This window comes from Marmota flaviventris, chromosome 12, assembly GCF_047511675.1.
Source record: "Marmota flaviventris isolate mMarFla1 chromosome 12, mMarFla1.hap1, whole genome shotgun sequence".
NCBI lineage: Eukaryota > Metazoa > Chordata > Mammalia > Rodentia > Sciuridae > Marmota > Marmota flaviventris.
In genome coordinates, this window is record NC_092509.1 from 21,267,374 (window position 1) to 21,411,552 (window position 144,179).

A 144,179-nucleotide genomic window follows, 5' to 3' on the forward strand; every position below is an offset into this window, starting at 1 on the left:
TGCTGCTGTGCTGGGTGCTCTGCTCCCAGCCTAAAGATGTCAACACACAGAAGAGGGAAGGTCCAAGAGTAGATTGGAGAACTTCTAGACTCATATGAACCATATCCATAGCTTATTCTTCCTCTGGCCTTTTTGTTGTGGGAGTAAACCTGTCTAAGAGATATGGTATGTTTGCTGCACTATGAGAAACAAGTCACCTCTCTGATCTGCTGAGGTGTGTTGTCTAATTTTAGCAACCGTTTTTGAGGTTACACTGCATGCCAAGGCAAGGTGTCTTAGAGATGATAAGCACAGCCTTGCTAACTGGTATCTTCCAAAGTTTGTGACCAGATAAGATGCAGTGACTTGTAGTAGAGTTAATTTGCTTTGAGGAAAGAAGTTGATAGCCCTGTTGACACTCCCTAAAGACCAAGACCATTGTGTGTGACACAGCTTTGGCAATGGCAGGCAGGCAGGCAAAACCACACTGAAATTGTCTGTCATTGTGAATCTCCTTTTTCTTCATTGCATGCTTTCTTTGGTGCTTTAGACAACTGAATGTTTACAAACGTGTATACTGTTCATTCCCGAGAATCTAATGGTATCTTGATGTTTCCATGGGAGAAACTGGAGCTTTACTAGACCAACATTTTCTCACATCATTCTATATTCTAGATTTTCAAGTGATTTATGAGATTCCTTTCTATGAATGCATCCAATTTGACATAAGTATTTTCAAATATGTTGTAATTAAGGTGGTTTCAGCTTTTCTTCTAATGCTAATCACAAATCCAGCTATGGTATTTGATAAAGTACACAAAATGTTTTTTTATCTGTAGAGTATTATCATCAAAAGAACATTTGGTGGAAGGAAAACTACACAGTAGAGAAAAGGAATCAATAGAAAGGAGTGAGGTGGGAAAAGGCATAGGAAAGTACCTGGGGGATAAAATCTACCATATTATGCTATTTCCAGGTATGTATATACTACAGTATATGAATAAAATCAAATCATCTAATATATACAAGTTCATGTACATCACATTAAGTAAATTACAATAATAGTAGGAAGACCAGGAGAGTAGAGGAAGCACTTCATGGGGAGGAGGAGGACAAGAAGGGAAGTTATTGAGGTATGAGATTGATCAAATGTTAGGTGTATGTGTGAATTTGGCATCATGAATCTCACTACTATGAATAATTATAATGTGCAAGAAATAAAGAATTTTTATCATAGTCCTCAAGCAGAGAACTGTTCAACTCTGCTCACTTCAGCCTTGACACATCTGACCCCTCACACTTTTTCCAGGCCCGTTTTCCCCTCACCTCCTTGACAACCATCTGACAACCATCTTATTCCCTAGTTTTCAGGAGCTCTGGTCCTCAATCTGCAGGAAAGGAGCCGTTGACCTGATGCTTATCCTGGCCTTATGTGCTTCATCTTGCAGACCATGAACCATTATCTAAATGTATTCTCTTTTCTGATTATTCCCTGGGCTAGAGAAACACTGAAAAATAAATACCAATTGCTATTCCTTAGATCCTGAGAACTCCTATATTCCCCTACCTCAGAAACATCACCAAACCCCTGCTTACCGGCTGGTAGCCAAATTAGGTTTTGTTCATAATCACTCAAAAAGAAAGTAATCATAAACATAATAGAGTGAATATAGAATCTTGAGATAAACAACTTTATTTTCTTCAAAAATTGATGAAATTTTAGTGTCTTCCTTACTGGACTGGTGAAGGTTGTTTCAGCAGAATGTGAGTTGCTAAGATACACAGGTTAACAACACAAGTGATATGTCCAATCAGTAGCACCTGAGCTGTCTCCTGCATCACAATCCACATGGGGAATACCAGTAGACAAAAGCTGTCCACGTTAATATTCATCAGCAAATGGATAATTTGGATGATCAGCTCCACTAAAATGAGAAAGAAAAATGTGTAACAGACTCAGTGACACCTTTTCTACAGGGGTAAAGAAGTGACATCTACAAAATCCATTATATTTCCTGAGTGGTTGTGAAATCAGCCTTTCCTACTTTCCTGAATATAGCTTTATCAGAAAGGTAACTAAATTATTCAAATTCTATTCCCTTTTCTAGAAGAGCACACCAAGAACTCACTGAGACAAGAATTCAAACAAAGATGTCTTTCCTTATTTCTTCTTCTCAGTGAAAACCGATAAAGATTGCACCATGGATACATATTTGGAGAGGAGGACACATCCATTTATGCCATCTTTAGTATAAAAACAGGTTTAGATATTGACCAATACAAGAAGTATTTTAGGGTAGAGTATTTTGCTAGCAATTTAACTTCCATTTCACTAATTCATTAATTATTTTCTGACTGTTGATCACTCATGACACGATGCTACGTTCAGATATGGAAAGGATGTTGTTTATAAGGCAGATGTGCCCCTAGAGCTCACCATATAATATTTACATCTCTATACTTCAGAAACAATACAACAGAAAATCATTACTTCCTGAAGTATTTAATAGGGAGCAAGAATTGCCAATTGCTTGCTACTCTCTCTTGGTATTACGTTCCTCCTTTTCCTTTATTTAATTTATATTAAAGTATATTAGAAATGATAACAATATACCTTCCAGTTTTTAAGGACATATCATCATTGATTATCTAATCCCTTCTCACATGTCATCACATTAATTTCTATTATAAATTAACATTCCCTCAAGCAGAAGGGACATATATTCCTTGTTTACCCTCACTTATAACATATGTGCACTGTCAGACTCTATAACCATAAAGCATCAAGAAGGAGTAAAAATTTTTTCATGACTATAATCCTCTTCGGATGTTTTCTCCGCACACTCTTCCCTTGCTTTTGAATTTGTCTTCTCAAAAACGACTTCATCCTCTGCATTGAGATGTCTCCATTTTCAAACTCAAAAACAAATATTCTCCCTACGGCCTCCACAGGTGCCATTTGTCAGCCACATCAGTGTCTGAGGTCTGATCAAAACTCCACTGAATAAGAGGGAAAGACTTGAAACTAAAACAAACAATGGCCACACGTCAACCAACATTACTTACAACTCAGCAGCAAGGTATCGATAATTTCTGTTCAAGCCATCTAGGTCTTTCATGTCTTCTGCAGTCAACTCGAAATCAAAAACCTATCACAAAGTAGAAAGTATTTAGCATAGGTGGACTGTGCATTGCCAATCCTGGAAATCCAATGAAATCAGATAACTGCAGAAACATTTAAAATATCTGAGAAGTTTCCAAAACTTATTAAAGACATGAAGCAAAACACTCAAATGGTCAATAAGTATCAGATGAAAATTAAAAAGAAATCACTTCTAATGCATAATGTAGTGAAACTGTACCAACTACGGACAAAGAGAGATCATTAAACAGAAGCTGTAGCAAATAAAGCTAATGTTATACCAAGATTATGGTATCATGTACTTAAAAGACCCAGAAAAAGCTAGAGGCAACATTTTAAAATATGTAAGATAATTCAATAATTTCCAAGGATACTCTTTGATTTCTTTCTTTTGGGGGGTAGAGGGGAAGGTACCAGGGTGTGAACTCAAGGGTACTGGACTACTGAGCCACATCCCCACCCCTATTTTGTATTTTATTTAAAGATAGGGTCTTAACAGTTACTAATAGGGCATTATGTAAAAATGTGGATGTGTAACCGATGTGATTCTGCAATCTGTATTTGGGGTAAAATTGGGAGTTCATAACCAACTTGAATCTATTGTATGAAATATGATATGTCAATAGCTTTATAATGTTTTGAACAACCAATAAAAAAATAAATTAAAAAAAAGAACACGAAGAGAGAACCTTCAGAATGGGAGAAAAATCTTGGCCATCTGATCTCAGATAGAACATTAATCTCCAAGATATATGAAGGACTCAAAAAACTTTACACCAAAAAACCAAATAAGCCAATCAAAAAATGTTCAAAGGAACTGAAGAGGCACTTCACAGAAGAAGAAATACAAATGGTGAAAAACTATTTGAAAAAATGTTCAACATCTCTAGCAATTAGGAAATGCAAATTAAAACTACACTGAGATTCCATCTCACTCCAGTCAGAATGGCAATTATGAAGAATACAAGTAATAATAAATGTTGGTGAGGATGTGGGAAAAGGTTCACACAAACATTGCTGATAGGACTGCAAATTGGTACAATCACTCTAGAAAGCAGTATGGAGTTTCCTCAGAACACTTGGAATGGAACCACCATTTGACCTAGTTAACCCACTCTTTGGTATATGCCCAAATGATTAAAAATCAGCATACTACAGTGACACAATCACATCAATATTTATAGCAGCTCAATTCACAATGCCTTCTGTATGGAACCAAGCTAGGTGCCTTTCAACAGATGAATGAATAAAGAAAATGTGGTATAATATACACAATGAAAAACTTTATGATTTTTGCTGGTAAATGGATGGAACTGGAGACTATCATGCTAAGTGAAATAAGTCAGTCCCCAAAACGGAAAGATCAAATGTTCTCTCGGATATAGGGAGGCTAACACACCACAAGTGGGGGGAGGGGGAGGGAGAATAGAAGTTCAGTGGTTGACAAAGGGGAATGACGGAAAGGAAGGTGGGATGGGAATAGGAAAGATAGTAAAATGAATTGGACATGATTTTCCTATGTTCATTTACAAATACACAACAAGTGTAATTCTTTTTTTTTTATTTATTTTTTTTTAAATTTTTTATTGTTGGCTGTTCAAAACATTACATAGTTCTTGATATATCATATTTAACAATTTGATTCAAGTGGGTTATGAGCTCCCATTTTTACCCCATATACAGATTGCAGAATCACATCAGTTACACATCCATTGATTTACATATTGCCATACTAGTGTCTGTTGTATTCTGCTGCCTTTCCTATCCTCTACTATCCCCCCTCCCCTTCCCTCCCCTCCCCTCTTCTCTCTCTGCCCCCTCTACTGACATTCGTTTGTCCCCCTTGTATTATTTTTCCCCTTCCCCTCACTTCCTCTTGTATGTACTTTTGTATAACTCTGAGGGTCTCCTTCCGTTTCCATGCTTTTTCCCTTCTCTCTCCCTTTCCCTCCCACCTCTCATCCCTGTTTAATGTTAATCTTCTTCTCATGCTCTTCGACCCTACTCTGTTCTTAGTTACTCACCTTATATCAAAGAAGACATTTGGCATTTGTTTTTTAGGGATTGGCTAGCTTCACTTAGCATAATCTGCTCTAATGCCATCCATTTCCCTGTAAATTCTATGATTTTGTCATTTTTTAATGCAGAGTAATACTCCATTGTGTATAAATGCCACATTTTTTTTATCCATTCATCCATTGAAGGGCAGTCTAGCTATTGTGAATTGTGCTGCTATGAACATCGATGTAGCAGTGACCCTGTAGCATGCTCTTTTTAGGTCTTTAGGGAATAGACCGAGAAGGGGAATAGCTGGGTCAAATGGTGGCTCCATTCCCAGCTTTCCAAGAAATCTCCATACTGCTTTCCAAATTGGCTGCACCAATTTGCAGTCCCACCAGCAATGTACAAGTGTACCCTTTTCCCCACATCCTCGCCAGCACTTGTTATTGTTTGACTTCATAATGGCTGCCAATCTAACTGGAGTGAGATGGTATCTTAGGGTGGTTTTGATTTGCATTTCTCTGACTGCTAGAGATGGTGAGCATTTTTTCATGTACTTGTTGATTGATTGTATGTCCTCCTCTGAGAAGTGTCTGTTCAGGTCCTTGGCCCATTTGTTGATTGGGTTGTTTGTTCTCTTATTGTCTAATTTTTTGAGTTCTTTGTATACTCTGGATATTAGGGCTCTATCTGAAGTGTGAGGAGTTAAGATTAGTTCCCAGGATGTAGGCTCTCTATTTACCTCTCTTATTGTATCTTTTGCTGAGAAAAAACTTTTTAGTTTGAGTAAGTCCCATTTGTTGATTCTAGTTATTAACTTTTGTGCTATGGGTGTCCTATTGAGGAATTTGGAGCCCGACCCCACAGTATGTAGATCGTAGCCAACTTTTTCTTCTATCAGACGGCGTGTCTCTGATTTGATATCAAGCTCCTTGATCCATTTTGAATTAACTTTGGTGCATGGCGAGAGAAAGGGATTCAGTTTCATTTTGTTGCATATGGATTTCCAGTTTTCCCAGCACCATTTGTTGAAGATGCTATCCTTCCTCCATTGCATGCTTTTAGCCCCTTATCAAATATAAGAAAGTTGTAATTTTGTGGATTGGTTTCTGTGTCCTCTATTCTGTACCATTGCTCCACCCGCCTGTTTTGGTACCAGGACCATGCTGTTTTTGTTACTATTGCTCTGTAGTATAATTTGAAGTCTGGTATCGCTATACTGCCTGATTCACACTTCCTGCTTAGCATTGTTTTTGCTATTCTGGGTCTTTTATTTTTCCATATGAATTTCATGATTGCTTTCTCTATTTCTACGAGAAATGCCGTTGGGATTTTGATTGGCATTGCATTAAACCTATAGAGAACTTTTGGTAATATCGCCATTTTGATGATGTTAGTTCTGCCTATCCATGAACAGGGTATATTTTTCCATCTTCTAAGATCTTCTTCTATTTCCCTCTTTAGGGTTCTGTAGTTTTCATTGTATAAGTCTTTCACCTCTTTTGTTAGGTTGATTCCCAAGTATTTTATTTTTTTTTTTTGAAGATATTTTGAATGGAGTGGTTGTCCTCATTTCCATTTCAGAGGATTTGTCGCTGATATACAGGAATGCCTTTGATTTATGCATGTTGATTTTATATCATGCCACTTTGCTGAATTCATTTATTAGCTCTAATAGTTTCTTTGTAGAGCCTTTTGGGTCTGCTAGGTATAGAATCATGTCATCTGCAAATAGTGATAATTTAAGTTCTTCTTTTCCTATTTTGATGCCTTTAATTTCTTTCGTCTGTCTAATTGCTCTGGCCAGTGTTTCGAGAACTATGTTGAACAGAAGTGGTGAGAGAGGGCATCCCTGTCTTGTTCCAGATTTTAGAGGGAATGCCTTCAATTTTTCTCCATTCAGAATGATGCGAGCCTGAGGCTTAGCATAGATTGCTTTTACAATATTGAGGTATGTTCCTGTTATCCCTAGTTTTTCTAGAGTTTTGAACATAAAGGGATGCTGTACTTTGTCGAATGCTTTTTCCGCATCTATCGAGATGATCATATGGTTCTTATTTTTAAGTCTATTGATGTGGTGAATAACATTTATTGATTTCCGTATATTGAACCAGCCTTGCATCCCAGGGATGAATCCTACTTGATCATGGTGCACAATTTTTTTGATACGTTTTTGTATCTGATTCGCCAGAATTTTATTGAGGATTTTTGCATCTAGGTTCATTAGAGATATTGGTCTGTAGTTTTCTTTCTTTGAAGTGTCTTTGTCTGGTTTAGGTATCAGGGTGATGTTGGCCTCGTAGAATGAATTTGGAAGTTCTCCCTCTTTTTCTATTTCCCGAAGTAGCTTGAAAAGTATTGGTATTAGTTCCTCTTTAAAGGTTTTGTAAAACTCTGCTGTATACCCATCCGGTCCTGGGCTTTTCTTAGTTGGTAGTCTTTTGATGGTTTCTTCTATTTCCTCAATTGATATTGGTCTGTTTAGGTTGTCTATATCCTCCTGACTCAATCTGGGCAGATCATATGACTTAAGAAATTTATCTATGCCTTCACTATCTTCTAATTTATTGGAGTATAAGGATTCAAAATAATTTTTGATTATCTTCTGTATTTCTGAAGTGTCTGTTGTGATATTGCCTCTTTCATCCCATATGTTAGTGATTTGAGTTCTCTCTCTTCTTCTCTTCGCTAGCATGGCTAAGGGTCTGTCGATTTTGTTTATTTTTTCAAAGAACCAACTTTTAGTTTTGTCAATTTTTTCAATTGTTTCTTTTGTTTCGATTTTATTAATTTCAGCTCTGATTTTAATTATTTCTTGCCTTCTACTTCTTTTGCTGTTGTTTTGCTCTTCTTTTTCTAGGATTTTGAGATGAAGTATGAGATCATTTATTTGTTGGTTTTTTCTTTTTTTAAAGAATGAACTCCAAGCAATGAATTTTCCTCTTAGAACTGCTTTCAATGTGTCCCATAGATTCCGATATGTTGTGTCTGTGTTTTCATTAATCTATAAGAATTTTATAATTTCCTCCTTGATATCTTCTATAACCCATTGATCATTCAGTAACCTATTGTTCATTCTCCAAGTGATGTATTCTTTTTCCTTCCTTCTTTTATCATTGATTTTCAGTTCCATTCCATTATGATCAGATAGGATGCATGGTATTATCTCTACTCCTTTATATTGTCTAAGAGTTTCCCTGTGACATAATATATGATCTATTTTTGAGAAGGATCCATGTGCTGCTGAGAAAAAAGTGTAACTGCTTGATGTTGGGTGGTATATTCTATATATGTCAATTAAGTCTAGGTTATTAATTGTGTTATTGAGTTCTATAGTTTCCTTATTCAACTTTTGTTTGGAAGATCTGTCCAGTGGTGATAGAGGTGTGTTGAAGTCTCCCATGATTATTGTATGGTGGTCTATTAGACTCTTGAACTTGAGAAGAGTTTGTTTGATGAACATAGCTGCACCATTGTTTGGGGCATATATATTTATGATTGTTATGTCTTGTTGGTGTATGGTTCCCTTGAGCAGTATGTAGTGTCCCTCTTTATCCCTTTTGATTAACTTTGGCTTGAAATCTATTTTATTTGATATGAGTATGGATACTCCTGCTTGTTTCTGAAGTCCATATGAGTGATATGATTTTTCCCAACCTTTCACCTTCAGCCTATGTATGTCTTTTCCTATCAAATGCGTCTCCTGTAGGCAGCATATTGTTGGGTCTTGTTTTGTGATCCATTCTACTAGCCTGTGTCTCTTGATTGGTGAGTTTAAGCCATTAACATTTAGGGTTATTATTGAGATATGGGTTGTTCTTCCAGCCATATTTATTTATTTATGTTACTAAACATGGTTTGTTTTCCACTTTGATTATTTTCCCCCCTTTAGTGTCCTACCTCCCACTGTTGGTTTTCATTGTTATTTTCCATTTCCTCTTCCTGTAATGTTTTGCCAAGGATGTTTTGAAGAGATGGTTTTCTAGCTGCAAATTCTTTTAACTTTTGTTTATCGTGGAAGGTTTTAATTTCATCTTCCATCCTGAAGCTTAATTTCGCTGGAAACACAATTCTTGGTTGGAACCCATTTTCTTTCAGTGTTTGAAATATGTTATTCCAGGATCTTCTAGCTTTCAGAGTCTGTGTTGAAAGATCAGCTGTTATCCTGATTGGCTTACCCCTAAATGTGATCTGCTTCCTTTCTCTTGTAGCTTTTAAAATTCTCTCCTTATTCTGTATGTTGGGCATCTTCATTATAATGTGTCTAGGTGTGGGTCTCTTATGATTTTGCACATTCGGCGTCCTGTAGGCTTCTAGGATTTGGGGTTCTGTCTCATTCTTCAAGTCTGGGAAGTTTTCTCGAATTATTTCATTGAATAGATTGCTCATTCCTTTGGTTTGAAACTCTGTCCCTTCCTGTATCCCAATGACTCTTAAATTTGGTCTCTTGATGTTATCCCATATTTCTTGGATGTTCTGCTCATGGTTTCTTAACAGTCTTGCTGAGCTGTCTATGTTCTTTTCAAGTTGAAATACTTTATCTTCATTGTCTGATGTTCTGTCTTCTAAGTGTTCTACTCTGCTGGTAGTATTCTCAATTGAGTTTTTAAGTTGGCTTATTGCTTCCTGCATTTCTAGGATTTCTGTTTGTTTGTTTTTTATAACCTCTATTTCCCTGTATAGTTGATCTTTTGCTTCTTGGATTTGTTTATGTAATTCATTGTTGAAGTGATCTTTCATTGTCTGATTTTGCTGTCTGATGTCTTCCTTGAGACTCCAGATCATCTGAAGCATGTATATCCTGAATTCTTTATCTGACATTCCATCTGCTGCAGCTATTACCTCTTCTAACGTTGAGTTGACCTGCAATGCTTGTGGTCCTTTCTTTCCTTGTCTCTTCATACTGTTCGCGTTCCTTTCTACTTGGTGAAACTGTTGTGCTATTGAATTTTCCCCCTATATATTTATATTGGTCTTGTATAGTTGCAAAGTCTCCCTCGCAGGCGCGGGCGGTGGCTCTGCCCCTCCTCCAATTGGGGCAATGTGCCTACCATGCCGGCAGGCCGCTGGGCCTGCTCTGCCGGTCGGTAGCAGGTCCGCCGACCTTGCAGGCGCGGGCGGCGGCTCTGTCCCTCTGCGGGCTGCTAGGCTTGTTCTGTCGGTGGTCGCAGTTCTGCCTACTTTGCAGGCGCAGGCAGCGGCACTGCACCTCTGCAGGCCTTGGGGCTGTACTGCCAGTGGGTCGCAGGTTCGCCTACCTTGCAGGCGCGGGGGGGGGGGGCGGCTCTACCCTTCCTCAGGCCACTGGGCCTGTTCTGTCTCTCGGTTGCAGGTCTGACCTGTTCTGATGGTGGTCACAGTTCCGTCTACCTTGCAGGCATGGGGGGGAGGGGGCGGCTCTGCCTCTCAGCAGGCCGCTGCTCCTCTTCTGCCGGTGGGTCGCAGGCCCGCCTACCTTGCAGGAGTGATTGGAAGCTCTGCCCCTCCGCGGGCCACTGAGCCTTTTCTGTCGGTGGTCACAGTTCCGCCTACCTGGCAGGCACGGGGGGTGGGGGGCGGCTCTGCCGCTCAGCAGGCCGCTGGGCCTGCTCTTTGGGTGGTCACAGTTCCCTCTACTTTGCCGGCGCAGGGGGAGGGGGCAGCTCAGCCTCTCAGCAGGCCGCTGCTCCTCTTCTGCTGGTGGGTCGCAGGCCCGCCTACCTTGCAGGAGTGATTGGAAGCTCTGTCCCACCGCGGGCCACTGGGCCTTTTCTGTCGGTGGTCACCGTTCCACCTACCTGGCAGGCGCGGGGGGTGGGGGGCGGCTCTGCCCCTCAGCAGGCCGCTGGGCCTGCTCTGTGCGTGGTCACAGTTCCCTCTACCTTGCCGGCGCAGGGGGAGGGGGCGGCTCTGCCTCTCAGCAGGCCACTGCTCCTCTTCTGCTGGTGGGTCGCAGGCCCGCCTACCTTGCAGGAGTGATTGGAAGCTCTGTCCCGCCGCGGGCCACTGGGCCTTTTCTGTCGGTGGTCACAGTTCCCCTACCTGGCAGGCGCGGGGGGTGTGGGGCGGCTCTGCCCCTCAACCAGTGTAATTCTACATCATGTACAACCCTACGAATGGGAAGTTATACTCCATGTATATACAATATGTCCAAATACACTCTAGCATCATGATGTATATCTAAAAAATTAATTTAAAAATGCCTAAATTTAAAAAAAAATTAAAAAGAAAAAAAAAGATAGGGTCTTACTCAGTTGGTTAGCACCTTGCTTTTGCTGAGGCTTCTTTGAACTCCCCATCTTCTTGCCTCAGCCTACTGAGCTGCTGGGATCATAGGCATGTGCCATTGTGTCCTACAGGTCGGTTTCTATATCGCAGGAGTGGAAACTTCAAACTCCAATAATGATTTTTGTTCAATAATTTTAAGTCAGAAATTCTTAAAGTACTATTTATATTCTGTTAATTAGGTTAATAAAGTCAAAGAGGTGGTGGAAAGAGAATCACCTTGTCTAAATCTGAGACATTTTAAACATGAAAACAGGTTTCACAAATTGCTAACATGCCTAAACAAATGGATACTTAAAATATAAGTAATTTCCTCAAAAATGGCAAGAGTAAAATGTTGATAATTTAACAATTCATGAATGAGGTAAATGGAACTAACAGAATTCTTTGAAATTTTCTGTGTATTAGGAAATTCTCACAATGAAAAGGGATTAGCAGAATGATCACTACTGTATGAATAAATCTAACAGAATATATACAAAGGCCTTCAATGAGAAGTTTACTGAAGAGGTTTCAAGTTGGCTGAATATAAAGTCAATTTCCCGGCTGCTCAGTGGCATAAAACCAGACAAGCAGTTTCTCAGCAAGGTGGGTGAACAAATGAAATAAGGGGGTGACTTTTCTGGAATTTCATATTGGACACTCAAAACATATTGGATACTCATTAAGTTAGACTAATCAAATCAGGAAGAAATGCCCAGCACCACAGCTACTGCCACAGTTGGAGTTACCAGCCAGATTGGTCTCTCCATGAGCACAGAGGATAAAGGAATTAATGGAATCCATATGTTTAAACTAAAAGGTGTGCTACACAATATCCTCGTATGGGTAGGAAACCACATCTCTCAAGGTGGTGTGTGGAGGATGAAAGAAGGAATCATTTTGCAGCAGTACTGCAGGGAGCCAGCAGCTGAGGGAACTGATTCCTGGCAAATCCAAGTATGGCCTAAATAATACAGGCCTAGCAAACCCACATGCACAACATAAAGTAAGCCTAAGTAACCAGGAGAAAATCTATTGTGGAGAGAGCTTTACACAGGGGACAACTGGTTGTGAAAACCCTCCTAGCTCACCCTCCCACTGAGATCTTGCTTGCTTCCAGGACCAGCTGGGAGAGACTCACTTGGCTAGGAATTGGAAAGGGTGGGAGATGGAGAGATTGAGTTTGGAGACTAAACCCAAGACCAGGAACCATGCAGTCCCCAGATGATATAGTGGATTAAAATTTGACCCTTCCACAACATGAGTGGAGCCCAAGAGGAGATCACTGGAGTACAGTCTTTCAGCATGGACCAGCAATTACTAGGCCCAACAGGGAGGCTGATTTGAAATCTCCAGGCCAATTCCATGCAGTGAAGAGTCTGGAGCCTAAATAGATAAATCCTGCCTCTAAGAGTTCTGCCTCTGGGACTACCTGTCTTATCCTAGCAACACCACCATGAGGGTGGAGCAAGTATCATTGTCCAAACAAGCCCACCTAACTGCTGAGAAAGGAATCTGAGAATCTTTTGAAGTCCAACAGAAACAATTCTTTAATTTTTGAGATCTTTTTTCTTCTTTTTCCTTTTTTCATTTCTCCGCTCAAATGTGACCTTAATGTTTCGTGGACATTTGTATATATTCATATTTGATATTGTTCCTAATTTATAGCATTTTTAGAACCAGTTATTTTTCAAGAATCAGTTGTTTGAGGACTAGGATGTTTGATTAATATATTTTTAGTTTTGTATTATTTTAATTTTTCATTATTAATTTTGAAAATTTTTACTTTTATTTTTCTCTCTCACTTATCTGTTTCCCTTGACTATCATTCCTCCTTTTCCTCAGCTAATGGACCATCTCTATTGTTCTCTCTTTTGCACTTCCTTTAATTTTTTATAATATCTTCCCTCCTCTTTCCTCATAATTATCACCTCCTACATCACCTCTGTTCTCTTACTTTCCACCATTTGAAATTGTAAACACTATAGCAAACTGTTTTTATTGTATGCAATAATTGTGCATATTATTTGTCTTTACATTGACAACATTGTAGATGTCAAAACAAGAAATATTTGGATTAATGCTGTATATCATTTGATTGCTTGTTGTTATTCTTTCTCTCCACCTAAATGGTTAAGTACTGAAAACCTCCAGGGACGCTATAAGTCTATAGAATAGAAACTCTACTATCTCAGATCCATACTGTTAGATGTGTAGACACACAAACAACATGAAAAGACAAGGTAAGAAATTGCCCCAAACAACAAGGATACTCCAGTAACAAAATTCATCAACACCAGAAATCTTAAAGAAGGAGTTTAAAATTTGTATAGTTAAACTGATCTAACAAGTAAAGTATGATATAAGTAGTGAAATCAGAGAAAAATACAAGAAATGAAAGAACACTTCAAAAAAGAGACAAATATTCTGAAAAAAAAAGATCAAGCAGAAATCCTTGAAATGAAGGAATCAAAAATAAACCAAATTAAAAATTCATCAGGGAACATAACCAAAAGACTAGACCACTTAGAAAATAGTTTCAGGCAATGAAGACTAAATATGTAATCTTAAAAATACAGTTAATCATGGAGAAAAGATGTTAAGAGACCATGGACAGAATTTCCAAGAAATATGAGAAAACCTAAAAAATCCAAATTTAAGATTCACTGGTATAGATGAAGGCTCAGAGATACAAAACAATGGACTGCACAATCTTTTCAATGAAATAATATGAGAAAATTTCCCAAACCCAATGAATGAAAATGGAAATCCTATACAGGAGCCTTACAACACCCCAAATATACAAAATTACAACAGACCCACACAAAGGCACATTATTATGAATATGCCTGACATATAGAATAAAAATTTTAAAGGCTTCCAGAAAAAAAATGACAGGTCATGTTTAGAGAAACATAAATCTGGATCTTAGTTGATTTCCCAACCTAGACCCTGACAGCTAGGCGGTCATAGAATAATAGATATCAAGCTCTGATAGAAAATGCATACCAGCTAAGAGTACTATACCCAGGAACATTAGGCTGCAGATTTGACAGTGAAATAAAAATCTTCCATTAGAATACTGCTGCAATATGTTAAAAGACTAGCTAAATATTGGAAACTCATATCATAATCATGGATTAGAATCTTTAATATTTTAAAGTGCTTTTCTCTCCAAATTTAGTGAGAGTTCCAATGCAATATCAAGCAAACAGCAACAATCGATTGATAAAGTGCTTCTAAATTCTTTATAATAGGTCAATCTACAATAGCCAAGATATTCATAAATGAGTGAAGAGGTAGGAAGTGTTTTGTGATGTAGGACAGAAAGACTGATTTTCCATGAAAATAAAGATTATGAAAAAGAGCAAATAAGACAACTGATGACAGAAAAGTGCCAGAAAAGTAATTCCTGTTACTAGGAAATTTAGCTAGTCATTTTAAAATTATGTGTGCATTTGGATTTTTTTGTTAAAGCAACATTTAAAAAGAAAACCTGCAATTGAAATAAATAAGGAGTTAAGGACTATAAGACTTTTGTAAAGTAATGTACTAAAGGACAGTTCAGTTCTCAATGTAAGAAAAATATGCCACTCAACAACCACAAAGTAAAGATGAAAATAACAAGAGAATCAACATTATTCATGAAAATATACCAAAAGGAAAAAGAAACTGTTGGGAGTCACCCTGACTCCAAAGACTAACTTCCCCACCCCGCAAGAAGAGCCATCCAATAGTGAGCCCTTCTGGCTCACATGATCCTTACCCACCAATTAGAACGCACCCCAAGCCAGCTGCCAAAAACCTGTTAAATTGTTAAACTGTTTCAACTGTCAAACCACCCCAGGTTCTATAAATATGCAGAGCTGCCTCAATAAATGGGCATTTTTCTCCGATGGCAAGCCTTGATTGTTCTTTCAGAAACCATAAGGAAAATTTGGAGAACATATTTCAACAGATACATCTGTATCTGAAAAACAATATTCAGGATACATAAATGTGGTTAATTATTTGCAAAAATGCTCCCCCAATAATTCACATCTCCCAGTATCCAACTCCTATGTGAATTTGCAGCTTCTTTCACTAAGAGACTCTGTCTACTTCCCTACCCACTGAGTCTTGTATGGTCTATAATTTGCATTGGCCATTAGAACCTGGCAGAAGTAATAATGTTCCCATTGTGAGTCTACCTAGGCATCAGAATGCTCTGCAAGGATCCATTCACTGCCTGGGGACACTGCAATGTGATGAGATAAAGCCTGCATCATCAACTGGTAGATGTAAAATTCTATGGAGGGGAGCTGAGACACCCCAGACAACAGAGCAAGCTGGACTGAAGCAGTGGCACCACATGTTCTACGGATGCATATGAGAATCTATTACAAAATTGTGAAAATCCAGTGTAACTGGAAGACATTCACTGAGTTCAGGTTGAGCCAAGGCTAATAGTCAAACCATAGAATTATGAAATAAACAAGTGTTCTTTGCACTAACCTCAATATTACGGGTGGCTTGTTTTGCATCTACTCTAAGTAATGGTCCAAAAAAGTTCTCCTACTTGAGAATAAAAAGATGAACAACCCATCTAAATGAGTAATACATAAACTGACAGGTGACAAGTGAAAAAACTCAAATTGAATAAATATATGAATATTAAAATAGATTGAGTATTTGGGAAGTGTAAAAAAATAATAATTTCAGGAATAAAAGTTTCCAATCCAAACTCTAATTTTAGAAAATTAAAAAATATACAAAGATGTCACTTGTAAGAGTTACACAATACACGGTTACCGATGCTGAAAACCAAATCTCTGTGTTTTATCCAACCTAATTCTATCCAGTTGCACTGTCTGTAGAGTAAAAGAACACACTCTGAAAGCACCTGAAATCTTACATGCAGAGGGCAAGCTGCGGATATTGACTGCTCCCAATAAGATCCTTGCAAGTTTCAAAGAAGCACACATGTGAAGAACCCACATTCCCACAGCCCTCCTCTATACCTGAATGTTCTCTTTGATTTCATTCTCCTTCAAACTCTGGGCCAGAACCACAACCCCTCGTTGCAGCTGGTAGCGGAGGGCAATCAGGGCTGGGGATCGCTTGTGCTTTTTTGCCAAGGCACCAAGAACAGGATCATCCAAGAGAACTGGGGAGCTCTGGTCAACCCTGGAAGAAAAGAAAGAAGTGCTTAAGTCCTGAGGCCAAGTAGTTAGGAAGATATCATTTATTTCTGGGTGGTGTTTTTGTTTGTTTGTTTGTTTTTTGGTATGTGTTTGTGTATGTAGGGGGGAGGGCGGTGTCTAAGGGAATATACTACAGGTTGAATCAAAAATTATTTTGCCAGAAAGGCAAATGCTTACTCCTTTTTATTTGTGACACAGGGTCTTTCTAAGTTTCTGAGGCTGGACTCAAGTTTACAATCTTTCTGCCTCAGCTTCCCTAGACACTGCAATGACAGGCAAGCACCATTATACTCACTCACAAAACATACTGAGGTCTATTTGAACCACTCTAAATAGGCATCCTCAAATGCAGACCCTAGACCTGCAGCATCAGTGATTTATGGGACCTTCACAGAAGTGCAAATTCTCTCCTGTCCCTGAGCCACTTGAGAGTGATCTTCCGAAATGTGAATCTTATAGGACTTTTGAGGTAAAAGCCCTGATGTTCTCATTACCATTGTTTGTCTCGTTGAGTTCCAAGAGCACCATAAGCAACCAAAACAATGTTTTTTGATTTGCAGAAGTCCAGCAATTTCCTCTGGTTGTGATAAACATGACATTCTACCTGTGGTGAACAAGACAGAAAGTATCTCATTCTACAAAATGTTAATGTTAATATGAAAACAAAATGCCAAAGAAAAAAAGCTGAATTTTTTCACAAATTGAAACTTACACTTTAAATTCTGACATTGACCAAGATTGACCAATGACTCATGAGAATAAGTTTCAAAGACATTTGATAGATATTCTGCAGATAACCTTTGTGCAAAATTGTTCATCAAAACCTATAAAATCCTAGTCCATACCTCAAGGAGCTTAGAAAAATTCTCCCTAACCATAATCTGTAAGAATAAATTCCAATTAGAACCAGTCAGGGTGGGACAAAGTGACCCAGACTTGAAAATCTCCCCTCTGCGGAGAAGAACATGAACAATGGAAACTTGGAAATCTGAGGCCACCTTACTGTCAGCCAACAGTCTAGAGGTGAAGGTTGGCAGGACTAGAAAACTCCCAAGAGTCTCCCTAGAATACTGGAAGCCAGGGTGGGCAAGCCGTCCCCCTCCTTTCTGAGGGGATTCAGTCTCTCCCTTAAGAGTTTCATCTTTTGCCATTTTCTTATTCTTTGTAGTAAATTCATGCCTGTAAGTCTGAGCCACATGTCTGTAATTTTTATAGTGTGATGCAAAAATCAGTAACTGAGGACCACTATACCTGCCCCTTGATTTATAAAAACAATTCAAGTCTAACTCCTGACTCCAAATGAGAATGTAAAAACAAGTTCACTGATATAATAAGACAGTTTGGAAAAAAGATCCTGGTTCAAGCATTATATGGAAAAGCACTGGGTGACTGACCATTCTGTGTAAAAAGAGCTTAAGAAACATGACAAAGAGCAACATGTGAACCAGAGTGGCATCCTGGAAAGGGGAAGAAGTATACAAGATATTTCAGAAAAGCAATGGGAAACGTGAACACAGACCTGATTTAGATGGTATGAGAGACTTACAAATAACTGTAGGTATAGTAATGAAGTGTGCTGTGTGAGATATGATCTTCATTCCTAGGAAATGTTCCCTGAGTTCTCTAAGAGTTAGTAGTTCTAGACTACAATAGACTTTAAAGAAATTTAGCAAAATATTACTCAGGTGTATGCAGATATATCCACAAAAATCTATATCTCACAGTGTTCCCCAAAGTCAACAATTTTAGATACAAGGTAGAATATATGAATGTCCTATATCATGCTCTCAATTTCTGTATGTTTGAAAAATTTCATGATAAAAAATTAAGATAAATTAATACAAAATTATTTTCAATTATTAGCAATTGTATTTGAAATTTATAGTGCACTATCAACATTTATGAAAGTTATGGTCTCTGTTTTCCAACCACAGACAAATAACCATGCCCAGAATAGATGTAATTAAAGAGTTGATTGGATATCAAAAAGCATAGAAGAAAGAAAGATAAAAGGGCTTAGGCTCAGGGCCAACTGTATATTCTGGTGAAAGTTCCTGAATGTGAATTTGATCCACCATCAGAATCACAATAAACAGGTAAATTCCTCTCAGGCCTGTTACTTTCATGAGCTCTGCTGTTTTTCCTAATTGATGCTTCTGGGTCCATAAAACTGAAATAGCCATAAAAAGGATTCAGGCACCCGACCTCCACACGAAACCTGATCATTGATCTGTTTTCACTCTTTCTTGCTCACTGCCCATTCCTGTGCACTGGACCTCTTTCCTACACATAATTCCTGCCACTACACATTCACCCATCTGGTCTCTGGTCATCCTCCATTGCTCAAGGTCAAGCTCACCATGTCCCTGAAGTCAGATGAACAACAACTCTCCTCCTAGATCACCTGTACGTCACCAAATTCCTACAAAAACTGGGCACCAAGTTCGTCCCCTCATTTTCACTAAGGATTCACCCAGCAAAGGTACAATTGAGAACCCTCCACATCCTCCAACACAGTCTTAGACTCTTCTGTTCTACAAAGACAAATGAACTGCGGGACAGAAGAAATGGACACTTGCAGGTGGTGCAGACACAAGGAAAGAAATGAGACAGCAGTGAGGCTCAGGGCTCTCACCTGGTTGCAGACAGGCTTATACTTGAGGCCTGGCTTATTCAGGATCATCTCCAGCTGCCTGCGGTTAAAGTTGGACACCCCGATGGACTTGGCCAATCCTGCGTCCTTGCACTTCTCCATGGCCTTGGGAGGAAGGGGTTGGGAAGAGGCATTTGTACAATGGACTATGTCAGTATAAAGTCCACACAGAACTGTTAATAGGAGCACTGTCAGGTAATGACAACAAAGCTGATGAACTGACTATTAACAAGAGAAAGATGGTAAAGATAATTGGGCACAGTACTGAGACAAGAAAAAGAATCCCTGTGTCCTTGGGAAATCAGACATCACTGCATGTGGAGGCAGGTGGTGCATTTCTCACTGTCACCATTTTTCTCTGATGTTTCCCTCTACTATATTCCAGTAATTCATTCCTCCCCACCACCCTAGGAAAAATCCTCTCTAAAATATAATGATTTCTTATCCTACAATTTCAGGAGAAAGCATGACCTGACTGTCACCCTGTGGGCCTCCTATGTGATCACTCTCTCAGGCACTCACCTCCCACACAGCACAAAGATCCACGTGGTCATAGATTGTTTTTCCATTTTCATCTTTTGGAAAAAGCTCTTCCCCTGGCTGGAATAGAAGTGATCATCACAGCAATCTTGCCACATTCATATGTCCATGTATAGCAATGATGCTAGGTGTATTTATGGAATGGAACATTCAAACTCATGAAATAAGTGGAGTATCACTCTATATTCATCTGTTTACAGAGTGTTTGCATGTGGATGTAAGGAATACCATTAGGTGCCTATCTTCCTGTATTGGGAGCGTACATGCTTCCATGCAATTAATCACAGCAATAGTGAATTTCAGTGATGACACAGGTTAAACAATATTCCTTATCTACCTGGACACATGTGTGTCCATGAATATATATGTGTACCTAAGATGGTCATTCAAGTTTCTATCCAAGATTGATTTGATGCTGGAAGATGAAGAGACCCTATCAAATATTAATCACTATGAAGCTTGAACTGCCCCAAAGTCACATTTACCACCAATGGAAAAGGCTAAAACAAAACCAAGCAAACCTCTAGTGATGCAGATATAAGGGATGAATAAACAGAGATGTTTCTGAAGATTACTTCTAATCACAAATCTAAATGGTTTCGACTTTCTATAATTCATGTAAATTAGGTTTGTAGAATTTTACATAGAAACTTAACTCAACCATCCTTGGTAATGATGGCCCTAGGAATGGCTGGAATTGAACTGGTTTGATGATGCAAATTGCTTACCTTCATTGAAAATGGGTAATGAATCAAATACAGGTCAACATAGTCAAAATGAAGTTTTTTCAGTGATCTTTCCAAAGAAGATTGCACCAGCTCTGGTCGATGAAAAGTGCACCATAGCTACAATGGTTAAAGAAAGGAAATTGGACTGGATTCATACATGACTCATATTTGGGAAATTTTTTAGCTTCATATTGAGACATTCATTTGTCTGTTGATTGGAAACTGTTGATCACAGGGAACATATTCTCTTCAGGTCTTGGGTTTCCATTTATCTCGCCTATGCATGTGAATGGGATTATATTTTTGGTTATTATTAGCCAATCAATCAAACTATGGAAGTAAATACTCAAAAGATATTATTTTTATCAGATACTAACATTATTGAATCTCTGAATTGTGTTTCATAGAGATTGTAAACCTATTATTAGTCCATTTCATCGATTTATTTCACAAGAATTTTTTTTAATTTAAAGAACTGAAGGGAAACACGTTTTGAACATTTTAATATATGCTAAACAAAAATCAAGACACTTTAGCTACATCTTCTTTACTCCCCATACACTTTCCTACAAAATGATCTTTGATAAAAACAAATGTTAAAGTTGATATTCAGAATCATAAGAAATTTTAGAAAGTCATCATGGAGAAAACAAAACCATAATATGGTCATAATTCTATCTGATTCCACAACTAATACTAAATCATTCTGCTGATTCCAGAATCAGAAAAGTATAGAAATTTAAAAGTCATAATTTGTAGACTGTGAGTAGCAATTCATAACCATTCTCTATTTTGAAACTGGATATTATATGTGAATGAACATTGTACCAATATTCACATTCCACCAATAACTCATCAGCTAATTTTCATTTCTTCATATCTATTTCAATAATTTTTGCACTGTATACAAAATACCTTTGAAGTACAGAATATGTCTTCTCTCTTCACAGTGCCATCTGCAATCTTGCTTCTAACGGCCAGTCCTACCTCCTCTTCTACTTGGTATGCATAAGCACAATCAATATGGCGGTACCCAGCTTCTATAGCTATTTTGGTGGCCTCTGTTGTTTTACTATTAGGAACCTAGAGGAACAAACAAAAGAAGTATTTGGAGAATCATATTATTAATGATTTCTTACGTATAGTAAGAAAGTGGGCAATTCATTAGACTGAAGGAATTTTAAATTCCAATGTTTTCTTCAGACACCCTAATTATGTGATAAGGGGCTAGTCCACAGAACTTTGAATGTCCATTTTTCTCTTCTGTAAGAATTAAAGAAATTGCCAAAGAGTTATTTTGAAAATCATGGGCAGAAGGAGTGACCTCACCAAACTCAAATTTTCCCATGTCTTGTGTTAGTGCTGTGCTTGTGGTAAAAAACTCAGATTCCCTTTTCTGGGATTTTCCTTGTTAATGGCAAAAAAATCTCGGCCACCCACACTGCAGATAAAGTGATAATTTGCGTAATATACAAAGAACTCAAAAAGCTTAACACCAAAAACAAACCCCAATCGATAAATGAGCATAACAACTAAACAGACACTTCTTGAAAGATGAGATACAGACAACATGTATATGAAAAAATGTTCAACATCTCTAGCATTTAGAGAAAGGCAAATTCAAACTTCATTAAGATTTCTCCTCACTCCAGTCAGAATGGCAATGATCTAGAATACAGTAACAATAAATATTGCTGAGGATGTAGAGAAAAATCTACACCTATATATTGTTGGTGGAACTCCAAATTGATGTAACCATTCAGGAAAGAAGTATAGAGACTCCTCAAAAAACTAAAAATGGAACCACCATTTGACTCTATTATACAGCTTCTTCATATACATGAAAAGGAGCTAAAACCAGCATACTACCATGATTCAGCCATATCAATGTTTATAGTAGCTCAATTCACAATAGCTAAACTATGGAACCAAACTAGGTACCCTTCAACAGACAATAGGATAAAGAAAACTTAGTAAAAATACACAAAGGAATATTACTCAGGATAAAAAAAGAATCACTTCATGACATTTGCTACTAAACGGATGGAACTGGAAACACTCATGTTAAGTGAAATAAGCCAGTCCCAATAAACCAAAGATTGAATGTTCTCCTTGATATGTGGGTGCTAACAAACAACAAGGGAGCAAGAGAAAGGAAGAATAGAAGTTCAGAGAAACAAGGGGAATAGAAAGGGATAGAGTAGGTAGGGGAATAAGAATGTCAGTGGAATGAATCTGATGTTAAGTTTCCTATGAAGTATGAAGACACCACAGTGAGTCACCACATCATGTACATACACAAGATTGGGTTTTCTAATTAGAAAACAATATACTCCTTGTTTGTACAATATGTCAAAATAGACTCTACTGTCATGTATAACTAAAAAGAAACAAATCAATCATTCAGGTTAAAATCACTGTCTTCATGGTGACTGGGATAGAACTGAGGGCACTGTGGAAAAGATAAGCGTCACTCATCCAGTCAGCACTTATGTGACTGAACGTCCTGAGGAGAAGGAAGCCCTTCTTGGCCATGCATGTGAGGGAGGCAGGTGCTGTGGTTCAGCCTGTCACTGCTGGACCCTCCCCTTAGACCTTCCTCAATAAGGACTGATACTTTGTATGCACTCTCCAAGTATTTTCTCTGGTCTTCTGGCAACCTAAGCCACTGCCCTGGAACAATAGGACTATGAACCTGAGGGCACAATGCATATATAAACTCCACTGTTTGTACCCTTTAGGGAAAGCCCACATCCTTGTTGTTATGCAAATATGAAAAATCAAATATTCCAGATCCAGCCAGGGGCCAGACTGATAATAGGCTCTTGAACAAACAGCAATGTGTTATGTCACCTCCCACCCACAACCACATCTCTATATGACAGAACTAAACACTGGAGGGAACAAACTGAATACTCTAAGGATATAGACTCACAAATAAGGAATTATACTCATCTTGTAAGGGGTTATTCACATAAGCATCAGCCTTTAAAGATAAATCAATCCCTTTTTTGCAAAATAAAAGAGTGACATTTACAATCATTGCACGGTCTACAAAATTTGGATGATGATTTGAAAGTTCATTTGTCAAACAATAAAAAGGCATATCAAACATGTTCTTTTCTCTTTTAAAATTTTCAGAAGTTTCTTTTTCCAGGAAATCAAAATGAATGTGATTCTGGGTGCTACTGCCCTCGACTGATTCTATCCCTGAATTTCTTGGGTGTAAGGGCACTTGGAGCAGGACTAAAGCCCTAGTGATCCCCTTCAATGCCACGTTCCCCTACAACCTAACCAAGTCCTGTCATGGGTCTGCACAATTGCTCTCTGGATGCTTCCTTAGTCTTGCAGAAGGAAAAAGTTTAAATTCAAAATTCAGGAAACTAGTCCCTTGTCACACAATAAGCGGTCAGAGGATGATGTTTGAATACGAAATTCTTTCCAGTCTAGTGAACTTAGATCATTCTAGCTCAGAGGGTCGTCTGTCAATACAACACACGTGAGTGATGACCAGGAATTCACAAATACCCTTTCCCAGTGTTATATTCTACATTCATGGAAATTTCCCACACTGAGAGCACATGAAAAATTCTTTGCAGCCAAGGTCAACATTTTCTGTGAGATGCTGAAGACTTCCTCACAGTGCGGAGGGAATGACCTCCATCATCAATGCTATGCTTCTTGTTTCCAGGACCTTTTGCTACCCAGATGTCTCTGGAACTTGACTTTTTGGAAGGAAAAAGGATTTCCTGAAGTATGGAAATAAACAGAAACCAGTACCAGTATAAACCAAGTACTGACATTCATCTTTTTACCTAGTTGGTAAATGGACTGCAATGTGGGGAGGAGGTGGGGTGGGCCCAGAATATTAATAGGTGACCACCTATCAGACAATGCTATAGAGTCATGTCTGTCCATTATCTTTCCTGTCCACAGAATAGCTCTAGCATAGAGAAACTGAGAGTCACATAGGAAGCAGGTCACTTGACAACCCAGATTGAATCCTGATCATTTTATGTCTACTTTTTTTTTGAACCCTTAACCCAACACCACATTGTTACCTCTGGAGGTTTATAGGTGCCAAAGCCCAGTCCAGGAATGAAGCGACCATCATTGAGCTCCACATACTGATGTCTGGAATTCATTGCCTGTGACTCCTCAGCCTAAGCAAGTTCTGCTTCTTCTTCTGCCGTCACTGGGGAACAAATAACTGGATTTCACAGCCCCAACTGCTTATATAATGGTTAACCAATTCTACTTGCTGTTTAATATTTAGCCAACATTGTATGGGAGGAGTGAGTTTAAAGCAATATTCCAGGTATGAATAGAGAATTGGAACCTGTCCTCTTATTTCATATAGAAAATTTTCAATTAAATTACTACATAGTGATAAAAAATATGTTTGTGTTTAGGAAAACTACTCCTCAACAATACTATCATGAGTTATCATACAAGATTGAACCATTATCGACCATTTGTTGGGCTGGAAACCTCACATCCCCATTCTTTTGTATTTTGTTTGGTTTTCGGTTTTTATTTTTCTTTTGGTCATGATAAAGACTTTTCTTGGTCAGACATTATTAGGAATGAGGAACTATCATACACCATGCGCACAAATACAGTTTTAAAAAGGATTGTAGAGCATTTTTTGGAGTATCAGAAAAATAATCAAATGTTAAAATGAACAAATGTTAGCCTTCTTAAATTTCTTGTTGGTAAAGTATAATCTGACACGGATTCTCAAGAGGACTCAGTCCTGACAAGTATGCAATAAAATCTGCACTCACTGCAATGTTCTGCTCAGTGGAAGACAAATGATTACAGCCATGGAAAGTCATTTTGCAACAGGCAATGTTCATTATAGCTTTAACCTGTTAGATAATTTTGAGAAAGCTATCAATAAGTAGGATGCAACTTTGAGACATTTTATATTATTTATGACCTTGTTCAACATTATCCATAAAAGAAAAAAATGGAAAATCTTAAATAATTACGAATGTTGGCATAGCTATGTAAACTTTGATGCACTGATGAAATTGAATATTTAAAGTAATTAAAGTCAAACTTAAATGTTTATTAATAAAATTTATTAAATATACAAATAAGGGCTTCTAATTAAGTTAAAAGAGAAATTAATATGTTGTAATCAACAATATAATACGTTCATAAAAATGCATAATAAAGGAAGGAAAAACTACAAACTCCAAGTACTCATTCTTTCTGAATAGTGAGACTAGGATTGATCTCCTACATGCTTTTAAATCACCTAGACTTTTTTTTTCATCATCATAATTTGAAAAAATTTGAAAAATTTTATTTATATATATAGAAAGCTCTGTTCCTTACACAGATCACATTTTTTGTGATTTTCATTTGTTAAGATGAATCCCCTTTTCGATCATACATTATTAGATAAAATAAACTGTCTTACCCACACACAAACATATGCACAGAATTTAAAAGGAGTGCTGAGAATTTTTCAAACTTTGACCCTCACAAAAAGCACCAAAGGTTAAAATTGAAAAAAAAATAGACTTTTTACCTTTCTCATTGGCAAAATATTTTCTAAATCTTCTTGTTTTGCTTTATAATAAAAACATCCATATTTGATGAGTGTGCAATCCTAAGAAGAATGCACCAAAAAGCTGCTGTGTTATAGTGCTTGGTGAAAGCTCTAGGAAATTATTTTGCAGATGCACCTGAAGCCTAGGGGTCTATTTGAATAGGGGGGATCTGAGAGATTGCTAAACCTTCTGTATGTCTTTAAGTTCCCTACAATTAATGTTTCTCTTTTGTAATCTAAGAAAAATGTTCACTTATAACAGGTAAAAAGCTCTATCCCTGAAAATTAAAGATAAAGAATTTTCTGGCAGAAAACCAGCCCTCTCCCAAACTGCTTTTACTCAGTGCCACAAACATCACTGACAGCCCTCAATCTTCTCTGCTATTTCTCCAGTTACAATTAAAATTCTGCCTATCCCCCTCTAGTGAAATATTAACTTGGATTATGGTATCTCCTGATTTTACCTGGGTTGCATTTCCTGGACATTGTCACCATTTCTCTTCTCTCTGAGATTAAAATATTTGCACTGATCCTGGCCTCCAGCGGTCTACCTGGACTCACGGAACCGTGTGCCCAAGACTCTACCTGAATGTCCTGGACACAGGGCCAGAACACTTTTGCTCCACATCCACCACACCTCACTAGTCAACAACCTCACCAACTTTCCATGGTGAACTCTGCTTCTTTATAGAGTCTTGGTGTTTATTGAGAACTTGAAGGCCAATTTAAATCACAGAAAAAAATGAAATGGTATGATTGCAGAAATAAAATATTATGGATATATATATACAAACACACACTTCACTGTTACATAAGGAGTTTATAATAGTCCATAAAAAATTCTTAGATCTTCAAATGATAAATTCTAAAGAGCTCTTCTATGACTAAAATATATCTGACCAATCCTCCACTGAGAGATATTTTACCATATCTGGAACAAATCACTCTGCTATTAAATCTGAGAGCTGAAAGAGTTATTCCAATATTATATAGATATATTTTCATCCATAAATTCAGATGAAATGTAAGTCCAGGACTTTATTTGGTTATAAGCAATTATATTGAGGCTATTACACAACTTTGATAATGTTTAACAAATACTAGGTGAAGAATCTACCATCTAAAATATTACAGCTAAGATCTTGGGTGGCTCCTCTGGTCACCAGTCTCTGTTTCCGTTGAGACAATTTCTTCCCAAATTGTCTGAAATGTTGAGATTGACTTCCTGTGCACATCCATGATGATCATCCCAGCTGGTTAACAAAGGTACCAAGTGGGAAACAGATGGTTCCTACCTTATGATTTCAGTATGTAATTGAGAATGTAGGGAAACAAAATATCAACACAGGTTAATCACAATTTTCCTGAAATGATAAGGACAGGGGTCATGTTGTAACTATGCTGCAGAAAGGTCTGTTGATCAGTGGACTCTTTTCTTATTCTCCAAACTATGAAAATTTTCTGTCAAAAACTTAAATAAGCTGTTTTTAAAAATAAAGTGCTAAACATTATAATATTTAAAATCGCTAGGTTCTGATGCTTTCAGTTATAAGAAACAGAAAATTCAATTAAACTTGGTTTAAAATTTGAGGAGATTGATTTGAGTTGCTAATTTGGGGCAACTAACAGTTTCCTAACCATTCTACTAGGAATGGTTAGGAAACTGTTAATATAGTACCAGGTCATTTATTTGAGATTTTTCTGCTTTTTGAGACCTTGAATAACTGTATCACAAGGCCTAGAAACTCCAAACTTCCATCTCAGATACCAAATGGAAGTATCAGATCTAAAACTGTGGTCCTTTAAAGCAGCTATCACCTTGACTCTGCTACTTCACCCACTTCTTGGTACACTCTTCTCATTGTCTTAGTTTAAGTTTCTGCCCAAGATATGTTGACATCATCTGTCATTCTTCAAGCAGACAACCAAAGCTTTCCAGTTTTTTGGCATTTTCATCTCCTAAGAATTTGTACTCATACCTAGAGTATACTTGAGGTAACTAAGATGAAATATTAACTTTAACCATTCCATGCTAAGCAGGCCTCTTGCTCTGTGGCTTCTACCACATCTCCATGCATCCAATTCCTGATCCACCAGAGCTGCAGTCACTGGGTCTCTCTTTTTTCCTCTGTGACGTTCCCATACAAGCTGATGTATTCACATTGCATTGAATAACAGAGTAAGTGAAAGCTGGTCATACTCCTCTCACTCTGCATTTCTCCTGTAACTGACCTGCTGCTGGGTGAGACCTGTCATTTTCCCCTATTGGTCTGTCCTTGTCCCAGCTACTTAGAAAAAACGTGTCTATAACAAGTGGCAGTTGGCCATGGTGAAGAAGGAGGCCAGCTATTAGGACACCTGCTGCATCTGCTGAGCCCTTAATGGGTCCAGGCATGCTGGGCAATGTGGTGATGGGCTTCCACCCGCCCAGCAGCTGTAAGAAACTGGCCAAGACTGTGAGCTACCTGCAGCCCTGCTGCCTGCTTCTGGGCACCAACATGGACAAAAGGCCACTTCATCGCGGGTACAGGCTCTCTGGTTCCAGCGGTGGAGATGATGACCCAATATCTGGCGATCATCATCTGGAAGCCCAGCCGCTTAGTCCTCCCCTGCGTGTGGCAGGAACACTGCATCAACGCGGAATGCGCACTGTCATGGTGGGGGACCGTCTGGACACACACATCCTCCTGGGCACCACCTGTGCCTTGAAGACCATCCAGACCCTCACTGGAGTCTCCAAGCTAGAAGATGTGAAGAGAAATCAGGGAAGTGACTGCAAGTCTAAGAAGAATGTGGTCCCTGACTTCTATGTTGAAAATTATGTTTGGGTCACGCATGTGAATTCCATTGGCATTAGCATATGGTCACTGTGGGAAAAGGGCTGTGACCCAGTCCTAGTCAATGCCAGATGAAAAGGATCCTTCTGGGGGCTTCTGTGTAAGTAACCCTCTGTTCTAAGAAGGTTATTTTAAAAAGAGGTGACTCCTCTTCCTAACCTGGATATTGCTGTAGCTGGTGGGCGGGGACGGGGCGGGGACGGGGGGGGGGGGGGGACGGGGGGCGGGGACGGGCGGGGACTGGGGGGACGGGGGGGGGGGGGGGAACGGGGGGCGGGGAACGGGGGGGGGGCGGGGTCTGCTCCCAGCCTGAAAATGATGTCAACACGCAGAATAAGTAAGAGACAGGATTCACATGGACAATATCCAGAGCTTGTTCTTTCTCTGTTTTGGGGGTTTGTTTTTGTTTGTTTGTTTGTTTGTTTGTTTGTTTTTGTGATGGGAGTAAACATGTCAATGAGGGTTAAGCCAATATGTTATTTTTATTAGGTTTTATGCCTTGTTGTAGCCAAATAAAAGCAACCCCTGAAAATAACAAATTTCCCCCCTGAAATCCCTTCTCCACCTACATTTGGCCTGCATCCAAGAGCATTCCAAATCTTTGAAAGCTGCTGAATCCCCCCTGGAGAGCATAAGCCCCATTGGTTTCTAAGGGCTGGCCATGGTGTGCACAGAAGCTACTGCAATGTCACAAAGGGCCTCAATTTTCTCCTCCACTCTTGCACAGTAATGGTCTGTTTTTCATGCACTGGGAAAGGCTACTGGTGGTTATTTTATTTATTTTCTTTAAAAAAAGAAAAAAATCAAATTTCATCTTTTTTCTATGGTGGTACACAAAGACTTTGTGACAATTTCTAAGGTACCTACAAATGGCTCCCCTTTTGTTAGGTGCCATTTATATGTACCCTAGAATTTATTTTCTGTTCCTTTCATGTGCCATGAAATCTGGTGTTTGCTGGACTGTGAGTAACAACACGCCTCTCTGATCTGCTGAGGGCTGTCATCTAATTTCAGCAATTATCTAGGAGGTTGTGCTGCTTGCCTGGCAGGGAGGAAGAAGCAAGTTGTTTTAGTGATGATAAGCGCAGACTTGTTACTCTGATATCTTACAAAGTTTGTGACTAGATAAGATGTAGTGACTTTTTCAGTACAGTTCCTTTGCTTTGAGGAAAGAAATTGATAGCTCTGTTGACACTACCTACAGAACAAGACCACACAGTGCAAAGTAGGTTTTGGCAATGGAAGGCACCTACTCTAAAATTGTCTACCATTTTGAATTTCATTTTTCTTCATTGTGTGCTTTCTTTGTTGCTTTCAACAACTGAGTGTTCATAGAACATGTCTAGTGTTAATTCACCAAAGTCTAATAGTTCCCTGATGTTTCCATGGGAGAAACTGGAGCTTTTCTAGTCCAACATTTTCTCACATCACTCTATATTCTAAATTTCCAAGTGATTTATGAAATTCCTTCCTATAAATGCATCCTAATTGACATGAATATTTCCAAACATATTCTAATTAAAATTGTTTCAGCTTTTATTTTTAATGCTATTCATGACTCCAGCTCTGGCATTGGATAAAGTATGCAAAAAAGTTTCTTTTTTGTCTGCAGAATATAATTATCAAAAGAACATTTGGTGAAAGGAAAACCAGCAGAGTAGAGGAAGGGAATCAAGAGGAAGAAGGGAAGGGAAAAGAGAAGACATGGGCAAGTAACTGGAGAATGAAACCTACCCTCTTATGCTATTTCCATGTACAAATATACCACAGTTGATCAATAAATCAAATCATTCCTAAACATTTATATGACATAAAATAAATAATAATAATGGAAGGAAGATGAGGAGAGAGCAAGCAGATCATGGGGAGGGGGAGGGCAAAGAACAGAAAGTTATTGAGATATGAGATGGATCAGATGTTATGTGCATGCATATATTTGGAATCATGAATCCTGCTACTATATATAATTATATGCACCAAAAAGGAAAAAAGAAAAACCTTTTGCCCATTAGTCCCAAACAGAGAAGTGCTCCACTCTGCCCTCTTCAGCCTTTGCACATCTGAATCCTCATGCTAATTCCAGGCCTGATCCCCTCTCACCTCCTTGGCAACCATCTGAAAGGAAAACCTCACTCCCAGTTTCCAGGAGCTCTGGTCCTTGAGCTGCAGGAAGGGAGCCTTGGCCTGCTGCTCCTCCTTACCATGTGTGCTTCACCTTGCAGACTAAGAACCATGGCCTAAATGCAGTGTGTTATCTTGTTACTCCATGAGCTAGAGAAACACTGAATACTAAATATCAATTACTACTTCCCTAGAGCCTGAGAACCCCTATCTATTTCCACCCCAGAAATGGGTTAGCATCCCCAAACACCTGCTTACAGGCTGGTAGCCAAATTAGTTTTTGTTCATAATGAGTCAAAAAGAAACTAGTCATAAATGTAACAGAGAAAGTGAATGTAAGAATCTTAAGGAAAACAAGTTTATTCTGTTTTCAGAAATTGACAAAAATGTAATTACTGGACTGGTGAACTTTGCTGTAGCAGAATGTAAGTTGTTAAGAAGCATGGATTAACAACAGAAGCGATGAGTCCAATCATCAGCATCTGAGCCACCTCCGGAATCACAACTGAAGTCAGGGATACCAGTAGAAGTCAGGACAAAGGTGTCCAGATTAATATTCATCAGCAAGTGGAAAATTTGGGTGGTCAGCCATACTAAAATGAGAAATAAAAATGTGTGACATAGACTCAGTGACTCCATTTCTACAAAGGAGTGACACCAAGGAGCTCCATTATATTTTCTGGGTGATTGTAGAATCTGCCATGTCTACTATCATGAATATAGCTTTAGGAAATGGTTTTATAGTTATAACTAATTATTCAAATTCTGTTTCCTTCCTGAGAACAGAACACAAAAATCTCACACAGATAAGAATTCACTCATATTCATCTTCTTGAGCTCTATCAGTCAATCTACCAATCAAATCAATCCTTTCTTATTTCATATCCTCAGTGAAAGCAGAAACAGATTGTACCACGTTTATTTACTTACATTGTGGAGGATGACACATCCTCCACAATGTAAGTAAATAAATAATCCTTGTATTAACTACTGGAGTTAATACAAGGATTTAGAAAAATGGCTGAATACAAGATAAACACAAGATAAACAAGATCAGGGCATTCATCTGCACACATATGCTACTAATAACCATAATCACAATATTTACAATAGCATCCAAGGCTTAGCAACAAGCCTGTGTGGGTTCTTGACAGCATCACACAATGTTACCTGCAAATTTTAAGAGATTCAAATAAAATGGGTATTGTTAAATAGAAAAAATAGGCCATGTTTAGAATAAGGACAAGTTCAGATACTGATCAATACAAAAGCTATTTTAGGTGTACAGTATATTGCTAGCCATCTCTCTTCCATTTCATTAATTCATTAATTTTTTGCTCACTGCCATCACACATGACATGGTGCTAGATTCACATATGGAAAGAATGTTGTTTGTAAGATAGACCTGCAAACCCCTGGAGCTCACCGTATAATATTTACATCTCTATAGTAACAATACAACAGAAAATCATTACTTCTTGAAATACTTAATAGGTAACAAGAATTTCCAACTGCTTTTTACTGTCTCTTGACATTATGTTCCTACTTCATCCTTCATTTTTATCTATATTGCCAGAAATATTAGTAATGATAATAATAAACCAGCCAATATTTAAGCACATGTAACCATGGATTATCAAATCCCCTTTCAAACACCATCACATTAATTTCTATTATGAATTAACATTCCCACAGGCAGAAGGAACATAATATATTCCTTGTTGACCATCACTTATAATGTATGTCCAATGCCAGATTCTAAAACCCTAATGCATCAAAAGGAGTAAAGATTTTTTCATGACTATTAATCTCTTCAACAAGGGTGTTTTCTCTCTACATTCTTCCATTGTTGAATCTCTCTTCTCAAAACTACTTTATCCACTGAGTTGAGATGTCTACATTTTTTAATTCACAGCCAAATATTCTCCTCAATGGAAGCCTTTTGATAACCAAATGCAGTGTCTGGGTTCTGATCAAAAGTGTACTGAAAAGGAGGGAAAGACCTGAAATAACAACCAAAGGACACATGTCTACTAAAGTTACTTACAGCTTGAAAGTAACATATCGAAAATTTCTGTTCAGGCCATCTAGGTCTTTCATGTCTTCTGCAGTCAACTCGAAATCAAAAACCTATCACACAGTAGAAAGTTTTTAGCTTATGTAGACTGCATATTGCAAATCTTGGAAATCCAATGAAATCATGTTGTTGCAGAAACATTTAATAATCTAAGAAGTTTCCAAAAGTTACTAAAGACATCAAAAGAACACTCAAATAGTCTGTAAATATCAGGTGACAAATAGAAATCACTTTTGACATGTAAGATATAGAAACTGTACAATTACAGACAAAAAGAAATTGCAAAAAGAAACTGTAGCAAAATAAGGCTAATGTTATCCCAAGATTACAGTGTCATACATTTTTTAAAAACCCAGAAAACTCTAGAGACCACATTTTGTACTATGTAAGATAATTCCATGATTTTCAAGGATACAGTTTGTTTTCTATATTCCATCAATGGACAGATAAAAACTTCAACAATGACTTTTGTTCAACATTTTTATGCCAATAACTGTTAAGGTACTAATAATATCCTGCTTATAAAACAAAGGATCTAGCTCCAAAAATCATTTTGTCTAAATTTTAGGCATTTAAAACATGGAAATTTTTCAGGAATTGCTAACATACTGAAACAAATGGATAATTAAATCTTTGGTAATTTCCTTAAAAATGACAAAAGAGTAAAATTTAACAATTGAGGAATTGGATGAGTAGCATTCTCTGCATTCTTCTGTGAACTCTTCTGCACACTTGGAAATTCTTAAAATGAAAAGGGATATTTTATTCAAAGATTATCAAAATTATCACTCCTGTATGAATAAATGTAACAAAATTTATACAAATGCCTTCATAGATAAGTGTGGTGCAATATGTTTAAAGACTAGCTAAATATTGGAAATTCATATCACAATCATAGATTAGAATCTTTAAGTTTCAAAAAGTAGTTTCTTTCAAATTTATTAAGAGCTCCAATGCAATATAAAGCAAACAAGGACAATCTGCATCAACAATGATAAAATGATTGTTTTTAATAGAAAAGTAGTCAGAAATATAAATCCTCTTGTTGGGATGTTTAACTAGGCATTTAAAAATTATGTGTGTATTTAGATTTTTATTTCATAATATTAAAAAAACTGCAGTTGAATTAAATGTGGAATTTAAGAGTTGTAAAAGTTTTGTAAAGAAATGTAATATAATACTGTTGAGTTCCCAATATAAGAAAAAACATGACATTCATCAACCACAAAATGAAGGCATAAAGACAAAAATTAGACAAGGAATTTTCTTCATGAAAATATAGCAAAAGGAGCATGGAAGTAAAAGTGGAATTGGGGAGGGAGAATATATTTCAACAAATATATCTAAATCTGAAAAATATATCCAGAGAATATAAAAGTGGTCAATTGTTTGCAAAAATGTTACCCCCAGTAATTCACATCTCCCAGTATCCAAACTCTTTCTTGTGTGAAATTGCAGCTTCTTTCACTAAGAGACCATGTATGTTTCCCTATCTCCAGAATATTGCCTGGTCTCTAACTAAGTGGCCATTAGAACTTGGTGAAAGCAGCTATGTGCCCATTCTGAGGTGAGGCATGAGAAGGCTCTACAATGATCCATGCACCACCTGGGGACAGGGCTATGTGATGAGATGAAGCCTGGGTCATCAACTGGTGGATGTGAACTTCTATGGAGGGGAGCTCAGACACCCCAGAGAACAGAGCAAGCAGGACTGAAGCAGAGGGAGCACATTGTCCTGGAAATGTATAGGAGAGTTCATTACAAAACCCGAGCAGCCAGGGTAGTTGAAAGACATTCACTGAGTTCAGGCTGAGCCAAGGCAAACAGGCAAATCATAGAATTATGAGGTAACAAAAGCTCTTTGTATTGACCTCAATATTGAGGGAGCTTTCTTTGCAAATACTCCAAGTAATGGTTTAATAAAATTCTCCCACTTGTAAATGAAAAGAAAAGCAAACTATTAAATGAGCAACTCATAAACTGACAGTCAACAGTGAAAAATTCAAATTGAATAAATATATGAATATTAAAATATATCAAGTATTTGGAGAAATGTAAGATAAAATTATAATTTATGGAATAAAAATCACCCAATCCAAATTCTCATTTCAGAATATTAAAAAAAAAAAAACAAAGATGTCACTTGCACAGGTTTACATATGCATGGCTAGAAATACTGAAAACCTGTGCTTTATCCAATCCTAATTTATTTTGCTACACTACCTGTCGCATTGTAGAGTAAGAAAACACACTTCTGAAAGCACCTGAAATCTTACATATGGAGGACATGCTGAGGATATTGACTTGGCACAAAAACATTCTTAGAGTATTCAAAGAAGCACACATGTAAAGGAGTCTGTGTAATAACCCCAGTGCCCACAGCCCTTCTCTATACCTGAATGTTCTCTTTGATCCTCTTCTCGTTAAGACTCTTGGCCAGAACTATAACTCCTCTCTGCAGCTGGTAGCGGAGGGCAATCAGGGCTGGGGATCGCTTGTGCTTTTTTGCCAACGCACCAAGAACTGGATCATCCAAGAGAACTGGGGAGCTCGGGTCAACCCTGGAAGGAAAGACAGGAGACTATGGCATCTTCCTCCCATACTCTCCTCAGGTCTGTTGAGCCCACTCTAAACAGGGATCCTCAAATGCTGTCCCTGGACCGGCAGCATCAGTGTCCTATGGGATCTTCCCAGAAATGTAAATGTTCCGCTCTTCCAGGGTCAGTTGAGAGTGACCTTTTGAACTCTGAGTCTTGTAGGACTATAGATAGCTCATGATTAATGGCATTTGAGGTCAACTCCCTGAGGTTCTCATTACCATTCTTTGTATCGTTGAGTTCCAAGAGCACCATAGGCAACCAGAACAATGTCTTTGGATTTGCAGAAGTCCAGCAGTTTCCTCTGGTTGAGATAAACATGACATTCTACCTGCAGTGGACAAGATAGAAAGTATCTGATTCTAATAAACACTAATGTTAATATGAATCCAAAATGTCAAAGAAAAAGAAGCTGAATTTAAAAAATGGAAACTTGAGCCAAAATCAAGAGATATCCTCAAAGACTTATGAGGATAAGTTTGAAAGACCTTTGGAGGGCATTCTTCAGGTGACATCTGGTTAAATTTGTTCATCAAAAAAATTGTGCTGTAAAGTTAATAACTAGAATCAACAAATGGGACTTACTCAAACTAAAAAGTTTTTTCTCAGCAAAAGATACAATAAGAGAGGTAAATAGAGAGCCTACATCCTGGGAACAAATCTTTACTCCTCACACTTCAGATAGAGCCCTAATATCCAGAGTATACAAAGAACTCAAAAAATTAGACAATAAGAGAACAAACAACCCAATCAACAAATGGGCCAAGGACCTGAACAGACACTTCTCAGAGGAGGACATACAATCAATCAACAAGTACATGAAAAAATGCTCACCATCTCTAGCAGTCAGAGAAATGCAAATCAAAACCACCCTAAGATACCATCTCACTCCAGTTAGATTGGCAGCCATTATGAAGTCAAACAACAACAAGTGCTGGCGAGGATGTGGGGAAAAGGGTACACTTGTACATTGCTGGTGGGACTGCAAATTGGTGCAGCCAATTTGGAAAGCAGTATGGAGATTTCTTGGAAAGCTGGGAATGGAGCCACCATTTGACCCAGCTATTCCCCTTCTCGGTCTATTCCCTAAAGACCTAAAAAGAGCATGCTACAGGGACACTGCTACATCGATGTTCATAGCAGCACAATTCACAATAGCTAGACTGTGGAACCAACCTAGATGCCCTTCAATGGATGAATGGATAAAAAAAATGTGGCATTTATACACAATGGAGTATTACTCTGCATTAAAAAATGACAAAATCATAGAATTTACAGGGAAATGGATGGCATTAGAGCAGATTATGCTAAGTGAAGCTAGCCAATCCCTAAAAAACAAATGCCAAATGTCTTCTTTGATATAAGGAGAGTAACTAAGAACAGAGTAGGGTCGAAGAGCATGAGAAGAAGATTAACATTAAACAGGGATGAGAGGTGGGAGGGAAAGGGAGAGAGAAGGGAAAAAGCATGGAAACGGAAGGAGACCCTCAGAGTTATACAAAAGTACATACAAGAGGAAGTGAGGGGAAGGGGAAAAATAATACAAGGGGGACAAACGAATGTCAGTAGAGGGGGCAGAGAGAGAAGAGGGGAGGGGAGGGGAGGGGAGGGGTGATAGTAGAGGATAGGAAAGGCAGCAGAATACAACAGACACTAGTATGGCAATATGTAAATCAATGGATGTGTAACTGATGTGATTCTGCAATCTGTATATGGGGTAAAAATGGGAGCTCATAACCCACTTGAATCAAATTGTGAAATATGATATATCAAGAACTATGTAATGTTTTGAACAGCCAACAATAAAAAATTAAAAAAAAATTGTGCTGTGAATGGATAATTATGAATGCAATGCACTCCACTTATTATTATGTATGTAAGAAATAAATAAATAAGAACTAAAAAAAAAATACATTTAACAACAACAAAAACAAAACAACCAATAAAACCAGATTCCAGAATTTAGGAAGCTTAGAATTCCACCTAACCATATCTGTAAGAACAAGTTCCAAATTGAACAAGTCAATGTGGGAGAATGTTATAGTCTGAATTTAATCAATACAGGTTATAGGTTATAGGCTATAGATTAGAAATTACAGGTTAATGAAATATTAATTAGTAAAACAATAGGATTATAAGATAAGTGTTATAGAATTAGTAATGTTAAGTTACTCCAGTCTGCCATAGTTATAAGATTAAAAAAAAGTAACAATACAACAATACAATCACTGTAAGACATAGGATTTAAGTTGCTAACAATAAGATATAGATAATGTAAGGTGATAAGTATAAGCTCAGAAGTCTAATATAGTTACAGATAGTTACAGATAAATATAGAGATGGATGTAGGTTACTAGAACAGTAGTTAAGTATAAGAAATAACTATAGACAAGTATAAGTAAGTAGGGACTCCATCTTCTTACTTCCCGTGAGGAACTTGTTACACAGGCCATTCTCAAGGTGTCTTTTTTTTTTAATTATTTTGGGGTAGACCCATACACATGAGGATGTAGACCTATACAAATGAGGATATAGACCCCCCATAAAGGAGGATATGGTTTTCTGTTTTTGCTCTGCTAACTGCATTTACAACCCCTGTATTCTGCTTGCTTGCAATTTGCAAAATTCCATAGGAAGTTTCCTGGGGTATGATTTTCTTCTCTATTTTCTTCCTTAAATACTTTGGTCACAAACAACTTGTGGCTGATGTTCTTTCAGAGAGCTACTCAGTCTGTGACCAAAGCAATCCCTGGTCAGGTAAAATTGGCAAAATAAAATTCTTTGATTTGTTTCAAAGTCGGACTTCGTGTGTTTTCTGAGTTGTCTCCCCATTAAAAGAAAGTGACTCACACTTAAAAATCTCTCTCTTCAGAGCAAGAACATGCACAATGGAGACTTGAAACTCTGAGGCAATGCTGTTGTCATCAAAAGCAAGAGGTGAACCTGGGCAAGGTTCTGAAGTCTTCCATGCAACACCCAATAAAACTGGAAGGCAGGATGGGCATACCCTCCCTCTCCCCTCTCAGAGGATTTACTCTGTCTCTTGAGAGTCCTCTTTTCTTCTTTCTTATACTTTCTAATAAACTCATGGCCTGCTACTCTGAGCGACATGTCTGAAATTGTACTAGCATGATGCAAAAACCAGTAACTAAGGACTACTCTGGCTGCCTTGGCTCCTCTGCAGGCCCTTGATCTGTAAGAAGACTAATTCCTAACTAATAGAAAATGGGAATGTAAAAACATGTTAACCGATATAATAAGACAGTTTGAAAAAGATCCTGGTTCAACATGTCACGTGGAAAAGCACTGGAAGAACATTCTGTGTGAAAAGATCTTAAGAAACACGACAGAAAGCAACATGTGAACCACAGTTACATCCAGAAAAAGAGGAAGAACTATATACTATATTTCAGAAAAGCAATGGGAAATTTGAATACAGACTGGACATAGATGCTGTGAGAGACTTAAAATTCCTTTAGATAGAGTAATGGAATTGAGCTGTATGAGAGAACATCTTCATTCCTAGGAGATGTTCTCTGAGGTCTCTAAAAGTGAATATGCTCTAGTCTACAATTTACTTTGAAGTGATGTAGAAAGTATCACACATAAGTGTGCAGATGTACACACATAAATCAACATCTTGCAGTGAAACCAAAAGTCAACAGTTTTAGATAAAACATGGAAAATATGGATGCCCAGTATTATCCTCTAACTTTTTCTGTATGTTTGAAAATATTCATGATAAAATAATATTGGGGTAAAACTAATACGAATTTTTTCTCAATTTTTAACACTTATATTTAAAATTTATCATGCTCTATCAACATATATGAAATTCATGAATTTTATAAGCTCTGTTTTCCAAGCAAAGACAATTACTCCAACAGTGAATGTTGTCAAAAAGTAAGTTAGAGCACAGAACTATGCACAGAATAGATGTGATTACACAGTTGATTTTATATCTGAAAGCATCAAGAAAAGCGAGTAAAAGGGGCTCAGGCACAAGACCAACTGTACAATCAGCTAAAAGTTCCTGAATGTGGATCTCATTCATCATCAGTTATCACCATAAGCAACTAACTTCCTCGAATCCTTTAACTTTCACAAGCCCTACTTTACTCTTTCCTGTTAAATGTTCCTCTGAGTCCAGAAAGCTGAAGTAAGAGATAACAAGGACGAAAGAACCCAACCTCCACACCAACCTGACCATTGATCTCCTATTTTCTCTCTTTTCTTGCTCACTACCCATGTACTGGCCTTCTTTCCTACACAAAATTCCCTCCACAGAACATTCACCCATCCAGTCTCAGTCATCCTTCATTGCTCAAGGACAAGCTCACCTTGCCCCTGAAGTCTGATGAACAACCATTCTCCTTTTTGGTCACCTTTACATAATCTGATTTCCCCATAAACTGAGCACTAAGATCTTCCCCTCATTTTCACTAGGAGGATTCACCCAGCAGAGACACAATTGAGACTCTTCCATACACTCCGGGACAGTGGCACTAGTCTTAGACTCTTCTGTTCCACAAAGGCAAATGAACTGGGGGACAGGACCAATGGACACCCGGCAGTGATAAAGAAACAAAGAAGTGTTATAAGAGACGGCAGTGAGGCTCAGGGCTCTCACCTGGTTGCAGACAGGCTTATACTTGAGGCCTGGTTTATTCAGGATCATCTCCAGCTGCCTGCGGTTAAAGTTGGACACCCCGATGGACTTGGCCAATCCTGCGTCCTTGCACTTCTCCATGGCCTTGGGAGGAAGGGGTTGGGAAGAGGCATATGTACAGTCAACTATGTCACTATGAAGGCAAGACAGAACTGTTAAGAGGAGCACTGTCCAGGAATGACAAGAAAGCTATTGAATTGATTGTGAAAAGGAGAAAAATGGTAAAGATTATATGGGAAGGTGTTGAGGGCCAGTAAAAGAATTCCTCTGTGTCCTCTTCAGGGCATCAGACATCACTGCACGTGGAGGCAGGAGCTGCACGTCCTCAGTGTCATTAGTTTCCCTCTGTCACATTCCAGTAATACGTTCCTTCCCACCATATAATAAACAAACAAACAACAACAACAAAAAAAAAAACTCTTTTAAACATAATGATTTCTAGACCCAAAATTTCAGGAGAAAGCATGACCTTAATGTCACCCTGTGGTCTTCCTGTGAGGTCACTCCTTCAGGAACTCACCTCCCATGTGGCACAGAGATCCACTGAGTCATATATTATTTTTCCTTTTTCATCTTGTGGAAAAAGCTCTTCCCCTGGCTGCAATAGAAGTGATCATCACAGCAATCTTACTGAATTCCACACATAGCAAGGCTACTAGATATATCTAGGGGATAGGTCACTAAACCTTCATGAAATACATGGAGCAGTACTCTATATTCATCTATTTAAAAGCTATTTAAATGTGGAGGTGTAAGGAATACCTTTATATGCTTAGCTTCCTGAATTATTTTACTTGAAGTTTTCTATATGTTCAATTATATATATGTGTGTATATGTGTGTGTGTGTGTGTGTGTGTACATATATATAACTGTGTGTGTATGTGTGTGTAATTTAATAAGATTTTTTTCAGTCATCTTAATGGGGTCTCCTAGTTGGATTATGTTACTTTTCTTGTCCCTACACATGGCCCTGGGGAAATGCCTGTCTTTCACTGGGAAAGTCCATAGACACATGGGATTGATCTCCAGCAATGATGGATTTCAGAAATGACACAGGTTAAACAGTATTCCTTATCTACCTGGACACATGTGGGTCCAAGAATATGTAGTGTACCTAAGATGGTTTCAAGTTTCTATTTAAGATTGGTTTGACGCTGGAAGAGGAAGAGACCCTATCAAATACTAATGACCTGAAACTTGAACTGCCCCAAAGTCCCATTTACAACCAGTGGAAAAGGTGAGGACAAAACCCAAGCAAACCTCTAGTAATGCAGACATAATGGATGAATAAACACGGAGGTTTCTGAACATCCCTTCTAACAATAAATCTAAATCTTTAGGAGTTTCTATAATTCATATAAATTAAGTTTAAATAAATTTATAATAGAAGCTTCATTCAATCATCTATGGTAATAATGGTCATGCTGACGGCTGAAATTAAATAAGTTTGATGATGCAAGTTTCCTACCTTCAGCTCCATTGGGGAATGAATAAGATAGAGGTCAACATAGTCAAAATTAAGTTTTTTCAGTGATTTTTCCAAACAAGATTGGACGAGCTCTGGTCGATGAAAAGTGGACCATAGCTGCAGAGGTTAATAAAAGGAAATTGGACTGGATGAACATGTTGCCCATATTTGGAAGAAAACATTGAAACACTCATTTTTATTTTGCTTAGATACTGTGGATCACAGGGATGATGTTCTCTTCAGGACTTGGGTTTCCATTCATCTGACTTATTTATGTAAACTGGATTATATATTTTGTTTTTTATTAGTTGATCAATTGAACTATGGAAGGAATTACTCAAGCAATATAATTCTATTGCATAACAATAATGAATTTCTGAATTGTGTTTCATAGAATTTACAAAACTATTGTTACTCTATCTCATCTATCCACTTCAAAAGATAAGAATTAATATTTTTTTTATTTATAAAACTGAAAGGAAACACATTTTGACCATTTTAATATGTGCAAGACATGAATCGACACACGTTAGCTATACCTTGTTTACTACCCATAGACTGACCGACATTGTTCTCTAAAAAAATCAAAAATGTAAAATGTTGATATTTAGAATGATGAGAAAATTTAGCAAGTTTCCCAGGATATAATGAAACCATAATTCTTCCTAATACCATAACCAATACTAAATCATAGTGCTGATTGGAGAATCAGGAAAGTAAAGGAACTTTAATATCATAAACTTAGAGACTATGAGTAGCAATTCATAATCTTTCTCTATTATGATACTGGATATTATATGTGAACAAATATTGTATCAATGGTCACTTCCATCAAGAATTGATCACCTAACATAATTTTCAATTCTTCATATCACATTTCAGTAAATTTTTCACTGTATACACAATACCTTTGAAGTATAGAATATGTCTTCTCTCTTCACAGTGCCATCTGCAATCTTGCTTCTAATGGCCAGTCCTACCTCCTCTTCTACTTGGTATGCATAAGCACAATCAATATGGCGGAAACCAGCTTCTATAGCTATTTTGGTGGCCTCTATTGTCTTACTATTAGGCACCTAGAGAAACAAACAACACCAGAAATGACTTTGAGAATCATATTGTGAGTAGTTACTCATAACACAACGGACAATTCACTAAACAAGAAGGAATTTTATATTGTGATGTTTTCTTCAGACAACTTAATTGTGTGATAAGGGACTTTGAATACCCAATTTTCTCTTCTGTAAGGCTGAAGGAAATTGACAAAAAGCAATATTGAATGTCATGGGCAGAAGCAGAAACTTCACAAAACTCAACTTTGCCCATGTATTGTGTTAGGTCTGTATTTGGAATAATGACCCCAAATCTACTTTGTCTGGGCATGTCCTAGAAGACAAGAATCTGGCATCCAGCAAGCCTTTTCAAACACAGAAATCTTAGTACACTGGCAGCCAAGGACCCCAGGAGCAACTCAAGTTCAATGATTTTCTACAAGAAATCATAGGACACAGCCCACAGGTATAGTCGTGTTATCATTTATGTGACAAAGTCACTAAGTAATATTAATAAAGGAAAAGAGGATATGGAATGAGTACAGAAGACATACTGTGCAAGGTACCATAAAACGTCTCCCAATGAAGACACCAAAATATACTAAATTCCACCTACAGTGAATTTTGAAATAACATGGAAAATATTTTGTACAAGAAAAGCTGTTGAGATAATTTCCTAAGGTTTTCAGTGGGGCTGTTTAAATTGATACGCTCTGCTAGGACATCCCACAGTTCCAGTCTCCCAGAGAAACGTATATATATATATATATATCATTCTAAAGAAAAGAGGATAGTAAAACACCATGGCCCTGCATGTCCCTTTCCAAAAAAAACATGGTCTAACTATGGAATAATGAGATTAAGCTTGGTCCTGTACATGCATACACATATTATCTTGAAGGACTCTGACTTTCTCTCATACATGTGGAAATGAGGGCAAGCTAATATTACCTGTGGAATGATGCTTTTTGCATGTATGCCTGCACAGTGGCTCCATGGGATGTTGATCAGATAACCAAATTAAGCAAGTTAATGCTGATGATGTCACTGTTTCCTGCAGCCCAACATATAAAACCCCTCTCTTGAGCCTACAGAATGGGAGAAAATCTTTGCCACTTGCACTGCAGATAACACATTATTTTGCAGAATATACAGTGAGTTTGAATATCTTAACCCCCCAAAAAATCAATAAAGAGATAAAGGACGTGAACAGACACTTCCCAAAAGAAGAGATCAAACAGTCAAAAAGTACATGAAGAAATGTTCAAAATCTTCAGTAATTAGAGAAATGGAAACAAAAACCACATTGATATTTCACCTCACTAAAATCAGAATGGCAACTATCAAGAATACAGGAAAAAACAACTGTTGATGAGAATATAGGGGGAAAGATACACTCATTCGTTTCTGGTAGAACTGCAAATTGGTATAAACACTCTGGAAAGCAGTATTGAAATTCCTCAAAAAACTAAGAATGGATCAACCATTTGACCCAGTTATACCATTACTCTCTCTATATATATATAGATAGATAGATAGATAGATAGATAATAGATATATATAGATAATATATATATATAATATATATATATTATATATATATATTATATATATATATATATATATCCAGAGGAGTTAAAATCAGCATACTACAGCAAAATCAGAATACAACTGCTAAACTATGAAACCAGACTCTAGATGCCCTTCATCAGATGAATGGATAAAGAAAATGTAATTTATATACACAGTGGAATATTACATAGCCATAAAGAAGAATGACTTTATGATATTTGCCAGTAAATGGATAGATCTGGAAAGTATAATGCTAAATGAAATAATCCCATCTCAAAAAAGCAAAGGTTAAATGTTCTCTGTGATATGTGGATGCTAATACACAATAAGGAGGAAAGGATAGGGAAGAATAAAAGTTCAGAGGATCAGACAACAGAGAAAGAAGAGAAGGGAGGTAGGATAGGAATAGAAAAGAAAATGGAATAAAACTGACTTTAATTTTCCTATGTTCACATATCAAGATACTACAATGAATCTCCACATCATGTATATCACAAGACTGGGATCCTAATTAGATTACTATATACTCCATGTTTGTATAAATATGTTGAAATAGACTCTGCTGCATGTATAACTAAAAGGAACAAATAAAACATTCAGGTTGAAACCCCTCTATCTGTGGTGACTGGGATAGAACTGAAGGCACTATGGAAAGGATAAGTGTTGCTCATCCAACCATTGAGCACAGGACAAAATGTCCTGAGGTGAAGGAAGCCCTGCTTGGCAAAACAATGTGAGGGAGGCAGATGCTGTGGTTCAACTGGTCACTGCTGGACCCTCCCCGTAGACATTCCTCACTAATGACTTCTGGCTTGTATGCAGTCTCCAGGGATTTTCTCTGGTCTTTTGGCAAACTATCCCATTGCCCTGGAACAACAGGACTATGAACATGACTGCAGAATACATAAATACACTCCACTGTCTGTACCTTTGGGGAGAACCAGTATCCTTGTGTGTTGTGGAAAAAATCCAAGTAACCAGATGCCCTCCAGGGGCCAGATTGATAATATGTTCTTGAACAAAGAGCAATGTGCTATGTCACCTCTGGCCAACAACCATCTCTCTATATGACAGACAGAACTAAACACTGGCTGTGGGAAAAAAATGTATATTCTAAGGATGTAGACTTACGAAATAATACTCATCTTGTAGGGGTTATTCACACAAGCATCAACCCTTAAAGCTAACTCTCTATCATTTCTAGAAGATATAATAAGAGTAAGGTTGACAATTATTGCATGGTCTGCAAAATTTGGACAGTGATTTGAAAGTTCATTTATTAAAGAATAAAAAGGTAGATCAAACACATTCTTTTCTGTTTTAAAAAGTTCAAAAGTTTCTTTTTTTCCATGCAATCCAATAAAATGCCATACTGTATCCTACCACCACCCTCTTCTGATACTAGCCCTGAATTTCTTATGTGTAAGGGCACTTGGAGCAGGGCTGAAGCCCTAGTGAAACCCTTCATGCCCCTTTTCCCTACAATGTAACCAAGTCCTGCCACAGGTCTTACAATTGCTCTCTGGATGTTTCCTTAAGACTTACAGAAGGAAAAAGTTTAAATTCAAACTTCAGGGAATTGATCTCTTGTCAAACAATTAAGTGGTCAGAGAATGATACTGGAATACAAAACTTGTTCCAGTCTAGTGAACTTAGCTTGCTCTACTTCAGAGGGTCATCTATCAATACAACACACGTGAACAATGACCAATAATTCACAAATACCCTTGTTAGGTCCCAGTTTGACTTATCCAGGATGTTATACATTCAGGTAAATTTCCCACAGTTGAGAGCACATGAAAAATTTTACTAAGCCAAGGTCCAACATTTTCTGTGAAATGCCAAAGGCTATCTCACAGTGGAAAGGAAGTATTCCCCGTCAATGATTCTATGCTTCTCATCTCAAGTTGCCACAGTCTGGCTGGGCACAAATGCCGCAGTCTGGCTGGGCACACAATCACGAGCCACCACACAGCTTGTAGATTCAAACAGCAACTCTTTATTCCCGAACTCACACCAGCCGTCTACAATCACGTTCTGGGGAAATCCACGTTCTCTGCCCAAATCCACGTTCTCTGCCCAAATCCACCTCCACTGGGCTTCTGTCTCCCAAAATATACTGTCTGAATCCCGTGAGAACTCAAGGGGAACTCAGGCAGCAGGATACGCCCTATTCCCAGCAGGAATAATCTTAAACCTTAAACCTGGAACCTAAACCGGGAACGCCCTAATCCGCCTTGGTCCTTGAACAAGGTCACCTACATTCAATGTCACTGCAACATGGGGTACGCTGGCAAGGAAATTGTCATACCTACTTGGCTAATGGCTCCCAGCATCAAGTGCCTTTTGCTGCACAAATGTCTCTGGATCTTGTCTGTTTAGAAGATCAAAAAAAAAAAAAAATCCCAAAGTATAGAAATAAACAGAAACCATTACCAGTGAAAACCAAGTGCTGACATTCATGTTTCTACTAAATTGTTTCAATACACTGACATTTGGTAGGTGGGAGGACATGAGTGCCTGGAATACTCAATGGGTGACCCCACCATCAGACAGTGAAGTAGAGCAATGTCTGAGCACTGTCTCTCCTGCACATGGAATAGCTCTCGCCTGGAGAAATAGAGAACCACTTTAGCCCCCTCCCACTGAGTGTTATATACAAACCAAGTAACTTGACAACCCAGATTGGATTCCATTCATCCTGTGTCTACTTTCTTTTGAACCCTGAACCCAACCCCTTACTGTTACCTCTTGAGGTTTATAGGTGCCAAAGCCCAGCCTAGGAATGAAGTGACCATCATTGAGCTCCACATACTGATGTTTGGAATTCATTGCCTGTGACTCCTCAGCCTGAGTAGGTTCTGCTTCTTCTTCTGCCTTCTAGTGCACTAAATAATTGGATTTCACAACTCCATCTGCTTATCTAATGGTTGACCAATTTAGTTGCTGTCTAATGATTAGACAATATTTTATAGGAGGAGTGGGGTTAAAGCAATATTTCACATGTGAGAAGAGAATTAGAACCAGTTCATAATTTAATATGGAAAATATCTTAAGCAATTTAATACACAATGATAAAATGATGTTTTTAGTAAATTTTCTGATTACCAAATTTTCATGAATAATTTTAAGAGATTGATAGATTATTGACCAATTTTTAAGCTAAAAACCTCAGATCCCTCTTCTTTTGTTAGGTTTTGTTATTGGAATCTGTTGTGTTGTTGTTCATGATGACACCACTTCTTGATCATACACTATTAGAAATGATGAACTACCATACACCATGCACACAAACACAAAGCATTTTTTAAAAAGGATTATGAGCATTGGGGAGGGAGGGTATCAGAAAAACAATCAAATGTTAAAATGAACAAAACTTACCCTTTTTAATTTTCTCAGAGTTAAAATATTTTCCATAATTAGACAACCATGTCCCAAGAGGATGCAGACCTGACAAATGTACTCATTGTGACATTCTTCTCAGTGGAAGACAAATTATTACAGCCACAGAAAGTTATTTTGCAATAGGCAATCAGAGACTAACGTTTATTATAGCTTTTGCCTTTAAGGTAACTTTGAGAAAACTATCAAGAAGTAAGATGCAAAATTAAGACACTTTATATTTTTATGGACTTGTTCAACATTATTGATAAAAGTAAAAAATGGGAAAATCTTAAATTATTGAAAATTTTGGAATAGTTGTTTAGACATTGATGCACTGATGAAATGGAATATTTGAAGCAATTAAAAATCAAACATGAATGTTTATTATAAAAAATTATTAAGTAAAGGTATAAGGGCTTTTAATTAAGTTACAAGACAAGGGAATATATTATAATCAACAACATATTATGTTCCTAAAAGATTCATGATATAAAAGGAAATACTATGAACTGTATTTATTCTTTCTGAATAATGAGACTAGGATTGAACTCTTACATAGTTTTTAATCACCTAGATTTTTTGTTCATTTTATAATTTGAAAAAAGTGTTTATTATATAAATTGAAAATTTCTGCACACTACACAGATATTATTTTCTTGTGGTTTTGATTTTGTTAAGATGAAGCCCTCTCTCAATCACACAGTATTTGAAGCAATGAACTGTCTTACCCAAAACACACACAGACACACACACATACAGAATTTTAAAGGACTGCTGAGTTTAAATTTTGACACCCCTCCCATAAAAATAATCAAATTAAAATTGAAAAAAAATAGACTTTTTATCTTTCTCATTGGCAAAATATTTTCTGAATCTTTATATTTTGCTTTCAATGAAAATGTGCATTGCTGATAAATGTGCAATCATAAGAAGTGTGCACCAAAAAAGGTGATAAGTCACACTGCTTAGTGAAGGAAAAATGACTGACAGCTCTAAGAAATCATTTCACAATATGCTACTGAACCCTTAGGGTGCTTCTGAAATGTGTGACTCTGAGTGATTGCTAAATCTTCTGTATGTATTTTAATTCCCTACAAAAAATATATCATTTTTGTAGTCTAAGAAAAGTGTTTGCTTAGACAAGGTGACAAGTTCTGACTATGAAAATTAAACAGAAAGGAATTTCCTGACAGATATCCAGACCTGTAAACTCTCTCTCAAACTGCTTATGCTCAGTGCCACAAACATCACTGAGAGCCCTCAGTCTTCTCTGCTGTTTCTCCATTTACTACTAAAATTCTGCCTATTCCTCCTGTGAATACAAACTTGGATTATGGTGTCTCCTGACTTTATCTTGGTTGCATTTCCTGGAAATTGTCTCCATCTCTCTTCTCTCTGAGATAAGAATGTTTGTCTGCACTGATCCTGGCCTCCAGGTAGTCTACTTGGATATGGTACCATGTGCCCAATCTCTCCCTGAATGTACTGGACACAGGGCCAGCACACCTTTGCTCCACATCCAGAAACCTCACTAGTAAACAACTTCACAAAAATTCCATGGTGAACTCTGCTTCTTTAGAGAATTCACCATGGAATTTATTGTATGTATTTTAGTTTATTGGGGTTCATTGAAAAATTGAGGGCTAATTTAAAACAGAAAAAGTGAAATGATCAGATTACAACAGGAATAAAAATAGTATGGCCATATATAAACATTCATATCAAATCCAGCAGATTCTCAAATAGTAAATTCTAATGAGAACTTCAGTGTCTAAAATATATCCAAACAATCCTCTGTTAGAGTCTGTAAACAAGTCAGGATGGTGCTTGGCAAAATGCCATGTTTACAGACTCTAACAATCCTCCACTGAGAGAAATTTTACCATATCCTGTAACAAACAACAGAGCTATTAAATTTGGGAGCTAAGAGGGTTAGTTATTCCCACATTATATACAAAAATTTGCATCTATACATTCAAGTAAGATGTAAGCCCAGCTCTTTATTTTGTTATAAGCAATTATATTGAGACTATTGCAACTTTGATAATGTTGGGCAAATATTAGGAGAAGAATCTACCATCTCAAAAACTAGAACTAAGACCAGTCCCTGTTTGTTTCCACTGAGACACACTCTTCCCAAATTGTGTGATCCCTTGAGTTTGGCATACTGTGCATATTGATGATGATCAGCCCAGCTGTTTAACAAGGGCTCCAAGTGGAAAAGAGATGGCTCCTACCTTGAGATTTCAATATCCAATGGGGAATATAGAAAAGCAAAACATCAAAAGAGGCTTATAACAATTTGCCTGAAATGGTAAGGACTATTTCTTCTTCTCCAGACTATGGAAATTTTGTGTTAGAAATTTAAATATCCAACAAAAATAAAATATTAAATTTATGAAGGCTGATTACCATAAGTGAGAGCCATGATGTGAAATTATGCAGATCAATATCAAATAAGGCAAAAGCTGCTTTTAATGTTGTATTAAGTGCTGAAAATTGTAATATTGGAGAAAATGCTAGGTTAGGATGCTTTCAGTTGTAAGAAACAAAATTCAACTAAATTAGGTTTAAAACTTGAGGAAATTGTTGTAGGTTGCTAATTTGTTGCAAATAATACTTGGTTTCCTAATTATTATATTAGGAATATTGAAATATTATACATGTATTATAGGAAAAGTCAGCACTAGGTTATTTATTTCAGATCTTTCTACTTTTTGATACAGACTCTTAATATCTATATGATGAGGCCTAGAAACTCCAAACTTCCATCTCAGATAACAAGTGAAAAGCATGCCTCAAAAAATGTGGTCTTTTAAGACTGCTATCTTCTTGACACTGTTACATTACCCACTTCTTGGTACACTCCTTTCTTTCTCTTAGTTTAAATTTCTACCCAACATATGTTGATTTTCCCAGTCATTTTTTTATTTATTCTAACTAGTTATATGTGACAGTAGAATGTATTCTACACATCACACATACATGGAGTATTACTTCTCATTCTTCTGGTGGTACAAGATGTAGAATCACACTGGTCGTGTAAACATATATGCACATAGGGTAATAATGTCCAATTCGTTCTACTATCTTTCCTACTCCTATGCCCCTACCCTCCCTTCATTCCTCCTCTCTGCCTAATCCACAGTACTTCTATTCTTCAGTAGCCAACCCCCCTTACTATGAATTAGCTTCCCCATATCAGAGAAAACATTCAGCCTTTGTTTTGGGGGGATTGGCTTATTTTGCTTAGCATGATATTCTCCAGCTCCAAAGGGGAATGAAGGGAAGGGAGAAGGGGTCGAATAGGAAAGACAGTGGAATAAATCTGACTTAACTTTCCTATGTTCGTATATGAATACACTGCAGTGCATCTCCACATCATGTACAACCACAAGACTGGGCTCCTAATTAGAATAAGATATACTCCATGTTTGTATTAATATGTCAAAATACACTCTACTGTTATGTACAACTAAAAAGAATAAATAAAAACAATGCAAGTTATAACCCCTTTCTCTATGGTGTGGAAAGGATAAGTGTCACTAATCCCACCAGGGCTCACAGGACAAAACATCATGAAGAAGAGGAAACTCTGCTTGGCAAAGCAATGTGAGAGAGGGAGGTGCTGTCTGTTCAGCCTGTCACTGCTGGACCCTCCTCATAAGCATTTCTCAATAAAGACTTATGCCTTGTGTATAGTCTACAGATACTTTCTCTGGTCTTTTGGCAACCTATCCCACTGCATTGGAACAACTAGACTATGAACACAGCTGCAGAATACATAAATGAACTCCACTATTCATAACATTTTAGGGACATCAACCATTATTGTGTATTATAAAAAAGTGAAAAATCAATGTTCCCAGATACCGACCAGGGGCCATAATGATAATATGCTCTTGAACAAAAAGCAATGTGCTATGTCAACTCTGGCTCATATCTGTATCTATATATGATAGAACTAAATACTGGCTGGGGAAAAAAAGTGTATACTCAAAGGATATAGACTTACAAATAAGAAATTGTGCTCATAATGTACTATTCACAAAACATTGGCCCTTACAGTTAGATCTCTTTCTTTTGTGGAAGATATAATATGAGTGAAATTTATAAGTATTGTGAAACCAGTCTTGAAAATCAGGATTGATTCCCCATTCCAGTGGTGTTGAAGATTGAACACCCAAGAAACACTGAGGCAAGAGGAAAAAGTTTTATTTCAAGGATTGAACAGAAAGAGACAAGACTACTCTGAAGAGGAAGGGGTCCATCGCTTGTGCTCTGGGAGGGGGGTGCCTTGCCCCTTTCATAGATTTCAAGTTTCCCTTCTTCTCATGCCCCATTCTCCCATCCTTCCCAAAAGGTTCAATGGCCAAGGGCAGGAAAGTAGCCACCCAGGATGTACTCATTAAAAACTCCTTGCTGGAAGGAACACTTCGCTGAAGGCAGGTAACCTTGGCAACAGGTTGGAGGAAGGGAAAGTGCTCTGCAAGTATTAGCATTTTCTTTTGGATCAGCCCCCATCTTCCTAACTCAATCATTCATTCTCTACACTGACGGTCCTGCTGCCCCAGTCTCAATACTCTCTCTGATTTTGGGAACCCTTAATGCTATGAGGGGAAACGAACAATGACTGCTCTGGCTGCTTTGGGCTGAGAGGGTTTGATGTGGGGCAAGAAGTTTTGGTTTCCTTTTTAGGAATGTTTTGGTTCAGTTGAGGGGTCCCTTGTAAAAATCTGGTTTGGAAAGAACAAGTTGTAAAGTTATCTGTGATGTCTATGTTTCTATGAGATATATAAGAAAACATGAGTACTAGAATGAGATAAATACAAAATAAATATTGCAGCATCTGGAACATGTCGATGAACATTGTGATGATAGAAACCAGTCATTTTCATCAGGAGGTACAAGAGCTAAGAAGTTGTTTCCATGAAAAGATCATGGAAATATGGCATGACCTATATTTGGGAATGTAAATCTTTGAGGATATTAGTAACATTGCCAGAGTCACTATTAATGTAAACACAACATTTAGTTGTACATCTTAAGTTACATTAAAAGAACTATTGCCTTTTTTTAAAATGCCCAAGTATGGCTGTGCTTTAATTATAATTTGTTTTGCTAGGTATTTAAGAACAAGCTGGTCAAATTGAAATTGTTCCTATCTATTGTTAAGAATCAGCTTAATTCCCTCAGGGGTCACTTTTGGGAAATTGTGACTTCTTTGGTCCTCTAGTGCCATCTCCTAAGATAAGTCACAGTCTTCTTGACCATGTGGCTTCCCTTAGGAGCATCAGGGACTCTTTTCAATGACCCTTCTTCTCTTTGCAACATGTGCACTCATCAGTTTTCGGTTCTCCGGGGTCTTATTGATCCCCTTCATCAGGAGGTCATGTGGCCTAGAGTTGCAAAGCCCTTACAGAAGTCCCATTATTCCCTGGGTTCAAGCCAACTCAGGGGGCAAAAGCCAAATATTGGCTTTTTTTTCTTGGCCCTTTTACTTCTTAATTTTAGTTACCAAGTTTTGGTCTTACACATCCATCAAGCCAGTTTCACCAATCTTAAAGAGTACTGGGTTTTACCTTTAATGTCTATAACTTTAGGGTTATTTACCTCTTCCATTTAATTGGGGTCAGTATTAGTACCAGTATTACATCCCCTCTGTCATATAGATGATGACCATTTTCTCAAATTAATCAGGTTGTTATATTTGAAGTTGTACTTTTACAAGGCACTAACAGACAATAAAGTTATAAAGTTTACAAAAAAATATATAACTAGAGTAAAAACATACTGAGTTTGTATGATAGCTGTGAACTATGTAACTATTACTTTAGAATATTGCATTATATTTCAGATTCTAAATTTTTCTTTAAAACTAAACTTGGGTAATACAAGAACATTCAGTGTAATTGTGGTGCCGTTACTGACTTCTTTGTATACTAGATATATTCATATCTTCCAAGTATACAAGTCTTTAAGTATAAGACTTAAAAGAACATTTTACTAAGCTGGTGTTCCTGAAACTAAAGTTTGAAGTAAAGATTTGAGATTATAAAAATTATATTGCTTGGTTCATAGCTATCATATAAACTAAATATGTTTTACTCTTTTTAATTTAATTTTGTATTTTCCTTATAAAGTGTTGTCTATTAATGCCTTTACAAAAGTACAACTTTCAATATAACAACCTAATTTAATTCGAGATAGAAGGGCATTACTTATAGGACAAACAAAATGTAAGGCTGACTTCCAGTACTTATACTGACTCCATTTCGTGATCTCATTGTTCAGTTTATTAACAATGACAGGAATTGAGTTATACAATTTGTGGGATTTGAGCCTTCTTTCACTGTGGTACACTTTTCAGTTAAACAACATTGGCTTGACAATCCTTACAAGCTTGGCAGGTGGCTTTTGCTAATTTTCCTGGCCAAATAAAATAATATTATCCAATAATAAATTCATTCAGTTTGCTACTATAACCTCATTTATTTTCCTAACAATCATATGTGCTCAGCTGATATCTAAGGCAGTCACAGTACTTACTGATGGCTTCAGTACAAATAAGGCTGGTTACTATAGTTTTGCTCACACTAAAGTGGTGAATACTCCTTACACCTCTCCACAATAAGCAGAGCTTCAAGCTCTCATTCATGCCTTATTTTATCTTGCTAATGAGCCAGTTAATATCTATAGTGATTTTGTCTAGACAGTAGGAGTTGTGATGTACATTGAAATAGCCACCATTGAACATACACAGTCAGAAGTGTTATTTCATTTATTCCATAGGCTACAAAAGAAAAAAAAACAATTCAAGCATGTCAGTATCCCTGTTTTATTGGACACATCAGAGCTTACTCATAACTTCCAGACACTTTAACAGGCAATGCTACAGCTGATCATCTTGTTGCAGCCTGTCAACAGTTGTCTCCTTGTGACTGTGCTCAAGCCTCTCATACTTTACATCACCAGAATGCTCTCAGCTTACATAAGGATTTTCACATTGCATGAGAACAAGCTTACCAAACTGTTCATCAATGTCCTCACTATGTAGTCCACAATTCAGTTTTACCTACTGAAGCTAATCACCAAGTTTTTTGACCAAACCAATTGTGACAGATGGATATAACTCACATCCCTAAATTTGGCAAACAGTGCTACATCCATGTTAGTATTGACACTTGTTCTTGCTTCATTTTTGCCACTGCTATAACAGGAGAAAATACTCACCAAATAATTTCCACTGTTTGGCTTCTTTGGCAGTACTGGGCTCCCCTCTACAAATTAAAACTCATAATGCCTCAGTTTTATCAGTTCTTCTTTTTAACAGTTTTGTAATCAATACCATATTGATCACCAAACTAGTATTCCTTACAATCCCCAAGGCCAGCCCATTGTAGAGTGGGCTCATTTGTCCCTTAAGTTACAATTACAAAAACAAAAAGGGGGAAATAGAACCCTACAAAATTGTTTGAGTCATGCTCTCTTTGTTTTAAATTTTTTGAATTGTGATGCTGAGCATCACACTACTGCTGAGTGACACATGTCTCTCACTGCAGTGGACCCATCAGGCCGAGTCTGGTGGAAAGACTTACCAACAGGATAATGGAATAGACCAGATTTGGTGATAATTTGGGGTAGAGACCATGCTGGTGTCTTCCCAGAAGGTGCAGCTCATCATATCTGTATACCTGAGCATGCTGTTTACCATCACCATGGAGGATCTCAAGCTGAAGTTCAAACAACTAAAGAGCCTGACATATCAGGCTGAGCAGATGGTCTACCAGCAGGGAGGTACTAAATCTCCAGCCACCATGTTTGTGGCTATGCTGGCTTTATTGAGCTATCAGGTAAGTAGAGTTCATGGGGAAACTTATTGGACTTATTTCCCAGATCCACATTTAGTGCACCAGGCTGTGTGGTCTAGAGAATCCATTCCAGTATGTACACACACAATGGGAGGTTTTTCACATAAAGATGTTGCCCCTGTTCATACAATTGGTTTTAATTATACTGGAGATAGTGGGAGTCTGCCTATATATTGGTCCCACAGTGAGAATACTGACTGTTGGAAAGTGACCCCAGAGAAAAAGACAGCATACGGGGAAGCAGGGAGCCAACATTAATGGATCCTGGGATTTAAAAATATATGTCAGCTACAAAAATGGAACTCCCACTGACATAACAATGTTTCCACAAAGGATCCACCAATACTTTACTGCTCTAATTATACTACAACAAAATTGGGTGCCTTTTCTAAATGGGTGGAAAATATTGGCACAGTCAATATTTTGCCAGTGTGACAAAATGTCTCTGGCAGTGGTGGATATATTCTGGATTGGTCTCGCAGAGTTGATAAGAGACATCCACATCAGAAATTTCTGACCCTTTGGGGACTTGTTAGTAATATTCTGACCTTCAGCAGTGGTAGCATGCAAAGAGATCTGTGGAGTTTGATATTTGCCTGAGATTTCATCAATTATACCAGCAGCTCCCTAACTAATCTTATAGACAAGAGCTGTAAAGTGGCTCCCTTCTATGGCCTGGGGCCTGTGTACAATCTCCTTGTGTTTTAATTTCTAGGAATATGAAAATAAATAGAACAGGAGAAAAGTATTTGTCAAAAAAGTACGTGTCAATAAGAAAATTGCCAAAGTTGCAATCTGACTAATTGCATTACTAGGTATAATAGAATACAAGGAGTGTTTATGTTATGCCAACCTTCATTTGTTTTAATCCCAGCTAACATTTCAGAGCCCTGTTATTCTGATGCTGGGAGCTCAAGTCCTACAACAAATTCACATCCAGTTGAATAGATGCCAGCGTTGTCTTGTCTCATCACATTTGGAATAGTTACTTTGATATCTGTTTAGGTCTCTGCTGTGACATCACCATAGCCTTATCCAAAAGAATTCAAAATGCTAATTTTCTTAAATAGTTGCCTTGAAATACTCCCAAAGCACTACAAAATCAGGTAGATATGGATAACAATATAGAAACTAAATTAAATGCCCTGGAAGCTATGGTAAATAAATATAGAAATTGAGCTTGCTGCTCTTAAATTCAGACAGTGGCTTCACTGCCATGCTAGCTATAAATTTGTTTATGTTACAACATCAAGATATAATGTTTCTCAATGGGATTGGGAAAAAGTTAAAAATCAATTAGTGGACATTTGGCAGAGAAATAATGACAGTCTAGACCTTATAGAGTTACATCATCACATCCAGAATATTCAGAAGAGCAGGAATGATCTCGTGGATACTGCATGGCTTGCAAAACAAATGCTTGATTACTTAAATGGTTTAAATCCCAGAAATATGTTAAAACATACAATGTTGTACCATTTTGGTATATCTGCTGCCAAAGCAAGGACCAATGTGGTACATTTTTGGAATTATGTGTTTGCTATTAATACTATTTTATGTTATAACAATAGGATAAGATGCCACATGTTCCAAGAAGAAACCCAACAATTCCAAATAATAGCTCATCACTTGAGCTTTAAAAATAAAAAAGGGGGAGATGTCAGAAGTGGTGATTTGACTCACACTTTCTGTCCTATAGCAGGAGCAGCACCTGCACTGGGAACTTCCTGTGCAAAGGTGCAGGTCAAGACTGCCCAGGTGCTATGATAACACCCTGCTTAAGGGAATTTCTGTGCTAGGCACAGGACTATCAGTCTTGACTCTGAGTCGAGCCAAAGCTGCCAAGGATACAGAATTATGAATGCAAGCTGATAATTATAATTGGTCACTCACTAACCTTTGACATTCAATCCTGCATGCTTTGAAGAAAGTTTCTCACAGAAAAAAATTTTGATGATAAAACACATATAATAAATGTGCTGAGCTAGCTATAGGTCCTTATTTCTCCATCAGAGAATGTTTCACCTGGTCCCATCTTTCTCTCTATGTATGTCTCCCTTTTCTAATCCCCCATTGCCCCCCCCCACTTTTCCTGAATTATTGGCCGTGCAAGTCATGGCACATCCCAATTCAATTATTATTTTTTAAAAATCAGTTTATATAAAATTTACACTTTTGGAATGCATAACTCTTAGCTGTCGTTTTGATAAAAGGATATTTTGTGTTACCCAAAACATTTCAAGTGTCAAAATCTTTCATCTGAGACAATGCCTTCTCACCTGTAGGTATTTTCTGATTTGTTTTTCATCTTAGGTTAGTACCTATGCTCTAGTACTTCATTAAACAAAGATTCTTGGAACCTCCATCCTGTTCCCCACAATGGATGTAATAACATACATTCCCATCCTCAGTGTGCAAGATGACCACATCCTTGCCAGTGTTTGTCATGGCTTGTTTGAAATTTTAAATAATAATCATTCTAACTGGGGTTCAAGATTGACTTCCCTATATGTTTTTGATTTGCATTTCCCTTATGGCTGGGAATTTTTAAATATACTTGCTGGCCACTTGTTTAATCTTCTTTGTAGTTCCTGATAAATTCTAGATATTACTCCCTTGTCATAGGAATAGTGTGGAGTATTTGTCTCCCTGTCTGAAGGTTGTCTCTTGACTTTGCTGATTATTTCCTATACTATGTAAAAGTGTCTTAGTTTGATATAATCCCACTTGTATGTTTTTGCTTTTAATAATTATGCTTTTGCCATGTGATCAAGCTGTCCAACTGAATACATTTCTAGAGTAGATGGAGTATCAAAAAGACACTGCAAAAGAATAATTAATACCAAACTCCTAACTTATTCCATGAAACAGAAAAGGAGGGAACCCTTCCAAAATCATTCTATGAAGCTAGTATCACACTGATACCCATACCAGGCAGAGACACATCAATGAAAAAAATTTTAGACTAATATCCCTGATAAACATTGATATAAAAATTCTTAATAAAATTCTGGCAAATTGCATACAAAAACATATTTAAAAAATAGTGCACCATGATCAAGTGGGATTCACTCCAGGGATGCAAGTTTGGTTCAACATACAGAAATCAAAAGATATAATTCATTACATCAATAGACTTAAAGAATCACGATTATACCAATTGATTCAGAGAAAGCATTTGATAAAATACAGCATACCTTCATGTTCAAAACACTACAAAAACTAGGGATAGTAGGAACATACCTCAACATTGTAGAAGCTAAACCCAAGGCCAACATCATTCTAAATGGAGAAAAATTGGAAGCATTTCCTCTAAAACTGGAACAAGATATGGATGCCCTCTTTCACCACTTCTGTTTAACACAGTCCTTGAAACTCTAGCCAGAGAAATTAGACAAAAGAAAGAAATCAAAGGGATATGAAAAGAAGAGCTCAAACTATAATTTTGTATTGACAACATAATTCTATATTTAGAGGGTCCAAAAAATTCCACCAGAAAACTTCAGAACAAATAAATGAATTCAGCAACTTAGCAGGGTATAAAATTAATAACCATAAATTAAATGTATTCATCAGTGATGAATCCTCTGAAAGAGAAATTATGAAAACTACCCCATTCATAATAGCCTCAAAAAAAATAAAATACTTGGGAATCAACTTAACAAACAGCTGAAAGACCTCTACAATGAAAACTATAGTACATAAAGAAAGAAACTGAAGAAAACCTTAGAAGGTGGAAAAAATCTCACATGCTCTTGGATAGACAAAATTAGTACTATCAAAATGGATCTACTACCCAAAGTGCTATACCGATTCAATGTGATTCCAATTAAAATCCCAATCGTTTCTTATAGAAATAGAAAAGGCAATCATGAAATTCATTTGGAATTATAAGAGACCCAGAATATCCAAAGCAATACTTAGCAAGAAAAGTGAAGCAGGAGGCATCACAATACCAGACCTTAATCTATACTATAAAGCTATAGTAACAAAAACAGCATGGTATTAGCATCAAAACAGGTATGTAGATCAACGGTACAGAATACAAAACACAGAGACAAAACCACATAAATACAGTTATTTTTTCCTAGACAAAGGAGCCAAAAACTACATTGGAGAAAAGATAACCTCTTCAACAAATGATGCTGTGAGAACTGGCAATTTATATATAGCAAAATGAAAATAAACCCCCTATCTCTCACCATGCACAAAACTCAACTCAAAGAGGATAAAGGACCTAGGAATAAGACAAGAGACCCTGCACCTAATAGATGAAAAAAATAGGCCCACATCTTCATCACTTTGGATTAAGCCCTGATTTCATTAACAAGACTCCTAAAGCACAAGAAATAAAATCAAGAATCAATTCATGGGATGGATTCAAACTAAAAACTTCTCAGCAAAAGAAATAATCAATGAGGTGAAAAGAGAGCCTACATTTTGGAAGTAAATTTTTAGCACACACACATTGAATATTGAGTAGAGCACTGATCTCCAGAACATTTAAAGAACTCAAAAAACTTAACACACCCACACACAAAAACAACCCAATCAATAAATGGGCTGAGGATCTGAACAGACACTTCTTAGAAGAAGATACACAATTGATCAACAAATATATGAAAAAATGTTCAACTTCTCTAGTAATTAGAGAAATGCAAATCAAAACTACTCTAAGAGTTCATCACATACCATTCACAATGGCAGTTATCAAGAATACAAACAATAATAAAAAAAATTTTTGAGCTATTTGTGTATCCTGGAGAGTAATACTCTATTTGAGGTACAGGTGGTAAAGATTTTCTCCCATTCTGTAGGATTTCTCTTCACATTTATGATTGTTTCTTTTGTTATGAAGAAGTCTTTTGGTTGATACCATCTCATTTATTGATTTGTAATTTTACTTCCTGTGCTTCAGGAGTCTTATTGAGGGAGTCAGTTCTGAAGCCAACATGGTGGAGATTTGGATCTACTTTTTCTTCTAGTAGGTGCAGGGCCTCTGGTCTAATGCCTAGGTCCTTGATCCACGTTGAGTTGAATTTTGTGCAGGGTGAGAGATTGGGGTGCATTTTTATTCTCCAACATATGAATTTCCAGTTTTTCCATCACCATTCGTTTAAGAAGCTATCTTTTCTCCATTGTATGTTTATGGTGCCTTTGCTAGTATGAGATAACTGAATTCATGTGGGTATGTCTCTGAGTCTTCTATTCTGTATGATTGGTCTTCATATATGTTTTGGTGCCAATACCATGCCATTTTTGTTACTACAACTCTGTAGTAAAATTTAAAGTCTGGTATTGTGATGCCTCCTGCTTCACTTTTCTTGATAAGAATTGCTTTGGCTATTCTGGGCCTCTTATTTTCCCAAATGAATTTCATGACTGATTTTTCTACTTCAATGAAGAATATCACTGGAATTTTAATAGAAATTACATTATATCTGTAATATGGCCATTTTGACAATTTTAATTCTGCCTATCCAAGATCATGGGAGATCTTTCCATCTTCTAAAGTTTTCTTCAATTTCTTTCTTTAGTGTTCTGTACTTTTTTATTGTAGAGGTCTTTCACCCCATTTGTTAGATAATTCCCAAATATTTTATTTTTTGATGTTAATGTGATTCAAAGAGTTTTCCTTATTTCTTTTGAACTGGTTCATCATTGGTGTATAGGAACACAAATGAATATGGGAATTAATTTTATATCCTGCTACTTTGCTGAATTTTTTTTTTGAGTTCTATAGGCTTTCTAGAAGAGATTTGGGGGGGGTCTTCTAAATATAGAAACATATCATTGTCAAAACGGGATAGTTTGAGCTTTTCTTATTTGTATCCCTTTAATTTCTTTCTTTTGTCTAATTGTTCTATCTAGAATTTCAAGGACAATGTTGAATAGGAGTGGTAAAAGAGAGCATCCCTGTCTTGACCCAGTCTCTAGAGGGAATACATTCAATTTTTCTCCATTTAGAATGATTTAGGCCTTGGGTTTAGCATATGTAGATTTTACAATGTTGCGATATGTTCCTGCTATCCTTAATTTTTCTAGTGTTTTGAGCATGAATAAATTATGTATTTTGTCAAGTGCTTTTTCTGCATTATTGAGACAATCAGGTGATTCTTGTCTTTAATTCTATTGATGTGATGGATTACATTTCTTGATTTCCTTATGTTAAACCATTCATGTATCTCTGAAATGAACCCCATTACATTATCTTCTAAATATGCAATTTTCCAGTATTTTATTAAGAATTTTTGCATCTATGCTCATCAGGGATATTGGTCCAAAATTTTTGTTCTTTGATGTATCTTCGTCTGATTCTTAATCAGATGATGCTATATTCATACAATGAGTTTGGAAGGGTTCCCTCCTTGCCTGTGACATCTTTGTCTCAATTCTTAGAAGACTATAATTATATTCGGTTTGCTCAGAGGATCCAGGAAAATCTTAGCTGTCATAGTCCCTAAATTAATCCCCTCTGAGAAGTTTCTTATGCCATGTCATGTAACATGGTCTCAGGTTCCAGGGATTTGCAAATGGAATAATTGGGGACCATGATGTAACCTATTATCTGGCTATATGCTTAGTCTGGGTGTCCACACCTTAGTTTACCAATCTTTCTGATAGGAGTAGTTGTATCAACAGGACCTAGATATTTGAAACTCTTGACTTTCATCTCAGATATGAAGAAGGAAACCACATCTCTATAAAAATATGTTCCCTCAAAATACGTGTCACCTTGACCCTATTTTATTTTCCACTTCTTGTTATATATCCTTTCTTCTCTCAGTTTGAATTTCTACCTAGGCTCCATTGACATCACCTTTCTTTCTTCATGCAGATAGCTCACACTGTCCAGGTTACTGACTCTCACCTCCCAAGGGGTTGTACTCATGACTAGGACACACTTACAGTGACTTCTTCCATGTTTATTATTTATACTGCTTCATCTGGGAAATTGTGAGTTTACCGTGTTGTATGTGAAGCAATCCTGTGACTTTGGTTTCTCCCAAACCAGCACTCATCAAGGTCCCTGTTCATCAAGTGTGGCCATCACAGGTGTCTTGTGTTTCCTCTTCCCATTCATTCGTCCCACATAGAAGTTTCCATATTAAAATTAGATTGAATCATCAGTTACATGAACATTGATTACAGCCCACCCTCTCTCAACATCTCTTGTACGGATTTGCTACTGGGTGTGGCTTCCTGTCACTTTCTCCTCTTGGCCTGTCCTTTTACCAACCACATAGCACCAATATGTCTGCTCCAGAGCAAACTTTTCACTTTTATTTACATGTACCACTTCATCCAAAGGTGACATTCCAGGCATGGTGGCACAGGCCTGGAATCCCAGTGACTCTGGAAACTCATATGAAGAAAGGTTCTCCACCCCCACCCCCCACTGTCTATTGTACTCCACTTGATTGGTTAGGTCACTCGGTTAATTCCATTGCTCTTGGCATGGGGTCATTGTGGGAGGACTTAGTTGTGACTTATTCCTAGTCAATGCCATGTGAAATTATTTGTTCTGAGGGTCTAGGGAAGTTTTCTCTCATTCTAAGAAGAAGAATTTTCTTAAAAATAGCCCCCTGTTCTTGGAGTTGATATATCGTGTTGTATTGTAGGGTCGGAAATTGCTGAGGTTGTCCTTACCCAGCCTGAGAGTGAGAGTAGTTTAAAAAAGAAGAAGAAAGACCCAGGAAAAGATGGGAGGACATCTGGACCCTCAGTGGATGAATCTAGAGCTTCCCCTTCTTTGGGGCTTCTTGTCTTGGTAGTGATACATTTCTTTCAGGTTTAAACTCATTGAGATAGTTTTTTTTTTTTTTTTCAATTTAAACTTGCTATAATCTAATCAAACAATTTTCAGAGTTAATGATTTCCTTCTTACAATCTCCACCCTTGTATATTGACACAGTCCAGGAACATGCACAGTCTGTTAAATCTGCTGAGTCACCCCCTCCCCAGAGCATGCGCCCAATGGATTCTAGGAGCTAATACAGTACCAACTAGCATTAAAAAAAATAATAACACAGAAAAAGAAGTCATGTTAAAAATGGACCCAGTTTTCACCTCACTCATGGAGAAGCCACATCAGGGCAGTTTCTTCGATATCACTCATTCCATGAATCAAGAGTATAGGAGTTAGATTTGACTTGAAATTCCATGGGTTATGAATTCCATCAAATATCATAATTAAAACTCCACATGGATTCCCTTAAACACCTCTGCTTTTATTTTTTGCCCAGTTTTACATCCAGGGTAAAGCAGTGTTTCATCTCCCCTGCAGAAAGGTATTAGTCCTTTCTCTGCTTCCCCCAATTCCCCTGTTTTCTAAAGCATTCCAGTTCTAATCCTTGACCCATGTCACCCCTCAGCACCCCTATTCCTAACAGCCTTCTCAGTGAGGTTCAAGTGTATGCTTTTTCTTGTATATGTGGTACACTCATCCTAGAGAATTCAAAACAGTATATCTCCTAGGGAAAAATGTTGAAGCCAGCACACAATTTTCTTTTCTTTCTTTTTTTATTTTATTTTATTGGTAGTATTGAGCATCAAACCCAGGAGCACTCTGCCACATATTTGCATCTCCAGTATCCTCCCCACTTTTTAAGGATTTTATTTTGTGACTGAGTCTCACTACATTGCCCAGACTGGCCTTGAACTTGCCAATTCTCCTGTCCTAGCCTCCTGATTAGCTGCAATTCTAGGCATACACCATTACACCTGGCTAACAGATCATTATCAAAAATTTATTGATAATTTTGCTGAGCTCATATTTGCAGTTCTCTGCAAATGGACAAATCTCTTTTAGGGCAAATGAGTGAAGTAAAAATAGAAGTAATTATTTTCTTAAGGCAGATGAATGGCTATTTCTTAGGACTAAAGGATGCACTCTCTTTTTTTCTCCACCCTCTTCTCATTCCTGCTTTTCTATTTCCACCCTTCTCTCCTTCTCCATGCCCGTCTTCTCCTCCCTCTCCTGTAGGGCTAAACATTCCTCAAATCTCTGAGATCTGTTTGTTGTTCAACCCAATGGGAAATACACTGGGGAAACTTTGAATCCTTGCCAACTGTAAGAGCCCACACTGGTTGTGCCAAAGCCCCGTGTATGAGCCAGTGATTTCCTCAGTAAACTCAGGAGGCTGGAGGTTTCACAGCTGAACCTTGGAGAAAATACTGTGGACAGGGAGAGAAAAATAGGGTGCTCAGCATGTTGCTGAGTGAATTGTGGGAAAGAGCCACACAGTCCTCATTGACACTAGGCACATGAACTAAGTATAAGAGCTGTGCCTAAGGCTCCATTGACCACAGCATTTTGGTGACACTTCTCATTCCCCTTAGAACATTCAGTCTGCATCAAACTCTACCTCACCTTGGAGTTTATATCCACGCGATGTGGGAACTGGGCATTAATGTGCAGTCTGTGCATAAAGAGGGAGCTTGGGTGTATGTATGCTGGGCTAAGAGTAGGGACTTGGGTATAAATTCAGAGATTTTAATATATCCCAAGAGGATCATCCCATAAACCCTCTCTTTTATGGGTTCAGAGTATGATGTAATTAATACCCCTTCTCCTCTTTCAGTGCTATTCATCACCTATCTTTATTTTTCATATTCTGAAGAATATTGACCTTGAGATATTGACATTGCTACCAGAGTTTCCTCCTTTTAGGCAGGATGGCGAGGATTTCTGAATTTGGTAGAGGTGGTTTGGAAGCAGGGTCCACTATTTCTGGTTATTTTCCTTGCTTTTTCTCATATTAAAATAAAACAAATGCTTTACAATAAGGTTGTTTGGTTTTTTTGAAAATGAAAATAATCCTCACAAATTCCAAAAGTTTAGAAAATAAAAAACAATTGTGCATTTTCTCTGATGACTTCTCTAAGCAAACGTATGGGTTGTTGTGTGTGTTTTATTTATTTATAAACTTAAAGTCATCATCACCATATAGATTGTATGTCTTTCTTTTATTAACATAATTATTTATTCAATGATTCCAGTATACTTTGCTTATTCTAAAAATATGCACCTATTTAACTTGTTTAATTTCCTAATCATTAAAGCAAATTAGAGCATTTATATTAGTTGATTGTGTCACTCATTCTTTCATTCTTCCTACAAAACTTTACCTTACATCTTTTGTATTTCAGATGTTTTTTATGGATAAATAATCCAGGGGTAATTGTGCAGTCACAGAAGAATAACATACTAAGAGGTAACATATCCTCAGGTTCCAGGGATTTGGGCATGGGATAATTAAGGACCATGATTTAGTGTATCACACTAGCTATGTGATTATTCTGAGACAGCCAGGCCTGAGTTTCCTAATCATCCTGATAGAAATAATTGTATCAACAGGCCCTAGATACTTGAATCTATAAACTTTCATTTCAGAAAGGAAGGAGAAAACTACATCTATAAAAAATGTTGTTCTTTCAAGGCTGTTGTCCCTCTCAGCCCCCACAGGACTGTACTCATGCCTAGGACACACTTCTGGTGACCACTCCCATTTTTACTACCATTATGGTTTAGATATGTGGTATCCCCCAAAAGCTGATGTGTGAACAATGCAAGAAAGTTTAGAGGTGAAATGATGGGATTGTGAGCACCTTAACCTAATCAGTGCATTAATCCCCTGATAGGTATTAACTGATGATAACTGCAGGCAGGTGGGTATGGCTGGATGAGTTGGGTCATTAGGCCATGCCTTTGGGGTATATATTTTCTCTGTCTCTCTCCCTCTCTTTACTTCCTAGTATGCTGTTCTGAGCCACTTTCCTCTATGCAGTTTTCCACCATGATGTTCTGCCTCACCTTTACTCCCAAGGAATAGAGCCAGCTGTATGTGGACCCAGACCTCTGAAACCATGATCCCCCAAAATAAACTCTTCCTCCTTAAAATTATTCCTGTCAGGTCTTTTGGTTAGAACAGTAAAAAAAAAAATGCTGATTAAAACAACTACTTAAAACACATTGCACACTAAGTAATTCTGTGACTCTTTCCTTTCTTTCCCATGCCTCTATTCAGACTCCAGTTTCAAGAGTTCCATCATAGGTGTCTATTATTTCCTCTTCCCATTCTTTCAACCCCCATATAAGTTTACATATTCAAATTATGCTAAGTCATTAATTACATGTGCATTGCTCGGATTTCCTTCTCCCTCCAGCCCCCTTTCTCTCCACATTTCACCTAGATTTGCTGCTGGATGAGGTTTTAGTATTAAATAGGAAAATAACTTTATATTATTTTTTAAAGGCAACAAAAATTTAGCCCCTTTTCTTCCTGATATGTGAGCAGAGTTCCAGTGAACGTGAATTTGACAAACAGCATGGATTAGAAATGATGTGTCCAACCACCAGAGATGTCTCCCACATCAATATTGATTAGCAGGGGTTAAAGTCAAAGTGATGACAAAGGCCTCCATGTCAACATTCATCAAAATATGGATAATTGGGATGTCCGTAAAATCTACAATGAGAAAAAAAAATGTGCATAATATCAGCTCAGTGACTCCATTTCTAGAATGGTAAAGAGATTTCCAAAAGCATCCATTAGGTCATGTTTGATAATTTTGTTTCCTTAGAGCAAGGTTATAAGCTATGCCTTTCTTAATTTCATGAGCATGACATTATATTAAGTATTTTCTGGAAATCATAATTAAATTGTTCAAATTCTATTTTCTCACCTGGAATTTAATACAGAGAATACACCAAGGCAAAAATCTAAACATATTTTTATCCCCATTCACATCTGTCAGAACAGGAAAGTAGTTTCTCATCCCATCTTATTTCCTTCAGTTCTCAATGAAACTTCCAGTTCTCAATTTTCTCAAAGAAAATTGATTCTTCCTTGCTGAACAAGGACAAGTGCAGACATTGGTCAACACTGAGAAAATTATTTCAGGCTGTGTAAATTACTGCCTGCAACTTCACTTCCATTGTGCTAATTCATTAATTATTTACTTATTGCCCATCACACTCAGCATGTTCTGTTAAATTCATAAATGAAAAGAATTTCATTTATAACATAGAGTTCCAAATCCTAAGAGTTTACCATATAATTTGGGGAAGTGTAGACTTTACAAAGAAGATAAAATATAAAAATCATTATTTATTATAATGCTTAGGTAGCAATAATTATTCATTGCTTGCCACTCCCTCAATCTCTGATCTCTACATAACTCATCATCTTTCTCTGTACTAATAAAAATATTAGTAATGACATATCTACAAATTTTTGAGCACATACAATTTTATATTATGCTAATCTCTTTCATACAGTATCACATTTGTTTCTAATATGAATTAAATTCTCACAGGCAAGAGGAATCTGTTCTCCTGCTTACCTTCATAATATATTTTCTTTCTCAGATTTTGTAACCTCAGAGTATGAAGGAAGGGTAAAGATCATTTGTTGGCTATATATTCCCTTTACTAAGGCTTCGCCCCATGCTGTCCTTCAGTTTCAGTCTCTATTCTCTAACACTTCTTTATCCTCTGCATTGAGATTTCTGTATTTCAGGAAAATCAAAGCCCACTGTTTCTATTTATCCATTAATGACAGTTATTCTGTAGACAAAAGCAGTTTCTGTGTCTGAGCAAATGTGCAGCAAAAAGGAAGAGAGGGACTTGAAACTATCAAAGTCATTAAATTGAAAGAATCTAATGAACAATTTTATATGGAGGAGATGAGAGCTTCTAACCACAGGGTTGATGGAGATGCCCTTAACCTGATAAGAAATTAAGAGATAAGGGAGAAGATATAGAAAACTTGTTTTAAAAATACTTAATAACATTATATTGGTGATAACAAAAGTGTATATCCACTACAAACTCATAGGATAGAGAGACCTACTTTCAGGTGTACATTCAGCAATGATATTGGTTTATCTGGATCATTCCATGGAATGAGAAGTGCCCAGGTGCATGTGTGGAAGTCCATGCTGACTCTGGTTCCACTCACAGAACAGAGCTCTGGCAAGAATCTGAGACAAGAACTCATAAAAGCTCCTGTCTCATCCCTGACTCAAACTGGCCTCTGTCCTCCATGTATTGAGGTAGCTTTCAATAATGATGTTATATTCATCCCCAGAAATAAATTGAGGCACTATATTTATGAAAATTACTTACACATCCACAACAGGGTAGTATCGAACATTCCTATTGAGGTCATCTAAGATTTTCATGTCTTCTGGAGTCAATTGAAATTCAAAAACCTATCATAGAAGTAGATTTTCATTATTGTTATATTGCACATTGTCAATCTGAGAAATATAAATTACTCCAACTGAATGGTGCAGAGGCAATTTTTAGAACAGATGAGAAGGTCTGGGGAGGTTGTTTGCTAGGCAAGCACTTGTCCTTGATGCACAGTGTCCTGGGTTTGACCATGAACACAGCTAAATAAATAAATACAATTAATGAGAAGTTTCAAAAAGTTATTAAAGATATCAATAAAAACACTTCAGCTGTTAAAGAACACCATGTGAAAAAGAGAAATCCAAGTCTTTATATAATACATTGAAATCACTTTATACTACAGATGAAATATCTTAAAAGAAGATTACATTAAGTTCTGAACAATATGATTTAGTAAGATTTGTGTCTGGATTTCTATATCCTATTAATAATCAGAATAAAAAGATTTTTCCTATAATTGAAGTCTTAAATTGTCCAAAACAAATGATGTTATCATCATCAAATAGTATCAAAGCTGTATTGAAAATTATCTCATTGTCTAAATTAGTGTTAGTTAAGACAAAAAAAAAGATGATCACTGCCAGGCATAGTGGTGCACACCTGTAATCCCAGTGATACAGGAGGATTTGCAAGTTCAATGTCAGCCTCAGTAACTTAGCAAGGCCCTAAGCATCTTAGTCAGACTCTGTCTCAAATTAAAATATGAGAAAGAATGGAGATGTGGCTCAGTGGCTAAGTGCCACTGGGTTCAATCCTCATGAAAGAAAGAAAGAAAGAAAGAAAGAAAGAAAGAAAGAAAGAAAGAAAGAAAGAAAGAAAGAAAGATGCTAGCATGTTGAAACTAATGGATCCATAAATCTATAGGAATACTCTAAAATGGGATGGAGATGTCAAAAATATAGGTAAGAGATGTTCATTAGATTACTCTTTAAATTTTCCTGTATACTGGGAAATTTTCAAAATTAGAAGAAAAACTTATTAGAAGAAAATCAAAATCATTGATTTTCTGTTATTAGACATAGACTGGAAGATAGGATTAAAAAAATAAAGACCCAACAATACTCTGTCTGCAAGAGACTCACCTCCTAGGAAAAACAACCACAGACTGAAGGATGGGAAAAACCATATCACTCATGTGAATCACGTAAACAAGATGGATTTCCATCTTCAAATCAGATAAGTGGACTTCAAGCCAAAATTAATCAGAAGGGACAAAGAAAGACATTTCATACTGCTGAAGGGAACTATACATCAACAAGGCATAATAATTGTAAATATCTATGGCCCAAACAACGGAGCATCTACATACATCAAACAAATTCTTCACAATTTGAAGAATCAAATAGATCACAGAACAATAATATTGGGTGACTTTAACTTTCCTCTCCCACCACTTAATAGATCTTCCAAACAAAAACTAAGTAAAAGATATAGAACTAAAAATTCAATCAATAATTTAGACTTAACAGACATATATAGAATATTCCGTCCATCAACACGTGAATACACTTTTTTTTCATCAGCACATGCATCCTTCTCTACAACAAACCATATATTATTCCACAAAGCAATTATTAGTAAATACAAAAGAATAGAGACACTACCCTGCATTTTATCAGATCATAATGGAATGAAATTACAATTCAATGATAAACTAAAAATTAAAGCTACTTCAACACCAGGAGACTAAAAAAATATGCTATTGAATGATGAATGGATAGCAGAAGAAATCGGAGATGAAATTTAAAAAAAATACTTAAAGGTAAATGAGAACACTGATACAACATATCAAAACCTTTGGGACACTATGAAGGTAGTACTGACAGGAAAGTTCATTGCATTGAGCTCATTCATTAAAAGAACAGAAAATCAATGAATGAATGAGCTAATATTACATCTCAAAGCCCTAGGGAAAAAATAAGAACAAATCAACACCAAAAATATTAGAATAGAGACAATATTTAAAAACAGAGTTGAAATTAATAAAATTAAAACAAAAGAAACAATTCAAAAAATTGGCAAAACAAAAAGTTGGTTCTATGAAAAAATAATAAAATTGATAAACCATCAGCCATGTTAATAAAGAGAAAGAGAGAAAAAACTCAAATTACTAAATTCATAATAAAAAAGGAAATATTACACTGACACTACTGAAATAAAGAAGATAATAAAAATTATTTGGAAAACTTATACTCCAATAAAATAGAAAATCTTGAAGACATCAACAAATTTCTAGAGTCATATGATCTACCCAAACTGAATCAGGAGGATATATACAATTTAAACAGATCAATTCTAGCAATGAAATAGAGGATGCAATCAAAAGCCTACCAACCAAGAAAAGCCCAGGAACAGACTGATTCACAACCACATTCTACAAGATTTTCAAAGAACTAATACCAATACTCCTCAAATTATTCCATGAAATAGTAAAAGAGGGAACCTTTCCAAACTCATTCTATAAGTCTAGTATCACTGTGAGAGCAAAACTGGACAAAGTCACATAAAGAAAAGAAAACTTCAGACCAAAATCCCTGTTGAACTTAAATGCAAAACTTCTCAAAAAAGTTCTGGCAAATCAAATACAAAAACATATTAAAAATATAGTGGACCACAATCAACTGGGGTTCATCCCAGGGATGCAGGGTTGGTTCAACATACAGACATCAATAAATGTAATTCATCACATCAATAGACTGAAAGATAAGAATCACATGATCATCTCAATAGATGCATAAAAAGCATTTGACAAAATACAGCACAACTGCATGCTCAAAACACTAGAAAAACTAGAGATAATAGGAACATAGCTCAATATTGTAAAAGCTATCTAAGCTAAGCCCAAGGCCAACATTATTCTAATTGGAGAAAAATTGAAAGTGTTCCCTCTAAAAACTGGAACAAGACAGGGATGCCCTCTTTCACCACTTCTATTTAACATAATTCCTGAAACACGGACCAGAGCCATTACACAGATGAAAGAAATTAAAGGAGTACAGATAGGTAAAGAAGAACTCAAATTAGCACTATTTGCTGACAATATGATTCTATACCTAGAAAACCCAAAATATTCCACCAGAAAACTTCTAGAACTAGTAAATGAATTCAGCAAAGTATCAGGATATAAAACCAACATTCATAAATCAAATGCATTTCTGTACATCAGTGATGAATCCTCTGAAAAGGAAATAAGGAAAACTACCCCATTTACAAAATAAAAAATAAAATACTTGGGAATCAACTTAATGAAAAAGGTAAAAGACCTCTACAACAAAAACTAAAGAACCCTAATGAAAGAAATTAAAGAAGACCTTAGAAGATGGAAAGATCTATCTTGCTCTTGGATAGGCAGAATTAATATTATCAAATTGACTATACTACCAAAAGCAGTATACAGATTTAATGCAATTCAAATCAAAATCCCAATGGCATTCCTCATATAAATAGAAAAGGCAATCATGAAATTCATCTGGAAAAATAAAGAGACCCAGAATAGCTAAAGCTATCCTTAACAGGAAGAGTGAAGCAGGTAGCATCACTATACCAGACCTTAAACTATACTACAGAGCAATAATAACAAAAACAGCATGATATTGACCAGTGGTACAGAATAGAGGACACAGAGACTAACCCACAAAATAACAATTATCTTATATTAGACAAAGGTGCCAAAAACATGCACTGGAGAAAAGACAGCCTCTTCAACAAATGGTGCTGGGAAAACTGGAAATTCCTATATAACAAAATGAAATTAAACCCCTGTCTCTCACCATGCACAAAACTCAACTCAAAATGGATCAAGGACTTAGGAATAAAACCATAGACCCTGTGTCTAATAGAAGAAAAGGTAGGCCCTAATCTCCATCATATGGAATTAGGCCCCAACTTCCTTAATAAAACTACTATGGTGCAAGAGTTAAAATCAAGAATCAATAAATGGGATGGACTCAAACTAAAAAAAAAAAAAAAAAAAAAAAACAACTCAAAGCAAAAGAAACAATCTGTGAGGTGAATAGAGAGCCTACATATTGGGAGCAAATCTTTACCCCTCACACATCAGATAGAGCCCTAATTAATCTCTAGGATATATGAAGAATTCAAAAAGCTAAGCACCAAAAAAAAAAAACCCAACCAATAAATGGGTCAAGGACCTGAACAGACATTTCTCAGAAGAAGATATACAATCAATCAACAAATATATGAAAAATGTTCAACATCTCTAGCAATTAGAGAAATGAAAATCAAAACTACTCTAAGATTTCATCTCACCCCAGTCAGAATGGCAGCTATTAAGAATACAAATAGGGCTGGGGTTGTGGCTCAGTGGTAGAATGCTTGCCTAGCATGTGTGATGCCCTGGGTTCAATCCTCAGCACCACATAAAAATAAATAAATAAATAAAAGTATTGTGTACAACTAAAAAAAAATAAATATTTTAAAAAAATAATACAAACAACAAAAAGTGTTGGCAAGGATGTGGGGGAAAGGGCACACTCATAAATTGTTGGTGGGACTGCAAATTGGTGCAACCACTATGCAAAATATGGAGAATCCTTGGAAAACTGGGAATGGAACCACCATTTGACCCAGCTATACCACTCCTGGGAATAGAACCAAAAGACTTAAAAATCAGCATACTATAGTGACACAGCTACATCAATGTTCATAGCAGCTCAATTCACAATAGCTAAACTATGAAACCAACCTAGATGCCCTTCAGTAGATGAATAGATAAAGAAAATGTGGGATATATACACAATGGAATATTATTCAGCATTAAAACAGAATAAAATCATGGCATTTTCAGGTAAATGGATAGAGCTGGATAATATAATGCTAAGTGAAATTAGCCAATCCCAAAAACCAAATGCCAAATGATTTCTCTGATTTAAGGATGCTGATTCATAATATTCTGCAGGGGGTAGAGTGGAAGGATTGAATGAACTCTAGACAGGGCAAAGGGGAAAAGAAGAGGAGGGGAAGAGAGGGGGCATAGGGGTAGGAAAGGTGGTGGGAATGTGATGGTCATCATTACCCTAAGTACATGTGTGAAGACATAAAAGATGTGTACAACCAGAGATAAAAAAAAAATGTGCTCTATAAGTGTAATATGAATTGTAATGCATTCTATTGTCATATATAAAAAATTAAAATTTTTTTAAAAATTTAAAAATACAGCACACCTTCATGTTCAAAATACTAGAAAAAGTAGAGATAATAGGAACATAGGTCAATATTGTAAAAGCTATCTATGCTAAGCCCAAGGCCAACATCATTCTAAATGGAGAAAAAAATGAAAGCATTCCCTCTAAAAACTAGAACAAAACAGGGATGCTCTCTTTCACCAATTCTATTCAACATCCTTGAAACTCTAGCCAGAGCAATTACAGAGATGAAAGAAATTAAAGGGATACGAATAGGAAAAGAATAACTCAAATTATCACTATTTGCTGATGACATAATTCTATACTTAGATTGAAAATCACCTAATTCAGCATCTTCATTTAAAAAAAAAATGTGATTTGCACAGGATTGCACAAAACACTGCTGACTTAATATTGAAACCCGAGCCTCCGTTTTCTGTCCAATCCTAACAATCTCCAGTCATGTTGTCTTCCTATTGCCCTGGCAGGATGAAGAAAATGGTAGAAATATATCACACATGCATCAACAAAAACAGAGAAGCTAGCTCATCATAAATATGTTGAGAGTTTAAAAAGCACACATGCAAAGGATACTGCATAGGAACCCTGAAACCCAGAGCCCCTCAACACCTGCATGTTCTCTTTGATCCTCTTCTCATTGAAACTCTTGACCAGGACCACAACCCCACGCTGCAGCTGATAGCGGAGGGCAATCAAGGCTGGAGTTCGCTTGTGCTTTTTTGCCAAGGAACCAAGAACTGGATCATCCAAAAGAACAGGGGTGTTCTGGTCAGTCCTGGAAGAAAAGGCAGAGATACCGGAGTCCTGAGACTGAGTATTTACTTTGTTAGGAGGCTCCAAAATAGACCAAGCTCTGTTTAGACCACTCTAGACCAGGGATCCTCAAATGTAGTCCCTGGACTGGCAGCATCAGTGTCATAGGGGATCCACTCACAAATGCAAGTTCTCCCCGGTCCTTGAGCCCTTCCATGGGTAACCCTACAAAACAAACTGAACATGGTGGCATGCACCTGTGATCCCAGCAACCTGGAAGGCTGAGGCAGGAGCACTGCAAGATTTAAGGTCAGCCTCAGCAATTTAACAAGACCCCATCTCAACAAAATTTTATAAAAGGGCTTGGGATGTAGCTCAGAGGTAGAGAGTCCTTGAGTTCAATCCTCAGTACAGAAAGAAAGGGAGAGGGGTAGAAAGAAAAGGAGAAAAGAAGGAAGAAAACATTATAATAGAAATATAATAATAGAAATATTTCGTCACTGATGATGTTTTAGGTGAGCTTCTTGTCCTTATTACCATCTGTCTCGGGTACTTCCCACAGCACCATAAGCAACCAAAACAATGTCTTTTGACTTGCAGAAGTCCAACAGTTTTCTCTGGTTGAGAAAAGGATGACATTCTACCTGTGGTGGACAAGACAGAGGGTATCAGATTCTACTAAATGCTAATGTTAATATGAAAACAAATTGTCAAAGTAACAGAAACTGATTTTTTTTAAAAAACTATAATATAAAATTTGAGGTGAAAAAATTAACATCAAGTAGCAATGCGCTTTTTAAATATTAATTCAGTACTTCTATACTATACCCTGAAATTTTTTTTTCTTTTTGAGGCATTTCTAAGAAGAAACAACTTTGTGGACCAGATCTTGGGTGCTAAATACCCTTTTCAACTGTAAGGAGACATGCATAATTCCAGATCTGGAATAGGAAAGAATTCTTCCAACCTTGAACACCAAATCATGCCAAAAACAAAAATTTGGTCAAAGATTCATGAGGGCAAGTCTGAAAGACAAAGTACCATGGATAGGGATCTCTCTAGTGATAGCTGAATAGATTTCTGCTCCAAAGCAATAATGAACAAAATAGGATCATTTCTAACACATATTGTAAATAAAGGTGTTAATGCCCATAGTAATAGAGAGAACAAAAATACTTGCCCCTACTGATGCTTATTATTACAGTAACTCTACACAATGTAAATAAAGGCAAGCTATTAAGGATTCCACTATTTTAAAGGAAAAAGTTGCAGTTTATCTTTTAAAAAAAACATTTTTTAAAAATCCTAATTTATTTATTTTTTTCACATGTTGATGAACCTTTACTTTATTCATTTATTTATATGTGATGCTGAGAATCGAACCCAGTGCCTCACACATGCTAGGCAAGTGCTCTACCACTGAGCCACAACCCCAGCCCTGCAGTTTATCCTGATATGATATGTTGAAATTTTGTACAAGAAAGTGTCAGGCACAAATAAGAGTCAAAAATGAAAATAATTGTTCACAAACCCCTATATAACAAATGAATTTAGACAAAAATGATCAATAGATATTCAACTAGTGGGTCATACCTGTCATGGAACACGATTTCCTCTGTTGATAATTTTCACTCAATAGGTCTTTACTAATTCAAGGGGGGGGACACACATTTATCAAAAAGAAAATCTGGCTACCACTAGCTGAGCCAAGAAATCACAATTAGTATCACCCACAGTGGGGTGATCTGTCATTACGTGCTTCCTCCTGGGCTGAACATGATGGTGACTCTTTTTTTTTTTTTGCCGAAAATGGTTAACACCAGTATAATAAAGCATTTGGACCTAATTTCTCATTTATAAAACTTGAAATAGAGAAACAAACTATCATTACAAGAACATAATCTAACAAATCTGAAATATTTGTCAAATCCTGTCCAGATATCCTGGGGAAAAAGAATTGGTGGTAATTCTAGGTTAAAAGAGCTTGAACAAAAGAAAAGAGCTTGACAAGGATTATGTGTGAACTACAATGATATCCTGGTTTAAAAAGTATACAAGACATTTTGGGGAAGCCATGGGAAATGTGAAGGTGGTCCAGATATTATATGGTATCAGGGAATAATTGATAACTTCCATAGATCTAATAATGCAACGGTGACTCTGGCAGAGAGGATCTTTATTCCTAGCAGATGTCTTCTGAGGTCTGTAGGAGTGAACACTTGTGCATAGGACATATTATCAAGACATTCAGCGAAATATTCTATGCATGTGTACAGCTGTAACCTCATCACCTACCTACACATGACAATGTGGCAAACATCAACAATTTTGGATATAGTTGGACACAGAAGTTCTGTGTCATCCTTTCAAACATTCTAAAGGCTTGAGAGTGGGCATTGTTCAAAAAATAAGGGTGAGGTTAGTATTAAAATCACATTAGCTTTTAGCATTTACATCTGGAGATCACAAGGTTCTATCATTATATAACAAATTCATGAATTTTTTAAGCTATATTTTTCAATCAAAGACCCATACTCCATGACTGGAATTTGTTAAAAACAATAACTTAGAGTACAGGACCAGGAACAGAATAGATGTGCTTAAATAGCTGATTTGATGTCAGAAAGAAAGAAGGAGAAACTAAATGTGGTCAGGCACAGGGTCAGGTCTGTGTTCTGCTCAAAATCCCTCAGGGTTGATTTCATCCACTATTAGTATCCCCACAACCGCTCCTTCTAAGCCAGATGGTGTAAATTGCACATCTGAACCCCCTAGGAAAAAACCTTTTCCATTGCTCTGCGTTTATTTCCGTTGTCCTTAGTTACTGCCCCACTCCATGTTTTCATGCCATTTCTTTCTCTACATGGTGCTCCCCACAGGCCTTCTGTCTACACTGTCATTGGTCATCCTTCATAGCTCAGGCTAAGCCCACCACTCCAAGTCTAAATAACTTCTACCTCCCTTCACCTTTACCTCTCTTTACTTCATAAACACAGCTTCTCCCAAGATGTTCCCAGTGTTTCGCTAAGGTATTGTCAAGGAGAGTCATAACTGAGCATCCTGTAAGCCCATACAGACAGAGGCTCTGTCTGCAGAATCTTCTAGTCCACAAAGGTACCACGCACAGGACAGGATGGCCAATGGAAGCCCGTCAGTAGCACAGGAAGAACAAAAGGAGAGAAGCCGGAGGGTGCTCACCTGGTTGCAGACAGGCTTGTATTTGAGCCCTGGTTTGTTCAGGATCATCTCCAGATGCTGGCAGTTAAAATTAGACACCCCAATGGACTTTGTCAACCCTGCATCCTTACACTTCTCCATGGCCTGGGGAGGAAGGTGTTGTGAAGAATAGTTCTTGAAGTTGTCAACAAATATGCCAGAAAGAATTGCTAAGAGGAAAAATGTGAAGAAATACCAACAAAGCCACTAGTATTGATGTCTAGATGAGGAAACGTTGCCAAGAAAATGGGAGAAAAACATAATGACACAAGAGAGAATCCCTGTGTCCTCCTTAGAAAATGGGAGAGATTACTTACTATGGACAGAAAGAGATGCCTATCCCCACTCTCCTCACTCCTTCCCCATTTCTCCCTATTACTCTCCAGTAATGCTTTCCTCCCAACCACTGCATCAAAACAACCCTCATGAAGGCCGTGGATGTGGAAGTCCAGCAGTGTATATCCCATTGTCAGAGGTGCAGGTCAGACCTGACTCTTCCTCTACCAACTTGCCCCTCCGCACTCTCTCCTCCAAGTACTCACCTCCCATGTGTCACAGAGATCCACTGCTTCAGATATTGCTTTTCCTTGTTCATCTTTGGGTGATAATGACATCCCAGACTGGAATAGAAGCCGTCATTTTAGAGATTTCACCAAACTGTGTTGCAACAATTAACTATGCTGCCAGGTACTTTGGTGGGGGGGAGGGTGCATGGGACATTAAATTTTCATAAAGTAGGTGGAGCTATATTCTAGATCCTGGTATTTGTAAAATATTTTGCATTTGAAGTGGTAAGGAATGTCCTTTGGAGACAGGTTTTCCCTTAATCCTTTAGATCTTTCATATGTATAATAAATACTATTTCCTCAGGTCCTGGTGGGGGTTTCATAGAACTTCTGTTAATTTTTTTCAGCCCCTATACTTTCCTTTGGAAAACACTTCTCCCTCATTGGGAAAGGCCATAAATAATTACATAGCCTTGATATCCAGTGATAAATGGCTTTTGTCCATGACCCAGGTGAAAGGATCCGAAATCCTTATGCCCCTGGACATATGATGGTCCACGAGCACGCATATGAACCAAGCAGGGTCAGTATCTTGGTGGGGGTTTTTTTTAGATTAATATGGGTGTCAGAAAGCCAAAGTAACTCTCAAGTGTTACCATCAATGAGTCTTAAACTGCCCCAAGGCATTATTTTTTACCAATGAAAAATGATGAGATGAAAATGAAGCCAACGTGTTGGAATGCAGGGATAAGGGAAGGTGGAAAGGAAACAAGTTACACCCAAACCCCTTACCTGCAAAGGTAGAGGAAAATGAATGAGAAAGAGGTCAACATAGTCCAGCTGAAGTTTTTTCAGTGACTGTTCCAAGGATGGTTGGACTAAATCTGGTTTATGAAAAGTGGACCAAAGCTGCAGAGGTTAAAGAATGAAATTTGGAATTAATACTCTAGCCAGTTTTGTTGACAAAATTTTCTCATCTAGACATCAATACCAGCTGGTTTGTTGGTATTTCTTTACGGTTTTCCTTTTAGCAATTCTTTATGGCATATTTGTTGACAAATGCATGAGTTTTGTTTTTACCTAATGCAGAGACATTTTTCTGCTGGTTGGAAACTGTTGACCATCAGGGAAATATAACTCTCTCCTTTGTTTCTTTTCATCTGTCTTGAACATATAAACCTTACTATTTGGCTATTGTCCATATACCTACTGAACACAGAATGAAGTGATCCAAGAGATAAAGTTCTTTCTCAAATAACAATGCCCATTATCTAAATTATGTTTGATTGAGTTACAAAATAGTGAACAAACTTAGTCTAAATCTCTTAGTTATTCTACCAGATGGGGAAGAATTTGTATCCTTTTTATTTATAGAGTTGAAGAAACTGTTTAGAACAGGTTAACACATGCAGAACACAGTATAACACAATATAGATATGTCTTTTTGATACTAAACATCTCTCTTATATTGCTGTCTCTGATTAACAAAGTAAACATTGAGATTCAGAATAACAGATTTTAGAAAGTCACCAAGAAGATAAGAAAAGCCATTATCTGGTCATAATTCTGATTATGTAGTCCATGATGAATCACACTGCTTTGATCTGATATTCGTAAAAGTAAAACAACTTCACATTATAGTCATAAATTTGGGCCCTCCAATGATGTGAAAGACACCATCTTTAACTGTTTTCTTTCCTAGTTTTAATACAAAAACTTGTAAATAAAAGTTGTACTAATAAGCAATAACTTACCAAAAAGCTACTGATCCAATCATATATTGCCATCTGCACACAATGGCATTAAATAAGTATGCACATAAATACAGAACATATGTAATACCTTTGAAGTGTAGAATATGTCTTCTCTCTTCACAGTGCCATCTGCAATCTTGCTTCTAATGGCCAATCCTACCTCCTCTTCTACTTGGTATACATAAGCAGAATCAATATGGCGGAACCCAGCTTCTATTGCTAATTTGGTGGCCTTTATTACCTCACTCTTAGGAACCTGGAAGAACAATCCAAAGAAGTATTTGAAGACCCATGCAATGAGAAGAATTTCAAATAGAAACAGTGGACTTCATGTGAATAAATTTCTCCTTATGTTATGGGGTAATTATGTATAAGTGGTAAAAAAAAAAAAAATCTCAATTTACCTGGATCTTTCCCAGTAGAAAGAAAGTTTGGGCATCCCAAGAACACTTTCAGTCCTGAGCAATCATTAGTTGATATTCTTTGGCATTTGAGCTTCCAAAGAATATGTCCAGGCTCAGTGATTTGTTTGAAGGATTCACATTCAGCATATTTTTAGTTAATGCTACTATTTATATAGTTAATAAAATAAAATCATTTCAAAATAAAATCATTTCAAAAAACAAAGTCATGGGATGGAATATAGAAGAAATTTGATACAAAATTCAATGACTTCTCCCCCAGTACATTGACACCCAACACAATAAGTTCCTGTGGCATTCAATTTTGAGAAAGAATGGGAAATCATCTTCAAGAAAAGCTGTTCAGAGACTAAATTCCTCATTTTTCTTTAATAGCTGGTTTCACAGACACTTTCTATTAGCACATACAAAGCTTCCAGTTTCCCAAGAAAAACAGAGACATAAACCCTAATATTTGTATATATAGTTAAGATAGAATCATCTTTATCATCAGTTAGAAAATGGTGAGAAACCCAAGTTACTTGCTAGACTGGTACCAATTTGAAAATAAACAATTCTATTTATAACAGTCCCTTATGTTATCTTTTTTCTAAATAGCCATTCTCACTAAAGAACAGGTCTACATACTAGGAATAAAGATTTGTAAAATACGGATACTGACATCCTCATTTTATTGTGTCCCACTTAAGTGGCATATCCCAGACATTGCATTTTTTTGACAAAATGAAGGTTGTGGCAACCTTGGGTGGAGCAAGTCTATTGGCACCATTTTAAAATGTTGCATTTTGAAAAAATCTCACAATATTTCAAACTCTATTCTACATCTTGAAAATTCTCACAAATATCTCAAACTTTTCATATTCATTATGGGTATAATGGTTAAACTTTGGTCAGTGATATTTGATATTGCTATTGTAATTATTTGGGGTGCCATGAACCAAACCCACATAAGACAATAAACATTGGGAAAATACCTCATGGGTTCTAACTGTTCTACCAACTGTATATTCCCCCCACCTCTCCCCTTTCTCCCTGTCTCTCTACAATGCCCCTTAAATGTTCAACTGAAAGGAAGAGTTGCATGCCTCTCATATAAAATCAAAAGCTAGAAATGTTGAAGCATAGTGAGGAAGATATGTGGAAAACCAAGATCGGTCATAAATTAGGGTTTTTTTGTTCAGTTAGCCAAGTTGTTATGCAATGGAAAAATTTTTGAAAGTCCTGCTCCAGTAACAGAGATGATAAGAAAGCAAAACTGTTTTCTTTATTGCTGGTATGAAAAGCCCAGAATAATCAATAGGCGTTCACAGGATCATACCACAATGCAGAGTATAGTATGATATCCTTCTCTCTGGAATATGGATTAGCTCCAGCCTGGAGAACTGATGACCAGGTGATTTCCCCCTAAATCACACAAACTTGAAAATTCAAGCCAACATTCACTCATCTTAAAACTTTTCTTTTTTTACAGACCCTGAAGCCCAAGACACTACTGTTACCTTATCAGGTACACTGGTGCCAAATCCTATTACAGGAATGAAATAGCCATCATTTAGTGCCACACACTGATGTTTGTGATCCATAGCTGTCACTCCACTGGCTAAGCACACACTATTCTGTCTTCTGCCTTCACAGGTTATATTAACCACAAACAGGCTATGTTGCGTCTTCCTGTTCAAAGTTTATGGGTGAAGTGACATGGAGGAGGAGCAAGTTTAAAGAAGTATTCCACAAAAATAAAACAGCATTAGAGACAGTTTACTTTTTTTATAAAAGTGGGTTCTTAAGAAAATTATCAAATAGTAATAATCATTAATTTCTTGCAAAAGAAATTTTTGTAATCAGAGTCCCCACGTTATTGCAAATTATTATAAGACATTTGGTGATGATTATCGGCCATGCATTAAATAAGCAAAAAATACCAGCTACCAATTTCTTTGATATGATGAAGTCACCTTTTTATCATGTATCATTTCAAACAATTAACTATCTGTTATGGTTTGGATATGAGGTGTCCCCCTAAAAAGCTCATGTGTTAGTGAATGTAGCAATGTTCAGAGGTGAAATTATTAGATTATAAGAACTGTAACTTAAGCAGTGGGTTAATCCATTTGATGGAGTAATAATTTGAATGAATTACTGGGTGGTAACTGTAGGCAGGTGGGGTGTGTCTAGAGGAAGAAGGTTACTAGGGGCATGTATTTGGGGATTATATTTTGTCCCTGGCTTTTTCTCTCCCCCTTCATCCCTTCCCTCCCTGTCTGTCTCTTTCCTTTCTGGCTACCATACTTTCCTCCACTACATCGTTCCACCATGATGTTCTGCTTTACCTCAGGCCCAAAACAATAGAATCAGTTGACCATGAAATGAACCTTTGAAACTGTGAGCAAAAGTAAACTTTTCCTACTCTAAATGGTTCTTGTCAGGTATTTTTGTCACAGCAACAAAAAGTTGATTAAATAGTAACTTTTTTTAGACCTTTTATTTTATGCACACAGAGAGATGCAAATATGTACACAACTTAGATAAAAGATAAATGGGCATATTTCAAAAAAGTAACCTTTGATTAAAAAAATTGAAAGTTGATATTGAAAGAAAATTTGTCTTTTGCATTTTTCATCAGCAAATTTCTTGTTTCTTTATACTTTATAATATGAATATCTAGTGCTGACACTGGTGCTATCCTTACAATGTTGCAAAAAATTACTTTCTAACATAGTTATTATAGTACTAGTTATTCAGTATTTAGATATAATTTACAACTTTCTGAGTGTTTTATCTGTCATCCAGTTTCGAAAAAGTTTTTATAAAATATGGTTTATGAAAAAGTACACAAAATCCTATAATTACACTATTTAGAGACTTAGGCAAAAGGATCACAAAATGCAAAGGTGGTGACTTCATTAGACCCTGTCAAAAACTGCAAAAAAAGTGGTGGCGACAGGGGTTGGAAGTGTAGCTTGGTGGTAGAGGGTCCCTGGATTCAATCCTCAATACCAAAAGAGAAAATACACAAAAAAATTGTAAAGATATTTTATATAATTTATGATGTTTCTCAACAATATTCACTCAAAAAATTAGAAATGCTCTTAATTACAATGCTTGAAAATAGTTATTTCAACTATAATGCATTAATACAAGAAAATCTTATGGTACAATTGAAAATTTACCATATAAAGTGGTATCAGCAAAATGTTGAACTAAGTAGTTCCAAATTCTCTCAAAGAAACATGAAAACACAAGGTGACATGGGCCAAATGACTTTAGAGGAGATTGGGTAAATATCCAAATGTCTATACTAGACAAAGTGAATACCCAAGCAAGAAACATCAGATTTAAAGTGGCAGGAAATTTCACTGTGTTTTCACCCCTGCCTTGCCTAGCATGGTGCAATTTTGGTCTGTAGGTGGCTTCAACCCTATTACCAACTTCTTCTCTGAAACCAGAGTGAAGAGAGATCTTATTTACAACATTCCAACCTTCTGGGACTCTTGAAAGACTGTGTTATGTTCGAATCCAGGACCCCCAAAAGACCACCAGAGACCCAGATCAATGTAAGCAGCAAAGAGATGTTTATTACAAGCTAGCTCAGTCCTCCAAGCGCACACAGCAACTGGTGACACTGAGAGGCCCCCGAGCCCAGGGTTTGCAGCAGTTTTATACATTCTTTGGGGAAGGCAGGGACCCCACATACACCATAGCATCTCTTAGCAAATCATCACACACTGATGTGGGAAAATCAAACAACAACTCCAAAACATGATTAGCACATTCACTGGCAGGAACAATTTGGGTAGGGGTGATTGGTTAGTACAAGAGGGGGATTCGTTTGAACCGATTGGCTTAAGCCAAGAGGGGTGCTCGTGCTGAACTACATGGTTTCCTGACACATTATCAACCACCATAAACTACTGGGAGGGTCATCTAGCATCCCAGGTATTTTTCCTGTCTCATGTTGATTGGTGGCTGGTAGGGGGTTGCTATGGGTCCCCACCTAGCCTGACTGAGTCAGGGACACCTGGCACAGCAGATCTCTCCTGTTATTTGTAGATAAACAACTCAGCAGGGCAGGTATGTGTCTAGGAGGGCTCTGTGGGTCTCTCCAAGGACAAGGGTCATGCCCCCTTCCTTGGACAGGCTTTGCTCTGAGGTAGGGGCTGGTTTTTCATTCCCCCCTTTGTCTGGAAACTTGGGAACCAATCATGGTTCCCTAAGTTGGGGGCCTATTTGGGCAGGCTCTACATCTTGGTAAATAGTAATCCTCAGGGCACAGTCTTCAACTTCCCAGACTCACTCAAAATTGGCCTCCTAGATCCAAACTGACTCGATTTACCTATCTACACTGTCTACCTATTTCTGGCTTCATTCCCCCCTCTAATTTTAGGAACTCCTTATTTCTGTAAGAAGGGGCGATGGCTTATTCTGGCAGCTTCAGAGCTGAAAGGGGGTGTCGAACATGAGGGGGCTCGACGACATGGGGGACGACATGACCCCCAACTGAGGGAACCATGATTGGTTCCCAAGTTTCCAGGGGACGCGAGTTCCCTTTTAGAAGTCCGTTCCATTTGAAGTCTGATTGGAGAAAAATAGGTTGCAAAGTCATCTGGGGATGGATGCTTCTATGAGAGAAACAAAAACCATGAGTATTGAATAAATGTTGCAGCAGCTGGAACATGTTACTGTATAATAGAAGTTTCATCACCAGGCTTTAACATCCCCAGTTATCAGGACTGGAAACATAACATTTAACTTTAGGGTTACAAATGTCCTTCCCCATAAGATACAGTTTAATAATTTAATGTCATCTGATCTTGCAAAAATCCTTGTACTAGTATGACCTCTGTGTCTAATAGAGAAACCTTTAATTCTGTTACTTAGGGCTGGATAATCATACTAGCAAACACCAAGCCTACCTGTGTAGGTTAGAATTAGGCCTTAAGCTAAAAACTACTCTGGCAGTTCCTTTTGATAATTATCAGGCATTCCTGCCTAAGAATCTCTTTTGTAGCCTCCAGTTTACTTATTCTTGGAAGTTACATTTAACTATTATTATTATTTAAAATGTTTGGGCTTTAACTGTCTTTGCTAAGTGTTTAAGATGAAGCAACTCAAAATGACTTTTGTTTCTATCTATTGTTAACAGTCAGCTGAGTTTACATGGGAATCCTGGGGGAACTTTACAGCAGCTTCTCAGTTCTGCTAGTGCCATTTGCACTAGGATGGGTCCAGGTCTTGCTTGATCATGTGTCTTCCCTTGGAAGCATCAGGGATGTCTCCCTTCTCCAATGACCCTCCTCTTCATAGCAAATGCACTGATTGGCTTTCTGTTCTCCAGTGGTCTCATTAATCTCCCTGAGCAGGAGATTATGTGGCCCAGAGTTGCAAAGCTCTTTAGAGAAGTCCCCTGTTCCCTGGATTCAGACTGACTCAGAGGGCAAGAGCCAAACATTGGTTTTCTTGGCCCTTTTAATTTAACTTTAATTTTAAAACTTAATCTTAAACATCCAGCAAATAAATTTCAACAGCCTTATATTAAGAGTACTGGGCTTTAATGTCCATCTCTCTATCCTGTAGTGATAACTCATTATCTTAAATCAAACCAGGTTGTATGGTCTTAAAGCAGTACCTCTGCAAAACATTAACAGGAAATCTTTAGATCATTTATAAGAAAACTACAAAACAAAATTAACAAGAGTAAAAACATATTTAGTTCGTGTAATAGCTACCTTGAACTTTGGCAGAGTTATACATTATAATCCCCTGTTTGAGATCCTAGTAATCTTGAAAAAAAACAACTTTTGGCACAACTTTAAATGTATTGAAATCTGGCCTACTTGTTTCGTAATCATTCTCACATGTAGTAAGATGAGACACAGAGCCTTATCTCAGGTAAGGCAGGGCTCTTCATAAATCTTAAGTAAAGTGCTCTAGTTCTGAAGCTGATCTTTGCTTTTTAAACATCATTTTATAAAGCTTACATAAATTGTTGCTCAAGTTCACATGAATATTAGCTAACACAATATAATATCACATCTAAACATGAATTAAAGAAAGGCTGAAAGCTTTTAACATTTTGTAGAAAAGTAGCAAAGTTCTTTTGTGTTTTACAATATTAAACTTTACACAGATTAGGCTCTCATTAACTTAAAGAAACATTTAAATTGTACTCCAGTGTAAAAGGTAACATAAAACTTTACGTATCTTATTGATAACAAGTCCAGTTATAGAACATCAAATGACATAAATAAATCTCCACATGTTTTTCTTTTAAGCCTAAAATTACCATACAACTTTAGAACACCAGCTTGATATAATGCTTTTAAAGCTTCTACCTTACAGATTTGTATACCTGGAAGATATGAACACATTAATAGCACCACAATTACACTGATGTTTTTATATTAACCAAGTTTAGCTCTTAAAGAAATAACATAGCACAATTCTCTAAAACAACAGTTCTTGTTTAACCAGCTGTTTAATTTCTTTAAGATTACTTGCTCAAAAAACTTACACATATAACCAATTTACAGAGACCTTCTTTATCACTTAAACCCTCTTATTTACTTAATCACATAGACTCTCTTATCCAGAAACACATTTTCCTGCTATTAAATCCATACCTAGAACCTTATAATTTCTCTTTTCCATCTGTTAACCTCCTTTTCTGTTCACATTTTGAAACAATCCTTGTAAATTTCTGAATTTAGGCAGATTATTTCATAGACATCAACATTTTATTAGTTTTTTTGATCACCTAGGAAAAACTTATAAGCTTAATTTTAAAGAAATCTTTACTTTCATTTGCTTACCCAATTTAAATTGAACCATTTAAATCACATGAATCAAAGATATTTGGATCCATTTTTTTAATTTTTCATGAGCGCTCTATATATCTGCCAATGTTCATAAAGACATCATTATTTTCATCTGATGACAACACATAACACAAGTGTGCACACAAAACACCATAGTAAAGGCTTTGTAGCTTTTCATAGGTGAAATCTCCTTTGCAATGTTTAAAAACTCCACAGTTGATATCAACACATTATTGCCCATGTCTTAAAGGGCCAGAAACAGATACCAAAAAAAAAAAAAAAACCCACAGGACAGACAGAATGAAGGGAGCTCCAGACTATGGCCAATAGACAGGAACTTTTAAAACAGACCAGATAAGAGAAAAATCTCCCCAAGTTTCTAACTCCCATTTAATTATGACTCCTACACCAGTGGCACCATAGATGTCCCCACGAGTGGACCAGATGTTCTCACAGAGGGGCAACCAGAAGTGTAAAATCAAGGGTCTAGGTGTGGCGATTTTACTGCATTCAGTGTCCCCTTCTTTTTAAGTAGACAGAGATGGAGCAATCCTTACAGTGCAGGGAAGGAAGGAGGGAGTTCCCCAAAGCAAAAGGGGCTTCAGCAGCTGCTGGGAGTCCTTCAGTCCCTCCTTTTACTTACAGGATTAGCTCCTCTGGTTAGGTCCAATCCCAGGCATGCTGGCATATCTCCTAACTTTCCAGTAGTCAGCTCTCAAAAGTTAATCCTCCGCTTGCAGTTGTTTGGAGTGCTAGGCTTCCCCAAGAAAGCAGAACGGGGGCTCCTCTAGAGTCCCCTCTGGGGTGCCAAAATTTGTGAGTGAAAGTTCGTTTCTGTCCTCGAAGCCAATTAATACTAATTTAATAATGAGGACAGGGGGCTGGGGATGTGGCTCAAGCGGTAGCGCACTCGCCTGGCATGCATGCGGCCCGGGTTCAATCCTCAGCACCACATATAAACAAAGATGTTGTGTCCACCAAAAAACTAAATAAATAAATATTTAAAAAATAAAATAAAATAACGAGGACAGGGTTTTGAGAAAAAGAAAAAGCGAGGTATCAAAGTTCTTAGATCCCCAGCAGGCATTTCCCTCTGCAGTGGGTACACTCAAGCCAACTACAGGAAGAAAAGAAAACATTGCTTCCCTAATCCCATTTAACAAAGGGGAGTAAAGTTTATCAAAGTTCTTTAAAACAGAGCTAAAAGTAATGTAAAAGGTGAGAACAGAAAAACTGGTGGTTCTATTGACTTTTGGTCCCTTACAGGGAAGCAGGAGAAGCATACAAGGGACATTTTCAGGCTAAAATTTAGCTAAAGTTACCTCCACACATCTAAGGCAGATCGGAACTTGGGACTCTGCATCTGTCCAAAGTAAAACAATGCCATCATACTTAACAGAGACACAGACAAAAAGACACAGATTCCCTTTTCAGATTGTCGAAAAAACAAAAGTGGGGTGCTGGCCCCAAGCCAACTGGGGCCTTCCCCTCAGACAAACAGATTGGGGGAGTATCCCCCTCAGATTGGGTCTGACGACCCCAGATTGGGAGATTAGTTCCCTTGCCGGGGTGTTGGGGTGGAGGCAGACAGGACAATAGAAACAAACACACATAACACAAAATTCGCAGCACAGCCACAGAATTTGCTGCACAGCGTGGATTGCTACCCAGAAACTAAAAGCAGAGGCAGACGGAGGATCCGTCAGCTACAAAATACTTTACTAAATACTTCACAAAATACTTTACTAAAGGCAATCCACTCAGAACCCAGAAAGGGGCTGGGGACATCTCCCACAAACCCCGTCAGCTGCCCTTCGGTGAGTCCACCTGGACCTTTTGCCAACCACACAACACAGAACCAGAACCTGCAGGCAACCAGAGTACAGAAACTTACAGAAGGGCAATGCCTTTACTTACCAGCCAGGTTTTCATTACCTCTCGATCGGGGTGTCTGGGTAGGCTTATAAGAGGGATCCTGGATGAGCCCCCATCTGTTATGTTTGAATTTGGGACCCCCAAAAGACCACCAGAGACCCAGATCAATGTAAGCAGCAAAGAGGTGTTTATTGCGAGCTAGCTCAGTCCTCCAAGCGCACACAGCAACTGGTGACACTGAGAGGCCCCCGAGCCCAGGGTTTGCAGCAGTTTTATACATTCTTTGGGGAAGGCAGGGACCCCACATACACTATAGCATCTCTTAGCAAATCATCACACACTGATGTGGGAAAATCAAACAACAATTCCAAAACATGATTAGCACATTCACTGGCAGGAACAATTTGGGTAGGGGTGATTGGTTAGTACAAGAGGTGCCGCAGTCTGGCTGGGCACAAAATCACGAGCCACCACACAGCTTGTAGATTCAAACAGCAACTCTTTATTCCCAAACTCACACCAGCACTCTACAGTCACGTTCTGGGGAAATCCACGACCTCTGCCCAAATTCAACCCCACTGGGCTTCTGTCTCCCAAAAAATACTGTCTGAATCCCGTGAGAACTCAAGGGGAACTCAGGCAGCAGGATACGCCCTATTCCCAGCAGGAATAATCTTAAACCTGGAACCACCCTAAACCGGGAACGCCCTAAACCCGGATTATCCTAAACCGAGAACACCCTAAACCCGGATCCGCCCTGGTCCTTGAGCAAGGTCACCTTAGATACAATGTCACTGCAAAATGTCCTATTTCCACGAGTCCTTCCACTAAGCAACATGGGGTACGCTGGCAAGGAAATTGTCATACCTACTTGGCTAATGGCTCCCAGCATCTCCCCCCTTCTGATTAATTAAACAACAAGCAATGTGGCTTAAGGACCGTGCCTGGTAGGTTGTCCAATTCAACATATGGTTCTTACCCATCATGGGAAAAACTGACCTTTAGGCATCAGCCTCCTGTCTTAGGTTGATACCACTGCAATTGGATCATACCCGTCACTGACTACCGGTCCAGCATATAGCCATTGGCCCCCAAATTTTAGGCCATCACTAGCAGAAGGGAGGAGGATACAGAAATGCCATGACACCAAGCCAATTGACGGCTCCTTGGAAAAATTGCATCACTGGTGACACCATCAGCAAAGATATGCCAGCATTACCACAATTCGCTGCACCAAACGATAGTTACATAGTCCAGGCAGGTTCTGCAAGCAGTTCAAAGCGGAGGAATCTATCAATATGTCCATTTCCTCCCAAAATCCGTTTCCTCCCAAAGTAAGTTGACTCCTTGATTGAGCATTACTTGTTGAGTTAAATTCATTGATGCATCAGTTTATACAGTTTACTGTGATAGCTATCATAGAAGCTGTAGTTTGGTTTTATCTTTGTCTTCACCGGCACTGGGATGAAGATAGGAATTCTGGCAATGATGCTAAAGAGACATTATCCTGAAAAGAATTATTAAATATAATGAAAAGGAAAGGTGAAAGTAAACAAACAGATCTGTTAACCTACTTTAAAAACAATCCTTAACAGTTGTTTACCTAATTTAAATTAGTAAACAAACAGATCTGTTAACCACCTTTAAAAACAATCCTTAACAGCTGTTTACCTAATTTAAATTAAACCATTTAAATCACCTGAATAAAAAAAATAATAATAATTCGGATCCATTTTTTCATGAGCGCTCCTCATATAAGAAATATGGACACACGCACATACAGACATACAACACAAAACACAAGAGTGCACACAAACGTACAACACATAAGAAAATAGTAAAGGCCTTGTAGCTTTACCTAGGTGAAATCTCCATTGCAATGTTTAAAAACTCCACAGTCAAAAAATAAAACTGATCAGAAAAACATTAACCTAGGTTTGTATGAGCTCAAAAAGTAAAATAGAACTTTATGATGTGGGAAAAAGCAGTAATAAAATAGATATTGAAAAAAACATCCTGGTTAATCACTGTCGTAGATGTAAGAATAGCCAAGCTGGAGCTCTGGATATCAGCTGTTATGGATTTGAGTCAAATCATCTTCTTTTTGGACTGTAGAAATTGCTTTGGTTAGTCTCTCTGGAATCCAAATCAGCTGCTGTACTCCCTGTGGGAACACACAAACAAAACCCCGACTCCAGACAATCACTGGGTCAGGATCTTTCCATTGTCCCGTTAGTATCTTTCCAAAGTACCTTAGGCTTATGTACATTTTTTGGATACATATGCCTTTCCGCAGCACTAAGTCCTGATGAATCCAAATTTTAAAAGTTTAGAGAAAAAAGGGTTATTTTAAGTTTATCTTTGGGGAATATATACCCCTTAGAGATCCTTTTAAATTTAAGTCTTTCAAAAGCATTCTGCCTTAGTTTTTAGAATTATGTTAGTCCTTTTAATTTTTTGATGTGGTTTTAAACCAATTTCCTTCTAGTTTAACGTTTTCTAAATTGGCTCTTGTCTATAAATTTTAACACCTCATCTGAGACTTCTAATTTCTGCACCACCAGAAATTAAAGTTGATGGGCTTTTTGAAAAAAATTACTAATAATCTCCTTGTTCTTCTATTTTATCCAATATTTGACTGTAAACTTCTCTCTTGTACCTTTTTCTATCTTGAATGTCTGTATCTAATAGTTGTCTTAGCTTTTTGTATTTTCTATCTGAAACACCTTACTTGACATTTTCAACCATTTTTTTATCTTATTTCTATCTTCTAGCTTTGTTTTTTTTTTCCCTAAGGTTTGTACATTCACCCTTAGTTGCTTTTTTTCCTCCTAGTTTTCTTTTGTTTCCTATTTTGTGGGTTTAAAATTTTTGTCTTCCTACATCTTTTCTATCTTTCTACATCTTCTTTATCTTTTTTCTTTTTAATTTTCTATACTTCTGTCTTTAAAGTTTTTCACTTCAAATTTTTAATCTTCTTTATCTAAATATCTTTTATCCTATTATCTTCCCATTTTTTAAGTAATGCCTTTACGATTAACTAGGCTTCGAATGACGCAATCTTTTCTCCGTCATGAAGGCATTTTAACCACCTTCAATTTAACCTTTTAAAGCCTTTTGCAACTTACTTAGACATTTTATAACTTTTTACTTTACCACACAAAGATTATCTCATCTAGAAACATTTCGTACTATAATACTATGATTGAAACTTCTTATACTCTTTGTATATAAATTACACCTGATAGAATCTTAACACTTAGTAACCTTGTTTCAGCAAAGACACAGACCAAAGTAATATTAAACTTTTTTTCCATTTACCAAATTATGAAAACACACATAATGTTTAAATATATTACCTTATGGAACTTAATAAGTAAAGAGTACTTGATTTTATATTTAGTGGTTGATATTTTAACACTTTAGCTTTGTAAATTAATTAGATGTCTGTAAAAACCAAGATCTTAGAAAAATGTAGTAAACAGAACTAGCCATCTCTTTCTTGTTGAAGAAAAATCCTTCTACAGGATACCATGATGGTCCCATTGATATATTTAACAAATCATCTTTAAAAAGCCATGTGCTACATTTTTGTATTGTATCAACATATGCCCTAACTGTTCTTGGTCTTACTGGGGTGCCTCCTTTCTCTAACAATTTCTCTTCCTCGGAGGCGAACAGCTTCAAACTTTGAGCCAACCATTTTCCCCAGTTTGCCTGAGAAAGTTCTAGGAACAGGCAACTTGAAATAAAAACAAAATAAATCAAAACAATAACACATTGTTTTTTGAAATGTTCACCCATTCTTTCTCTCTTCCTCAAGGGTGAGAAATTTCACTTACCTCTAAGCTTCAGAAGTTCCCCGCACGGGACGCCAAATGCCGCAGTCTGGCTGGGCACAAAATCACGAGCCACCACACAGCTTGTAGATTCAAACAGCAACTCTTTATTCCCGAACTCACACCAGCCAACCAGATTAGACTTTGTATAGTGGAAAACAAAGAGAAAACAGTAGAAGAAGGGGAAATCCTACCAGCATCTTCAAAAGATACTATAGCATTAACTACATACTGACTATCAGAAAATAAATTAAATACAGAATCTTTAAACATCACAAAAGCTTGTAAAACTGCATTAAGCTCTACCTTTTGAGCTGATTGTTTGGGTATTAAAAATGTAAAAGTTTGATCAGGGGTAACTACTGCTGCTGTACCATTATTTGATCCATCAGTGAATATATTTGGAGCATTCATGATAGATGTTTTTCTTGTCATTTTAGGAAAAACTACAGGATGCTTAGACCAAAAAGACAACAAAGGATTAGATGGTAAATGATTATCAAATGAAACATTAGATTTACACATGATTATTGCCCAAGTATTTAACTCATTAGCTAACTCATCAATTTGATCCATAGTATATGGAGTAATAATTTTATTGGGAGAAATTCCAAACACTCCCTTCGCTGCTTTTATTCCTTTGAGTATTAATTGTCCTACAGCCTCAGGATACCTAGTAAGAATAGCGTTAGGAGAATGAGATAAATGTATCCACAATAATGGACCTTCTTGCCAAAATACTCCTGTAGGAATATTTTTTCTTGGTAGTACAATAAATAATAAAGGCAAACTTATATCAATTCTATCCAAATGCATATTTTCCATATATGTTTCAATAATTTTTAATGCCTTTCTTGCTTTAGGAGTTGACATGCGGGGTGAATTTGGATCTGATGGACCTTTTAGAATATCAAATAAAGGTCCCAACTCTCCTGTTGGTATGCCTAGATAAGGCCTTATCCAATTTATGTCTCCCAATAACTTTTGAAAGTCGTTAAGTGATTTGAGTTGATCTACTCGTATTTGAATTTTTGGTGGACGGACCATGGTTGAGGATAATAGAACTCCTAAATAATTAATTGGAAAATTTAATTGTACTTTATCTATTGCTATCTCTAGATTATAATTTTTTTAAAAAATGTATTTATTTATTTTTAGTTTTCGGCGGACACAACATCTTTGTTTGTATGTGGTGCTGAGGATCGAACCCGGGCCGCACGCATGCCAGGCAAGCGCGCTACCGCTTGAGCCACATCCCCAGCCCCTATAATTTTTTAATAAGTTTGTAAGTGTGGCATAACATTCCAGCAATATGTTTTTATCTTTATGTGCCAATAATACATCATCCATATAGTGAAATATTTGTAGTTCAGGATTTTGATTTCTAAGTGGCTGGATTGCTTTGTTAACATATATTTGACACATAGTTGGACTGTTAGCCATCCCTTGAGGGAGTACTTTCCATTCATATCTCTGATCAGGACCTTCATGATTTAATGCAGGGATAGTAAATGCAAAACATGGACTATCCTCAGGATGAATTGGAATTGAAAAAAAAACAATCTTTAATATCTATAGCTAAAACATGCCAGGTTTTTGGCAAAGCAGACAATTGAGGAATCCCTGATTGAGCAGGTCCCATAATAACCATCTCATTATTAATGGCTCTTAAATCTTGCAATAATCTCCATTTACCAGATTTCTTTTTGATGACAAAAATGGGAGTATTATGGGGAGATATGGAAGGTTGTATATGTCCTTCCGCTAATTGTTGTTTGACCAGATCATGGGCTACTTGTATCTTTTCTTTAGTCAGGGGCCACTGAGGAACCCACACTGGTCTTTCTGATTTCCAAGTATTTTTGATTGTCTCAGTGGCCCTTTCTGAAAATCCAACCCATGTCTGTCTGTTCCTTGATCTATTTGTATTGGTGCTGCTATACCTTGCCCTTGTTTTCCTAATCTTTTTTCTTTCCTAAAGCCTTGTCTAGCCCTAGTAGTGGGCGCATTAGGATTGATGTTATTTGTTAACATCAAACCTAATTGATCTAGGACATCTCGTCCCCATAAATTTATAGGAAGATGATCCAATACATATGGCTGTATAGTTCCTTCACATCCTTCAGGATCCTTCCAATCTAATATCATAGAACTTCTATGGGGATTAGTCACCACTCCTAGGCCTCGAAGCATTTGAGTGGCTTGTTGTAATGGCCAATGTTTTGGCCATTCTTGACGAGATATGATGCTAAGGTCAGCACCTGTGTCCAGTAGCCCATTAAACTCATGTCCTTGAATATTTAGTTTTAGCATTGGGTGAGAATCTAAATTTAAAGACAACATAGCCCAATCTACACCTGTGGAGCCTAATCCCCTGGAACCTCTTTCTACACTACGACTAGGAAATTTATTATGTAGGCTGGGTATTATAAACAACTGTGCTATTCTATCTCCAGGTGAAATTACTGATATACCTCTTGGAGAACTAGCTATAATTTTTATTTCACCTACATAATCGGGATCAATTACCCCAGGACTTATCATAAGTCCTTTTAATGTAGATGAACTACGTCCCAATAATAAGCCTACTGTTCCTTGGGGAAGAGGTCCTTTTACTCCTGTGGGAATGATTTGAACTCCCATCTCTGGCGTTAGTACTGCTCTGGCAGAGGCGCAGATGTCCAACCCTGCACTCCCTCGGGTTTGTCTGATGAGTGTCCTGGGCACTACCCTGATGGTGTTGCTGGGTTCCTCCACTGCCCCGTAGATTTGTGGTTGTGGGCCCCGGAGCATTGGGCCCCCCTGTCCGTTTTTTGGCAATGGAGCCTGATGCCTTTCTCCATGATATCGTGGATAAATACCTGGTCTTTGTCCATTTTTTGATAAGGGAGTACCCTCTATGGTGGTTTGAGAACGGCATTCATTAGCCCAATGTCTCCCTCTACGGCATCGTGGGCAAATACCCGGTATTTTATTTCTTTGATACCTAGTTTTGTTAAACCCTCCTCCTATGGGGCAACTCCTTTTAAAATGTCCTGTTTGTTCACAATCATAGCATGTTTTTGGCCTGGCATCTAAAACCTGTTGTACTGCAGCTGCCAAGACTTGCCCTTGTTCTCTACATAATTTAATATATGTGTTTAAATCTTTATGTCTCCATGGTCTAATAACCTCTCTGCAGCAACGATTTGCTTGGTCATAAGCCAGTTGTTTTATTAATGGCATTGCTTGTTCTGTATCCCCAAAAATTTTGGCAGCCATTTGAATTAGCCTATCTACAAAGTCAGCGTAAGGTTCATTAGCTCTCTGTATTACCTTAGATAGCTGACCTTGTAAATCTCCATGTCCTTGTAAAGTCTTCCATGCCCTAACTGTGTCTGCAGCAATTTGTGCATATATAGCAGGATCATATTCAATTTGTTGCCGTTGACCCTCATAAGGTCCTTTTCCTAACAACATATCTAGATTTCTTTGAGGGTAACCGGCTGCTGCATTTTGCCTAGCTGTCTCCGCGCAAAATTCCTCATTGGCAACCTTCCATAACAAATATTGTCCTCCATTTAGTACAGATTTACACATGCTAGCTCAATCTGCTAGTGTCATGTCCAAGTTAGTAATGGACTCGACCATGTTTACCATAAAGGGAGCTTGGGGACCATAGGTTGTTACAGCCTCCTTTAACTGCTTCATGTTTTAAAATCTAAAGCACGGTGAATTCGCTGCCCTCGTACCTGTTCAAGTACAGGGCATGCTAATCTTTGAGGTCCTGTCTCAGGATCCCATTTATCAACTACGGGGTTTGAGGGCCACTCAGCTGTCTCCATCAGTGGGGCTGTTGGTTGAATTACGCCCTCTTGTGATAAAACGGAGTTAGTAACAGCCTCCTGTTGTGGCCTTTTTCCTAACAACACCTTTTCCTTTAAATTTTCTTCCTCTGTCTGACTAGCTCGAGAGACCTTCTCTTTTGTTTGATCTAAAATGTCTTTCTCCATGGTCTGAACCTCTAACAATTTACTTAACATCTTTTCGGTTTGTTTTTTACTAATTTCTAATCTACTATAAAGATAACGCAGCCCAATAAGATAACACAAAACAAAACCGAAACTGAATGAAACAAAAACGGAATAAAAAATTGTTGTATCAATTTTCTCTTCCTCAGGGCCGACAAACTTCAAACCTTTAGTCAACCATTTTTTCCAGTTTGCCTGAGAAATTTCTAGGGATAGGCAGCTTGAAACAAAAACAAGATAAATCAAAACAAGAATGCACTGTTTTTTGAAATGGTCACCCATTCTCTCGCCTTCCCTCAGGGGCAAGCAATTTCACTTACCTCCAAGTTTCAGATGTTCCGCGTACGGACCACCAAATGCCGCAGTCTGGCTGGGCACGAAATCACGAGCCACCACACAGCTTGTAGATTCAAACAGCAACTCTTTATTCCCGAACTCACACCAGCACTCTACAATCACGTTCTGGGGAAATCCACGTTCTCTGCCCAAATTCAACCCCACTGGGCTTCTGTCTCCCAAAAAATACTGTCTGAATCCCGTGAGAACTCAAGGGGAACTCAGGCAGCAGGATACGCCCTATTCCCAGCAGGAATAACCTTAAACCTGGAACCACCCTAAACCGGGAACGCCCTAAACCCGGATTATCCTAAACCGGGAACACCCTAAACCTGGATCCGCCCTGGTCCTTGAACAAGGTCATCTTAGATGCAATGTCACTGCAAAATGTCCTATTTCCACGAGTCCTTCCACTAAGCAACATGGGGTACGCTGGCAAGGAAATTGTCATACCTACTTGGCTAATGGCTCCCAGCAAAGAGGGGGATTCGTTTGAACTGATTGGTTTAAGCCAAGAGGGGTGTTCGTGCTGAACTGCATGGTTTCCTGACACATTATCAACCACCATAAACTACTGGGAGGGTCATCTAGCATCCCAGGTATTTTTCCTGTCTCATGTTGATTGGTGGCTGGTAGGGGGTTGCTATGGGTCCCCACCTAGCCTGACTGAGTCAGGGACACCTGGCACAGCAGATCTCTCCTGTTATTTGTAGATAAACAACTCAGCAGGGTGGGTATGTGTCTAGGAGTGCTCTGTGGGTCTCTCCAAGGACAAGGGTCATGCCCCCTTCCTTGGACAGGCTTTGCTCTGAGGTAGGAGCTGGTTTTTCAACTGCTGTCTGTTTGGTCTAAATTGGAGAAAAGCAATTAGAATGTTTCCTTAGGGATATAGGGGGACTATAGAACCACAGATGCCATGGTCAAGAGATTAGGGGTAAAGACAAACAATAGACCATCTAGGGAGAAACTAAGGTGTGAACTTTAGGAATATTTGCACATTCAAAAATAATTTTGATTTAGGGAAAACAAAAAACCTCAAATAGTTCAGGCAAGAATCATGCTCATAAAGGACTGAATAGACCTAAAGTTTTCATGTTAGGCTGATCCTAAGACCAGAATCATGAGAAGCATATTAGTTAAGAATTTTCATAATGTGAAACAAATCTGTAGATAGTGAGATCAGTGGGTTTTAAAATGTTTAATTTTTTTAAATGCGTACAAAGAAACAAAAAAACATGGCTCATTCACTATGAGGAAGAAAATAAACTGATCTCCTAAAGAAGTACAGTCATCAGACTTCTTGCAAAGAAAAAAAGTAAAACAACTGTCTTAAACATGCTAAAATTACTAAAGCAAATGTGCACACAGGAATACTAAAGGAAATCAGGAAAATTATATATGCACAAAATAAGAGTAACAATAGAAATTGTGGGGGAAAAAAGAAACAAAACAAAAATTCTGAAGCTGAATAATGAAATGAGAAAAAATTTTAAAACCTAACCAGAGAGTCAAAAAGAGAAAATTTAATAGAAACAGTAAAAAAAACAACATATTGAAGGTAGAATACTAGAAATCAATTGAGTTTAAAGAACTAAAAAATTAATAAAGAGAAGGTAGCAGTCCCTAAGTGGCTTGATGGTGGCCCACTAGCATTAACAGTATTGAATTTCAGAAGGAGGAAGAGAGAGAGTGTGGGACACTGAGATTATCTGAAGATTACAGTCATCAAAAACATCCCAAAATTGATGAAAGATATGAATACACAAGTACAGCAAGCTAAAAGAAGAACTTCAGATAAATTCAAAGAGACCAAGACTCACATACATTATAATCAAATTGTCAAAAGACAAAGTCCATCTTGAAAGCACAAGAGAAATTTGATTCATGAGGTACAAGGAATCCTGGAGAAAAAAATCAACAGACATCTTTACCAGAAATTTTGGAGAACCAATGGAATGCTGTATTTTAAATGATGGGAGAAAAAAAACTGACAATCAAAAATTCTCTCTGGCAGCCACCCTCAGAGCTAGCACCTACCACCACCTTGTCTTCCAGACCAGTGTGAGTTCCCTGCACACCAGGTGGAGCCAGTCCAGCTGGAGGATCAAGGTCTCTCAGGCCCAGCAGAGCCTCAGCAGTGCTGTCTGCAGAGTGCCTATAAGGATGCTCTGCAGGTGGGAGTTCCAGCCAGAAGCAACCCCTTCCAAGAGCCCAGATCCTGCACTTTTATCTGAAGACTGGGAAGAAGTTTGTTGAAAATGCCTTCGACAAGAAGTAATGAATGACTGACTCCAAGTCTCAAGAAAACACTTTTCTTTAGCCAAATGACTAAGATATTTCAGACCTTTCCTGTGTCCTGGTCCTACAGCCAGAATTCTACAGAAATTAATGATTTTCTACTCAAATAAGGAAACTGAGTGAAGAAATGAAATTGTTTTAATTAATATCGGCTTGGTTCTCCTGAAGAAGTGCTTTGTATTAAGATAAAAACCTTACCACCAAATATACCAAAGTACACCTCTTTAATAAGTGTTGCTATACCTAGAATATCGTGTATGTTTTATTAACTGGGTGTTTACATTTTAGGAAAGAAAACACATTTTATTTTTAAAATGGAGTATTTGTAATTTGTTGTTCCTATGATTTTTATACTATAATAAAGTTTGTTCTATCATAAGTTTACGATTACTAAATAAAAACAAGAAAGTATAAAATTGAGGGGGAAAATAGACTCTACCAATCAAACGATGCCTTGTTGTTGTTTTTTTTAATAAGAAGATTCTTGTTTTATTTTTAACACTAAACAGGAGATGTTTGTTAGTAAATTTGCTTAGAAAGATTCATGTTATGATGTATATTAGGTTGTCCCATCTTGTGTATGAAGCAGATTTGATCTCTTTTTAAGTTCCTTTACTTTATAGTTGAATGCACTTTTAAAAAGTTACTACATTATTTCATGCCTTTAAAAAATGTTTAAAGTAGGACCTACATACAGAACATTGCTAATGGTTAAAAACAAAGTAATGTGAAAATATTATGACCTTAAAGAATTCTTCATGTCACAAATGTTTGACTTTGATGATGTGCCTCTGATTTAATGTAGGATACTTTTAGAAGGATACTTTCTGTTTGTAATAATCTTTGAAGATCTTGGAAATAAATTCTGCTTAATGCATCATTTTCTATGACAGAAAAAAAATTCTCTCTGGCAAAAATGTCCTCCAAAAATTAGGGAGTTAATAAGACAATCCAAGACAAACAAAAGCTAAAAATAATTCATTGTTATTATAACTGCACTACCAGAAATGCTACATTATTCAGGTAGAAATGAGGGGATGTTACATAAAGCTAAAAGTCATATGAAGATGTGAAGATATCTAGTAAAGTGAAATATAATATCAAATATATCAACATACAATTTTGAAATTTTAGTTTGTAACTCCTTTTTTTCCTTTAATATTTAAAATAACATTCAGAGGCAGAGGCAGAGACACACACCTGTAATCCCAGTGACTAGGAAAGCTGAGGTAGAAGGATGATAATTTTGAGTCCAGTCTCAGTGACTTAGTGAGACCCTCAGCAACTTAGCAAAATCTTGCCCCCCCCCAAAAAAAATAAAATAAAATAAAAGAGCTGGGGATGTAGTTCAGTAGTACAGAGTCCCTGGATTCAGTCCCCAGTACCAACCAATAAATAAATAAATGAAACTAAATTTATACAAAACATATAAATCAAACTGGGCTTGGTGGTACACACTGATATTCCCAGCCACTTCAGAGGCTGAGGCAGGAGAATGGCTTGAGACCAGGATTTCAAGGATAGCCTGGGCAAAATAGCAACCCCTGTCTACAAACAAAAACAAAAAACTTTAAGTCAATGTCAGTATGTATACAATGTATATAAACATGTAGTAAATGGCAGTGACATCAATAATATAAAGTAGATGGGGACACAGATGTATAAGAATAGAGAATTTATTTTAAGAAGTAAAATAAATTGATATCCATGCAAAGAAGATTGTTATGAATTTTAGAGAGATAGATAGATAAATCCCATGGTAAATATGCACAAAAACTGGAATATGCACATGAGAAAATAACAAAAGTTTTTCCTTTTCAGTGAATACTTTTAAATATAGGTGAATTAAGTTCTCAAAAGGCGGATAAACTGGGAGAATGGACAATTTAAAGGACAGGAACCAACTATATGCTGTATGAGAATTTCACTTTAAAACTAAAATACAAATATCTTGTACCTGAACACAGAAAAGATGTTCCATGAAAATAGTAACCAAAAGAGATCCACAGTAGCTGTAGTAATGTCAGAGAAAATAGAATTTATGTTAAAAACTGTGAAAAAGTTCAAACAAGAACATTATATACTGATAAATGGACTAATTCATCAAGAACAAAACAAGTATAAACATATGTATATTAAACATCAGGACTCCAAAATATATGAAACACATATTGCTGGAATTGAAGAGAAACAGAGATTGCTATAATAATAGCAGGAAATTCCAATATGCAATATCTAACAAAGCATAGCACAATCAGTTGGAAGATCAATAAGGAAAAACAACAAGTGCACAAATAATTATAGACTCAAATCAAACAAATTCCTAGAAACACACAATCAACAGACTGAATCATGAAGAACTAGAAAATGTGAAAGAACTTCAACTAGTTATGAGATTGAATCAGTAAGCAAAGGCTTCCTCACAAAGAAAAGCCCATTACCAGATGGCTTTGATGATAAATTCTATCATACATATAAAGAAGAATTAACACCAATTCTCCTAATAGACTTCCAAAGTTATAGAGGAAGGAACACTGTCTAACTCATTTCACAAAGACAGCACAACTCTGATACAAAAGCCAGTCAAAGACATGACAAGAAAGAAAACTATAAACAAATATTCTTTATTGCTATTGCTACATAGATTCTCCAAAAAAATAAAAAATAAAAAATAAAAAAAGAAAGAAAGAAATACTAGAAACCAAAAATAATAGCAGAAATCTCCCTCAGTGAATAATTAGAATATTCAACAACTGTCCCTTCCCATAACATGGAAAACTAACCATTATTCAAATTAGTGAAGGAGTAAGAAATAAATGTAGTATTTTTCCAGCTAACTCATTACAAATATGGCCTAATGATTCCCACTGTTATGTGTAATTAGAATGTGCCAATAAAAAAATCAATACAAAAAAGAAAGTTTCAACTTATATTTTACAACTAAAGCAAGAGGTTATTGACATATTTAAGGTCACTTGAAGTAAAACCTGCTTTTAAACTGTCTTTTTAAATTTATACAAATGGCTACTGACATTATAGATCTTCCCCTCTTGAACTATTGTAGCATGGAGCATGGGGTTTGGTTCTTTGTCTCATGAATTTGAACAATAAAATTCATGGACACAAGGATCAGGGCCAAGTAACAGGGTTTATTATAGTAAAAAAAAACATGTCAGCAAAGATAGTTTGAGCTCATCTTTTCCTGTTTGTATCCTTTTTAATTTCTTTCTTTTGCCTAATTGCTTTGGCTAAAGTTACAAGGACTATGTTGAAGTGAAGTGGTGAAAGAGAGCATCCCTGTCTTGTTCCAGTTTTTAGAGGTGATGCTTTCAATTTTTCTCCATTTAGAATGATGTAAGCTTTGGGTTTAATGTATATACCTTTTACAATGTTGAGGCATGTTCCTACTATCCCTAGGTTTTCTAGTGGTTTGAGCATAAAGAGGTGCTGCATTTTGTCACATGCTTTTTCTGCATCTATTGAGATAATCATATGATTCTTGTCTTTAAATCTATTGATGTGATGAATTACATTTATTGATTTCCACATGTTGAACCAACCTTGCATCCCTAGGATGAAACCCACTTGGTGATGGTGCACTATGTTTCTAATGTATTTTTGTATGCAATTTTCCTGTATTTTATTAAGAATTTTTGCATCTATATTCATCAAGGATATTGGTCTGAAGTTTTCTTTCTTTGATGTCTTTGTCTTGGTTTGGAATGTGTTTGGAAGAGTTTCCTCCTTTTATATTTCATGGAATAATTTGAGGAGAATTGGTAATAGTTCTTCTTTAAAGGTTTAGTAGAACTCAGCTGAAAATCCATCTGGTCCTGGACTTTTCTTTTTTTGTAGGCTTCTGATGGCTTCTCCAATTTCACTACTTGAAGTTGATCTTATTTCCTACATCCTTCTGGTTCAATTTGGGTAAATCATATGTCTCTAGGAACTTGTTGATGTCTTCAATATTTTCTAACTTTTAGAGTAGAAATATTCAGAGTAGCCTTTTTTGCCCTCTGTATTTGCATGGTGTCTGTGGTGATATTTCCTTTTTCATCAAGTATTTAAACAATTTGATTATTTTCTCTTTTTCTTTTGGTTATCTTGGCTAAAGGTTTATCAATTTTGTTTATTCTTGCAAAGAACCAATTTTTATTTTATAGATTTTTAAATTATTTTTTAAATCTCAATTTCATTTATTTTGTCTGTGATTTTAATTATATCCTGTCTTCTGTTGATTTTAATTGTTGATTTGTTCCTTTTGCTAGGTCCTTGAGATGTAATGTTAGATTATTCATTTGTTGTCTTTCTATTCTTTTAACGTATGATCTCAATGCTATGAATTTTCATCTTAGAACCACCTTCATGGTGTCCCAAAGATTTTTGATATATTGTATCACTATTCTCATTTACTTCTTAATATCTTTTTATTTCATTCTGATTTCTTTTGCTATCCATTCATCATTCAATAATTAATTATTTAATGTCAAGGCGTTATTTTCTATTTTTTATTTTATTGTTGATTTCTAATTTCATTCCATTATGACCTGATAGAATGCAGGGAATTATCTCATTTGTTTATAATTGCTAAGAGTTTCTTTGTGGCCTAAAATATATTCTTTTTAATAATATTCAGATTTTATTATTTTTCATGTGTGTTATGAAGTCATATTATTAGAAATTCTCATTAGTTCCACATTTTTAAATTTATTTGACAAAGTTATTCAAATATACCCTTTTAATCCTTTCAGTGTCCACATGATCTGTAGTGATATCCCCTTTTTATTGCAGATATAGACTTTTTGTATCTCTGGGTTTTTTTCATTAATGTCAAGATGGGGTGTTTTGTTGTTGTTGTTGTTCTAATTAGTTATATATGATAGCAGAATGCATTTTGATTCATTGTATACAAATAGAGCACAACTTTTCATTTCTCTGGTTGTACACAATGTAGTCACACTGTCATACATGTACCTAGGGTAATGATGTTCATCTCATTCCATAATCTTTCCTGCCCCCATGCCCTTTGCCCAGTCAAAATTCCTCCATTCTCCCCACACCTCTCCCCATTATGAATTAGCATCCACTTATCAGAGACAACATTTGGCCTTTGGTTTTGGGGATTGGCTTACTTCATTTAGCATGATATTCTCCAACTCCATCCATTTACCTGCAAATGCCATAATTTTATTCTCTTTTAATGCTAAATAATATTTCATTTTGTGTATGTACCACTTTTTTTGATCCATTCATCTACTGAAGGGCATCTAGGTTGTGAACATTGATGTAGCTATATCACTATAGTATGCTGATTTTAAGTCTTTTGAGTATAGACCCAGAAGTGGTATAGCTGGGTCACATGGTGGTTCCATTCCAAGTTTCCTAAGGAATCTCCATATTGCTTTCCAGATTGGTTGCACCAATTTGTAGTCCCACCAGCCATGTATGAGTGTACCTTTTTCTCCACATCTTTGCCAACACTTATTATTGCTTGTATTCTCAATAATTGCCATTCTGAACTGAGTGACATAAAATCTTAGAATAGTTTTGATTTGCATTTCTATAATTACTAGAGAAGTTGAACATTTTTTCATATATTTGTTGATTGTATCTCTTCTTCTGAGAAGTGTCTATTCAGTTCCTTAGCCCATTTAATGATTGGGTTATTTTTTTAATATTTATTATTTTTTTAGTGTAGTTGGACAGAATACCTTTATTTTATTTATTTATTTTTATGTAGTGCTGAGGAAAAAACCCAGGGCCTCACACTGCTAGGCAAGTGCTCCACTTCTGAGCCACAGCTCCAGCTCCAGGTTATTCATTTTTTTATGTTAAGTTTTTTGAGTTCTCTATATATCCTGAAGATTAGTGCTGTATCTGATATGCATGTAGAAAAGATGTTCTCCCACTTTGTGGGCACTCTTCTTCACATTATTGATGGTTTCCTTTGCTGAGAAGAAGCTTTTTAGTTTGAATCCATCCCATTTATTTATCCTTGATTTTATTTCTTGCATTTTAGGAGTCTGGTTAAGGAAGTCAGGACCTAATCCGACATGATAAAGATTTGGGTCTACTTTTTCTTCTAATAGGTGCAGGATCTCTGGTCTAATTCTGAGGTCCTTGATCCACTTTAAGTTGAGCTTTGTGCATGGCGACAGATAGTGGTTTAATTTCATTTGGCTGCATATAGATTTCCAGTTTTCCCAGCACCATTTGTTGACAAGGCTACAATGTATGTTTTGGGCACCTTTGCCTAGTATGAGATAACTGTATTTATGTGGGTTTGTCTCTGTGTCTTCTATTCTATACCACTGGTCTACATGTCTATTTTGGTGCCAATACCAGGCCATTTTTGTTACTATAGCTCTGTAGTGTAGTTTAAGGTCTGGTATTATGATGCCTCCTGCTTCACTTTTCTTGCTAAGAATTTTTTTGGCTATTCTGAGTCTCTTATTTTGCCAAATGAATTTTATGATCGCTTTTTCTACTTCAATGAGGTTTGTTGTTGGCATTTTAATTGGAATTGCACTAAATCTGTATAACACTTTTGGTAGTATGGCCATTTTGACAATATTAATTCTGCCTATCCAAGAACATGGGAGATCTTTCCATCTTCTGAGGTCTTCTTCAATTTTTTTCTTTAGTGTTCTATAGTTTTCATTTTAGAGGTATTTCAGCTCTTTTTTAAAGTTGATTCCCAAGTATTTTATTTATGTATTTTTGAGGCTATTGTGAATGGGATAATTTTCCTAATTTCTCATTCTGAGGGTTCATTACTGATGTATAGAAATGCATTTGATTTATGGTTGTTGATTTTATATCCTGCTACTTCGCTGAATTCATTTATTAATTCTAGAAGTTTCTGGTGGAGTTTTTTGGATCCTCTAAGTACAGGATCATGTCATCAGCAAATAGTGATAGTTTGAGTTCATCTTTTCCTATTAATATCCCTTTAATTTCTTCCATCTAATTGCTATGGCTAGAGTTACAAGGACTATATTGAATAGGAGTGGTGAGAGAGGGCATCCCTGTCTTGTTCCAGCCTAAAATGTATTTTATTTTAGAAAATGTTCCATGTTCTGAGTCATTGATAGATGAAATATTCTACATATGTCTGTTAAGTCTAAATTATTAATTGGATTTTTAGTTCTGTAGCTTCATTATTTAGTTTTTGTTTGTAAGATAAATCTAGTGATGGGAGAGACATGTTACAATTACCCAGCATTATTGTGTTGTGATCTATTTAAATCTTGAATTTGAGAAAGGTTGGTTTCATATATGTAAGTGCTCCATTGTATGGGGCATAAATATTTATGACTGTTATTCCTTCTTGTTGTGTGATTCCCTTAAGCAGTATAAAATGACCTTCTCTATCTCTTCTGATTAACTTTAGCTTAAAATCCACTTTATCTGAGAATTGAAACCCCTGCTTGTTTACAAGATCTACATAAATTGTTTTTTTCCCATCCTTTCACCCTCAGTGTATGAATTTCTTTGCCTATGTGGTGAGTGTCTTGGAGACAGCATATTGTTAAGTCTTATTTTTAATCCAATCTACCAGCCTATGTCTTTTTATTAATGAATTTAGACTATTTACATTCAATGTTATTATTGAGAGATAATTTTTTACTGTCATTTTTATTTATTTCTAGTTTATACGTTTAATTAGATTCTCCTTTGATAGAGTAATAAATGAAAGCAGAACTCCCGAAGAGGGAGGGAATCTCAAGAGAGGGATACCAAAGAATGGTTGTTGTCTAGGGGTTTATATCTATAGGTTTAAGTCAGCCCCCTGCTCAACCCCAGTAAGGCATTCAGTGTCCATGAGGTATTCAGCCTTTAGTCCAATCAATATATTGAATCATGCATTTTTCCTTCTTTGGAGAGGCATGGACCCAAGTCGCATAGGTCCTGATTTTAAACTAGTTTTTTAATAAGTTTCTTACCATACATCAGCAGGTGCTGTTTGTGCTCTACTGCCCAGGAAGTTACCCTGGGGCCCATCTCCCTATCCATTCAGCTTTATCTCTTCCTTCTGATTTCACTACTTTTTTCTTCTCTTCATCTGAAAATAAGATGGAGTAAGGTAAAGGAGTTGGGCAGGTGGGGGATGACATTGGGAAAAGTCTTCATGTGTTACATTTGCTCTACATACAAACTCATACTTTTCTAGCTTTTTCCAAACCATCTCATGGTTACAGTTTTCCCACCTCATCCAGGATCATGCTTGGATGTCAACAGTCAAACTACAAGTTAAGATATGCTTGGTGTTCACACAATCTCCTCTAGCTCCTCCCAACTCCCAATGGACTACTTAGAGGAAACAGGACGACCTTGGTAAGAAGTCAGGTTACAGGTTCCAAGAATCATTTCTCCATCAGGGTGACATAGTTCAGAATTAGGTGGCCCTCAGGAGTACCTGAAATTGGGGGTGCTCACAATATGCCACATTGTGTCAATGTAAAGACCAAAGCTTGACGGAACTGATTTCAGGGTTATATTAGCTGGATTTCAATGCTGACTTACTTGTGTACTCTCTGCTTGGGGACATATTTGTGTATCACCTGCTGACTTCAATTCTCTGCTCAGCCCTCTGAATATTTCTCTCCCTTACCCTCTGTGCCACTGAAAGCACCTCTATTATAAATGTCTGTTGTGCTGTGGTGATACAGATGAATGGATTTTCAACAGTACAGTACAGACGGGGTGTTTTGTGATTGCTTTTTTATAATTAATAGTGCCCACTATTTACCATTCTTACCTAAAATTTCTGAGTTTAGTTATAATGAAGCTAAAGAAACAATTATAGATTCCTAAATTACAACTATTAAAAATAAGCAATGTGAATTCAGAAAATCAAGTCATAACCTGTTTTGCAATTCTTGTTGTCAGTCCTGAGACCAGAGACACAAACCTTGCACCAACTCGGCAATGCATGAATTGCATTGTGCCAGGGTAATGATTCCTAGTTGGAGAGATTTGGGTCTATACTAACCAGTGTGTTCTTGCAAGAATTATTCAGACCTTAATACTAAGAAATCAATTTGACCAGGACAAAATTTCGGACAGGAAATTTTTAATTTGCATTGGGAGATGCTAAATTTCTTATAAAGAAATACAATGTAATGCTTTATGAATACTGCCTATTAATTATCATTTGATATTTTCAAAGAAAAGTAGACACTTCTCAGAGTTTTAAAAAGCCACTTCCCAAGATCAGTCTTCAAAATTGACACACTCATCTCACCTCTTGAGCATTTTAAAATTCCATGTAAGATGCACACCTGTAATCCCAACGGCTTGGGAGATTGAGGCCAGAGGATCGTGAGTTCAAAGCCAGCCTCAGAAAAAGCAAGGCACTAAGCAACTCAGTGGAAACCTGTCACTAAATAAAATATAAAATAAGGCTGGGTGTGGCTCAGTGGTCGAGTGCACCTGAGTTCAATCCCTACTACCCCAAAAAAAAAAAAAAAAAAAAAGGAGAGAGAGAGAAAAAAGAAAAGATTTGTGGTCCTACTTGGAGATTCAGGGGAAAATTAAAGAATAGACCTGGGTTACTCATTGATAAAAAAGACCTGCTCGTGATTTATCTTCAGTGTGGCCATCAGCTGGGGAACTAAGTGTTATGGAGCTGTGGGTCATAGAGATAAGGAGAGAGGTGTGGCCACCATCAATCAGTGGACTTCTCCCAGGCCAGGGTCAGAGACTACAGCCTCTATTTTGACTCAAGTTGGGAAATTTTCATAATAAAGTTTATGACTGTGATTAGCAGGCAGTGATATGAACCCCTCATAACCCTCATTCCCACCGTATACCAGATTTAAGAGCAAGCATAATGGTTGGAGCTTGGTAAGGTCAGGTGGGTTGTAGTAAGGAAAGAGAACTTGGACAGAGTGGAAAAAAACATTGGGAACTTGACCACTCTGCCTTCATGGGACCTCAAAGTTTGGAGGGAGTGCTGAAGGGGGCTGTTCCCAGAAGGACTTGTGCAAATCCCAACTTATAGGACTTCCAGGGTAGAGGAAGTGCCAACCAGGATTCAGGCCCAAAACTCCCCTACTCACTTTTTCTCTCTGTCCACAGTATTTTCTCCAAGGTTCAGCTGTAAAAGCTCCATCCTCCTGAGTTTACTGGGGAAATCATTAGCTCATACACAGGAGCTTCTGCACGACCAGTGTGGGCTCTTACAGTTGGCAAGGATTCAAAGTTTCCCTGGAATGTTTACCATCAGGTTGAACAGCAAACAGATCTCAAGAGACCTGGAGAATGTTGAGCCTACATGAGAGGGAGGAGAAGAGGGGCATGGGGAAGGAGAGATGGGTGGAAATAGGAAAGCAGGAATGAAAAGAGGGAGAGGAAAGAAGAGAGTGCATCCCTTAGTCCTAAGAAATAGCTATTCACCTGCTTTAAGAAAATAATTACTTCTATTTTTACTTCACTCATTTGCCCTAAAAGAGATTTGTCTATTTACTGAGAACTGCAAATATGAGCTCAACAAGCTATATTAATATAGTTTTTTTTTTAATGAAGTGTTAGAGAGATATAATGATGCATACCTATAATCCCAGTTACTCAGGATGCTGGGGTACGAGGATCAGCAAATTCAAGGCCAGTCTGGGCAACTTAGTGAGACTCAGTCTCAAAATAAAATCCTTAACAAGGGGCTCGGATGCTGGGGTTTCAACTCTATAGTAGAGTGCTCCTGGGTTTGATCCCCAGTACTACAAAAAAAAAATAAATTATCTGTTGGCCTCAACGTTTTTCCCTAGGAGATATACTGTTTTGATTAATGAAACCTCTAGGATGAATGTACCACATGAACAAGAAAAAGCACACACTTGAACCTAACTGAGAAAGCTGTCAGGAAGAGTGGGGGGTGCTGAGGGGTGACATGGGTCAAGGATAAGAATTAGAATGCTTTAGAAAACAGGGGAGTTGGAGGAGGTGGAGAAAGGGCCAATAAATACATTATGTAGGGGAGATAAAACATTGTTTTATCCTGGAAGAAAATTTGGGCAGAAAACAAAACCAGAGGTGTTTAAGGGAATCCATGTGGAGTTTTAATTATGATGTTTGATGGAATTCGTAACCCATGGAATTTTAAGTCAAACCCAAGTCCCGCACTCTTGATTCATGGAATGAGTGATATCTAAAAAAACTGCCCTGATGTGGCTTCTCCATGAAAGAAGATAAAAATTGGGGCCATTTTTAACATTACTTTTTTTTTTTTTTTTTTTGCATTCTTCTTTATCTCAATGTTACCCAATATTGGATTTGACCCTAGAATCCACTGGGGCACATGCTGGGGGCGGGGCATGGTGACTCAGCAGACTGTGAATGTTCCTGGACTGTGTCAATATACAAGGGTAGAGGTTGTAAGAAGGAAATCATTAACTTTGAAAATTGTTTGATTAGATTAAAGCTAGTTTAAATAGAAACAAAAAACTATATCAATTAGTTTGAACTTGAAAGAAATGTGTCACTGCCAAGACAAGAAGCCCAAAAGAAGGAGAAGCTCTGGATGCATCCACTGAGGGTCCAGATGTCCTCGCATCTTTTCTTGGGTCTTTCATCTTCTTTTTCTGTAAACTGCTGTCACTCTCAGGCTGGGTAAGGACAACCTCAGCAATTTCAAACCCTACAGCACAACATGATATATCAACTCCAAGAACAGGGGCCTATTTTTAAAAAATTATTCTTCTTAGAATGAGAGAAAACTTCCCTAGACCCTCAGAACAAATAATTTCACATGGCATTGATTAGGAATAAGTCACAACTAAGTCCTCCCACAATGACCCCATGCCAAGGGCAATGGAATTAACCGAGTGACCTAACCAATCAAGTGGAGTACAACAGATGGGGGGTGGGGGCTGTGGTAGAGAACCTTCTGGAGTGTTGAAATAGCAGTGATAAAGTGATGACTTTCTTCACATGAATTTCCAGAGTCACTGGGATTCCAGGCCTGTGCCACCATGCCTGAAATGTCACCTTTGGATGAAGTGGTACATGTAAATAAAAGTGAAAAGTTTGCTCTGGAGCAGGCATTATTGGTGCTATGTGGTTGGTAAAAGGACAGGCCAAGAGGAGAAAGTGACAGGAGGCCACACCCAGTAGCAAATCCATACAAGAGATGGTGAGAGAGAGGGTGGGCTGTAATCAATGTTCATGTAACTGATGATTCAACCTAATTTTAATATGAAAACTTCTATGTGGGACGAAAGAATGGGAAGAGGAAACACAAGACACCTGTGATGGCCACACTTGATGAACAGGGACCTTGATGAGTGCTGGTTTGGGAGAAACCAGAGTCACAGGATTGCTTCACATACAACACGGTAAACTCACAATTTCCCAAATGAAGCAGTATAAATAATAAACATGGAAGAAGTCACTGTGTGTCCTAGTCATGAGTACAACCCTTTGGGAGGTGAGAGTCAGTAAACTGGACAGTGTGAGCTATCTGCATGAAGAAAGAAAGGTGATGTCAACGGAGCCTAGGTAGAAATTCAAACTGAGAGAAGAAAGGATTATAACAAGAAGTGGAAAATAAAATAGGGTCAAGGTGACACGTATTTTGAGGGAACATATGTTTATAGAGATGTGGTTTCCTTCTTCATATCTGAGATGAAAGTCAAGAGTTTCAAATATCTAGGGCCTGTTGATACAACTACTCCTATCAGAAAGACTGGGAAACTAAGGTGTGGATGCCCAGACTAAGCATATAGCCAGATAATAGGTTACATCATGGTCCCCAATTATTCCATTTGCAAATCCCTGGGACCTGAGAATTATGTTACATGACATGGCACAAGAAACTTCTCAGAAGGGATTAATTTAGGGACTATGACAGCTAAGATTTTCCTGGATCCTCTGAGCAGACAGAATGTAATTACAGTCTTCTAAGAAGTGAGACAAAGATGTCACAGGCCCAGAAGTGAAGTGAGCATAGAAGTATATGTCAGAGATTCAAAGATGCTATGGAGGTGACTTTGAAGATGGAGGAAGGGGCCATGACCAAGGCACAAGTCCTCTAGAAGCTGGGACAGGGGAAGAATCATTCTCGATTAGCCCTTCAAGGAGAAACACAAGTCTACCAACAGGATGAGTTAGCCTATGGAAACTGACCTTGGACTGCTGGTCCAAAACTGTAAGAAATAAATTTGTGTTGTTTGAAGCAATAATGTTTGTGACAATTGGTTACAGCAGTGACAGGGAACTATGTCTGATGCCAACAATTCTCTCCTCTCTCTTCTAAATCATCAGTTTTCCTCTTTTACTTTTTTTTCCTAAAAGCACATAGATATGATGCTATTTCTGCCATCACAAAATATCCCCACTGGACTCCGTGTTCTTCCTTAGTGACTCTGCAATTCCCTGGTCCACTTTATAGCCAATTCTTTGAAAAATTTGCATACTTCTGTCTCTGATTCCTCCTTTCCAGTTCTTTTGTGAAACCACTCTATTCAAATCCTTGCCTCTACCAAGCTATGAGAAGAGTTCGTGACTTTGTTAAGAACTATTGCCAAATCCAATTTTCCATGTTCAGTCTGTCTTCCTCGACCCACTGTTCCATTTCTCTCTCTCCCCACTGTATTATTTCTTTATTTGTTTTCATGAACAAACTTTCTCCCACCTCCACTGGTGCACCATCAACCACTGCTTCTCAGCCTCTTCTTCTTCTCAGCCTCTTCTCTGGGGTCTTCTGAGGTTTTTTTAGAAATTCCTTAACCATGAGGTGCCTCATGTGTCATTTCTTCACTGTCCACTCTACCTCACTTTTCCAAACTCATCTCTGAACTTTCAAGGTTTCTAAAGGAACAACTCTAACATCAAATTCCTAGTGTGAATCTTTGGCTTACACCTTTCCTCAAACTCTACACTTCTTTGCACAACTGTCTGTGTGGAATTTCATTTAGGTATATCATGGCTTCTCAAATGAACCATGTCTAACATTTAACTCATCATCTTCCCATGAAAACCTGCTCTTCTCTAATCTTCTTCGTCTCAGTAAATGATGATGCCTCTCTCAGTTGTTTAAAGCAGAATTTTTGAAGTCAGTGGAGTCCATTTCTTCCTCTCACCTTTCTAATGAAAGGCCTAAGATTTTCACCTGTCTTGTAAGCTAACAATTCAGCTTGACCTGTTTTCATGGATATTAGGAGAAATCATGAAACTTCTGTGCCAGAGATGAATGACGGTTTATTATTCAAGACAATATCTGTGCCCAGTGTCATAGTATTTTTGTAATGATTCCTGGAGCTCCAACTTTGAGAGGGTGAAGGGGAGGAGCTCAGTGGTACTTGCACCTTCAGTAGGTTGAGTCACAGGAGGAAACCCTTGAGTGTAGGGAGCCAAATGATCCAGGCAGCAAGCATGGCTGCGCTTTGACAGGAGGGAGAGATTTTCTTAATTTTACTTGACAGAAACATGCCTTCTGTTTCCTTGGAGGGAGCCACTATCTCTACATGTCAACGCTGAGCAGTGTACAAACTTCCAACATTGACAGCTAAATGAGTCCCCTTTTGATATGTGGAAGCAGGCAGGCTCAGGTGTAAGAAATAAGACATCCTTTGACAAAAAAAAATTTCTTTTCTATGCTTTTTTCTAAAGTAAAATAATGTTTAATGTGAAATTTTGATTCTTGTCACAAAATAGAAATTAATAATAATAATGCAAAAATAATAAACTTTCTTTCTCCCCCAAAAAGTTCTGATTATTCATTTTGAGACAAATCATCCTCACCTTTAGGGAATTCTTTTTCTGATATTTCCTTAGATTCATTTTGCCTGTTATAGTACTTCATTAAACAAAATCATCTATTCATTTGTGTCTCACTCCTTTTGCTCAGAATGTCTGTGAGGTTCATTCGTGAAAGTGCAAGTATCTGTGGTCCATTCCATTTTACAGTAATCCTCCTTTAGGTTTGCTTTCCATGGTTTTGGATATTATGGTTAACTATGGACTAAAAATGTCAAATGGAAAATTCCAGAAATAATTCATAGGTTTTAAAGTGCATGACATTTTCAGTAGTGTGATGAAATCTTATCCATGCAATCCTGGTCCATTCTACCCAGGATGTCAATCACCCCTTTGTTCAGGGTACCCAGGATAAATAGCTGCTCGCCTGTTAGTCATTAGTAGTTGGCTGGGTTATCTGATTGACTGTCACAGTATTGCAGGGTTTGTGTTCAAGTAATGCCATTTATTTAAAAATGGCTCAAAAGTAGAAGAGTAATGGTGCTGACAATTTGGATATGCCCAAGAGAAGCTGCAAAATTCTGTTTTTAAGTGAAAATGTGAAAGTTCTCAACTTAATAACAGGTTAAAAAAATTCCCTGGGACCCCAATAAAAATGGAGGGCAGGAGAGGCACACTGTCCCTCTCATCTCTGAGAGGAGCCATTCTCTCACTTAAGAGTGTCTCCTTTGTCCCTTTCCCATTTCTTCTAAAAAACTCATGCCTGTTACTCTGAGCAACATGTCTGAAATCTTTCTGCCTTGGTCATAAGAATTGGAGTATTAAGGGGTGGGGGGGCTTCATGGTGCCTCAGTTTCCCATAATGTCCCAGCCCTGTAACAATTTGATTGAGATAATCCACCCAAAAAATTATCAACCTCTAAATATTCCAAGTCAATACTTCAGTGCACTTAGTGCAGAAAAGACCTCTATTGCTGAGAGAGAGGAAAGTTAAAGACAGAGCTGCAAGCCCAGAGGAGTCCTTCCAAGCCACCCGTTGTCCATCAGATGCAGGGCTCCTTCTGCTATAGCACTTCCAGGGCAGCTGACAAACCACCTTTCAATTCCCCTGGGGTCCACTTATTTCTTCAGAAGCAGAAGTGCCAAACCCAAGCCCTAGCATGAAGTGTCCATCATTCCGCTTCACACAACAACTGTGACTAAGATATATCACCACTCGAACCCCTCTGACTCTACCTTTCCCTCCTTCTCCTGACTAGAGCTTAGTAGAAGATGATGCACCAGTGTTATTATTTCTACCAACCACCAGTTGGATGGAACCTAACCACCCGTGGTTCCAAAATGAAGCTGAAATCAATTCATTGACTTTCTTATGGTCCTTCCTTATCTCATATCTTTCAGCAAGAACACATAGAAGGCTGGCTGGGGATCTAGCTCAGTTGGTAGAGTGCTTGCCCCACGTGCACAAGACCCGGGGTTCAATCCCCAGCACCACACACACACACACACACACACACACACACACACACACACAGAGAGAGAGAGAGCACACATAGAAATGTTTTATTACTAGAGGAGTATTGTTTTGGTTGGTCATTTCTAATTCTGCTCAAGGGCCCTAGTTAAATTTTCTCACCCTCCATTTTGTCATAAATCCCATCCAAAAAGAAGTTATTCAGATTTTTTTCCATAATGGGAATTGAACACAGCACCTTGCATATGACAGGCAAGAACTCCACCACTGAGCCATATCACCAGCCCTATTTAAAATTTTTATCTTATTTAGAGACAGAGTTTTGCTAAGTTACCCAGGCTGGCCTCAAACTTGAGATCCTCCTGCCTCAGTCTCCCAAGTAGCTGGAATCACAAGTGTGCACCACCACATTCCACTTCAGAATTTCTTAAACAAAGCTAGATGTTGGTCCCAAGCACATATGTAACAAAATTCCTTAGAAATACCCACCACTAATTTCATTATCCTCTTTCCCTACATGGAGGTCCCACTCCACCTTCTGATTCTTTCTGTGTTGCTTCCTTGAAAAAGAAGGAAGGCTTCTTGCCAAGAAGAAAATATATAAGATCACCCATAAATTCCTCGATTATCTTGGTTTCAGTGGCTGTCTCTTTGGGAGTAGCTTTCTCCACGCCCCGCCCCCATCCCCATTGTTACCATCAGCCTTGGGAACTTCACTTATCCTCAATGTCTATGCTCCAGCCTTTAGTCCTTGATGACACCTACGATTTCATTGTATGAAGCCGGCAGTTCTTTCCTCTGTACTCTTGTGTTATTATAACTTCTATTAATGCAGTTTACACACACACACACACACACACACATACATTAGTGAAATTCTACTCTGAACTAGTGAAGAAAGTCTGCTAAATAGAACTCCTATGCAAGGTTGTTATGGTTTAGACCTTAAATGCCCCACAAAGACCAGTTGTTAAAGTCTTGGTCACCATCCTGTGGAGTTCATCTATCTTCCTTCAAAGCTGGCTTTGAAAAAAATCTCTTTTCCTACCAATTTGACTTCAAATATTTGTAAATCAGTATGTGATGTATTACAGCCTAGTCCTTCCCCCAAGTGGTAATTGTACTGCCCAGTAACAGGTGAAGCCCTTGAGGGGGCATTGGAGCTTGAGTCCCATCTCTTCTTTCTCTTTGCTTCCTGTCCCTCATGAAGTGAGCAGCCTTCTCTGCCACCCTCCCTTCCACATATGCTCTGCCACAGGCCCAAAGCAACAGAACCAGCCAAATGGATCATGGATGGAAACTTCTGAAACCATGAGCTAAAAAAAATCCTTCTTCCTTTTAAGTAGTTTGTTTCGGGTATTTTATCATAGTAATGAAAAGCTGATTAACATGAGTGTTTTGTTTAATATTACCATATGTCATTCTTTCCCTATCTTGTATTGGTGCAATTGGTATTTCATAGCTAAACACAGGACTACCTTTATAATTTATCTTATTATTTTCACCTGTTTTGTCAAAGTCAGAATTCTGCCTGATTCTATTATTCCATGTATTTTGTATTTATCTCAGCAATGTATCAGCTGTGGATTTGAAATAGACACCCTTCATATTTTCATTGATAAAACTGTTGAACTAAGCAGAGTTTAGTCTGAGTACCGTATCAAACTACAAAAATATTCTCTCTGATGTTAATAGTCTTGATCCAATCAAGTCTGAGCCCATCACACCGAGTTAAACTTTTGTCTCACATCCTTTGTAATATGAACCTGTATTTTGCATTAAATGCTTTGCCAAAGTGAAGAGACCCTGTCTCTCTTGCATCCCTAATTTGGCAGCCTAGGAACTCAGTCAGAGAAAGAGTATGAGTCAGTCTCACCCATAGTAAAGCTATACCAGACCCCCATGGTCTCTCATACACTTTGCATTAAATGTATCCTAAAACATTTATAAGGAGGATATTATGCCTAAGAGCACATAATTTTCAGAATCCATCCATCCTCCATCCTCCTTTTGCAAGTGGAAAGATCTTTACCCCTGGCTTCATGGTTACTCTCTGGTTTCCTAAGATTTCTCAAAAGCTACCAATAAAATGAAATGTTTTCAAGGAAGCTCACGGTCTATTAGACAAGTAATGGACAGATATCAAGATGATCCCCAAGTGACTCTGCCTCCTGGCATTATGTCCCGGTGTCATATCCTCTCCTGAGTGTGGCTGGTACTGATGACTTTAACCAACAGAGTACAGTAACATAAAGGGGTAAAATTTCCATCATTGGGTAATATAAAATCGTGACACCTACCTTGCTTGTCTTCTCAAGCTGACAAATTATGATAAAAAGAGTGACTATGATGGAGAGGCCCTCTATAACAAGGAACTGAGCATGACCTCTAACCACCAGCCAGCTAGGAACTAAAACCTTCACTTCAACAGTTCACAAGGAATTGAGTCCTACCAACTGCCACATGAACTTGGAATCTGGCCATTCCCCAGCTGAGCCTCCAGAAGATTCATACCTTGATTGATACTATGATTGCTGTCCATTGAAAATCTGAGCAGAGGCACTACCAAGCTCTGCCATGCTTAAGAAAAAAAAAATACGACAAATTTGGCAGCTTAAAACCAACACAAGTGGCAACAGTTTAAATGGCAATTATAACACAGTGTGATATCCAAGGAGAATACAGAACTCAAATAATCCCAGAACTTGTGGCAGAAGGCAGTTACTGCAGTCTGAGTGTGCCACAAAAGCTTTATGATGGCCTTCAAGGGGATTTTCAAGATGGCATTTCATGCCAAAATAAATCCTGCTTGAGTGGTCCAAATGTGCCAGACGCTGTTATAGGCACTAGAACCACCAAAAAAAATCTGTCTCAGAGAGCTCAGTTTCCAGTAGAAGGAAACGAATAACAAGCTAATAAATACATAGAATGAACATTGTGCCAGATGTTGAGAAGTACTCTGAAGGAAAATAAAAGCAGGGAGACTGCATACAGAAGACGGGAACAGACCAAAGCGTTTATCAGAGAGTCCTCACCCACAAAGAGATATTTAAAAAAAACAGCTAAGGAGGGGAGAAAGAAAGTCTTGGCAATGCCCCAAAGAAGAGGGAAAGCGTTTCTGCAGAGGGACCCTCAAGGGCCAAATCCCTGCAGTGAGAGCCGGCCAAGCATGTTCTAGAAAGAGTGGGATTAGGAAAAGAGAACAAAATGGAGGACCAACTTGTGTAGAGCCCTTTAAGCCACTGCAAGGCTTTGGCTTCCACTGTGCCCAGGTAGGGAGACGTGAGAGGATGTGAGCTGCTCTACAGAGAGTAGAATGCAGGTAGGCGAGAGCAGACATGGACAGCCAGCCAGGAGACCATTTTAATACTCAAGGCATGAGATGAGACGACTTGGACTAGGATGGTTGAAGAGAGAGTGATGAGAAGTGGTCAGATCCTAGATACATTTTTTTTTTTAGAGAGAGAGAATTTTTTTAATATTTATTTTTTAGTTTTCGGAGGACACAACATCTTTGTTTGTATGTGGTGCTGAGGATCGAACCCGGGCCGCCATGCCAGGCAAGCGCGCTACCGCTTGAGCCACATCCCCAGCCCTCTAGATACATTTTTTAAGGTGAACGTGGCAGAGCTCGTTCACAGATTTGATATGGGATATATAATAATAAAAAGGGCAAATTTGATTCCACATATTTTAGACTTTATGACAAGACACATGGCTGAGAGAGAAAATGAGACTGGGTAAATGGGAGGTGGGAGAAGTTTGCAGGGGATTGAAGGAGTGGTATCTGGGACGTATTGAGCTTTAGAAGTGCATGAGATCTTCAAGATCTTCACAATGTTAGGTGGACAAATTGACACGGCAGGTTATACAAAGTATACTTCTCCTACAGATATTCTCTTGATATGTCTGCCTTCTTCCAATGCTCTCTGAGCCAAGAGCAATAAATTCATGGTTTGGTCAACTCTAACTTCATCTGCTGTCCCTAAAAGAGATGCTCCACTCATTGGGTGCCTTTCCTGGGAATCTGAGAAGACTAACTTCTGTGAGAATCTCAGGGGAGATGCTGGTTGGAAGAGTTCTGTGTTTGGGAGTATGGTTGTCTATTACCTCAGACTAGCTTTTGTCCAAAGGTCATGCCTGTGATTCTGGGCTATCCAGAAAAGGAAATGCTAGCTCCTCTCCCTCCTTCCATCACTCCTGGGTTTTCCCAGTGATAGGTCCACCCAGAGACAGCTCCCCACTGACGAAATAGTGAGGAGCTCACTTTTTAAATATATCACGTAAAATTATACAAGAAATGTCCAGTGTTAAAGATATCTGGCTTACTGAATCAGCATCTCCCAGGGTCAGCCATAGGCATTACATTTCTTAAAAGCTCCTCAAGGGATTTTGATGAGTTAGGAACCCTAAGATGCCCTCTTTTGGCCACAGGGATATTCATTCCTTCTATTCAGACCTTCCTGCAACATCTTCCTGAACCAGCTACTGTTATGCATTCTGATTCCAAACACCCAAGCTACATCCAAGAGCAGAAGGGGCAGCTCCCTATAGAACCTGTATTCTGCACCCTCATCTCCTGCCCTGGATGGAATCAGGCACCTTTCCCACTACTCACATCACCTTTTGATTGCTCCTCATTGTACTGGCTCTTACACTAAAGCTACAATTAATTTCAATTCATGTGGTCCCTCTCAACTACCTGGTTTAAATTCCTTTCAAATCCCACTTAAAACTCTGTTCTGTATCTGAGTTTCTGTTTCAGGGGCCCAATTGTCCACCTTCTTTACTAGCCCCACACCCAGTCACATGTTTCACAGTACTAGAGTGAGCGGCCTGGCTCAGGGGAACATTTATGAAGCAGAAGATTCTGAAGGCCCCTGATCTGAATCCTGGTAGCAGCTCAGACTCGGGCATCCTCTCCCTTCTCCTCAATGTGTCACCAAAGCTGCTTCCTCAGCACTTGCTCTCTGTGTGACTGGCAGCTTGCTCCATTTCTCTCCCTGGGTCAGGCTCACTATCTCTGGTACCAGGCTTGTAACTTGGTATATCTTTCTATTTTTAAGAGAGAGAGACACAGAGAGAGAGAGAGACAAAGACAGAGACAGAGACAGAGAGACTGCCTTTGGGGTTAACACTTATTTTGATCTACCTTGTTCTACCTGAGGATTCTCTAGAGAACAAGGCTCATTTATATAGGTTGTTGCTGCTTTGCAGTGCTGGGAACTGAACCCATGACTTGTGCATACTATGTAAGTGCTCTGCCACTGAGCTATAGTCCTCTAATCCCCATTTTTTGGTGTTGTTTTTTTTTTTTTTTTTTTTGGTCTTAGTACTGGGGATTGAACCCAGGAGTGCTTCACCACTGAGATACTTCCCCAGCCCTTTTTTCACTTGAAAACAGGATCTCAGTAAGTTGCTTAAGGCCCAAGTGTCCAAGGCTGGCCTTGAAATTGTGATCCTCCTGCCTCAGTCTCTCAAGCCACTGGGATTACAAGCGTGTACCACTGTGCCCAGCGCACAGTTTACTTTGTAATCCCACTCTATCTCTAAATAAGTGTGACATTGGGATGTCTTATTTGTGAATGAGTTTGTCATTTTGTTGATGGCAACCAGTTAGCTCAAGCCATTCTCATTGGTGACCTTCCAGATCTTCACTAGAGTATGAGGGTTTGCTGGGACAGCCCTTACCTGCTGATCTGAGTGGGTATAGTTTGTCCCCCAAGGGTCCATATGTTAAGAGTTTGGCCTTCAGTATGGAGGAGCTGGGAAGTGGCAACTTAAAGTGGAAAATACGGGGGCTATGTGCCCCAGACGTCCAGGAGAGATCAGCACCTGGCCAGCAAGATGGGGATGTGGACCAATTCTCAAATACTCACCGACAGAGCTCCCAGGGTCAGTCAAGAACAAACTCCAGCTTCTGCAGCTTCTGATTATAACTGTGCCAGCCCCACTATGGGCGAACACCAGTGGTCAACGCTCCCCATGCTGCCCCATCCTATCCTGGGGCACAGGAAGCTGAGGCTACTACAAACAGCTGGCAGCTTGCAGAGAAGCACAAAGAGTAGGACTTGAAAACCCCCGAGTTCTTGACCCAAGTGTTACAGGGCCACCAAAAATAAATACAGAGAACAGCACAACAGCATCGGCAATGACCATCCATCTTCGCCAACAACTTTGCACCTCAGTAGAAATAAGACCCACCCCCTTTTTTTATTAAGATTTTTTTCCTATCCCCCAACTTTTTCCACCTTTTTTATTTTTCATTTTACTTTTTATTATTTTTCTCTATTTTTAATTTTTTAATTTATTTTAATATTTTTAATAACTTTTTCCATTTTGCATGATGTTGTATGTATGCATGGGTATGTCTGTGTATGTGAATTCTCACTGCATGGATAGGTTTGAAATATATGTGTATATATATATATATATATATATGCAAATAATTTTTCTTTCATTTTAATTGCTCTTTTTGCATTTTTTATTTGTTCTTTTTAGATATACATGACAGTAGAGTGTATTTTGACATATTATACATACATGGAATATAAGTTATTCTAATTAGGATCCCATGCTTGTGGTTGTACATGTTGTGGAGTTACACTGGTCATGTGTTCATATATAAGAATAGGAAAGTTATGTCAAATTTATTCTTCTGTCTTTCCTATTCCCCTTCCCTCTCCCTTTCTCTGTTCACTTTTTAAGTATTTCAATCTTTCTCTTTCCTTTCTACCATACTTTCTTTTCATTTAAGGAATGTAATTCCACTATATTACAGAATTATATAGTTTATGGAATTCTTATCCAATACATGTTGTAATTTTTAACATCGTATACAACATAGTAGGCACCTGCTGGCTAATGGCTGATATAGACATTAGTTTACTGTTGACGACAATGTTAAATGCTGATCCCATTATTCCTCTACAAGTGGTAATTAGTGTTATAGATGTCAGAGTAGACACCAAACATTTGTTTTAAGACTGTACATTAGTTGTTAACATTACAGCTAGTCCTTGCTCCCTCTAAGAGAAGCTGGGAAGTGATTGGGATACTTTAAGCTCACACGGTAGAAATCCTGCTGATGAGCAATACTCACAGCTTAGCCAAAACAGTGAACTCTACTCCACACGCAATCTCGCCTCACTGGAGCCTCATCAATACTTCAACACATAGAATAAAGGAGAGAAAAAGCTGAGACCAACTACCAGGCCCCAAGGAGGAACAACTACAGGGGGACCTCAGGTCCCACTCCTGGACAACTACTCATACAACAAAAACAGAGAAGTCTACAGAACAAACAAGATAACAAGACACGAAAGCACATGTGTATAAAAGAGGAAAAGGAATCCAGTGTAACTCATCAGAATAGCTACTAGCAAGTCATAGTTCCACAGCCAAAGGATGTGGGCAGAACTCAGAATTCCATGAGGATAAAGGAGTTTGAGTGAGCTGAAATTTTTCAGGCTAATGTAAACAAATATTAAATAGTGAAAATGTTTTAATATTTGAAGTTTTCTTTTATGGTCCCCAGTCAATTACTGTTCTTTACTCTGAACGAGCTTTAAAAAAAAACGGGGGCGGGGGGGGGGGGGGGGGCTGTTGGCAGCAGGTAGGATTTCTGCCGGCCAAATATTGTGAAAAACCTTCAGTGCCCTCCCCTGTAGGGTTAGTGGACTGGCTGAATGCTGAGAGATCTTTCCCACCCAGGGACATAATGACAGTGGGCAACTCTAAGCCCAGAAAAAGTATTCCATTGAGGGAATAATCTGCACTCACTCTGCCACGATTATCATCACTCAAAGAAAAACCAGCTTCCAATACATGGTCCAGTGTTCCTGGGCTTCTGAGTGAATTTCAGTCAATTCTGCCCTCTAGTGTGTGCACTTGATATTACATCAGTTCAGGATTTTGACCACTAAATGAAATGGACAAGAGTTTCAGGAGCCTTTTCTCACAAACCTTTTCTAGATTCCCTTTGGTCAAAGGGAAAGTCCCAAAGCCATGTGTTTCACTCAAGGTCACACCGCCAGTGATTGATGGAGATAATCAGAATACAGTGAGCCTGTCTTCCACCTTTGACTGCTTCCCTGTGGGATAGATGGCTTCATGGAGGGTGCATCCCCTGTCGCTCTTCGTGAAATTCATCAAACTGTAAAGCACGGTACTTACCCTTTACCTAACAAGCCAAACTCACATAGGCCTTAAAAAATCATAGAATGAAATCCCAGTCCCTGCAACTCAACAACAGAACAAGCAGATATTTCCCCACCACTTGAGAGTTGTTACATGACTGCTGAATGCTATCACCATTGTAGCTCTTCTAAGTGCTCATCAGACCTGCACCAGATGCTGTTGTTTCATGCATTAATAAAGCAGCTCAGGTATTACTATATCATATTGAGACAGGCAGTGCATTCCCCACCCTAGATGTCCACATCAGAACCCCAGAAACCTGTGAAAATGTTTCTTTACGTGGCAAATACAGGATTTTTGAAGATGTAAATTAAAGATCTTGAGAGATGGGATATTCCAGCAGAGTGCTGTGGCACACGCCTGTAATTCCAGCGACTTGGAAGGCTGAGGCAGGAGGATCACAAGTTTGATGCCAGCCTCTTCAATTTAGTGAGGCTCCAAGCAACTTAGAAAGACCCTATCTCAAAATTAAAAAATAAAAAGAGTTGGGGGTGTGGCTGGAGACGTGGCTCAGTTGTTAAGTTCCCCTGGGTTCAATCACCAGTACCAGAGACAGAGAGGGAGATGGGAGATTCTCCTGGATTACCTAGGAAGGTCTGATGTAATCACAAGGGTCCTTGTAAGAGGGAAGCCAGAGCCAAACAGAAGTAGTTGGAGTGATGCAACTCTGACTTTGACAACAGAAGGAGAGGCTGTGAGTAAGGAACTCAGGTGGCCTCTAGATGATAGAACAGTGAAAAGATAGATTCTCCCAAGAAGCAACATTGTAGCTTTGATCTTAGTGGGACAGGCAATGAGGCATACAGAAGTGGTGCACCCCTGCCAACCATTCTGACCTCCAATACTGTAGATCATAAATTTTTGTTATTTTAAACCACTGGGTTTGGTGGTAATTTGTTACAGCATAATGGGAGACTAACACAACTGCACTTCAAAGCAATACGTTTCTTTTGCCATTAGACGCATTTTATGTTCTGAATTTAAAAACATCAATATGAAGAGCATTCATAGACTTCATCAAACTACCAGAGGGACCCATGACACACCGAGAAATTATTAACTCTTACCCTAGAAGGTGGAGAACAGGATGGAATTCAGGATAGGTTGGAACTCCAGGAAGGCATGGGCATATCAAATGCAGTGAGGATTTCATTGTGTCAACTAAATTAACAACAGAGAACATGACCAGTGAAACTCCACATCATTTACAACCACAAGAATGGGAAGTCATACTCCATGTATGTATGATATGTCAAGATACATACTACTGTCATGTATATCTAAAAAGAACAAAAAATAAATAAAAAGAAAAGGCTTCTCCCCAGAAAAAAAACATAATAATAATAAATAACAACAAGAGAGTAGTTCTCCAAAGAAGTGAAGTTCAGAATAAACAGAACTGTCACCCAGAGTACAAATTCTGAGACATGTCACAGACACATTCAGGGAGGTAAAGGAAAACAAGGGTTTTCAAAGTTAAAATGAGGATGGTGACGAAGTTGATTTGAAACAATGACCCTTGGTGACCGGACCCATGGCAAGGTGGCGTCAGTCCAAGGCAGGACAGGAGCTACTGGGTGAAAGTCCTTGCTGAAAGATTTTCTGTGCACCGTTGTAGCAGTTTTTCTGCAAGTCATGGGCCCTGGGATAATTTTTATCATGTGTAGGCACAAGAAATCCTTCTCTAGAACCCCCTGACTCTATTTTTGCTAGGGTTTGGCCTAGCTCCTCCATTTTGATTCTGACACCTGCAAACACTCTGTGTGAGTTTCTTCCAGTTGGAAGTGTACCAATTTATTTTTAGACCACATTCAGGCCTTCAATTCTGGCAAAACCTAGGATGTAGACATTTCAGGCTTCTGGGATAAATGATAAAAATGGAGAGTCTGGGATCCGAAAGGATTTTCCTGAGACCTAATTTTCCAAAAAGCTGCTCTAGAGATGTGAACCCCGGTCTCCCTGGCTCCAAAGCCCCTGGGCTTCACCACAACCACACACAACTTCCTTCTCCTGTCATCTCCAGTGCCAGCTGCCTAATGCTGGTGGCTGCTTCCCATTCCCTGCCCTCCCTCACACTTGGCAAGACAGTGTCTCAAGTTTCTCATGTCTTATAAAACATACAAGGTGTCAGTCAGCAAATCTGAAACCCTGACTCAGGACGGACAGACAGAAGAGGATAAAGAGGCTCCCGCCACAGAGTCCCTTTCCACATGAGCAGCCAAGCACCGTTCTGCTCTCCTACCTCACCTGCCTGAGCCTCCTCTCCTAAACACTCACCTCCTGGCTTCTTCGAGTGTTTCTTGAAATGTGACCCTTGGTCCCCTTCCCGCCCCCCTGTACTCTCTTGTGTTCTTCACACAACATTGTAGCTTTGATCTTAGTGGAACACGCAATGAGGCATAAGAAAGATGGACTTTGGAATCAAACAGGTTTGAATGTCGCAGGAGTGACTATCAGTGTCGCCTGTTCATTACTTGGATTGCTTAATCCATAGGAGCCACAAATATGTTTTCCTTAATGCGAGTCTGTGGACATTACAAGAGGCCATAGTCAGGCTGACCCCCATGGTCCATGATCAATAAATGTGAGCCATCATTATAACCATGAAAATGTGCATGATAATGTTGGGGTATTTGTTGATAATTAATAATCAAGGCTAACCTGGACTGGTCACTCTGGGGTTCAAGAATTGAGAATGATCGCCTTTGGGGCATACATTATTGGGAGAGGCCATCTGCCCTAGCCCTGAGTGTCCCTGTACGAGTCGGTATAGCAACCCTTGGTACTGCCTGATCTTTTCTGGCTGTACTTTCTCAGAATTGTACTTATAGGAAGCAGCAAGATGAAATAATGTCCCTCCCAAGCAAAAGGTCAGGCTTGTTCCCACTTGCTCTAAAAGTGGCACCTCCTCCAAGCACAGCGATCTCTCACACACCACCCACTGTGTGGGGGACTTAGTAGATGCCCTGGTGTGTCGCTGGTGCTGACTGGTCAAGTAAAGCAAGAAGAGAGAATGGGTCACTGGATTTGACAATGCAGGTATCACTGGTGTCATTGAGAAGAACAAATCCATGGGATGGAGAGAGAGAGAGAGAAAAGAGAGACAGACAGAGAGAGCACCCAGTGGGAGTGAATTCAAAAGCAGATGGAAGGAAAAGGATCAAAAATAATGGATACAGAGCTTTGCAACCACTTTTACCAAAAAGAAAACTGAGAAGTTCTCTGGTTTCTGCTAATAAAACCCATCTGACTGCCTACAAAAGATGATGTAACTCTATCCTCTAAGGGTTAAGGAGCAAATGACGGGTACCATCTGAGTGTGTTTCTCTTCCCATAAAGTATTTATGGTTTAAAGGAAAGAGCAACATCTTTGGCCAAAGCTGTCACCGCTCCCTGAGTGACAGCCCAGCTGAGACAGAGGCTGGAGGCCAGAGGATGCTGCCTGTTCCCCCGTCACACCACAGTTCTCTGGCCATCCCAGTGTCCAGGCCTCATTCCACAGGCCACAAGCTGCAGCTGCAGCCCTCTTGATTCTATTGCCCCTTAAAGGAAAGGTTTAGGACAGTCACAGACTTAGGATGGACATTCTAGCTAGTTAGTGTCACATGACATCAGGAAGAGCAACAGCTGTCTTGACCTTAGAGGGTCTGGTGGATGATGTCCGTGCCTTACTTCCTTGCAGTATGACAGGAGAGGATGGTATATAAGAACTCACCTTAAATACAAACTAAGACTAGAGATCTGGTCAGTGGTTGAGTGACCCTGAATTTAATCCCTGGTACAAAAAAAAAAAATTTATTTTTATTTTTTTTGCTTGCTGGAATTTTAGAGCAATGTGCTGACTCGAAGCAACCCTACCTGAAATAATTGTATTTCACAAGCTGGCACCAACCGCAAACATCCTCCTTCCTTTCTCTAAACTAGAGAAGCCCTTGATGTTTTTCTTATACCAAGAAATATTACCTCTTGGTCCTCAAACACCACCAGTGTCGTCAAGAGTGGGAAGATGGGGAAAGAGAGGCAGATGGACTTGTAGAGAAGACAACCAAGAGGGCTTCTAGAATCCTCCAGCTGGAAGGAATCCCAGAGGCCATCTGGACAAATGCCCTTCTTTCATGCAGCCCGAGAGGAGTTGGGCAACTCTCCTGAGCCCAGAACATGGGTGGCAGAGTTGAGATTATAGCTAGATGGCCCAGTGCCTTTTGCAGCATGTCACACTACTCTCCAGGGGGCAATATCATTTAGTCACCAGAGGGTGGACTCCAGCCAGGTGGTTCACACACCGGCCCTGCCATTTGCTGTATTACCTTGGGCCACTTCCTCAACCTTGCTGGGCCTTCTACTCCTTTATTCTCAATAAGTTGGATGAGCTACTTGAGCTTCCTCGACGTCAGTATCCTCTACTGCAGAATGGGCCCTGGTAATGCCTCCTGGGAGTGCTGGGATGATTAAATAACTAAGGACCGAGAAGCACTTCATTCACTATATAAACAACACTCAACAAATGTTCACTTTATTGTCATTTCCTCTGGGAGACACTGGAGCTCAGGAATTAGACAAATATTCCACCTGAAAAGAGTCTGGAGTTGTTTAAGGAAAAATAAAAGACTTAATGAGACTTTTCGTGGCTGTGGAAACTAAAGGTGTAAAAAGGTGTGGGGGAAAGATAAACAAAAGGTGTGAAAGGTCAGAAATCATTCTTCTCCCCTGAAGGACAGTAGCAGCCCTGACAGGACCCTCCTAGGATCCCTATTTTCTCTCCCAGGGGCTGCCCTGAGCCTGCCACACTCTGGATTCTTGGAAGATATGAGTGGGCTACCTCTTTAGTGTCGATTCATGTTGAAGGAAGAAGGGCCAAGTTCAAAGCCCCCAGGAGCTTTGGCCAGTACCTGGCAGGTAGCAACCCACCATGAGGAAGCCATCGAGGTAATGATATTAGCAGACCTCAGGGCTTTGCAGGAGGGAACAGGAAGATTCAGAGGAATGTAAATCTGTCCAAGAACAATCCTAAACAACCCTGCAGCCCAGTTCCTGGATCTAGAATGGGTATCTGGTCAAGAAACAGCAAAAGCTAAGGGAACATCAGCACCCCGTGGGTCAGAGGTCACCTAGTGCTTGGTTCCCACTGCCCAACTCCCAAGTCTGGCCCAACAAGTCACAAGCATTCCACGTAACAAGCAACATCGTAAGAAGTGTCTGTATCATCCTAACCTTACGGTACCCAAAGTCATTTTCCACACTGGCCCAGTAATGGCCTTAACATTGAGTTTATGGGGCTTTCCACTCCACTTTGAGATGACTGAGAAGTGCTGGGACAAAACACGGTTCTGAACTTCTCCCTTATCATTAGCCAATTTTTGTCTTCATTCACTTATTCGCTCCATAAATGGTTAAGTGTGTGCTCTGTATCAGACACGACATCAAGGTCCAGAGATGGGAGCTCCTGTTAGTGATAATGCAGTGTCTGATTCTCCAATTAGGGTCCTTAGAATAATTCTGAGTCAGATAGCCACATGCAGAAGGTCTTGGGGGCTGTTCCTTGGAGGAGCACCTGTAAGGAAATGAGAAGACAAGATTGGGCTGAGGGAGAAGCTGATCTAAAAGAGCTGCAAATAGGCCTCTGCTCACCCTACAGAGAGCTCATTATGGACATTTCTCCTGAGTTGCCCCAGATTGAGGCAAAGGGCTGCACTTTCAGATACCCATATCAGCAATCATTGGCTATGAGCCACGCAGGTAGTTTGTGCAGTAACTTTGGCTGTTTCCTGCTCTCAGGAGCAATGCCAGTAAGGCCCAATTGTGAACCATCCTGCCATCCTGGAAATTTCTAGAACCTGAACAGAATCTATGAAGCCACACAGGCTCATCAAGTATAGCACATCACCTTCCCGGAGCCAAATCCTTTCTCTCAGGGCCCTGGTAAATTCAAATGAGGGAGGGAAAGGGACTTCCTATTAGCATATCCCTCAAGACAAATAAGCACTCAGAGACCATCTGATCCAACACTTCCACTGAGTTTAATTGCCCGGAAGAGTATCTATTGCCTCATTAGCCCCCTAACTGTGCCCATTAGCAGTTAAGAAAGCAAGCACAGCAGCTGGACAAGGCAAATACACCCTCGCCATTTGCTTCGGTTTCACATGGAGGCCTCGTGCTGACAGGTGGTAGTTACCTGGGCAGCAAGTTGTCAGCTAATCCCACTGGACAGCAGGGTGTATAGGCCCTCTGTGCCTGCAGGAGGACTCTGCCAAGGGCAGCAGCAGATCCACCTGTTGGAACAATTAACCCTCATGACGGCAGCCACCAGAGGCTCCCTGGTCTTGTTCAGTTGAGCCTCTGGAAACGTGGAGTCCAGGTGTCTTCTGCCAGCCATGTAGCTGCAGCCCCTGGTCAGCATGGTTGGGAGGGGGAGGGGTGGGCAGGGTCGGAGAGGTTTGTTTTTTTATGACTTGTGAATGGCTGAGTTTAAGGAGGTGGAAGAAGAGGAGGATGGAGACTGAAAGAAGAGGGAAAGGTAGAAGGGATGTCGGAGTGTGTCTGTCCCATCCTTTCACTTCAGAGAAAAAGAAACTAAAACCCACAGAGGAGAGAGCACCAGCAGCTTCACACAGCTAGATCGTGACACAGCTCAGACTGAAACTTCGATTTTCTGATTTCCAATCTAGGTCTCTGCCCACTTCCCCCAAGAAAACTAATGAAAAGGAAAACAAGATGACAATGTCCATAAGGAGATAAACTTAAAAAGGGAAGAGAAAGGAAAAGGAAGATTAAACTGGGAAGAGGATGGAGGCAAGGAAACAACCGTGGGCATGGTGGCCCTCTCCTGGGCAGCAAGTCGCCAGCCAGTCCCACTGGTGAGTCTCTTTAAAGAGTAGTGCTGGAGGCTGAGGCAGGAGAATCACAGTTCAAGGCCAGCCTCAGCAACTTAAGATAACTCGTCTCAAAATAAAAAATAATCCTCACTGAGCTGAGGATGGGGCTCAGTGGTAGTGCACCCCTGGGTTTAATCCCCAGAACCACAAAAATTTAAAAAAGAAAATGTAAAAAAAAATCATCAAAATTGATGCTCATTCTAAAATTTATGGTCACAAGAAGAGCTAAGAAAAATCTGAAAAAGAATAAGACGTGTGGAACTGACCCTACAGATCTCAAATATTCTAGAGCTTTTGCGATCAAAAGATCACTTCCTAGAAAATCAATCACAAATATATAAATGAAAGCGAACACAAAGTCCAGAAACAGGACAAGGTTTCCATGGCATTTAGTATATGGCAGGATGGGATGGGAGGGAACTAGTCTTAACTGGTCTGGGCAAGTGTTGCCTGGGCATCTGAGGGGAGATTAATTTAAATTCCTACTTCACACCACTTCAGGAAAAAAAATAACCTGAGAGATGGAGAACCTCAATAAAATGGTGATATCAGGCAATATTTTTAAAGTATTGCAAGAAAATATAAAAGAATGTCTCTAGGATTCTGAGAGGCCTTCAAATCCAAGCCACAAAAAGCCAAAGCCAAAAGGGAAAGACTGAGATAGATAGATAGATAGATAGATAGATAGATAGATAGATAGATAGATAGATAGATAGATTTATATATTTTGTTGTTGTTGTTGTTGTTGTTATAGGTGGATACAATACCTTTATTTTATTTTTATGTGGTGCTGAGGATTAAACCCAGGGCCTCACGCATTCTAGGTGAGTGCTCTAACACTGATCCACAACCCCAGCCCAAACTGATAAATTTGACTTGATTAGAATTTAAAACTGTTTTAGAATAGAGACCACAGACAGAGTCTCAGCCTCGCCGCCGCCGCCGCCGCTGCAACCGCCCAGAGACTGCTGAGCCCCCATCCGTCCGCCTCCACCCACTCCAGACACAGAACATCCAGTAATGGATAAAAATGAGCTGGTGCAGAAGGCCAAACTGGCCGAGCAGGCTGAGCAGTATGATGACATGGCAGCCTGCATGAAGTCTGTGAGCAAGGAGCTGAATTGTCTAATGAGGAGACCAATCTTCTTTCAGTTACTTATAAAAATGTTGTAGGATCCCGTAGGTCATCTTGGAGAGTCGTCTCAAGTATTGAGCAAAAGACGAAAGGTGCTGAGAAAAAGCAGCAGATGGCTCGAGAATACAGAGAGAAAATTGAGACTGAGCTAAGAGATATCTGCAATGATGTACTGTCTCCTTTGGAAAAATTCTTGATCCCCAATGCTTCACAAGCAGAGAGCAAAGTCTTCTATTTGAAAATGAAAGGAGACTATTACCGTTACTTGGCTGAGGTTTGCTGCTGGTGATGATAAGAAAGGGATTGTGGATCAGTCACAACAAGCATACCAAGAAGCTTTTGAAATCAGCGAAAAGGAAATGCAGCCAACACATCCTATCAGATTGGGTCTGGCCCTTAACTTCTCTGTGTTCTATTATGAGATTCTGAACTCCCCAGAGAAAGCCTGCTCTCTTGCAAAGACAGCTTCTGATGAAGCCATTGCTGAACTTGATACGTTAAGTGAAGAATCATACAAAGACGGCACGCTAATAATGCAATTACTGAGAGACAATTGACATTGTGGACATCAGTTACCCAAGGAGACGAAGCTGAAGCAGGAAAAGGAGGGAAAAATCAACTGGCCTTCCAACTTTTGTCTGCCTCATTCTAAAATTTACACAGTAGACCATTTGTCATCCATGCTGTCCCACAAATAGTTTTTTGTTTATGATTTATGACAGGTTTATGTTACTTCTATTTGAATTTCTATATTTCCCATGTGGTTTTTATGTTTAATATTAGGGGAGTAGAGCCAGTTAACATTTAGGGAGTTATCTGTTTTCATCTTGAGGTGGACAATATGGGGATGTGAAATTTTTATACGAGTTATAAATGTTTGGCATAGTACTTTAGGTACATTGTGGCTTCACGAGGGCCATTTTAAAACTGCTTCCATGTCTAAGCAAAGAAAACTGCCTACATATTGGTTTGTCCTGGTGGGGAATAAAAGGGATCAATGGTTCCAGTCACAGGTGTAGTTATTGTGTGTACCTTAAGGCTCGGAGCACTTACGAGGCTGTAGTAGAAACAGATATCCCATGGATCCTACATGTGTGAATCATGTGTTTCTGTGGAATAGTCAATCTCAGTGTGCACAGCTTCGACTACAGCTGCAGAAGTGCTCCTTTAGATGAAGTTTTGACCCAGTTTACTCTGGATAAGGGCAGAAATGGTTCACATTCCATTATTTGTAAAGTTACCTGCTGTTTGCTTTCATTATTTTTGCTACACATTTTATTTGTATTTAAATGTTTTAGGCAACCTAAGAACAAATGTAAAAGTAAAGATGCAGTAAAAATGATTTGCTTGATATCCATTACTTCATGTATATCAAGCACAGCAGTAAACAAAACAAACCTCTTGTATTTTAACTTTTTTTAGTTTTTTTTTTTTTTTTTTTTTTTTGCTTTTGTGGTTTTTTTTATATTTGCCTAATATGCATGTGCTGTAAAAATAGTTAACAGGGGAATAACTTGAGATGATGGCTAGCTTTGTTTAATGTCTTATGAAATTTTCATGAACAATCCAAGCATAATTGTTAAAAACCCATGTATTAAGTTCATGTAAATGGAATAAAAGTTTTATGAATGGACTTTTCAACTACTTTCTCTACAGCTTTTCATGTAAATTATAGTCTTTTGGTTTTGAAACTTCTCTAAAGTAAACTATACATTCTTGGAAATGTATTCCTTATTCCCTCTAGTGGGCTTTTACCAAGTTTAAATGCAAAATTTATAACAACAAGTATACTACTAATATAACTACCATTCTCAACCGTGTCCCATGTTTTCTGGGGGAGGGTGAGATTGATTGGAAAAAAGTATTGTGTTCCATTCAAAATTTTGGTATATGGCATTTTCTAACTTAGGAAGCCACAATGTTCTTGACCCATCATGACATTGGGTAGCATTAACTGAAAGTTTTGTGCTTCCAAACCATTTTGGTTTTTAAGAATTTCTTGATATTCTATGGCTTGCCTTCAATTTCGATCCTTTGTCAGGTTCACAAGATTACCTCTCTTTTTTTAGCCTTCTGTCTTGTCACCAACCATTCCTATTTGGTGGCCGTGTTCTTGGGAAAAGGCTGCATGATCTTTCTGGCTCCACTCAATGTCTAAGATACCCACCCTGCTTCCTGTGCTTGCATCCTACCAACTATTTCCCACATCCTCTTTACTGCAGCACATCTCTCCTTAGTTGATGAGATTGTGTTTATCTCCCTGTAAACCCTACCAATCCTGAATGGTCTGTCATTGTCTGCCTTTAAAATCTTTCCTCTTCCTCTCTCTAAATAATGATGGGGCTGTTATACCCAAAGCTCACCCTGCAGAATATTTCCTCAGTACTTTACAGAAAACACCAAACAAAAATTCCATTTTAAAAGAGTTGTATTTTCCCCCTTTTAGAATGTAAGCTCCTCAAGGGACAATGTTTTCTGTATATTCTATTGTGCCTAGTACACTGTAAATGCTCAATAAATATTGATGATGGAGAAAAAAAAAAGAATAGAGACCACATATAAAGTTAAAAGTCAAAGGCTGGACCAGAAGAAATATTCAATGGTTAGCTACAGAATTTCTAAAAAGAATTCAAAAAGAGTACAAGTAGAAAAACAGGCCAAAGACATAAGCAAGCCATTAAAGAGGAAATGACGGTGTCCATTTACCATATAAAAGAAGATCAACCTCACTGCCATCAGGAAAGCACCAATGAAAGTGAAATAAAATACTTCTTCACGTGTATCAGCTCAGCAGAACTGCATGTGTGGTGAAACTGTGTTTCCCAGTGGGCAAAAGGAAAATTGGACTCAGTCACACTTGGGGGCAAGCCAGTAAAAATCTGCTACAGAAAAATTCTTAAATTTTCATTTTCCGGCGTAAGCAAATGAACATAGTTGTCATTCTTAAAGATGATCATTTTGACCAAAACAACTGCAGACTCAATGTGCGCTTACAGCCTGGCAGGATGTTTGAATGTATTTGTAGCTCAGCCCACAGCTGGGGCCTGGTGAGGGCACTGTCAGCCAGCGCCAGCCCAATCGTCCATCCCAGCCCTCCGCTATGGTGTTTAATGCCACTGGCTGGCTCCCCGACAGGGAAGACAGCTTCCTTGTCAAGTTATCTCATTTTCCAAACTTCAGTGATGAATCTATTTCAGCTTGGCAAGTGAAGCAATTAAATAACTTAGTGATGGGGTCATTCAGAGCTAAATGAAAGATGTGACTCTGTGGGGCAAGAGAGACGCATGTCATTAATCATGGAGGGTCCCCCACCCACCTACTGCAGAGTTCTTCCTTGACCTCCCTCCCTTTGTCTGACTCAATCTTCATCTCATTTCTCTGTGCAGAGTTGCCAGAAAGGGTCCACTGGGGACCCAGGCAGGAAGGAAAGTCACGCACATGTTAGTTACCCTGGAAATAGAAAATCTGCCTTAGTGCAAAACGAGGCAGTGGATTTCCTGTAATGCCTAGATCTTGAAGGTACTGGTGAAATAACATCACCAGGTAAGAAACTAGTAAGGCTGAACTCACAGGAGTTAACTAAAAGCAGGAACACAGAGGAAAAGCTGGGCCTGCAGCAGAGTCAGGCATGGAGGATCTTGATCACTCTGGGGGGGCCGTTTCTCTCTCTCTCTGTTGTTCCATCTTGGACATCTGACACCCGAGCTTTCTCCATCATGCCTGACTCTGACTAGCTTCATAACCTGACTCTGACCCTCTGTGCTCCTGACCCCACTTCCTGTTTGTGTTCTGGGATTACCCTCCACTCCTGATCCCGGTACAGTCATCATTGTCATTCACTGAGCACTAGCCCAATGCTAATCACTTTACATGGATCACCTCATTTAATCAATTCTGCATCTCTGACTTCAGACGTATATGACCATAAATCCAGGCTTTTTCTCCTCTGGGTGGTGTGGCTGCTATCCCAGCTCACCTACAGGATGTGCTTCAGCATCTCCAGACCTCACATACCAGGACCCATCCCAACCCTCTGAAATAGAATCTGAAGAGGTGAAGCCTACAAGCTCCCCAGATGATTGGAGGAATGACTCTTTGTTAAGAGCAGCTGAGCTGGATTCTGAAGGACATCCTGGCCTTGACTGGTCCCACACATATGAATAAACTGACCTTTTCCTTCCATCCAGCCTCTGCTGGGGCCCCCATCCAGATACCTGATGTACCTAGCTGCTTCTCCACCCTCCTCCCACAGAGAGACATAATTCTGGCTACAAACCAACTTAAAAAATGAGACGACTTGGAATGTACGCATTGGTTCAGCCAACCCACACCTCTTCTCTCTTTATTAGACCATGCTCTGAAACTCCTTCCGCAGAGACCACCTGAATCCCAAAGAGATGCTTTCAGGATACCACACCCATCACACAATGGTCTTCAAAATAAAAATGCTAATGGAAGCCAGAAATAGGGTTGCTCTGCCCCCAGATTTCATGGTAATAAGGAAACAGCAGCGTGTGAATCAGCTGTGAGAAGGGCAAGGGGCGGTGAAGGTCAAAGCAAAAGCAAGTGTAAAATCTATTACCTGGTAACACCATCCAGCCCACCAGTCTCTTTGATTAAGCATTAAATTTGAAAGTAATTAAAAATAACAATAATAGCTGGGCTATTGTGCTGGGAAGAATGCACAGGAGATGAGGAGGAGTGGCCTTGACCTCATGTGCTAAGGAAATACAAAGGATTTTTCTAAATGTGGAAGGCATCCACTGAACAAGGTGCTAAGGGGTAGCAGAGAAATAGAGCAATTTCCATTCTGTCCAGAGAGGAACAAATGCCAGGACACTGGAGTTTAGTAGTTACGTACAATCAGGGGTTTCAAAGACAGAGAGGCCTGAATTAAAATTTCAGTTCCTCCCCTTCTTACCTGCATGAGCTCACCCACTTCATTTACCAGTGGCAATAATAATTGTACCCACATCACAGGGCCAGTGCTGTGTGATAGTCACCTGACTGCTTAGTTTTGTAAGAAACTTTAATTAAAGTCATGTGAGTAGAACGTTTATCTCAATGCCTAGCTCTGGGTAAGAGTTTGACAGATGGCTGATAATGCTACCCCAACATTGATGGCCTTGTCTTCATTTCCGCCTCCAATCCCTTGATGGATGCTAGGCGGGGGCTTCATTACTCAGAGTCTCGTTTTCTCTGCAAACAAAGCCTCTGACTCCAAACCTGCTTAAGTCTCTTTTTTTCCCAAAGGGTTAAGATAAGCAAGGAAATATCCAAGGGGAAGGAGATCATTGATCTAGTGTGACATTGCATTTTCAGAGCACTATTCATATCACCCCATCTGCCTTGATGTTCCTTCTAGCACGGAGACATTAATCCAGCGTGCCAACAGGAAAACAGTAAGAGACTTCAAAAAGGGCCCAGCAACCAGAGATAAAGAACTGAAGAAGATCCAGAACATATCCCAATGAAATAGAACTTCTGGAAGAAAGATGAGCATCCAGAATAGAAGAGAATAACAAGGAGACCAAAGAAAAGTACAAAATACAACAGAAAGAGACTTCCAGGGGCTCACCAAAACATGCTTTTTGCTTTCTACAATCTTGCCCTCTGTAACTTTTTCTTTTTGATTGACACATAATCATCGTTTGTGTTAATGGGGTGCTGTGACGACTCACACTTGTATACAATGTTCCGCCATGATCAAATTAGCATGTTCATCTCATCCTTGTTATGTGCTCCAAGGCTTCAAACTCCTCTCCTCTAAAATACATAATAGTTTGTTGTAAACTATAGTCACCTTACTATCCTATAAAACACTAGAACTTACTCCTCCTGTCTAACTGAATTTTAGTAACCCTTCCAGAAAAAGTGCTATGATTTTTTACATTTAGTATATGAATTAAAGAAGAGAATGGCCAGCTCCACTGAGACCTAATTTAATAGCCTAGCAGACCAAGTGTAAGAAGCAAGTCAAAGTGCAGAGAAAAAAAAATTGAGAGCTAGAAATCAGAGGAAGAAATGGAGGCACTTTAAAACATATCTGAAGTTTGATGAGTAGGATTTCCACAGAGACAAAGAAGCCGATTGCAATGCAGTAACAGGGGCCACATTTACCTCCTGCCTTCAGAATGGACACTGGATGGACTGCATTGGACACAGTTCAAACTCTGGACAAAATCACAGGATTGCTGGTCCCATGAGAACTTCCTTGCTAAAATCCTAGGCTGCTATCAAGTCTCGACCTTTCTGACTTTTTATTGCTGTTGTTTTTAGATATACATGACAGTAGAGTGCATTTTGACATATATATGCATGGAGTAGAAGTTATTCTAAATAGGATCCCATTCTTGTGGTTGTACATGATGTGGGGTTTTATTGCTGGTATATTCGTATATGAACATAGGAAAGTTAAGTCCAATTCATTCCCATCACACCTCCCTTCCCTTCATTCCCCTACTCTGTGAGATCACATGAGAAGCACACTCAGCTATATGCCAATGTGCACTAGTTGTTTCAAGGAAAAGTGTTTGGGGCAATTGTTTGAATTTCAAGCTGAACAAATCACTCTTTCAACAGACCATTATTTTTACAGTAAATAATGACAGACAAAGCAGTTGGGAGAATAGTAGATATTTCCTCATTTCAGGGAAAACAACTGACAATATTGGATACAAATTTTTGAATTATACTTTGCAAAAAACAACGTTAAGAGAATGAAAAGACAAGCCATGAACTGAGAAAAAATACTCTCAAAAGACATCTAATAAGTAACTGTTTCCAAAATACATACAGAATTATTACAACTCAACAATAAGAAAAAGCATGAACCAATTTAAAAATGGGCAAAAGATATGAACAGACACCTTACCAAAGAAAATACACAGATGACAATAAGCCTCTGAGAAGATTCTCAATATCACATTACTAGGAAATTTCAAAATAAAATAAAAATGAGATACCACTACACACCTAGTAGAATGGTGGAAATCTAATACCTGACCACCAAATGCTCACAAGGATGTGGGGCATGGACTCTCATTCACTGCTGGTGGGAACTCAAAAGTGGCACAGCCACTGTAGGCAGCAGCAGGTACCTTCTTAGACAACTGAACATTCTCATGAAAATCTAAGGGAAATAAGTAGAATAGGAGAAAGGGACTGGGGTAGAGGGACAGGGAAAGGGGAAATACTGGGGAATGATATTGACCAAATTCCATTGTTATATTGTGGGCATGTATGAATATATAAGAACAAATGCCACCATTATGTACAACCATAGTGCACCAATAAAAAATATGGGGAGAATGCTAAAACTTTTAAAGAGAATATTGGTGTAACTTTGTGAAGAGAAATGGAAAATAAAAAATACAAAATAAACAAAAACCTGAAAACTTAGCTGATATTGTAGTTAAAATTCTTATGTGTAAAAATTTATCAAAAAGGGTTGAAAGAGACATGAATTGTATTACCAGTCATTTTTGCTTATTTTTGATATTTAGCTTGACTTGGTTTCTCCTTTGGTTGACTTTTCCTTTATTGTAGTTCTTCCCTTTGCAGATTTTCATTGTCATTTTTCATTTCCTCCTCGTGGAACATTTTGCCAAGAATGTGCTGTAGTGCAGGCTTTCTTGCTGTAAATTCTTTTAGTTTTTGTTTATCATGGAAGGTTTTTATTTCATCATCAAATTTGAAGCTTAATTTGCTGGATATAAGATTCTTAGTTGGCATCTATTATCTTTTAGAGCTTGGTATATGTTATTCCAGGATCTCCTGGCTTTGAGAGTCTGGGTTACAAAATCTGCTGAGATCCAAATTGGTCTTCCCTTATAGGTAATCTTATTTTTCTCTCTTATGGCCTTTAAAATTCAGATGGAGAATGGAGCCTATATGGCAGCCATTGGTTACATGAAGCTACTGAGTATTTGAAATGTGTCTAGTCTGAATTGAAGTGTGCTATGTGTTAAATAGACATTAGATTCCAAAGAATTACTTGGACAAACAAAATGAACATGAAATATCTTACTAACAATTATTTTCTTTGCAAATTATGATGGTAATCCATTGGGTTAAAGGAGAACAAGGTAACATATTCTGTATCTTGACTGTAGTACTATATATCCATATATATATATATATATATATATATATATATATATATAGTCATTTTTTATATTTGTGTTGTCAAAATTCATATAACTATAAAACTAAATAGGGCAAATTGTACCATATATAAATTATATCTCAAAAACATGCCTTAAAAATAAATCTAGTTCATGAAGTGTTTTAAGAGTATTGGGCACATATTAATCACCTGATAAATGATGGCTATTATGATTCATTAAAACAACCAGCATCAGGCTGTTTCATAGTGGGGTAGTGAGAGGGAGGAGCATGAGAGAAATAGATGAACTCTAATAGGGCAAAGGGGTGGGAGGGGAAGGGAAGGGACATGGGGTTAGAAATGATGGTGGAATGAGATGGACATCATTACCCTAAGTACACATATGAAGACACAAGTGGTGTGAATATACTTTGTATACAACCAGAGATGTGAAAAATTGTGCTCTATAAGTGTAATATGAATTGTAACACATTCTACTGTCATATATAACAAATCAGAATAAAAAAATTAAAAAATAAATTTTTAAAATATGGAAAAAACTGAGCATACTCTTATACAATCCATCAATCACACACCTTGATAGTCACACAAATGAATTGAAATCGTATGTCAACACAATCTACACAAAAACCTGCACGTGGGTGTTTATTAATAATTGTCAAAACTGGGAAGCAACCAAGATGTCTTTCAGTAGATGAATGAATGGTACATCTCACAATCAAATATTATTCAGAGCTAAAAGATGTTAGCTATCCAGTCATAAAAAGATTTGGGGGAAATGTAAATGCATTTTACTAAGTGAAAGAAGACAATCTGAAAATTGCACATACTGTGTGAATCCAGCCTATGACATTTTGAAAGGGCAAAACTACGGACATTATAAAACAATCATTAGTTGCCTGAGATTAAGGGGAGGGAGGGAAGAACAGGAGCACCGAGGATTTTTAAGGCAGTGAAACTACCCTGCATAATATTGTAACAATGGAAGCATTTCGTTCTACATTTGTCCAAACCCACAGAAGGTGCGATGCCAAGCTGGAACCCTAATGTCACCTATGGACTTTGGAGTGACAAGGACATGTCGGTGTAGGTTCTGCAACCGTAAGGGAAGCACCAGTCTGGCAGGGGCCTTGACAGCGGGGCAGGCTGGGCAAGTGGAGCAGGAAGCATGTGGGAAATCTCTGTACAATTTTCCTATGAACTTAAACCTATTCTAAAAAGAAATTAGGTCTATCTAATTTCTACCTATCCAGAAAAAAAAAAAAAACCTATGGCCATATTTTAAGAACAGTTTAATTGACTAAAATTTCCTTTCTACATAGAGATGAAGCATTTTAAAGAATAGGGTTAGATTGTTAAGAAGCATTTTGGGGAGTGCAAAAACTCTACCATGAGGGAGAAGGTGAATGCATCTCTCTAGACACCCACGGGTGTTCTGTAAAAGGAAACAGCAGAGAGCATTGGAGCTGGAAGGACCAGGGGGCTCCTGTTCCCAGGGGTACTGGGATTCCGACACTCTCCGCCTTACGGAGGAAGTGACAGGGAGCCCACCCCACTGTGGATTAAGCAGCCTGGCTTATGTATGTTTTAAACATTAAAGTTCCAAGTAAAACTTCCTTTGATAAAATAATTTCACTATTTCAAAAATAAAAAATGGGGAAGAAAAATATTGAAAACCATTTAGAATCCAATCAACTATTCTTTGAATCTTGCAATACCAATTTCTTTTTTAAGAACAAAGCAAAGGAAGTGTTACTTGCCACAATGGGTGGTCAAACTTCAGAACTGCTTTTCCTCCTGAGTGTTAGAGATGGAAAAAATCCAGCAGTTCATGTATATTGCTTACGTATTTATTGAGTGTCCACTCTGTGCCCAGGGATGCTGTGTGAATAAGAAATATGTAATTCCCTCTTGCATAAAGCTTTTTATATATATAGTTGAAAAGAAATTAGGATTAAAAAAATTCACAATTAGCAAAGAAAAGAGAGGATTGTCTTCACACAGAACTTGTAAATCTTAGAGTGTGAATTTCATAGACCAGACGGTAACAGACTAGCTTTCTCTTCTCATAACCCAAACACCATTTTAGAAAGTCACAATTCCAGTAGTGTCTGGACTGGGAGCCATTCCTGGCCAAGACTGTGGACAAGACCAAGTTAGTCTTTGGATGACTCAACTCCTTTTTTCTCCTCCTTTTTCCTCCCACAAACATGCTCTGTCCCATTACCTCCTGCCCAGAATTCCTTTCTCCATGGCATGTGGGTCTAAGCCTGGGTTCGCCAAAGGCTGACAAGCCTCCAGCACAGGGCAGGAAGCCTCTGACACTAGGATTGCAGATCATCCAGCAGGAGGGGCCATTTTGAATTACATTCCTAACATTACCAAAAATCATGCCCCACCTTCTCTCTCAAGTCTCGTATGCTGAAGACACAAAACAGAGGAACAGGTATTCCTGGGGACTGGATGGATGCTCTAGTGTTATTTATGAGCCTGCATGTGGGGTGGGAAGGAAAGGCTGTCCCGGGACTCCATCCTTAGCCTCTATTACGGATCCTCCCCACCGCACCCAAGCCTGCCTGAACCAGTTTCCTTCTTCCCAGGCTGAAAGTGATGGAAACAGCCAAGCAAAACCAGGGCCTAAATGAGTTTCTCTGTTCCTCCGTGATCTGATTTGACTCTGATTTGATTTCAAATGCAGAGAACATAGGTCCATCACTGCGCTGCCCATAATACAATTGACATGCTTGTCTTCTATCCACATTCTGACAAGAGAAAAGGCCGTGAGGGAGCCAGAAACCAGGGAGGTAGAGCAAGGACTTGAGACACAAGCCTGTGTACAGTCATCCCAGGATGAAGTGAGACATGTGACCGCAGCTGCCTGCCTTTGCTTGAAACCACAACCGCACGGGGAGATCCACTCCTGCGTTCCCCAGAGACATGAGGAAATGAGGCAGGTGTATTTTCAGTGACCAGCTTCTCCTAGCCCTGCCTGCCCTCTCTCCTCCACCCCAGAATATCCCCAGGTTCCTTCAGACTCAGTTTTAACCATCTCCTTCCTGCTTCTACCCAATAAGAATACTGAATCTCAGTTTTTCTTTCCTCCCATTAATTTTCCAACTGGAGTTTGCTGGTGCAAGCCTTATAGTTTTAGACTCTGTCCCCACCACTTCTAGCCTGACTCCACTCATAATGTGGCCAAACCCCATGGTACTCATATAGATCAGCTCTCACAGGAGCTCAAAGATCTTCCACTGAGGCTACAGACCTACCCAGGCTGATGCAGAGGTTGGTATAAGGAGCAAATATAGGACAATATCTTTGTCCATTTTCTTGTGCTTGGTCTTTTACCATGTGATTTGTCAATGTTCTTAGCTGGAAAAAAAAAAAACATAGTTTGAGCAGAAAAGGAATTTATTTATTTAAGGATATTATGTAGGAGCATTGTAGTCTGCTAGAAAGCCAGGAACAGTGTCTGGTCACAAGGAGGGGCTCTTCTGTCACAATTCTGTAAGTCAGTGATTGAGGCTGGTAGTTCCCGCATCTCTCTTGATGGCCCAGACTGCCAGGTTCTGGTACTGAGAGCCTCTACCATGTCCACCTCTGCAGAGCCATATACCGGGCCCCGGGCTCCCAGGAGAGCCTGTGCCCTGGAGGATAGCCACCTCCTCAAGGCGCACACTTCCCAGTCCAGTCTCATCTAGTACATCCCATCGGAAGAGCCTAAGTTATGTGCTTCTGCCTTGGTGTGAGTCATAGAGTCTGACCCAATGAAGCAGAACTGGGAATTATGGGAAATAACC

General features: G+C 38.2%; 3 protein-coding genes and 1 pseudogene across 3 annotated transcripts; 1 reads left to right on the plus strand and 3 right to left on the minus strand.

The window, feature by feature from the left end:
* Positions 1-1,652: 1,652 nt before the first annotated feature.
* On the minus strand, positions 1,653-24,617 carry LOC114100219 (aldo-keto reductase family 1 member C4-like). Its single transcript, XM_071619699.1, has 9 exons — positions 24,534-24,617; positions 21,388-21,555; positions 20,473-20,589; positions 19,727-19,804; positions 19,187-19,309; positions 17,046-17,155; positions 16,369-16,534; positions 3,046-3,128; positions 1,653-1,904 (listed from the first exon to the last, which is right to left on the minus strand). The coding sequence occupies exons 1-9, from the start codon at positions 24,615-24,617 to the stop codon at positions 1,862-1,864; spliced, it is 972 nt and encodes a 323-aa protein (XP_071475800.1). The 3' UTR covers positions 1,653-1,861.
* Positions 24,618-31,543: 6,926 nt separating this feature from the next.
* On the minus strand, positions 31,544-47,261 carry LOC114100200 (aldo-keto reductase family 1 member C3-like). Its single transcript, XM_071619700.1, has 9 exons — positions 47,178-47,261; positions 42,714-42,881; positions 41,806-41,922; positions 40,857-40,934; positions 40,298-40,420; positions 35,889-35,998; positions 35,466-35,631; positions 33,041-33,123; positions 31,544-31,586 (listed from the first exon to the last, which is right to left on the minus strand). Exons 1-9 carry the CDS (start codon positions 47,259-47,261, stop codon positions 31,544-31,546), a joined length of 972 nt encoding a protein of 323 aa, XP_071475801.1.
* A 16,966-nt stretch (positions 47,262-64,227) lies between these two features.
* LOC114100208 (aldo-keto reductase family 1 member C1-like) lies at positions 64,228-82,376 on the minus strand. The gene is made up of 9 exons (XM_027944842.2): positions 82,201-82,376; positions 80,368-80,535; positions 79,318-79,434; positions 78,562-78,639; positions 78,002-78,124; positions 75,341-75,447; positions 74,660-74,825; positions 68,817-68,902; positions 64,228-67,155 (listed from the first exon to the last, which is right to left on the minus strand). The coding sequence occupies exons 1-9, from the start codon at positions 82,282-82,284 to the stop codon at positions 67,113-67,115; spliced, it is 972 nt and encodes a 323-aa protein (XP_027800643.2). The 5' UTR covers positions 82,285-82,376; the 3' UTR covers positions 64,228-67,112.
* A 49,760-nt stretch (positions 82,377-132,136) lies between these two features.
* Positions 132,137-133,115, plus strand: LOC114100218 (14-3-3 protein zeta/delta pseudogene; annotated as a pseudogene).
* Positions 133,116-144,179: the final 11,064 nt, after the last annotated feature.

Coding starts and splice junctions, on each gene's coding strand:
- LOC114100219 (XM_071619699.1), bottom strand. CDS start 24,617: ATGAATTCCAGACATCAGTATGTGGAGCTCAATGATGGTCGCTTCATT. Junction 21,556..24,533: donor GCACCTATAAACCTCCAGAG/GTAACAATGTGG, acceptor TTGTTCCTCTAG/GTTCCTAATAGTAAAACAAC. Junction 3,129..16,368: donor AAATCAAAGAGAACATTCAG/GTATAGAGGAGG, acceptor ACTTTGTGATAG/GTTTTTGATTTCGAGTTGAC.
- LOC114100200 (XM_071619700.1), bottom strand. CDS start 47,261: ATGAATTCCAAACATCAGTATGTGGAGCTCAATGATGGTCACTTCATT. Junction 41,923..42,713: donor ACATATTCTATACTTCAAAG/GTATTGTGTATA, acceptor TAACCTCTGCAG/CTATGGTCCACTTTTCATCG. Junction 40,421..40,856: donor ATCTCTGTGCCACATGGGAG/GTGAGTTCCTGA, acceptor CTTCCTCCCAAG/GCCATGGAGAAGTGCAAGGA.
- LOC114100208 (XM_027944842.2), bottom strand. CDS start 82,284: ATGGATCACAAACATCAGTGTGTGGCACTAAATGATGGCTATTTCATT. Junction 78,640..79,317: donor ATTTTCCTCTACCTTTGCAG/GTAAGGGGTTTG, acceptor CTTCTATTCCAG/TCTGGGATGTCATTATCACC. Junction 74,826..75,340: donor GGAAGTACCCGAGACAGATG/GTAATAAGGACA, acceptor CTTTTCTTCCAG/GACTGACCAGAACACCCCTG.